This window comes from Epinephelus fuscoguttatus, linkage group LG23 (assembly GCF_011397635.1).
Source record: "Epinephelus fuscoguttatus linkage group LG23, E.fuscoguttatus.final_Chr_v1".
NCBI lineage: Eukaryota > Metazoa > Chordata > Actinopteri > Perciformes > Serranidae > Epinephelus > Epinephelus fuscoguttatus.
In genome coordinates this window covers 4,338,601-4,446,100 of record NC_064774.1, presented here as the reverse complement: position 1 = coordinate 4,446,100, position 107,500 = coordinate 4,338,601, and the positions used below count along the sequence as shown (strand labels likewise).

The window sequence follows — 107,500 nt, the reverse complement described above, 5'->3', positions numbered from 1 at the left end:
AAATAAAGTTTTGAGATTTGAATAAATAATTTTACTGTCACAGCGAGGTGCGTTTGTTTTCTGTGTCGGGGGAAAGTGAAGCTGTTGCAGAGTTTAGGCATTATTGAGCTCATGTTGGAAAAAATTTTGGACATTTGAAAAATAAAAGTTTTCTAAAAGTTTTCTATCAACTTCTGTTTTCTGGAGCTGCTGCAAAGTATAAAATACAAAACGTTCGATGACTAATTTTCATTATGTTGATTTTTTTTTTTCTCTCTCTCTCCATTGTCCAGGGTTCCCATGGTCATGGAAAACCTGGAAAAGTAATGGAATTTCACAGTCATGTTTTCCAGGGCTGGAAAAGACATGGGAATCGCACAGCACAGTAATTAGTGGAAAGTAGTGGAATTATAAAAATAATAATCAATTTTTGAAAAGTCATGCAGATAGTAAATTGATTACACATTTTTGGAAAAGTCATTTGGAATTATAAATCATTGAATTTTTGTTACAAACAGTGGGAAGATACCAGATAAAACTATGATATAAATATTAATTTTCATGCATCTGATAACTAACCACAAATTAAATAGTCTCTACTGGTTTGATTTTGGCGTTAAATTTTGTCGTACGTAGGGTGTGTGCAATAAGTTGACAAGTCGATTAAATGTTGCTTCCTTCGCGAGTCAGCACCAGAAATAATAGTCAAGCAGGGAGAATTTCATTATTATTTTTGCGATTGTGTGTTAAAATGCAGCTGCAAATTTCAGGCTCGTATCTGAAAGATTAATTTCCCTAAAGCTTTTTTGTTTCCAATAAATTGTGTATGTTAACTTTTATTTAGTGAGCTGTTTCCATGGTTTTTAGGACAATGTGTCACACGTTTCAGCAACTTTAAAAATACAGTTTGGTTATTGAAAAATTGGCTCTCATGATATAGTCAGTATTTTCTGGGACAATGTTTAACGCTACAGATGAAAATGTGCTCCATCTTTTTCTTAGACTAAGCTAGTCATAATTTAAGCCTCTGTTTAAATGTTAAGAAGATAAGTCCCAAGAAACATCCCTACTTTTATTTTTATTAAAAAAGTTTTGATCTGAACTGATGAACGCTGCAGAGACGCTGCCTGAAGTCCATTTAACAGTTTGTTTTGAAGCTTTTTAATCACTCCACATGGCCTGAGACCTACATCTAATTATTTTAGTCCCTCAGTCCTATTTTTCATCTAATTTATGATAAAAAAAAAAAATTTAAATCAATTTACAATAAAAACATTTTTTTTAATTTTTTTTTTTTTTTAGATGAGCAGAAGCTGGCCCTTGTTGTAGTTCTGACTTTTAACTCTTGTGTTAGTCTGTTCACACTCCTCTGTTTGCAGTGGCAGAGTTCACATTTCTTCATGTTCAGTCAGAGTATTTTGTGCACAAAGACACCGCGTTCACCAACGCTACAGAAGCTTTTTTTTACTGTAAAATTATTTGTATTAACTAATAATAATGGCAACTGATCTATATGGGTTCTTTTTCACGCTCGAAGCAGACTGAATTCAGAAACAGTTGAACTGTCCCCACCAGGCGGCGACAAAGACACAGAAACGCGGTCAACTGATAGCAGTGATGTCCCTCGTGGCTCTACGTAGCAAAGAAAATCACAACAACACAGCTGTTGCGTCATTTTACCTTTAGTACGTCACAAAAATAATATGGTTAAGGTATTGTTTCCATTAATGTTGTTGTGTAAGAGTCTCTGTTTGTAAATGTGAATCTGTGGAGCTGTCGTAAAGGAATACGCGCTTCGACTGATTTGGTACCTCTGCGGCTGCCGTAAAGAGGAAGTGACAGAAAACATGGTGCTGGAGAAGAAAGGTTCCGGTGAGTTCTGTTTAATTTGAGACAAATTCTACATTAAAATGTCGCTGAGCTGCTTCACACATTGAAGTATGTGATAAATCAAAGTGTTGAAGGTGTTAATGCGCGTTAACTTTTCCTGTGTTCGCTTCTTTGTCTGTCTTCATACATGTTAGCTGCGGCTAACAGAGGCTAACTCACAAAACGTAAACTTGATAGGGCACTGTGGTTTTCTGAACGATTGATGCTATATTTGTTGTTGCCGTTACGGATTAATATTTTTTATGGAAACATGATAAATTCGGCGTGTGTATTATTCCTACAAGTGACACCAGAGTGAGTCAAATCCGCATCTGCGGAACCCGATCTCTGCGGTTTGTATCAGCGGGATAAGTGGAGGATGCCTGGGTATTTTATTGAAGTAAATAAAGCATCATCCGCTGAAATTAAGTTAAGTTCATAACAAGTCGTAAATGATTAAGAGACATTTTCAAAGGTTTCAGTTAACAACTAAAATATGAAGAAATATAAGAGTACCAGTTGTTATAACGCAGTTTGGTTCTGAGACAAGTGGTTATTTGTCTAAATTGTCATGACACGAAGATTAGAGATAAAGTACAGTTTTTAAAATATATTTCCATTCTTCTTATATTCTGTCTCTGTGTGAGACGAAGATGAAGATATTTATTTTTGTTTTATGTATTAGGCTCCAGAGTCAGCTGAATGCTACTTTGGTTCATAACAAGTCCTCAACTAATATATGACGCTTTATAAGGTTTCAGCCTGAATGTTGGGGAACATTAAATTACCAGTTTTAATAATTGAGTTTGGTTTGTATTTAAGGTTGCATTAAAACTGCAGCGGAGTCATTAACAGCACAGTGATGTAAACTCTGTGTGTGTGTGTGTGTGTGTGTGTGTGTGTGTGTGTGTGTGTCAGCTCGGGTGGAGGCTGGGCAGCGCAGAGTTTTGGATGAAGCCACCCGACAGAGGAGACTGACCAGGCAGCTGGAGGCTCTGGAGAAAGACAACTTCCAGGTGTGTCAGTGTGAATCTGCTGCCTCTGTGGAAAAAGACCTTTAATTCGTAATAAGTTGTGTGTGTTGATGTTGTTACGAGGACGATGGTCTGTGTTTTGTTATGTACATTAAATTTGTTAGAAAATACTTGTTGATAACACGTGAGAAGACTGAAGTGTGGAGTCAGACTGTTCAACTGTTTGTCATCAAATGTCTGCTCGATGACACACTGCAGTCATCCTCATCATAACTCCTCCCCTACTGTATGAATACTACGTTACTACTGGCGTCAGAGTATCAGTGTTGTTCCTTTCGACCACTGTGTGTGAGCAGTGAGGTTGTGAAGTCCCACAAGCTCCTCTCTGTCTCCGTTACGTGTCACAGTCGTATTAACACAAACTTAACAGCCGTCACTAACAGACCATCAGTCTTCTGACACACCAAGCCGACGGTCGGCCGTCGACCAAAGTCGGGCCGTCGGTGAGCGTCTGGCCGTTCAGGTTTTATTTCCTCGCCCCTGTAGCGAGTGAATCTGCCTGTAGTGAAACCGGGGCTAACCGGTGCTTCCTCCTCAGGCTCCACTTCACTCAGCTGCCCCACAGACCCGCTGCTTCTTCACACTTTAACCTGAATAACAAACCGGAGCTAGCTGGGAGCGGCTAGCGGAGTGTTAGCCGCAGCATGACCGGAGGGAAGCACAGCCAGTTAGCCTCCGCTAGTCTCTGAGCTAGCCCCGGCTCTCCGTTTGGATCCAACCGGAGCACCGAGCCCTGGTTTGTTATTCAGGTTAAAGTGGGAAGAAGCAGCGGGTTTATCGGGCAGCTGAGTGAAGTGGAGCCTGCGGAGGAAACACCGGGACCGTCTGGATGTAATAGTCCGTGGAGGTGCTGCGGTGCTCGGCTGCACAGATAGGAAACCCCTCGGCTGACAGGATGTACCACTCTCTCACTCCACTCTCTGGTGATTGTTTAATAATTTACATTTGGCTGGTTGGTTAATGACACACTTTTCTTTGGTGTGACAAACTGTTTTTAATTACACGTTTAGTTTTGCTTTAATGGGACTTTGAAGACAGTTTTTCGGTGGTCATGTTGTTTTGTGTTTCCAGGACGACCCTCTGTCCTCCCTCCCTCCTCCAGGTCCTACTGCCCGCCTGCCTGCCTTCAGTGAGACAGAAGAACCAGGTGAGACAATGTCCTCACTTTGCAAAAATGTCCTCACATTCCAAGAGTGAACTGGACTTTGAAAAATGTCCTCACTTACCAGAAATGATTTCACTTTGTAAAAAATGTCCTGGAATCCTAGAAATGTCTTTACTTAGCAAAAATGTCCTCATTTTGCAAAACTGTCCTCGTGTTCCAGAAATGTTGTCACTTCGTAAAAATATTTTTACTTTTCACAAATGTCCTGATTTTCCAAAATTGTCCCTAATTTGCAAAAAAATATCCTAGAATTCCGGAAATGTCCTCATGTTGCAAAAATGTCCTCACATTGCAAAAATGTCCTTATGCTCCAAAAATGTCCTCGTGTTCCAGAAATGTTGTCACTTTGCAAAAGTATTTTTACTTTTCAGAAATGTCCCGACTTTCCAAAGTTGTCCCTAATTTGCAAAAATTTCTTAGAATTCCAGAAATGTCCTCGCTTTGCAAAAATGTCTTCGCTCTCTAAAAATGTCCTCACGTTGCAAAAGTTGTCCTTATTTTGCAAAAATGTTATCACTAAAAACAGGCGTTTCTGTCTTGTCTATATTGTCCCTTCGTGTCCTCCCTTGGGGGACAGATGATTACTGACGTTATACAACAGTTATAAGTTCTCCTCCTTCTGTCTCTGTGTGTCCAGAGAAGAAGAAGAGGAAGACGAGGGGCGATCACTTTAAGCAGCGTTTCAGGAAGAACTTCACCACGCTGCTGGAGGAAGAGGTGGGTCACACAGCTTCACTCTTTTCCTGCTCTCTCATTGGCTGAGGGTGTGTTGTCAGCTGACTCCTGCTCTGTCCTCTGATTGGTAGAACCTGTCGGAGAGGCCGGAGCCGAACTACCTGTCTGCAGCGGCCCCTCCCTCGTCTCTGCCCCCCCGTCACTTCTGCTGTGTCTGTGGTTTTCCCTCTCACTACACCTGTACCACCTGTGGGGGGCGCTACTGCAGCAGCAAGTGTCTATGTACTCACAGAGAGACCAGGTACACACACACGTTTGTCTTTCTGTACTTCTGAGGACCATTGTTAATATCATACATTACTGAGACCTCAGCCTGAACTCAGTCTAGATCTAATCTGAAGCTGAAAGCCAAGTCTGAACATTTAGACGTGAGTTCCCTGAGGACCGGTGGCCAGTGATGGACAGACCAGTTCTATTCACAGTATCGATTCCTTTGAGTTGATTCATGAAAAATTATTGAACCATTTGAGTTTTGATACTTTTTGAAAAAATGGTGTCAGGTCTGTGGACATGTCGTGCTGCCCGCCCCACACAACTTCTCTTCAATGCATCACCAGTCGTCATCTAAAAATAAATCTTTATTGTTGGTTCTTGAAAAGTCATGGAAATGTGCATGAACCCTGCAGCACATACCTGACACTGAGAAGAGCTGTTCAGAAAGATTTGTTCGTTCATTTTGGCCCACCACCACCACCAGCAGCCAAAATGTCCTCACTCTTCACTTTGCAGAAATGTCCCTTCTTTCATTGTCCAAATCTTAAATCTGGTCCTCAGAGTGACAGACGTACATGTACATGGACTCTGATGTGTGTGTGTGTAGAGTGTGGAAGATAAACTTTGGTCTCAGAATGTGAATCTGTTTGAAGGTAAAGTGAAGCTTTGTGCTTTTATTGGCAGTGTATCGTTGTAAAGCAGCGCTGTCTCTGTGGACTTTGGGCTCCATTTATGTGTATGTCTCACCACATAGTGTCCACTTTATTACGTACACCTGTGCAGAATAATGCTATCCATAAAGCTGATCTATATCCAGTTCGTAATGTTGAGTTTTTGTTGACACTGTTCTGTTGGTTTTTGTTTTATTACTGAGGTCATTGTTAAACTGAACTGTATTATATTCAGTGGGGTTTCTAATGTTCTGACCTCTCTCTTTATCCTCTGCTTGTTCACAGGTGTTTGAAGTGGACGCTCTAACTGCTGCCTTGTCACCATGGTGATGGTGATGATGATGATGGGATGGTGTTACCTGTTGTCGGTGGTGTACAGTTCGAAACACCTGTGAACTGTCTCATTGTCCTGACTTATGGGCTTCTGATAGAGCAGATGGACACTCACATACAGAGGACATATGATGCCAGCAGCTGATTAGCTTAGCTTAGCATAAAAACTGGAAACAGGTGGGAACAGCTAGCTTGGCTCAAAAGAAATCCACCTCCCAGCTCCTCCATGTTTTATCTGGTTGTTTCATCTGGAGACAAACTGAAATGTAATGAGCCATTTTACTGATTTAATAAATAAGATCAAATGTCTTAATTAATTCAGTGAAAGGAGCAAGCTACAAAGCTAACATGAGATCAGATGCTAATATGAGCTGCTGTAGGAGTGTTTGACGATGTCTGGTTACTTCAGGGTTGTGTGTTTGTTTTGTCCACACCTGTATCTGCACACCAGACAGTAAGACAAGCCAGATAATGTACCATGTTGCTGTTGTAAATAATGAATAATAATGAATACACTTGGTTTTGTTTCATTTTTTATTAAAGAAAAAGAGACATGGGACATGTCTGGTTAATTTTCCTGACAAATGTTACAAACATCTTCTCATTGTTCCATAAAGTTAGTGTTGGCCTTCGGTAACATTTGAGACCACGAAGAGACACAAAACAACTACAGAGATTCAAAACCATGACAGAGACACAAAACTGTGGCAAAGACACAAAACTACTACAAAGAGATGCAAATTTATTATAAAGAGACAACTACGACAAAGATACAAAACTACAAAGAGATGCAAAACAATGATAAAGACACAAAACTACTGCAAAGAGATGCAAAAATACTACAAAGAGATGCAAACTTATTTTAAAAAGACAAAACTACGACAAAGAGATGCAAACTTATTATAAAGAGACAAAACTACGACAAAGAGATGCAAACTTATTATAAAGAGACAAAACTACTACAAAGAGATGAAAAAATACAAAGAGATGCAAACTTATTATAAAGAGACAAAACTACTACAAAGAGATGCAAACTTACTATAAAGAGACAAAACTACGACAGAGATGCAAATTTATTATAAAGAGACAAAACTACTACAAAGAGATGAAAAAATACAAAGAGATGCAAACTTATAAAGAGACAAAACTACGACAAAGAGACAAAACTACTACAAAGAGATGCAAACTTATAAAGAGACAAAACTACGACAAAGAGACAAAACTATGACAAAGAGATGCAAAAATACTACAAAGAGATGCAAACTTATTTTAAAAAGACAAAACTACGACAAAGAGATGCAAACTTATAAAGAGACAAAACTACTACAAAGAGATGCAAACATTATAGAGACAAAACTACGACAAAGAGATGCAAACTTATTATAAAGAGATAAAACTACTACAAAGAGATGAAAAAATACAAAGAGATGCAAACTTATAAAGAGACAAAACTACGACAAAGAGACAAAACTACTACAAAGATGCAAACTTATAAAGAGACAAAACTACGACAAAGAGACAAAACTACTACAAAGAGATGCAAACTTATAAAGAGACAAAACTACGACAAAGAGACAAAACTACGACAAAGAGATGCAAACTTATTAGAGACAAAATTATGACAAAGAGATGCAAACTTATAAAAAGACAAAAGTACGACAAAGAGATGCAAACTTATGAAGAGACAAAACTACTACAAAGAGATGCAAAAATACAAAGAGATGCAAACTTATAAAGAGACAAAACTACTACAAAGAGATGCAAACTTATTATAGAGACAAAACTACGACAAAGAGATGCAAACTTATTATAAAGAGACAAAACTACTACAAAGAGATGAAAAAATACAAAGAGATGCAAACTTATAAAGAGACAAAACTACGACAGAGACAAAACTACTACAAAGAGATGCAAACTTATAAAGAGACAAAACTACGACAAAGAGACAAAACTATGACAAAGAGATGCAAAAATACTACAAAGAGATGCAAACTTATTTTAAAAAGACAAAACTACGACAAAGAGATGCAAACTTATAAGAGACAAAACTACTACAAAGAGATGCAAACTTATTATAGAGACAAAACTACGACAAAGAGATGCAAACTTATTATAAAGAGATAAAACTACTACAAAGAGATGAAAAAATACAAAGAGATGCAAACTTATAAAGAGACAAAACTACGACAAAGAGACAAAACTACTACAAAGAGATGCAAACTTATAAAGAGACAAAACTACGACAAAGAGACAAAACTACGACAGAGATGCAAACTTGTCAAGAGACAAAACTACGACAAAGAGATGCAAACTTATTAGAGACAAAATTATGACAAAGAGATGCAAACTTATAAAAAGACAAAAGTACGACAAAGAGATGCAAACTTATGAAGAGACAAAACTACTACAAAGAGATGCAAAAATACAAAGAGATGCAAACTTATAAAGAGACAAAACTACGACAAAGAAATGCAAACTTATTATAAAAAGACAAAAGTACGACAAAGAGATGCAAACTTATTATAAAGAGACAAAACTACGACAAAGAGATGAAAAAATACAAAGAGATGCAAACTTATAAAGAGACAAAAGTACGACAAAGAGATGCAAACTTATGAAGAGACAAAACTACTACAAAGAGATGCAAACTTATAAAGAGACAAAACTATGACAAAGAGATGCAAACTTATTATAGAGACAAAACTATGACAAAGAGATGCAAACTTATTATAAAGAGACAAAACTACTACAAAGAGATGAAAAAATACAAAGAGACAAAACTGACAAAGAGATGCAAACTTATTAGAGACAAAATTATGACAAAGAGATGCAAACTTATAAAAAGACAAAAGTACGACAAAGAGATGCAAACTTATGAAGAGACAAAACTACTACAAAGAGATGCAAAAATACAAAGAGATGCAAACTTATAAAGAGACAAAACTACGACAAAGAAATGCAAATTTATTATAAAAAGACAAAAGTACGACAAAGAGATGCAAACTTATTATAAAGAGACAAAACTACGACAAAGAGATGAAAAAATACAAAGAGATGCAAACTTATAAAGAGACAAAAGTACGACAAAGAGATGCAAACTTATGAAGAGACAAAACTACTACAAAGAGATGCAAACTTATAAAGAGACAAAACTATGACAAAGAGATGCAAACTTATTATAGAGACAAAACTATGACAAAGAGATGCAAACTTATTATAAAGAGACAAAACTACTACAAAGAGATGAAAAAATACAAAGAGACAAAACTGACAAAGAGATGCAAAAATACTACAAAGAGATGCAAACTTATAAAAAGACAAAACTATGACAAAGAGATGAAAAAATACAAAGAGATGCAAACTTATAAAGAGACAAAACTACGACAAAGAGATGAAAAAATACAAAGAGACAAAACTGACAAAGAGATGCAAACTTATTATAAAAAGACAAAACTATGACAAAGAGATGCAAACTTATTATAAAGAGACAAAACTACTACAAAGAGATGAAAAAATACAAAGAGATGCAAACTTATAAAGAGACAAAACTACGACAAAGAGATGCAAACTTATAAAGAGACAAAACTACTACAAAGAGATGAAAAAATACAATGAGACAAAACTGACAAAGAGATGCAAAAATACTACAAAGAGATGCAAACTTATTATAAAAAGACAAAACTATGACAAAGAGATGCAAACTTATTATAGAGACAAAACTACTACAAAGAGATGAAAAAATACAAAGAGATGCAAACTTATAAAGAGACAAAACTACTACAAAGAGATGCAAACTTATAAAGAGACAAAACTATGACAAAGAGATGCAAACTTATTATAGAGACAAAACTATGACAAAGAGATGCAAACTTATTATAAAGAGACAAAACTACTACAAAGAGATGAAAAAATACAAAGAGACAAAACTGACAAAGAGATGCAAAAATACTACAAAGAGATGCAAACTTATTATAAAAAGACAAAACTATGACAAAGAGATGAAAAAATACAGAGATGCAAACTTATAAAGAGACAAAACTACGACAAAGAGATGAAAAAATACAGAGACAAAACTGACAAAGAGATGCAAACTTATTATAAAAAGACAAAACTATGACAAAGAGATGCAAACTTATTATAAAGAGACAAAACTACTACAAAGAGATGAAAAAATACAAAGAGATGCAAACTCATTATAAAGAGACAAAACTATGACAAAGAGACAAAACTACGACAAAGAAATGCAAACTTATAAAGAGACAAAACTACGACAAAGAAATGCAAACTTATTATAAAGAGACAAAACTATGACAAAGAGACAAAACTACGACAAAGAAATGCAAACTTATTATAAAGAGACAAAACTATGACAAAGAGACAAAACTACGACAAAGAAATGCAAACTTATAAAGAGACAAAACTACGACAAAGAAATGCAAACTTATTATAAAGAGACAAAACTATGACAAAGAGACAAAACTACGACAAAGAAATGCAAACTTATTATAAAGAGACAAAACTACTACAAAGAGATGTAAACTTATTATAAAGAGACAAAACTACGACAAAGAGATGCAAACTTATTATAAAGAGACAAAACTACGACAAAGAGATGAAAAAATAAAGAGACAAAACTATGACAAAGAGATGTAAACTTATTATAAAGAGACAAAACTACTACAAAGAGATGCAAACTTATTATAAAGAGACAAAACTACTACAAAGAGATGAAAAAATACAAAGAGATGCAAACTTACTATAAAGAGACAAAACTACTACAAAGAGATGCAAACTTACTATAAAGAGACAAAACTATGACAAAGAGACAAAACTACGACAAAGAGATGAAAAAATACAATGAGACAAAACTGACAAAGAGATGCAAAAATACTACAAAGAGATGCAAACTTATAAAGAGACAAAACTATGACAAAGAGATGCAAACTTATTATAAAGAGACAAAACTATGACAAAGAGACAAAACTACGACAAAGAAATGCAAACTTATAAAGAGACAAAACTACGACAAAGAAATGCAAACTTATTATAAAGAGACAAAACTATGACAAAGAGACAAAACTACGACAAAGAAATGCAAACTTATTATAAAGAGACAAAACTATGACAAAGAGATGTAAACTTATTATAAAGAGACAAAACTACTACAAAGAGATGCAAACTTATTATAAAGAGACAAAACTACGACAAAGAGATGCAAACTTATTATAAAGAGACAAAACTACGACAAAGAAATGCAAACTTATTATAAAGAGACAAAACTATGACAAAGAGATGCAAACTTATTATAAAGAGACAAAACTATGACAAAGAGATGTAAACTTATTATAAAGAGACAAAACTACTACAAAGAGATGCAAACTTATTATAAAGAGACAAAACTATGACAAAGAGATGCAAACTTATTATAAAGAGACAAAACTACGACAAAGAAATGCAAACTTATTATAAAGAGACAAAACTATGACAAAGAGATGTAAACTTATTATAAAGAGACAAAACTACTACAAAGAGATGCAAACTTATAAAGAGACAAAACTACGACAAAGAGACACAATCAGAGCTGTATCTGGTCTCTACGACGAAACACTTTTATCAGTTTTGTTTTTGCGTAAAACACAATCACCAATTCATCACACTCTGATTAAAATGTGTCATACAGGAATTAGAACCCACAGAGACAACAAAGTGAAGTAAAATATTTGTATCTTAAGTGATTTTTGTTGATTGTGCTCGATCGTCCTTGATGATGCTCGTGGTCACTGAAGTTCTTCACAGCAGAAAGAAACATTTATCTGCAGTGATTTTACAGTTAAACTTCAGGTTTAAATAATAACCAGATATGATGTTTATGATGTTTGATGCTAAATTATTGATCATATCAGCTTCCAGGAAGAGATGAATGAATGAATGAACGAATGAATGAATGAATGAATGAATGAATGAATGAAGGGTAAAAGTCCAGCTGACTCTTTCTGTCTTTCCTTCCTGGTATCCATGGCAACAGTGTCATTAAAAACATGTCAATAATTAATGTGGACTTTTGAGTCGTGTGTGTTTTGCATGAAGTTTTCTCTGAAAGCAAACACACACATACACACACATACACACACACACACACACACACACAGTTGTGGCGTGTGGTAAAGTGAGGTAGAGCTACACAGACTTTGTCCCGGCTGCAGGAAGTCCCCATTCAGCTGCTGTGACGAGCCGGGCGGAGGAGCTGCAGCTTCACACCAGTCAGTGAGTATTAACTGGGAGAACTGGGAGAACTGGGAGTTTCCTTTGACAGCAGGACAGTTAATGTTTCCTCTAAGGGGTCCAAACACACAAGTGAAAAAGACGAGTTGGTAGTTTCACACTCAGAGAGACCGGGTCACACAGGATTCAGTGATCAGGCTCCACCTCGCCTCGTCGTCACTCTCTGATCGACGGTATCATTGGTACTAAGGACGTTATTATTTACTCTGGACGTTCCTCTGCTGTCCTCACAATAACCTCAGAACATTTGTTTGAGTACTTAAAGGTTCTGTATATGAGTTTTTACATGTTTTAACAAGTCTTTATTGCCAGCTGATGAACAGGTTGTAACGTGACGTAAACACTGAGACCTTTCCTGACTTCCTTAGTTGCCTCCCACAGCCTGTGGATAGGTTTCTATTCAAAGGACTTGGGGTAAATACTCCAGGAAAATCCAGTGTTTGTGACGTTATGCCCATTCCTGAGTTTCTTAATTGTCTTAAGCCCCATGACATTGTTGACAGTGTGCAACAGTAGCTAATGTTAGCTCGTCTGGTAACGGCAGTATCTACAGAGTCCACACATGCTGTGGGTTTGTTAAGTTTTGCAGCGGCGGCCCAGTGGAGACAAACCTTCACTTAGTGCTTTGCTGAAATCAAGCTGCTAAAGCTGCTGACTGAAAGTGTTTGAAGAGCTGCCTTGCAATGTAATCTCTGAGTGGCGAGGAGTAAGGCAAGGAGGCCCCAAAGCTGTGCGCTAGCTAATTTTATCCATCTCAGTGCCCCAAATAATAAATCCAATGCCCCTGGTCCTGAAGAAAATCCTAGAGTGAAAAGTGACATGTGAAATATATTGTGACACTGTGGTTGTAGATGGGAAATATTGGCTCATGTTAGCCTGCTTGTAAACACAAACAAATTGCTAACAAGCTAACATAACGCAAAATACTTGCAGTATTCACATGGAACTAGTGAACACTTTCAGAAAATTTCCACTTATGAGGTAAACGTAAATGTACCAGTAACTTAAGAGCCTCGCCTTCCAGCTCAGTCCGACGCATCGCCCACATCCCTGCTGATGCAAGCCAAAGGCCTGATTATCTCACGCTCTGTTTTATCTTCACTCGTGAACAAGACCTCAAGATACTTTAACTCCTTTGCTTGAGGCAGTAACTCTCTCCCAACCTGGAGGGGACAATCCATCGTTTTCCAGCAGAAAACCATGGCCTCAGATTTGGAGGTGCTGACTCTCATCTCAACCGCTTCACATTTGGCTGCAAACCACCCCAGTGCGTGCTCCACAACGGGCACAACCGACTGTCCAACCACAACCTTTGGCAGCAGCCTCCACGGTGATGGTTTTCAACATGGACCACTTGGATTCCATGTCCTCAACCTCCTCTGAGATGCACAAGGCGGGAGTTGAAGACCTCATGGACAGGGGGCCTCAGCCAAATGTTCCCAGTTCACCCTTACAACAGGGTAGATGGATTTACCGGGTCTGTCCGGCAGCCTCCCCTGCCATCTGATCCAACTCCCCACCAGGTGGTGATCAGTTGACAGCTCTGCTCCTCTCTTCATCCAAGTGTCCATGACACACAGCCGCAGATCTGATGATACGACCACAAAGTCGACCATCGACCATCGTCACTGTGCTCGAACATGGTGTTTGTTATGGCTAGTCCATAGCACAGACATCCAATAAAAAATACCACTCGGGTTCAGATCAGGCAGGCTGTTCCTTCTGATCACCCTCCTCCAGCTTTCTCCATCATTGCCCACAAGAGCATTGAAATCCTCCAGAAGATCTAGTCTCTGGTTGGTACCCTTTCGAGAACAACTTTCAGAGACTACAGGAAGGCCAGGTACTCTGAACTGCTGTTTGGTACATGAGCACAAACAACAGTTAGAGACTTTCTCTCAGCGAATCCAACACAGCAGCACTCAACCAAGGGCTCATGAGTATCCCCACACCCACCCGGCACCTCTAACCCTGGGCAACTCCAGAGAAGGCGAGAGTCCAGCCCCTCTCCAGGAGTTTGGTTCCAGAAGGTGAACCCACCTTTATCTAGTTGGGACCACTTCACCTCCTGCACCAGTTCCTGTTGCTTCACCACCAGAGAGGTGACGTTCCATGAGCTAGTCTGCGCTGCCAGAGGTCAGCATGCCTGGGTCCCTGCCCCTGCCTGCGCACCCGGCCCCAATGCCAGTCCCTGCAGGTGGAGGGCCAGGTTATTATTTTACCAAGAGGACATCTTTTACAATATTCATTAAATCTTACCTTATCAATAATAATGATCTGAGGTGCTCCATAAACACAGATCTACAGTTACTAACAGATGAAATCTCTTTATAGCTCCAACCACTGCAGACACTCATCATGAAGTCTTCATCACCACCTTCGTCTCCATCAGTAACTTCTACCTCAGTGACGGCTGCACCAGACACTCATCTCCTCTCCTCTTCATCATCTCCTCCTCCTCTTCCTCCTCTGTCTCTGAGAAGTCCACAGCTGCAAGCAGAGTTTCTACAAGGTAAAAAATATGTCTTTCTCTCTGTCTCCCGTCCCCTCTTTTTACAGGGATGGATAACTGAAAGGGACAAGCAGGCAAAGAGAGACTCACAACAACCACAAAAAGACATAAGACAACCACAGAGAAACAAAAACCACCCCACGCAATGCAAGACAACTGAAAAGAAATTTGACACAACCACAAAGAGACACAAAACAACTACGAGGAGATATAACATGAGCGCAAAACACAAAAATGACCACGTAGAAGATAAACACAACTACAGCCATAACCAACCAACCAACCATAAAGAGAACCAAAACGACCCAAAAGAGTCTCTGCACAACCACAAAAATACACAAAACAACTACAGAGACATCAAGTGACCACAAAAAGCATTGTCTCCATCTTCCTCTCATCCGTCTCATCTTTGTCTTTTTGCTTCCAGAGCGTCTGAACAGATTTCAGTCTCGCAGTGACGCCAGTGAATCCAGTGTCGTCTCCTCTGCGGCCTCCTCCCCCCCTCCTCTGCGCTCCCCCTTCAGTCCGTCCCCCTTCGCCTCCCCCTGCAGCTCCTCATCCTCCTCCTGCTCATCTTCTCCTTGCAACAACAACAGACAAGGTGAGCTGGATGTCACTTTATAGAACATGAAAGGTGAAGCTGATGTTTAACAGCTCACTTTACAGTAAACAGCGCCCTCTGATGGAGAGGATTACTGTTGCTATTACTGTGTGTGCTTCACATTGAGAGGCGATGGTTGAGTGGAAATTATCCTAAACATAAAATTCAGACTGGACTTTGAAGCATTACATTTTAATTTGATATCACAGTATTTGTCGAGTTTTTTTTATCACCGTTTTTACAACATTATGATTTTCTACAGAACTTTGAGTTTGTTGTCTGTTTTGTTTGTGTGCAGCACGTCTGTCCCTGTCCAGCCCAGAGCTTCTGTCAGAGCTCAAAGAGGCGAGAACACGCAGCCTCCGACATGTCCCCACCAACAAAGGAATGACCACTGTCTTCAGTGGACGAGGAAGAGGAGGGGTAAAGGTGAGCAGAGGATATCATTATCTCTGATGTCCATCCATAATAAACATCTATAATTCCACTCAGAAATCATAGAAGAAAGAGGCTGCAGACCCAGCCTGAGAATCATCATGTTTTTGGTTTTTTATTTCAGTATCAGTGCTCACAGTGAGAGTTGTCTGTACATCACTGGGTGCACTGCAAACAGGATCTGTTCACACATCATTCACATCACTGTGAATGGAGACACAGGCTAACAAATGACCCACATACTGGTTAAAATCACCCCCACTACAGGCGGAAAAGATGCTGATCTTGAATGTTATTCTTCTCCTCCAGGCCTCTGGCTCCGCCCCCTCCACACGACCAGCCAGTCAGAAGACTCCACACTGAAGTTATCAGCAGCACCAACTGAGTTACAGGGCTTCCAGAAATGCTCTCAAAAATCTAATTATCATCATCAAATAAAGAAATCTCCTGTTATTTGTGGGCCTAGCTAGATAAACTGACATGTTGTTGGAACAATGAACATTTAATGTCAAAATGAAGCATTTGGTTTGTGGTAATAACAAAATATATCAGTTTGAAGCTGAGAAAGAATTTGTTCAAACATTATTATGAGAAACTGAGAGATGATGATGTTGTTCTGTAAATATTATGCTGATGTAAGATAATAAATGATGATCAGTCCACTGTGTCATAAAGCAGTGCTAATGATGAGAAAGCCTATTACAAAAGCTCAGCAAATGTCTTCTTTTCTGCTCATTTTATTTCAGTTTTGTCCCCTCACACATCTGGCTTGACCTACAGAAAGATGAAGAGAATCGTAAAAAAAAAAAAAAAATGTGATAGTATATTATGCCAAAAAATGTCAAGTATAGTATGCTAAAAAATGTGATAGTATAGTGAGACAAAAATGTCATAGTAAAGTATGCTAGAAAATGTCAAAGTATAGTATGCCAAAAAAACCTGTTACAAACATCATAGTAAAGTATGTCTAAAAAAAACCATAGTATACTATGTCGAAAAACATCATAGTAAGCCTATAGCATGTCAGAAAGAGTCAATGTATAGCATGTTGAAAAAGGTGTTAAAAAACATCATTGTATAGTATGTAAAAAAAAGTCATAGTATATTATGTCAAAAAAAGTGTTAGCAACATCATAGTATAGAACCTTGAAAAAAATCATAGTATAGTATATCAAATAAAGTAATAGTATAGTATGTCAAAACACATCATAGTAAGCATATAGCATGTCAGAAAGAGTCAATGTGTAGCATGTTGAAAAATGTGTCAAAAACGTCATAGTATTTTATGTAAAAAAAAAAAAAGAACTGTTAAAAACATAGTATGGAATGTTGAAAAAATCATAATATAGTATGCTGAAAAAAAGTGTTAAAGTCGTCATAGTTTAGTTTGTCGAAAAAAAGTGTTGAAAAAGTCACAGTTTAGTATGTCGAAGAAAGTGTTTAAAAGTCATTGTATGTTATGTGAAAAAATCTGCTCAAAAGATCACAGTTTAGTATGTCAAAAAAGTCATAGTATAATATGTAAAAAAAACCTGCACAAAACGTCATAGTATAGTATATCGAAATTAGTGTTGAAAAAGTCATGGGATAGTATGTTGGGGAAAAAAAGCGTTAAAAATGTCATAGTATAGCATGCTGAAAAAGTTTTAAAAACATCATAGTATGGTATGTCGAAAACACCTGTTGAAAATATCATAGTAGAGCATGTCAAAATATGTGGTTAAACCGTCATAGTATAGCATGACGAAAAACCTGCTCAAAACATCATATTATAGCATGTCGAAAAACGTCATAGCATAGCATATCAAAAAAACTGATAAAAAACGTCATAGTATAGCATGTTGAAAATGGTCATTGTATAGCTTGTTGAAGACATTGCTTAAACCGTCAACGTAGAGCATATCGAAAATAGTCACGGAAAAGCATGTCAAAAAAACAGCTCAGAATGTCACATTTATAGCATGTCAAAAAAGTGCTAAAAATATCATAGTATAGCATGTCAAAAATAGTCATAGAATGGCTGGTTGAAATTAGTCACAATATAGGATGTTGAAAAAAATGCTTAAACTGTCATAGTATAGCATGTCAAAAACAGTCATAGAAAAACATGTCGAAAAAAGTGCTCAAAACGTCACATTATGGCATGTTGAAAATAGTCATAGTATAACATGTTGCAAAAAGTGCTAAACACGTCATAGTATGGTATGGCATGTCGAAAAAACTGGAAAAAAAAGTCTTAGTATAGAATGTTGAAAATGGTCATAGTATAGCATGTCGAAAAACATGCTAAAAATGTCATAGTATAGCATGTCAAAAATAGTCATAGCATAGCATGTCAAAAAACCTGCTAAAAACGTCATAGTATAGCATGTCAAAAATAGCCATAGTATAGCATGTCGAAAAAACAGCTAAAAATGTCATAGTATAGCATGTCGAAAATAGTCATAGTATAGCATGTCGAAAATAGCCATAGTATAGCATGTCAAACAAACCACTAAAAACATCATCGTATAGCATGTCAAAAAACTCTTAAAAAAGTCATAGTATAGTATGTTGAAAATAGTCATAGTATAGTATGTCAAACAAACTGCTAAAAACGTTATAGTATAGTATGTTGAAAAAGCCATAGTATAGCATGTCGGGAAAAAAAATACGGAATAAAAGTCATAGTACAGCATGTCAAAAAATACTGATAAAAACTTCATAGTATAGCATGTCAAAAATAGCCATAGTATAGCATGTCGAAAATAGCCATAGTATAGCATGTCGAAAAAACAGCTAAAAATGTCATAGTATAGCATGTCGAAAATAGTCATAGTATAGCATGTCAAACAAACCACTAAAAACATCATCGTATAGCATGTCAAAAAACTCTTAAAAAAGTCATAGTATAGTATGTTGAAAATAGTCATAGTATAGTATGTCAAACAAACTGCTAAAAACGTTATAGTATAGCATATTGAAAATAGTCATAGTATAGCATGTTGAAAATAGTCATAGTATAGCATGTCCAAAAAACAGCTGAAAACGTCATAGTATAGCATGTCGAAAATAGCCATAGTATAACATGTCGAAAAAACAGCTAAAAACGTTATCATATAGCATGTTGAAAATAGTCATTGTATAGCACGTCAAACAAACTGCTAAAATAGTCATAGTATAGCATGTCGAAAAAACAGCTGAAAACATCATCGTATCGCATGTCGAAAATAGCCATAGTATAGCATGTCGAAAAAACAGCTAAAAACATTATCATATAGCATGTTGAAAATAGTCATTGTATAGCACGTCAAACAAACTGCTAAAAAAGTCATAGTATAGCATGTCAAAAAATACTGATAAAAACGTCATAGTGTAGTATGTCTAACATAGTGATAGTATAGCATGTCAAAAAAACCAGCTAAAAACGTCATTGTTTATCTTATTGAAAAAAACGCTAAAAACGTGACAGTATAGCATGTCGAAAATGGTCATAGTATAGTATGTTGAAAAAGCTGCTAAAACGTCAGTATAGAATATCGAAAACAGGTACACCAGATTGTCCATAAGCCTGGTTGCCCGATTAAAAAGCTGTTTCTAAGCCTGCTGATCCAGGCCTTGAGGCTGCGGTGCCACTTGCTGGACAGCAGCAGCTGAAACACTCCACGGTTGGGGTGGCTTAAGTCTTTGATGATACTGCGGATATTTTCACATATCATTCGTTGTAAATATCCTGGATGGAGGAAGGCTCACTGTAGCACCTTGCAGTTGAGGCATTGCGGTTCCCATATCATGCAGTGACGCGTCCAGTCAGATGCTCCCAGTTGTGCCTCTGTTGAAAGCCCACAGGATACTGGGTCCCAAGCCCAGTGTTTTCAGCTGCCTGAGATGAAAGAGGTGTTGCAGTGCCCTTTTTTTATGACACCTTTTTATCACCTGGTGGATATACTTGTGATCAGTTCTCCGGTGATTGACTTGTAAACGTGCATTTTTGTCTCAGCAGGATAGATGAACTGATCCAGAAACACATCTGAAACAAACCCAAGAGAATACACCATGCTGACCACCGCTCACCATCTCAACACATCATGAACAGCTCCGCCCTGCTGAGCCTCCGTCTTTATACAGGTGGAGCTCAGGAAGAAAAACTCAGCTGTCTTCTACATGTGGACAAACAGAGGACACATGCAAGACACTGGATAAGACTTCAACACATTTACATCAAATGTAAAACACATAATACGATACATAAAATTACTGAACAATCTGTTACTTAACAGGCCAAAACTCTTTCAGATCATTCACAGAGGTCAGAACATCCGGCCACAGTGACAGTCTTTTGTTTAACAGGCCATAAATCAAGAAAATTCTCTGCAGACTACTGGAGGGTAAAACAAAACGTCTTTGTTGCAGCTTCACCTAAATATCATTAGTAGTTGAACCCTGAGATTAGAATATTTTATTACAGGAGTATCAGCAAAATTTGAGTGGATTAAAAAAAACATAATTAACAAAGACTAAACTGCTAAATCAAACCTGGGGTCATATTCACAAACATCCTGAGAACACTCTCACAGAGCTCCTAACTTAGCCTAAAAACAATGTTTTGATGCATTGGATGTGCTGAATGTGCACATTAAGGCAGTACAGAAGGAGATGCACATTAATAATCCTCCAGGTCGGAACACATTCTCACCACAAACCAATCGCACCAGAGTTCATTTGTAACCGGACCGAGACCACCTCTTCACACGGGTACGGTCTCTCTCCAGTGTGAAGACACCGATGTTTTTCTAGGTTACCTTGACTGCCAAAAGCTTTCCCACACTGATCACAGACGTATGGTTTTTCTCCTGTATGCGTTTCCTGATGGAATTGGAAAGACCCTAATCATGCGAAAGCTTTCCCACATTCCACACAGCTGTACAGTTTCTCTACCATGTGAGTGCGGTGATGACTTTTTAAGGTTCTTAATTGTGCGAAAGCTTTCCCACATTCCACACAGGTGTACGGTTTCTCTCCTGTGTGAGTGCGGTGATGACTTTTTAAGGTGCTTAACTGTGCGAAAGCTTTCCCACTTTCCACACAGCCGTACGGTTTCTCCCCTGTGTGAATGCGCTCATGGAGTGTTAGTTCAGTTCGAGTTTTGAAAGCTTTATCACACTGGTTACAGCTGTAAGGTTTCTGTCCTGTGTGAATGAGCTGGTGGGTACTTAGAGTATTTGATGTGGTGAAAGCTTTCCCACATTGGTCACAGCTGTATGGTTTCTCTCCAGTGTGTATACGTTGGTGGTTTTTTAAGTGATATTTAGTGGTGAAACCTTTCCCACATTCATCACAGCTATACGGTTTCTCTCCAGTGTGACTAAGTTGGTGAACTTTTAGTCGACCTTGACTGCTGAAAGCTTTCCCACACTGGTCACAGCTATGTAGTTTCTCTCCAATGTGAAATCTCTCGTGCACTTTTAAAGATCCAGATGTTGAGAAGGATTTGTCACAGTGCTGACAGTGGTGGCGCTTGAGTGCTTGTCTTCCTCCCTGTTTCTATAGCAACAGACAAACAGAGAGAGATTCAGTGAGATGTCAGGGTGGAGCGAGCGATCTAAAACCATAGATAATATTTCAGTCAGGAGAGACTCATTTTCTTTAGTAAAGGAATATTAACATGTGCACATAATAATCTGTGACATCTAAGAGAAACATACATTTTTTTTTTTAGCTTTGAGAATTTTAAAACAGAGGAAGCACAGCTGTGAAGGGGGACTGTGTGGTACCTTTTAGACATACTTCTTTTGGACAAAATACACTGTCAGTGAAAGGAAATAAATTCTGGAATGGCTTGCCTCTCACAAATAAAGAGCGTCCCACATACAGCAACTTTAAAACTCACTTAAAACATCGGCTCTCAGAAAACCAGAGCTGTACACACTTTTAACTGCCACATATTTCATTTTTAACCAAATACTTACTGTACATTGAACGTGAGTAAATGTGGACAAATGATGTCTTTGTCATCATCCTGGGTCTTTTTTCTCCATATTATTATTTTCTCTCTTGTATGTTGTCTTTGACACCATTATGTGTGTCTTTTATATTCTTCTCCTTTGTCTTGTTAGAGTTTTATCATGATTGTGACTGAGTATCAGGGTGTTGTATGAGTGCAAGTTTTTTTGTCTCTCTGTTACCTGCCCAGGGACGACAGATGAAAAGTAGCAATTGTGCTAATTCTGGCATAATTACAAGGTGAATTTTCCACACTGATGTTCATAAATATGCATTGTCCCTATCAAATAATTCTTTTTTTTTTTGGTTTGTGGTTAGTCAGTCCCTCCAGTATCTCATAACAAAAAAAACTGAATTTGCAGTCATATTTTATAACAAAAAAGTAATAAAATTGCAGCGTTTTTATGGGATTTTTTGGCGTGAAATTGTAGCAAATGACAAAAATTGCAAGTCAGGGGGAAAAAAATGATTTTTTTTAAAACTACTGCCAAAAAATGAGTCACGTAATCACTTGCCATAATAATTATACAGAATATTACAAAAACAGCTGCAAATGTTTCAGTTCTCTTCTTTAGCTTTATTTAGTAAGTTTCAAAACATACACTACAATAATGTTGCAAAAAATCCTGAGTGAATGTTGTAGCTGTCAAACCAGACAGAGTAATCAGATTAATTCCCTGAGTTCTTCTGTAAAATATCTTTTCAGGTTTTGAATCAGTCGCTTTCTTTCATCTTCATATTTCTGACAGTACATAACAGGCTGTACTGTCTCTTCTTACCCACAGCGATCACATCTCTGTGTTATGTTTGCATATTTTGAACAGTAAATCCAGGTCTTGACATTATTATTTCTTCTCTCCTTGTTGTACGTCTCATTTCTCTGAATCCCCTTTGAATTCTGTCAACCCTTTAAAACCTGGAGTGACATCACTTTTCTTGAGCTGTGTATTTAAGCTTTAAACTCTGAGCAAACTGGTGAGATTTTTGGGGGGTAAAAAAGAAACAGGTGAAAAATGAGCAATGAGCAACTTGGTGAAAAATGTCCAAATATTGCAAATAAATAAATACATGAATTAATTAATAAAGAAATGTATTTTTAAAAAAGCATGGGGAAAACTATAATTATAATTATTCTTACATTTTAAAATTGTGTTACAGAATTATTATAATTCTTAATTTAATTTAATATTTTTTTATAAGCACTGCTTCCAGCTCATTTCCTTGTTTTGTTTTTTTCTTAACAAATTTTCTTGTTTTTAATTTTCTTTTTTCTCATTTTTGCTGTGTTTTGGGGTAATTTCTTCTTTCATTGCTCATAGCCTTCATCCCATGTTTGTTAAAGAAATCAAGCCAATTCTAAACCACCGTCCTTTCCTCTCTTCCTCCCAGTGCTTCCCCACCTTTCCTTCAGTCTCTGTTTCATCACACTCCAGATTCTGCTGTTTTTTTCTCTGGAGCTAAGTGTCGTATCCATACAGTACAGTTTTTGTGGTCTTCTCTGCTCCCTTATCTGCCATTTCATGTCCTTTCATACCAACGTGCAGCAGTTACTGTTGCTATGGCAGCAGAAAATAATAATAAAAACATTAGTTTGAAGGTGACAAGGAACTTCATAATGAGAAACTGAGTGATGGTGTTGTTATCATGGCAACACGCTGCTTTACATTAGTGTAAATAATAAATGTTAATGCTGAGGAGGCCGATCAGAACAGCTCAACAAACACTGACAGATGGAAACAGTTTGAGATGACGAGTCAGAGCGTCTCTTTGTGTCCAACATTAAAAACAGCTCCGATTATTACAGCAGAGACCCTGACAGGATTCAAACAAACACAAGAAGTTTGTGCTCTAGAGAAAGGATCAGCACTCAGTGAATAACCCCCTAAGCCCTATGATAAGCTATTATGGCAAGGCTTAACTATACAGACCAGTGAGCAGTGATAACTAACATGTCTTTGGGGTCATCAGGTGGGAACCTCCTTTCACCAGTGTTTCGTCTAGTTGGTCCCACGACACCTCCAGGAGGCTAGACAGTGATCTCTGGCGTCCCAGAGACACTCCCCTAATGCCAGGTCTCACTGCTCCCCACACCAACCCAGTAACCTCCTTTACCTTACTTACACATGGCTTTCTCAGCCCAAACAGCACTGCCACCTTCAACCAAACCCAGGCTCTGTTTATGCGAGCTCCAGGTAGAGACAGGGATGATACTACCTTTCCTAGCACATTCACCATACTCTATTTCACACGCTACATAGCATAACTACAATATAAGCTAAAGTTAAAGGAGATAAATAAACTCACAGGATCAGCAAACACACTCACCTTGCAGCATGGCCTCAAACAAAAGGGATTCAAATAGGCCACTCCCACACTTAAATAACCTTCCTCTTCCTGGATTTCCTCCTGAGAGGAAGTGGATCTCTCCACCTGATCTCAAGAAGTTATGTGCTCTGCTTAGTAGTTCCCCCTGCTGGCCCCCAACTGACATTATTCCTCCTCATCCAAATCCACTGGCTGGCTCTGGCTGCTTCATCTGACACTTCCCTCACTGTCTTCCTCAAACTCTGTCCCCGCACTCCGAGTTCCCCCAGGAGTGAGACAGTTGATCTTGCTATGAATCCCCTACACCCCACTTCCACTGGACAAATCCTAGTCTTCCATCCTCGCTGCTCAGCTTCTGCTCCTAAGTCTGCATATCTAAGCTTTTTTCTTTCATAGGCTTCTTCCACAGAGTCTTCCCAAGGAACTGTCAGCTCAATGAAATAAACTATCCGTTGACTCACTGACCACAACACTAAGTCAGGCCTCTGCCTGGTACAGACTATTTCCTGGGGAACAACAAGCTTTCACCCTAAATCTACTTGCATTTTCCAATCACAAGCACCTTCTAGGCGGCCACACCCTTGCCTCCTCACTAACTTATCTCTTCTGTATTTCTCCCCCTCACGGACAAACTGAATTGCTAAAGTCATATCCTTAACACCTTCTGAATTCACCTGCCTTCCTTTCCCTTCGATGCCTGCAGCTAAACATTTCAACACCTGGTTATGTTGCCATGCATATCGGCCTTGTGGCACGTCCTTCAGCAGCAACAATCACATTTGCTGACACAACAGGATGTAAACAGGCGTTACAGTGAAACCAAAGAATGCACACGCTATAGACCACATCACAATTTTTATTTACAACCACTTGCAGGGAGAAAATCCTCCCATTACGAACATTAAAATCATCCAGCGCTGAGCAAACTTTGCCTCAGTGAGTTTGTTTTAGCCACATAAAAAAGCCCATACAAAAAAAAAATATAAAATCAGTTCACGCATACATTATATTTAGGATATTTTCACCACTCTTTATGTGTTCAAAACTAACCACAAAATGTGGGGGAATTTGTGTTAGGTAGATTATTTCTTTGTTGTAACTATGCTTCTTGCTCATAGGTGCTGACAGTCACCTGACTGTCAGCACCTGGGGGTACCAGAAGCTCAAAACAAGAGTCAGTAGCAAAAACAAAAAACAAACAAAAAAAAAACAATGTCATTGACAGAGAAGATTTCGCAAATGTTTCACAACCCACAAACTCAGCTCTGCTGCTCATCCCACAAATGCATGTTCCTTACAAATGTGGCACCATTTAAAAGGGAAATAAACAAAAACAAAAAGAAACAAAAGATTTACTGCCAAGAAGCTTCATTACAACAAAGAAATAATCTGCCAAACACAAATTTCCTCACTTTTTGTGCTTAGTTTATGTTGTTTTTTTATGACTGCAGCGTGTGTGAAGATCTCAAGATAAATTTACTACTTTGTGGTAGCCTGGTTCCAGACCATAGACCCCGCCCACTCAACTGAGTAGGCTTACATCTCTGGTCTGGCATACTGCAATGAATTTGCGATTTATCTCGTCCAAACAATGGACAGACCAATGAACGCCGGGGGTGGGGGCGGGTCTAGCGATTAGCCAATCAGCGCCACGCTGATGTCAAGCTGTACGCCGGTGGGTAACTGGTGAGGATAGCAACAATGGCGACCGCTACAGATCCTACAGACCACATTAACGATGCTGTCGAGGTGTTTCGTCACTACTCACGTTAATGGAGAACCAAATTAAGGAAGCTGCTAAACTGGACTTAATGGCGACGCAGCTGGGCGTGCACGACGACGGAGACATTTTAAACGGGCAATACTCGCTTGTTTTCGGCACCCCTGAGGCATGGATACTAATGACGTCATATTCTGGGTGAGTCGTTGATCTCTACTGATTGGTTAGGGAAAAATCAAATTCCCTCCCCCTTGTAAATCGCCTTCAATGGAGGCAGTGTCAGACTGAAGGTTCTGGGAGCTACAGTCTGACACTCAGGCAAACTTTGTGGAACAATAAAATTTATCTTCAATCTTGAATCTTTACCTTGCGGTCAGACAGTCTTTTCCAATGGATATCTGAAGCTGTTAAATCAAAGTCACCAGATTCATTTTATGTAGCAGAGCACAGAGTTGCTGCCTCATTTAGTGAGTGTGTGAGGTAAAGATGAGCAAATATTCAGACACTTACACTGATACTGAGTTTTTCAGGTGGCCAAAATCTGTTCTGCTGCGGCCCTGTCCACAACAGTCCAGACACTTCTGTGTCTGTAGATTCAGTTTATCAAAGATGAGAGCAACAAAGAACATAAAATAATCACAGCAGAAACATCAGACATGTCGGATCACCGTGTTACGGCTGAAACAAGTTTGCTGTTTTTTACATTTCTCCATAATTCAAATCAGTTGCCAGTAGGAGTGGGCGGATCGATCCCAGAAACATTCTCTTGATACTACATTTTCATTTTGAAGATCGATCCTAGCGTCAACAGGATCAATACAAAAAAAGTAAACAGTTCCTCCAGTCTTCATCGTACCACTTTGTATTTCAAGAGACAAACTGTCTTTGCAAACAACATTCTGTTGTCCTGAACACATCTAGTGCATGTACTCTTTGCATCTCTGCTGCTATTGTGTTCTCTGCAGACCCAGCAGCGTCTTCTTGGTTTCACTTTCACCCAATGTCAGCAGCAGCTTCCTGTTTACTGCTGTTGTTGGACTTTCCTCAGTGCAGAATCTTTGAAGTCCAACTTGGTCTGAAACATTTACACACGTCTTCAGTCTGTGCAGCCCTGCAACTGAGATTTCTAAAAATCCAGACTTGAGTCTAAATCTGTATTTGTTCTGTGTGCGAGTCATCCTTTCCTATGTTGTTACTCAGTTTTCTACATACACACTGAAACATGAAGTTAGAGCCTGAAGCTTCAGAACCCTGAGACTGAGTGGAGATAACCAGTGTCGTTGTATCACTTCTTTCTTCTTTCTGCTGACGGGCTGAATAAACTACAGAGTGGATGTGCTGCAGATTTTCACAGAGTCTGATGGAGACTGTGTTCAAGTGTGGTGTCCCAGCCGTTGCTCCTGGTTGGGTCTTGAGAGGCAAAGTGGTCCAAGGGGAGGGGTCAGACTAACAGTGAGTCAACAGACCCTGATGGATCAGACCTGGAGCACCTCGCCATGACAACACAAACAGAACCCCCTTTCGGAAGCAGGCTAGAGAGGGAAGCTGCACACGGGACCAAAAATCAGTCAAGTCACTAAACATTTCATTCAGCATGTTGAGTCAGCGTCTGAGACTGCAGAGCCTGTCTGTGATAGAGGTCTCAGGCTGATGCAAATACTTTGATCACAGCCATGGTAAGAGGCATCAATATCAGTTTTCAAATGCTTATTTGGTCAATCAGCCTGTATATATCTACATGGACTTGACTCATGGGGCTCGGTGGGGCACAGTCCCAAAGATCAACATGGAGTCACCATCCTGTGGGCTCACCAGTCGCAGAGATACGCTTCAGGGTCGGGTGCATTGTGAGCAGCAACATTGCCCCGGACAGTTGCATGGTTGATTTTGAAAAGTTTGTGGTCAGTGTACGGAAATTGCTCAACTTCAGCAAACACTGAAATGAAGAGACTCGGAGAACCACAGAGAAAAGTTACAGCTAGCGGAATTACTTTAATTGCAAAGTACAACTCAACAATACAGGTCGTAGAAAACAGTGGACACAGCAGAAACAGCCCCGCTCATACAACTTCCAAAAACCTTTATACTATCTGAGTGAGTGAGTGAGCGTCTGTTTGTTTGTGTGCATGCGTGTGCGTGTGTGTGTGCGTCCATGTGCAGACGTGCCTGGGTCTGGGACCTAACCGTTCTGCCACGTTTGATTTCCTGGAAATGATCATACAAGAATTACTCAATATTTCAAAAACAATTCCTAAAAGGAGTCCTTCCTAGTAACTCCAAAGTACAACAACTCGACAGTATTCAAAAACAACTTCTTATAAGGAGTCCTTCCTATTGCGAAATCTGACATCTGGTCAACTGTTTCTAAGACCTTTTGAAACTGACATTATTTTCACATTTGATATAGAACAATACATTATCTGCCTCTACATCAGCTCTCACACATGGCAGTCCTACAGGGAGGAATCTGGTGGTCCAACATAGGGTTACAGTTGAAATAAAAAAACAGATAAAAATAATCAAAGACAAAAGTACGATATCAACACAGCTATCAGGGCATGGGGAGGAAGCAGTAGGAAGATGTTTGCCTGGCCCTGAAAATGTCCAAAACAATGCAGGGTAAACACATTTGTGGGCTTTAATGTGTAGAAACATAAATTTAAGGTCTGGAGCTGGGCCAGAAAGCTCGCGACCTCATTCCCTTCTTCTCGAACAAACTTCCTTTGTTTTCTATTAAATATCAAAACTTGAATACTCAGAGGTCAAAAATCACTGGAGACACGTGGAATCAGATGCAACTGAGTTTAATGTGCACGCAGGCATCAGCACACATCAACTCAATGAGTCAAGCTCCGGAGCAAGACTGGAATTTCTTTGTCTGTGCACTCGCTTTTATTGTGAAGATTTCTGCTGAGTCACCTTTTTTCTTTAACCCTACCCACTTGGGCTGAACATAACGGTGTCACAGCTTCGCCGTTCTTCCCTCAAAGCCAGCCTATCTACTTGCGCTCGTAATAGTTTCCTGGGCAGTCTAGGCCCGCCTCCTCTTACCAGAGTCATATCAGGACAAGTTGGAATTACCCTAACTTTCCATCAGTGTTTCTGAGCCCATCCATGTGCTATTTTTAAGAAATGATGCACAATTAATTCTAGGTACTTCTCCACCACAATGTTTAAGTGTTCAATGAGTGTATGTGTGTGTCATAGGAATACATGAAATAATAAACCAGTGTATGACTTGTCAGTGCACAAAGTACAATGCTTCGACACGTATCTTTAAAGGTCAACTTAAAGGAACAGTATAAACACTACAGTAAAAGTACATTACACTACAAATGTCACTACCAACATTGGTCACATCAGGATGGGTTCTCTCTGGTGTGAGCACGTTGATGGATTTTTAGGTCATACCGTTCAATAAAAGCTTTCTCACACTAGTCACAGCTGTACGGGTTCTCTCCTGCATGCCGGCATTGGTGGGTTCTCAATTGAGTGCACCAGGCAAATAATCTTCCACACTGGTCACACCAGTACGGTTTCTCTCCTGTGTGAATACGTTGGTGGCTTTTTAAGGCCCATGACAGTGCAAAGGCTTTGCCACATTGATCACAGCTGTACGGTTTCTCTCCTGTGTGAATACGTTGGTGGCTTTTTAAGGTTGCTGACTGTACAAAGGCTTTGCCACATTGATCACAGCTGTAGGGTTTCTCTCCGGTGTGAATGCGTTGGTGGGTTTTTAAGGCCCCTAACTGTGGAAAGGCTTTGCCACATTGATCACAGCTGTAGGGTTTCTCTCCGGTGTGAATGCGTTGGTGGGTTTTTAAGGCCCCTAACTGTGGAAAGGCTTTGCCACATTGATCACACCTGTATGGTTTCTCTCCGGTGTGAATATATTTATGAGATATTAAGGTTCTGATTTGAGTAAACTTTTTCCCACATTGGTCGCACCCGTATGGTTTCTCTCCTGTGTGACTGCGTTGATGGGCTGTCAAGTGACCTGATCGTGTGAAAGCTTTGCCACATTGATCACAGCTGTACATTTTCTCTCCTGTGTGAATTCTTTGGTGAGTGTCAAGGGACATGCGTTGCGAAAACGTTTTCCTACATTGGTCACGGCAGTGCCACTTCTCTGCAGTGTGAACACGGTGGTGACTTTTTAAGCCACGTAGAGTGGTGAAAGCTTTCTCACATTGATCACAGCTAAACAGTTTCTCTGCTGTGTCAATGTCTTGTTTTTTTGAGCTCCCTGACTCTGTGAAATCCTTCCCACTTTGGAAAAAAATGGACAGTTCCCCTTCAATGTGAATGCGTTGATGGGCTTTGAGGGCACTGCAGCGCAAAAATGTTTTCTCACATTGGTCACAGCTGTATGGTTTCTCTCCAGTTTGAACTCTTTGATGAATTTTTAAAGATCCAGATGTTGTGAAGGACTTGTCACGGTGGTGACGTATGAGTTCCTCTCTTCCTCTCTGTTCCTATAGCAACAAACAGAAAAAGAGTTAATGAGTTGTCACGGTGCAGCGAGTCAACTAAAACCATAAATAACATTTAAAGCATGTCTGCCAAACATAACCCACAATGTCTGACTAATGCATTACCACCAACAAATGTTATGATAAATAACTTACAGAATAGTTTTTATTTAGGTTTTGACTTTTTGATAGGAATTGATACCAATACTACTTATCAATGTGACTCTCACTGATACTTCTCTCCATAATTTAGTGGTTTAGTGGTTTTGGGTTGGACCTGAGATTCTTGACTTGTGCTCATGTCTCCCCCGTGATTGTACAGGCTAACCGCCACACCAAAGTCTTTTCTCATTTTCTTTAAATATTTTATCAGCTACTTTTCATAACCCACATAAACCATTTGTCATAAATCAGATCCACTGTGCAGCACTTATTCAGAAAGACAATGTGACTCTTAAAGGGGCAATAAGCGGAAATTCCTCATTTCTAGATTGAAGGAATTTAAAAAAATCGCTATGTGAAGAACTAGGAGGTGTAATTTCATCTAGAGTATAGCATGACGTCACACATCCTCTCTGTGTTGATCTCCAGCCCCTTGTTTACAAGCCGGTCTACAGGCAGTGCAGTGATTTCGCTTTTTGCCCCTTTAATGCTGGTAGGGCTGACTCAAAAAATTCGAGCTTCGAAGCTTTGTTCGATGGCATGGGATTAGATTGTGAAATTTTTTTTTTTTGAATATTCAGCCTTTTTTTCTCCCGTTTTTTTTTGGGGGACCTTGAAAGCAACACTGAAGGCCGGCCCCATTAGGCCGAGTAAAGAAGTTATCTGGTCTGATTGTTGCATGAATTGCCTACAAAAGTTTCACAGTAAATCAGAGAACAGGGATATTATTATTGCCACGGGTTATTTGCAATAGACAAACTTATTCTTTACTGGTGAGTTAAGGGAGAATAGCTATCATGTAATTAAAAAAGAAAACATCTCCGACAAGGAAATAGAAAGCCTGACGTGCAATGAATGGAGACCTGCTATTATCCTGCTTGAACACAAATGACTAAATTCTTTCAACAATGTGACTCAACATAATGATAAAATAGATTTTTCTGATGTAAAATAATATGCTGATGGTGACATTTTCCACCGGTCCGCTGCGCTCTGAGTCTGGTGTCAGTGACACATGCTGCTCTGAGTCGCGCATCTGTCTGCTTGTGCTGCAGTGCGCGCCGAGGGTTTTAATTTTCAGTGTTCAAATCAAAAGTTAAACACTACTTATCAGCAACCAGAAGTGTTTTTTCGTTTGTGAATATTTTTATCTTAATTCTAGGGTTGCAAGAAACTACTTTTTTGCCATAATTTTTAAGTTATTAACTTTTTTTTCGCACCGCATGGTACAATAACTATCTAAGAATACAATGCGTTTCAGGGTATCCCAGAATTGATATTATGATTAATGTGAATGATCCTGTTTTGATCTATTTTGTACTTCAGATTTATATTGTTTAGCATTAATTGGTGACAGAAAAAAATGAATTTCATTCTGCAAGGAAACGCGTGTCCTTACTGTGCATATGACAATAAACACTTTGAATCTTGAATCTATATGTTTTATGAAGACCCTATGTGCACTCAAAGCTGTGGCACAAGTTATGCACCGAAATCTGGCAGAAGGAAGACGAAGACGAAGACGAAGAAGAAGAAGTATGAGGAATAACAAGTGTGTTCCTGTATGTGCTGTGTACATCAGGCACAGAAATAAAATGAATCATCATGATGATCATTTATCATAATTTGTCCGCACATATCCCACATCTGCATGCACATATGAGATCACGTATGTGCTTAACCGTGGAGAGGGATCCGCACGGATTACGGATCAAAGATGATCCGTTGCACCATTAGTGGACACAGTACATCACTTGGGAAAAAAGAATGATGCCACTACCAACAAAATGCCCAGACCAATAATCATACAGTTCGCAATGCCAACTATTCAAGATGAGATATGGGAAAAAAAAAAAATCAAGAGAGGCGAGAGTCTGCAAAGAGATGAACATTCAGTTCAAGGAGGACTTTTCAAAGGAGGATCATGAATATGCTTTGGGAGTATTTCTTGATTTATCCAAAGCTTTTGACATGGTTAATCATGATATTTTACTTCAAAAATTGTTACATTATGGTTTTACTGGAATTACTTACACATGGTTTTACAATTATATTCATAATCGACAACAGTTTGTAAACATTAATGGATCGACATCTGATAGGGCAACTATAACCTGTGGGGTCCCACAGGGATCTATTTTAGGACCACTCCTATTCCTCATTTACATTAATGATCTGGCTGCAGCATTATCCTCCATGTTTCCTGTACTTTTTGCTGATGATACCAATTTATTTGTCTCACATTCTAATTTTTCTGTACTGATGGCCAAATCCAACACTGATTTAGAAAGAATTTCCACATGGTTTATATTAAACAAATTCTTTAAATGTTAACAAATCTAATTTTATTGTATTTACTTCAAAAAACAAAAAATACTCTAGATCTAACTCTTGTCTTTCCATTGGAAACAACTCAATTACCCAGGTTTCATTCACAAGTTTCCTTGGAGTCATAATTGATGAAACTCTAAGCTGCAAGACTCATATTTAATCAGTTTGCAATAAAAGGTCTGCTGGTATCATTGGCAGAATTCAAGGTTTGGTTCATCAAAAGTGTTTATTAATCCTCTATTATAGTTTAATCTATCCGTATCTTATATATTGCAATGTTATTTGGGGAGCTACCTATCCCATTCACCTTCATAAGCTTTATAGTTTACAAAAGAAGTTCTGCAGAATTGCCACTTTCAGCAGTAGGGTAGAACACTCAGCCCCTCTCTTCAATCAGCTTAATATTTTATCAATTTTTAAAATAAATGTATATCAAACCTGTATATTAATATACAAAATCTTGCATCCGTATTCTTCATTTTCCATGCCTTGTAAAGAATTTTTCCAGACTAACAGTGATGTTCATAAGTATAATACGAAACATGCCAAATGTTTACATCTTCCAATGTTTCGTAGGCTTTGTCAGTTCTCCATCAGATATAGAGGGGCTCAGCTTTGGAACAGTCATATTCAAATTGCATCTCAGTCTACCTCACTCAAGAGTTTCAAATATAGGCTACAGTCCTGTCTGATGAACCAAACTCTTCAAACTGATCACATTTAACTATAATTGACCATCCTCTATCCACTGTAAGGATCTGACTGATTTGTCTGTATACAAGTGTGCTTTGGCACATGCGTATACAGTCGCACACTCCCATGCTCGCTTGAGCACGCATACACACGGACTCATTCACACACACACACACACACACACACACACACACACACACACGCTTATGCTCTCACTCACAATTCTATTTGTTGTTGTCTTTGCTTTTTGATTCCATGTTTTTATATTTGTTTGTCTATTTTTTGCTATGGACTTATTAATATATGTTCTTAATGCTGATGTGGTGAGATTTCCTCTATAAGCCTCTCGGGGTTTTTTAAATCTCACCTGCACAATCTGCTTGCTGTATTCTCTCGGTTTTGTTTGCTTGTTTTTCTTTTTCACTGTGCAAATAAACAAAACAAATGAACAAAACAAAGCCCCAGCTAAGCTGTGGCCCAAGATGCAAGAAGCCAGAAGAAATGGGAAAAGAGTAGGGCTGCAACGATTCCTCGAGTAACTCGACTACCTCCATTACAAAAAAATGATAGAGGAATTTTCTGTGCCTCGAAGCCTCGTCTAATTAAATTTAAAGCTCCCCAGCAAGCATTTTTTGGTTTAAAAAACATCTAATAGCCTTCTACATGAAAACCTGGGGCCTGTTGTTCAAAAGTAGAATTAACCAATCCAGGATAAGTGGAAAAGCGAGGCTGGACAAATTCCCCTGAGTCCATCCTGGCTTAATTGGTTGTTCGAAAACCAAGCCAGGCTGAGGAGGCGTGGCTTTGTCAAGCCAGGTGTAACTTATTCAGGTGAGTGCGCGTCCACGGCTTTCTTAAATAGACCCCGAGATCGATCACAGATTAACCGATGCAGCAATGGAGAGGGCACGTGCCGCATACTTCTCACCCAGTGAGCAGCGTCTCATCATAGACACTTATGAAGAGGTAAAACATATAATCACGAAGAAAGGAAACACTGCAGCTATAATAAAGCAGAGAGAGAGGGCGTGGCAAACAATTGCGGACCGACTGAATGCGTAAGTAATCTAAAAACTTGCTGCGCAAATGAATCTGTCATAATTACAATTAAAGTTCCTTCCACAAATTAACAGTTGTACACTTCACCTTAAAAGGTGAGCAGTGGATATAATACTACTCGGGAACCAACTGCTGATTTCACACCAGCGGAAGAGCTCGCCCTGGATCAGAACTGAGGCAGGCCGATGATGGAGGAGGAACTGCCCTCTTCATACAAGGTACACTATTCCAGTATACTGTAATAGTATACTGTACATTGATTCCATGTACAGTATACTATTCCAGTATACTGTACATGGAATCAATCATTTTATTCATTCATTAATCAACCATTGGTGTTATGTGGACTGTCTGACTTTGGATTGTCTTGCAGTGTAAGACAAATTGACAAATTAAAAGAAAGACCTGAAGGAAACTGGACTTGGAAATTAAGAAACTACAGAAAGAAGTAAGTGACTTTAATGCACACTGTAAGCATGACTGTGATGCAGTGTATTAATCAATATCATTTCTCTTTCTCTCCACAGCTCAAAGCAGACACTGACTGATTACAGTATTTTTCATTTAAATAAAATGAGGTTGAAGAACATTGTGGTTTCATCTTCATGTTTTCATTCATTGATGTAAAGTACACTGGAGTTATTGGTCCAGTTAACTGGGAATATAATTTGGGAAGGTCACACAGTTATGACACCTAATAACCATTAATTGTGTTAATGCCAAATACACCTACTTGTATGTTTATTCCAACAATTAATCCTTTTTTATTAGTAAAGATATGTGCATGGCTTCAGCATGGCTGTCACCCTCTCCACAACGCTCTGGTCGAACAGAGGAGCACCTTCAGCCAGAGACTGATTGCTCCTAAATGCACCACTGAGCGCCACAGGAAGTCATTCTTACCTGTGGCCATTAAACTGTACAACTCCTCCCTCTGATGATCGGACTCATTTGGCTATTTATAAAAACAAAACAAACAATATAATTACTCATTCTTATTTCATTTATAACGCTACAACCATTTCATTAGTATTTTATTTATATCGTCATCTTTATCTCTTGTTTCCATTCATGCTGTATTTCTATTTCTACTTTGCACGGAGCACTGGAACAAAAACAATTTCCCCCCGGGAATTAATAAAAAGTATTCTGAATCTGAATGTCAAAGTATGTTTGGGCTATGACAAAAATAATGTTTTAAATGTTAAATGTTTTGTTTTTATTGTAGGCTCAGAGGCCGTTTACATGTACACGATGATTTTGATAAACGGAGACATCTTCCTTTGTTTGTGCCCCTCGTTTACACTCTGAAAACGAGTCTTTCTAAAAACTCCAGCCAGAGTGGAGATTTTGGAAACTCTGGTTGCATGTTTGCATGTAAACTGAGATAAACAGAGATAAACGGAGTTATAGGCAGCCCACGTCACAGTATGCGCCGGAACTTGCGCCTGTGTAAAAAGTGCGACCTATGTTGCTATGGTGACAATGGATACATGGAAGGCTTGAGCTTCTCGTTACACTGCCACCTACAGGTTTGGCATGCGGTGAAATGTCCGTTTATGAAACTAGCCGGCAACGTGTAAATGGCGTCTCAATGTATTTTGTTCAAAATGAGGCAAATACGTACATAAGAACATGAAATGACCATAGAACACAGCTGACTGGACAGATAAGGCACCAGGCTAAACTAAGCCTGGTTGTTAGCCTGGTCGGGACCAGGCGAAGTGCACAGAATAAATATCCATGGCAACATATGTGCCTCTGCTTTTGAACAACTGAATCAACGCTAAGTTAAGCCAGGATAACCAACATATCCCGGCTTAATCCCTTATCTAGGTTTTAAACAACAGGCCCCAGACGTCTAGGCTAAATCACGGCTGAATTTGGGCTGTCAGTGAAAATTTGGTAGACGTCTAACCATAGCCAAAGTGTAGACGTCATCAATTATATGGCTATGTAGAGACCATGTCCAAAAAAATGGAGATAAACATATTTTAATTACTGTTGACTCTCCATATGTGATTGAATATCATACCACACGCCATCTGCAATGGCGAAAATTACATTTAATCAATTTCAAAATTAAATCGGCTAGATTTGGGTTACATGTAGCTAGACTAAATCAGAGCTAAATATAGCCAATACGTTTAAATCACGACTATTGCTTGCTGGGTCACGTCTCGCTGCTCCTACCCATACGGCCAGTGTTGTATGCCCTGTTTTGTTCGTTTGTCAGTTTGTGCCTCATACAGATCTGCTGGTAAAGTTAACTTGGCGTTAGCAAGCGTGATAAGACGTCAGAGAGGCGACGTTGTGCAAATAAACCGAAGATTTATTAATTTTCTGTAGCAGTAAACACATGGGCCGATAACAAATGTGTTATCTAACTATACTAAAGCTTTACAAGCTATTCAGGGCTGCCGACGATAACATTAACATGACAAACAGCAAGGCTACGGCTAACAAGTTAACATACTGACACTCCCCAGACACACACACACATATACCAGAAAGCCTCTCAGTGCTTAGCTGCTAACGTTAGCTCTGGTACAACACAGGTACCGCACAGAAACTTTTACAAAAGGGTCATAATGTGCTTCTAGTGACTGTCAAATCGCCAGCTAAAGTTGTTTACACTGCGGACACAGAGACCTGCTCTCATGGGACAAAGATCCTCTAAGAAGAAAAACGGTTCACCCTGCTCTGCTGCCAGGAACAAACTGGGAGGCAAAGATCCTCTCTGAGGAAGAGGGCTCACTTTGCTGCAGGGTTCACCAAAACGTTGTTTTGTTTTTTTTCTTTTAATAAATTGAACACACATTAAAGAACATACAAGATCCTGTAGAGAATTAATACATATAATACAATAAATATTGTCTAATTAAATGAAGGAAGGGGATTTTTTTAAAGTCAAATAAAATATTGGGGATTTATGTAAAAATATACATAGAGACATATGAATAATTATAAAATTAAAGATACGTAGCACATATTGTTATGGTGCCATTGGTTTTGGCCTTGGTGCCCCAATGAATTTGTATTTATCAAAGGCCAAAGTGGCCTTGCCCTAAAATTACTTAATTCCAGGCCTGTAATTGGGCTTTAATTAAGCAAAAGTATGTTTTATCTGATTACTCGACTAATCAATGGAATATTCAACAGAATAATCGATTGCCAAAATATTCGATAGCTGCAGCCCTAAAAAAGAGCCTTTCTCAAAGGAGGCTACGCACTCATTGAAGGACACAGAACTGACCCATAACTGATATTTTCAGCAAGGTAATATTCAAGCACTTTGTCAAAATATACATGGTTTCATTACAAGTATATTTGATGAGAATTTAAACTGATAATACTTCATAAGACAAAATTTAAAGCCCAATAAGTTGGTATGGTTATGTTCTAAGGGCAACATATTTCATTCCTGCATTAGAAGCAAGTTAAAGACATATTGAAAACAGTTACATTATAAATTATGTCTATTTCTTTTTTATCTTTGAATGTTAGGGGGTTAAAAACAGTGTTAAGTGAAAAGCAATCTTTTTATTTTGCAAGGAACAAAAATCAAAATGTGTTTTCTTACAAGAGACTCATTCTGTTATGACTGACGAAAAGTTTTGGAAAGGTCAGTGGGGCGATTCTGCTTTTTTTTTTTTTGCACATGGAACTTCTCATTCAGCTGGAGTAATGGTATTATTTAACAGGTTTCCAGGCATGATAATTGACAATCAAACAGATACATAACGTCATTGGTTAATGGTAGTAGTAGAGATAAATGACAAATGTTACATTTTAGTGTGTATTTATGGTTAGAATAATAAAGCTGCGGACAGGGACATGTTTGCAGAACTAGGTAAACTTGTGAATGATTGGAAAATAACCTACACTTCAGATCAAGTGATAATGGGTGGAGACTTCAACATACAGTACAGGCCAAAAGTTTGGACACACCTTCTCATTCAATGCGTTTTCTTTATTTTCATGACTATTTACATTGTAGATTCTCACTGAAGGCATCAAAACTATGAATGAACACATGTGGAGTTATGTACTTAACAAAAAAAGGTGAAATAACTGAAAACATGTTTTATATTCTAGTTTCTTCAAAATAGCCACCCTTTGCTCTGATTACTGCTTTGCACACTCTTGGCATTCTCTCCATGAGCTTCAAGAGGTAGTCACCTGAAATGGTTTCCACTTCACAGGTGTGCCTTATCAGGGTTAATTAGTGGAATTTCTTGCTTTATCAATGGGGTTGGGACCATCAGTTGTGTTGTGCAGAAGTCAGGTTAATACACAGCCGACAGCCCTATTGGACAACTGTTAAAATTCATATTATGGCAAGAACCAATCAGCTAACTAAAGAAAAACAAGTGGCCATCATTACTTTAAGAAATGAAGGTCAGTCAGTCCGGAAAATTGCAAAAACTTTAAATGTGTCCCCAAGTGGAGTCGCAAAAACCATCAAGCGCTACAACGAAACTGGCACACATGAGGACCGACCCAGGAAAGGAAGACCAAGAGTCACCTCTGCTTCTGAGGATAAGTTCATCCGAGTCACCAGCCTCAGAAATCGCAAGTTAACAGCAGCTCAGATCAGAGACCAGATGAATGCCACACAGAGTTCTAGCAGCAGACCCATCTCTAGAACAACTGTTAAGAGGAGACTGCGCGAATCAGGCCTTCATGGTCAAATAGCTGCTAGGAAACCACTGCTAAGGAGAGGCAACAAGCAGAAGAGATTTGTTTGGGCCAAAAACACAAGGAATGGACATTAGACCAGTGGAAATCTGTGCTTTGGTCTGATGAGTCCAAATTTGAGATCTTTGGTTCCAACCGCCGTGTCTTTGTGAGACGCAGAAAAGGTGAACGGATGGATTCCACATGCCTGCTTCCCACTGTGAAGCATGGAGGAGGAGGTGTGATGGTGTGGGGGTGTTTTGCTGGTGACACTGTTGGGGATTTATTCAAAATTGAAGGCACACTGAACCAGCATGGCTACCACAGCATCCTGCAGCGACATGCCATCCCATCCGGTTTGCGTTTAGTTGGACCATCATTTATTTTTCAACAGGACAATGACCCCAAACACACCTCCAGGCTGTGTAAGGGCTATTTGACCAAGAAGGAGAGTGATGGAGTGCTGCGGCAGATGACCTGGCCTCCACAGTCACCGGACCTGAACCCAATGGAGATGGTTTGGGGTGAGCTGGACCGCAGAGTGAAGGCAAAGGGGCCAACAAGTGCTAAACACCTCTGGGAACTCCTTCAAGACTGTTGGAAAACCATTTCAGGTGACTACCTCTTGAAGCTCATGGAGAGAATGCCAAGAGTGTGCAAAGCAGTAATCAGAGCAAAGGGTGGCTATTTTGAAGAAACTAGAATATAAAACATGTTTTCAGTTATTTCACCTTTTTGTTAAGTACATAACTCCACATGTGTTCATTCATAGTTTTGATGCCTTCAGTGAGAATCTACAATGTAAATAGTCATGAAAATAAAGAAAACGCATTGAATGAGAAGGTGTGTCCAAACTTTTGGCCTGTACTGTAGTTTAAATGTGATTTGGAGATTTCAAAACTGCCTATTAAGCTGTCAGATTTCCATAAACAGGTACTGCATTACTGGAAAATGATATAGACGCATAATTTCACACCACATGGCTCCACCTTGTGGAATAATAGAACCATTACAATTAGTAAGAAAACCTTAAGATAAAAAAACAGATAACTGGCTGCTCTGTGTTGTAGAGCGTAGATCCAAAAATGTATCGGGTGCTCTTGGAAAAAAGGAGGGAACTCCAAAATACTGCAAACAGGAAAAGGGCTGGAGAAAACATTTTCAGCCCTGATGAAGACCAACAGTGGTTGAAACATGTTGGCTTTTTAATGAGTTGGCCATTATATTAAAGGCTTTTTAATCTAATCTTTCCTTCCTCATTCTCATTTTTGTTTGGAGTGCCTGGATTCTTTTCCTGTTTGCAGTAGTAAGAAAACCTTGTTTAAAAAAGAATGGTATGAGAAAAAAGTGTTATATGTTGTTGACTTGATGGATGAACATGGCCATTTTATTCAACGTGATTCATTTGTAGAAAAGTTTCATTTAAAATGCTCCGTCAGAGAGTTCAGTCCAATTTGTAAAGCCATTCCGCTTCCTTTCAAACACATGACACAAAGTGTTCCGACGGTCCAGAAGCACATTTAGATTAGTTCAGTTAAGCTCAGTCTGAGTAATAGATAATATAAAATCACCTTGCCCCCACCCAGCTAGGTCTCTCTTTCTTCTCACTTTGATTTAGTTTATTATTTTTATGCCAAATATATTTGTATGTATAACTGTCTGTAACGCATGCTGTGTGTCTAAATAGTGATGCCGTTGTTTTGTCGGCGCTTGTGTAGTTGCAGCCTTCTCTGATCTGCGTGCAAGCTCTTTGATGTGTGTATGCCTGCGTGAGTGTCCGGACACGTTGGAGTGAGCGAGAGAGTGGAGCCGTGTCTGCTGGTGAAAGCCGTTGTTGCCGTCCGTTGGTCGTTGAAGACGTGAAGAGGATTTTCGGGACTGTTCCTGTCTGGTGTGCAGATCAACGCCAGCTGAGAGTCGCTAGCTAGCTAGAGCTAAGCTAGCTAGCCTTTGTCGCACCACTTTACAGTGGACTACAAACTCTGTAGCCGGCTCCTTCGACGGACAGTCACCAGTGGCTTTACATCGCCGTTTCTAATTGGTTTGTAGGGTTAGCAGTCATAATATTTAGTTTAGTGAGTCAAAGTAAGTGTACAGTCCTTTCAGTTTAATTTAATTTCGTTATTGTAGCGTGAGCTGTAACACAAAGCACTCTTACATATTCACATGTGGTTATTAAGTTGCCTGAAATAAAGACTGGTGAAGTGTATGTTGGTGATAAGAAATGTAATAACAAAGTCATTGCTAATGTTTTGAAATGCAAATTGTTTTCTGATTTTCAAAAGTAAGAATAATCCATAACGGGAACATTTTAATGAATAAATGTTTCCATTATCTTAAATGGCCAATTTCACCAAAAGTAAAAGACGTTCACTTTAGAATTGTAAACAATGTTTATCCAGCTGCTGAAACTTTACCACAAAGATTTCATTTTCAAGTAAATCCTTATGTGTATTTTGTTCAAGAGAACCCGAAACTATTGAGCATTTATTTTTATCATGGGTAAATATCATATACACCATTGCAAATGGAAAAACTGTAAAGCCTCCATATTTTGCTTTAAAAATGAACTGAAGAATTATTTATCGTCCATTAAGATATGATCTAAAAATAATCAGTCCCTTAAAGACCTGTATGAAGTCATGTTTAAGTCTCTTACATTTTCATTTCATCCTTGCTGCTGTTCATTTTCTTGAAATCTCCAACGAGCCGATTGTTTCTTCTGCGAGCTCTCGCGAGAACACGCGACACACTGCGCGGGAAAATACCCTGCAACACAGACCGTCTCAAGTGTTTCTTTACTCTGAGTGAGTTAAAGATGAAAACAGGAAACACGGAGACATAAAACCTTTTTGCTTTGTTACATTTCCTTTCTCCAGATGTGATGTGGAACCAGAGAATGAGCGGATGATCCACGGAGCCTCGAGACTCTTCCTCGTGTCTTTAGTGTGGCTGCTGTCAAGCCCTTTTTATCCATGACGTCATCAACACTCACCTCAACATCGCTGCTATCAGAGGACGAGCCTGCTGCTTGTCTTCTCCGGACCTTGTTGCTCCGGTGCTCCGGGTTCTGCTTGTCCTCCTCCATTCCGCTCCTCTACTGCTCCTCCTCTCTCATGGACTCTGATGTTCTGCTCCTGATCTCCGCTCGCTTCTTCTTCTTCTTCTACTTCAACTTTTTCTGCTTCTTCTTTGAGGTTTACTGGCGGTTGGCAAACGACGTCATGTTGCATTACCGCCACCTACTGGTGCGGAGTGTGGACCGAACTCTCTAATAATTAAATAGATTTTTTAAAAACACAAATAACTCATGTCTTTTCAATCACAATAATTTCTTTTAGATAATAAATAGTAATCAGATTAATTACCTGAGTTCTTCTGTAAAATATCTTTTTCAGGTTTTGGATAAGTTGCTTTCTTTCGTCTTAATATTTCTGACAGTACATAACAGGCTGCACTGTCTCTTCTTATGATACCATACGATATACTTTATTGTCCCCGAAGGGAAATTTGTCTTTGACTTAAGTGCTGTGCACATTGCCTGCTTCCATAAAAAACAAACAATAAAAACACATGACACATAAATACACAATACATACAACAATACATCATCATACAGCATTCCCTTAAGAGGGCACCATGGCACTGTTGCTCAACCCTAACAGGCTATTTACTCTTTAGTATAGTAATTGAGATAGGCACAAAGGCAGAGGTGGGTAGAGCAGCCAAATATTGTACTCAGGTAAGAGTATTGATACTTTACTCAAGTAAAAGTAAAAAGTAGTCATCCAAATAATTACGTGAGTAAGAGTAAAAGAGTATTTGGTGAAAAAACTACTCAAGTACTGAGTAACTGTTGAGTAACGTCTGATTTATTTGTAAAATAAGAACATGAACATAATCAATCAATCAAAAATAATAATCTGCAAATTCATGTATTTTAAACGATACCCCTTTAACTAAAACAAAAATAAATTAAATCTTTACAAACATAACATAAATCAAGGCACAAGAAACACAAATATATTCTTATATATACTGTACACACACAAACACACACACACACACACATACACACACACACACACACATACTCAGAGGTAGGTAGAGCAGCCAAATATTTTACTCAAGTAAGAGTATTGTGGCTTTAAAACAATATAACTCAAGTAAAAGTAAAAAGTATTTTGCATTAAAACTACTTTGAAAAGTACAATTTATCCAAAAAGTTACTCAAGTAAATGTAACTGAGTAAATGTAACTAGTTACTACCCACCTCTGCACAAAGGAGTTTTTAAACCTATTCAGTTTGCATTTGGGGACTCTGTATCATCTTCCAGAAGGTAAAAGTTCATACTCAGGATAAAGGATGGGTGATGGGTCAGATAAAGCCCACATAAAAAGTACAGTCTTTGCTGTAATGGAGAACACAGGTTGTCAATGTGGGTCTTCCAGCTGAATTTGATATGTAGGAGGACACCTAGGTATTTGTAGGAGCTGACAGATGTTTTTGTCATGGATGGGGACAGGTGTGTGATCCCCCACAGAGCGAGGGTCAAACACCATCTCCTGTGTTTTCCTCACACTCATTTGTAGATGGTCGCAGTGGCGTATCCAGGACATTTTTACTGGGGTGGCCAAGATGGGACACAAAGCTAGTGTGGGGTGGCCATGGCATATAATATAATGACATAATGTATAATGCCACATACCTGGCCGGAGGACCTATGCTGCATGTCACATCCCCTCTCTCTCCCGTGATTTCCTGTCTTCCTACTGTTAAATAAAGGTGTCTATGCAGGTAAAAAAAAAAATTTGAAAAAAGAGTCTTTTTTTTATTCCATTTCCACCTATCACAGTCCTCAGGAATCTCTGGTTATTTTAACATGTCGATTTTTAATCAGTAATTATGTTCAGGATAGGGTACAAATTTTCTAAGAGCCATTTCCTTATAGTGGATTAAAGTCCTCATCTCTTCACAAGGTAGATTACTCATCCTATAGAATGACATTAATCAGTCATCAGTTCATCATCTGTGTCACCTGTATTGTTACCTGTGTTTGCTCTACTAATTGAGGCGCCATCTTGTGGTTACATAAAAACAGCAATCCAGGCAACAGAACAAACCAAAAAATTCAAATCAAAGCTTAATACTTAAAGATAGGCCTTATTAAAAAGTTTATCTGTAAGCAAAAGATAAAATAAGCTTGTAGCCTAGGAAAAAAGGAATATTTGTTGTTCTTTACAGATATAATTAGATATACAGTGGTGGAAAAAAGTTTTTCGGACACCCCATGCATTTGTGAAATATTGCATTAAGAATCACTCTTAGGTCTTCAAGCGCAATTTCTTTTAGTACAGTCACAGCCAAAATACTAAATAAATCCTAAAAAAGCCATTAAAAACTTAAAATTGATTGGTTCCATAAAAATACATAAGAAATTTTGAGTATTGGGTCATTTTGGTACCAGTGATGAAGGTCGTTCTTTTTATTAAAAGACACAATTTTTGTTGCCAAGCTTCGTGCCTACATAAAGCCAGCACATTTGAAAGTTCTTCAGACACAAAAATGGCGAAAACAAGGAACCTAACGCAGGAAACACGCCTGAAGATAAAGATTCTCAGCCAGGAAGGGTACAGCTGCCGCCAGATAGCCAGGAAGTGCAGATGCAGTCCTTCAGCAGTTGGATACACTCTGCAGAAATACAGACGAACCAACAGCATGTGCAGGCAAAACCGCCGAATGACATCACAGGAGCTTCAGCAGCAGTGGTCAAACCAAACTGGTGTCCAGTGTTCCACCCGCACTGTACGTGGCCGACTTTTAGATCATGGCTTAAGGTCCTACAAGGCTATCAAGAAGCCCTGATCAATGAGAGACAGAGGTTAGCCCGGCGTCGTTGGGCCCAGGCACACAAGAACTGGACAGCCAGGAATTGGAAGAAGATTTTGTGGTCAGATGAGTCCAGTTTCCAGCTTTATCTTCCTCCTACTAATGTGAGGGTGCACGGGAGGCTAGGCGAAGCATTATCTCCAGCATGTACAGTACCTACTGTCAAGCATGGTGGAGGCAGTATCATGGTTTGGGGATGCATGAGTGCTGCTGGTGTTGGTCATCTCACTGTCTGTGATGGCACATTGAACTCTACCAAGTATTGGACCATTCTCCAAACCCACATGCTCCCTTCTGCGCGTGCACTGTTCCGTCAAGGTAAAAACTGGATGTTTCAACAAGATAATGCCCCTTGCCACACATCCAAGGCCAGTAGAACTTGGCTGCAGGAGCACAGTATCCAGGTCTTAGAGTGGCCAGCTCAATCCCGGACATGAGCCCCATTGAAAATCTGTGGTGGATTATCAAAAGGTCTGTTTCAAAGCATAAACCAAAGAATTTAGAAGAATTAAAAGCAGTAATTCAAGAAGAATGGGACAAGATTACCCCTCAACAGTGTGAAAGGCTCGTGGGGAACATGCCAGCCAGGATTCGAGCTCTACTACGTGCCAATGGCAGGACTACTAAATATTAATTTGATGATGTGATGGTTTATTTATTTTTTGTTCAGTTTTGAACACATTCTCTGTTATTTGTTGACTTTGATACCGACAATGTTGAGAACTGATGTCAGTTCTCAACATTGTCGGAACATTGTCGGAACATTGTTGAAACTGTCAAGAATGTAGTTTTGTTAGTTTTTCTTGTAAACAATAAACAAAAAAAATATAATTTGTATTTGTTTGTATCTGTCTAATGCAGCCACACCTTTTGAAACACAAAAAAGATTTTTCCACAAATAATTCATGATAATATTTGAGATTGTGTAAAATTTTAAGGGTGTCCGAAAACTTTTTTCCACCACTGTAGATATAATTTGTTGGAGATACTGGAATTTGATTTTTTTGGTTTGTACTTTGCCAGGTATGTTTTTATTTAACCACAAGATGGGGCCTAAATTAGTAAAGCAAACATAGGTAACAATACAGGTGACACAGTTGAAGGCCTGATGACTGAATAATGTCATTATATGATGCCTTATGATGTACGAAAAGGGGTCTGCCCATTGTTCCGACCATATTAAACCCATTGGTCCGACATCCCATTGTTGCGACCATATTAAACTCATTGTTCCAAAGTCCCGTTGCTCTGAAATCATCATGATGCCCTGTGGTTAAGGTCTGGTTAGGTTTAGGCACAAAAACCACTTGGTTAGGGTCAGGAAAAGATCATGGTGTGGGTTAAAATGAAAAAGAAAGTGGCAAACACATAAGCCGTGAGCCTGCTCTGCCTCAAGCCTTTCCCAGCTGACCCAGAGCCGGTCGCGGCGCACCATCAAGGCCGAAATACGCCCGCCGGGAGCCGTTCAGCACTGCAGAGAGCTTCCCAAACAACCCGGACCCCAGAGTTAATAACAGGAGGTTATGCTGTTTCACTCTCTCCTCTCTATGACACTTGTATCTCGACCAGTAGCCTGCTTTTGTTGCGTTGCTGATCCTCTATGGTACACAAATACAGTAATAATCACATATTAGAACAATGGGACGTCGGACTAATGAAAGGTAGGATCAATGAGAGGTCGGAACAATGAGAGGTTGAAACAGTGCTACGGCACTGTATGAAAATGTGCAAACAGTAACAGAGGTTTCCCGTACTGACTTTGATCATTTTGTCGATAGCGCCGTAGGCTCGCTGTGAACAACACTTTACTCTGTAGCTCGTCTTAAAAAGAAGTTAAAAAAGCAAAGAAAGTTCACTCCTTGGTATAACTCTCAAACCCGTAAGTTAAAACAAATATCGCGAAAATTTGAAAGGAATTGGCGATTAACCAAACTGGACGAATCTTGTTTAATCTGGACAGACAGTCTCAAAACTTATAAGAGGGGCCTCTGCAATGCCAGAGCAAACTATTACTCAGCATTAATAGAAGAAAACAAGAACAACCCCAGGTTTCTTTTCAGCACTGTAGCCAGGCTGATTGAGAGTCAAAGCTCTATTGAGCCTTGTATTCCCTTAGCCCTTAGCAGTAATGATTTTATGAGCTTTTTTTAATGACAAAATTCTAACTATTAGAGGCAAAATTCATGACCTCCTGTCCTCAGATAGTACCTATCTAACCTCAAACACAGCTGTAAGACCTAATATATATTTAGATTGCTTCTCCCCGATTTCTCTTCAAGAACTGACCGCAGTGATTTCTTCATCTAAATCATCAACCTGTCTCTTAGACCCCATCCCAACTAGGCTACTTAAGGAGGTCTTTCCTTTAGTTAACACTCATATATTAAATACGATCAATATATCCTTATTAACAGGCTATGTACCACAGTCTTTTAAGGTAGCTGTAATTAAACCTCTACTAAAAAAGCCCACCCTGGATCCAGAGGTGTTAGCCAACTATAGACCAATATCTAATCTTCCCTTTATGTCAAAGATCCTTGAGAAAGTAGTCGCAGACCAGCTGTGTGATTTTCTCCATGATGATAATTCATTTGAGGAATTTCAGTCAGGATTTAGAGTGCATCATAGCACTGAGACAGCACTAGTTAAAATTACAAATGACCTTCTGATTGCTTCAGACAAAGGACTTGTCTCTGTACTTGTTTTATTAGATCTTAGTGCAGCGTTTGACTCTATTGACCATCAAATTCTACTGCTGAGACTGGAACACTTAATTGGCCTAAAAGGTTCTGCACTGAGCTGGTTTAAATCTTATTTATCTGATCGTTCTCAGTTTATTGACGTTCATAATGAATCATCCTTACGTACCAAAGTTTGTTTTGGAGTTCCACAAGGTTCTGTGCTCGGACCAATCCTATTTACTCTATATATGCTTCCTTTAGGTAACATCATTAGAAATCACTCTATAAATTTCCATTGTTATGCGGATGATACTCAGTTGTATTTATCGATGAAGCCAGAAGAAAGTAATCAATTAACTAAACTCCATAACTGCCTTAAAGACATAAAATCTTGGATGAGCACCAATTTCCTGATGTTAAATTCAGACAAAACTGAAGTTATTGTTCTTGGCCCCAAACAACTCAGAGACTCTTTATCTGATGACATAGTTTCTCTAGATGGCATTGCTCTGGCCTCTAGCACTACCGTAAGAAACCTCAGAGTAATATTTGATCAAGATTTGTCTTTTAATTCTCATTTAAAACAAACCTCACAGACTGCATTTTTTCATCTGCGTAATATTGTGAAAATTAGGCCTATCCTGACCCGAAAAGATGCAGAAAAATTGGTCCACGCTTTTGTTACCTCTAGGCTGGATTACTGTAACTCTCTATTATCAGGTAGCTCTAGTAAGTCCTTAAAAACTCTCCAGCTAATTCAGATTGCAGCAGCACGTGTACTAACAGGAACTAAGAAACGAGATCATATTTCTCCTGTTTTAGCTTCTCTGCACTGGCTCCCTGTAAAATCCAGAATTGAATTTAAAATCCTACTGTTAACTTATAAAGCTCTAAATAGTCAATGCTCCGTCATATCTTAGAGAGCTCATAGTGCCATATTATCCCACCAGAACACTGTGCTCTGAGAACGCAGGGTTACTCATGGTCCCTTCAGCTATCAGGCTCCTCTCCTGTGGAATCATCTTCCTGTTACGGTCCGGGAGGCAGACACCATCTCCACATTTAAGACTAGACTTAAGACTTTCCTCTTTGATAAAGCTTATAGTTAGGGCTGGCTCAGGCTTGCCCTGTGCCAGCCCCTAGTTAGGCTGACTTAGGCCTAGTCCGCCGGAGGACCCCCCTGTAATACACCGGGCTCCTTCTCTCTCTCTCTCTCTCTCTCTCTCTCTCTCTCGTATTCTATTACTGCATCTTGCTAACTCGGCCATTCTGGATGTCACTAACTCGGACTCTTCTCCGGAGCCTTTGTGCTCCACTGTCTCTCAGATTAACTCATATCACAGCGGTGCCTGGACAGAGTGACATGTGTGGTTGTGCTGCTGCCGTGGTCCTGCCAGATGCCTCCTGCTGCTGCTGCCATCATTAGTCATTAGTCATACTTCTACTGTTATTATACACATATGATTATTGTCACACATGTATACTGCCAGATACTAATACATACTTTCAACATATTGTACCGCAGTAACCAGAACTATAACTATAATATTATTACTTTCAACAGTGTTGTTGTAAGCTACTGTTATTACCTGCATCTCTCTCTCTCTCTCTCTCTCTCTCTCTCTCTCTGTCTCATTGTGTCATGTGGATTACTGTTAATTTGTTATGCTGATCTGTTCTGTACAACATCTATTGCACGTCTGTCCGTCCTGGAAGAGGGATCCCTCCTCAGTTGCTCTTCCCGAGGTTTCTACCGGGTTTTTTTCCCAGTTAAAGGGTTTTTTTGGGGAGTTTTTCCTGATCAGCTGTGAGGGTCATAAGGACAGAGGGATGTCGTATGCTGTAAAGCCCTGTATGCTGTAAAGCCCTGTGAGGCAAATTGTGATTTGTGATACTGGGCTTTATAAATAAAATTGATTGATTGATTGATTGATTGATTGAAGGACGATGAGATTAAAGTATTTTTATTTTCCATTTTATGATCAGACATACATACAATTCCATTCAAACAAACACACACAAAAAAGCAGCAGAAAACAAAATAAATGAATAAATAAATAAATAAAATTTAAAAATAAAAATAAATAAAATAAAATAAATTAAAAAAAAATACAGCACAGACCTCCTAGTAACCTATAATCATACTGTATACAGTTAAATCAAAATAACCAGCCTAGTTTCTTCATAATTCTTTAGTCCTTGGTGTGTAAATGCAAAAGATAAGGTTTCCATACTTGCTGAAACTTGCTGAAATGTTGTTCATTTTAGCAAATCAGATGTTGAAAAGATGCAGTCTCAGTCATAAGTTTAGTCCATTCCGATATTCTTGGCCTACTTGGATTCTTTCAATTGCGCAAGATTAATCTTGCTGCCATGAGGGAGCCTGCCAGTATCAGTTCGAACTGTGCTTTAGTGACACTTTGTGGTGCTAGCTCTCTACTCACAAGAAGGTAAAGCTCAGGAGATTCTGGCAAATGCTTCCCTACAGTTTCTCCAAGCTTCTTCCTTTTCCAAAAAGGGAGAACAGAGGGACATTCCCACATGGCATGCAAGAACATACCCTCTGCCCTCTGACATTTCCAACATTTTCGATCTTTTGATAGTCCCATTCTGTGGAGTTTAAGAGGAGTATAATAGTATCGATGCACAATTTTGTAATGGATAAATTTGCTTCTAACATCCCTTACAGCCCTACCAACTATGGATATTATATCCTGCCATACCTTCTCTCCAATACCCCTTCCCAGGTCCCTTTGCCAGATCAGCCTAAGGTTCTCACAGCTCACACTCTGAATGTCAATGATATGTTGAGAGAATATTGAAGCACTGTGCATTGTTTTAGGTGACTTAAACAGCTTTTGCAACATATTATCCTCCTCCAAACCCTCATTACACTTCAACATACTCCTTATACTGCTTCGCAGTTGAAAATATTTTGAAAGATCTCCTTTCCCATCCATCAAAAATTCATCAATCAGTTCCTGATATGTCTTGAATGTTGTATCATTATATAGATCACTTATGGTGCATATGTTGTTTATTTGCCAATTATCCCCCCAAAAAAAGGTTGTTTCCCTATGTGGACTTGTGGGTTATTCCACACAGAAGAATAGGTCTGTTTATATTGAGATCTACCAAGTATTCTATGTGTTTTAGCCCATACCCAATTGGAATGAGTCAAGATGGGATTTTGATTCCCACCTGTCTGCCTCTTTTGTGAAAGCACTTGTATAGGTGTAAATGGGGCCATTAGTGATTGCTCAATTTGTACCCACCCAACCTCTGAATCACACCCTACCCAGTGCCTAGCTAATTTGGCCAACTCAAAAGTCAATTTATATTTCTCAACATTTGGCAGAGCTAATCCCCCCCTCTCCCTGAGGGAGTACATTTTCCTGATGTTAATCCTGGGCCTTTTTCCATTCCATAAAAAATCTTTTACTATTTGATTATATTGTTTAAATATCCTGTCTGGTATTATTAGTGGCAGCGTCATTGAAATATAGTTAAATTGTAAGATAATATAAGATAAGATACACCTTTATTGATCCCATAATTGAGAAATTCCAGTGTTACAGCAGTCAAGGAGAAAGTCAGATTAAAGATTTCAAATTTAAACTTAAAAAAACTTAAATAACTAGGCATGCAAAAAAGTAAAAAAAAAAAATACAAAGAGACAGCAATAAATAACAATAACAATAACAATAATAAAATTAATAGGAAGTGGATAATAATGACCAGCAGTGAATGAAAATGACCAGTGGATAAGGTGCAAGTGATTGTATGTGCAAAAACAGCAGACTGCTGTGGTGTCCATAAAGTGTCCATAGTGTCAATAAAGTGTCCATGGTGCAGTTTACTGTGAGCGGTGCTGGCTGTGAGGCCTGACAGCAGCTGGCAGGAAGGACCTGCGATAGCGTTCCTTCACACACTTTGGGTGAATCAGTCTATCGCTGAAGGAGCTCTCCAGAGCTTTTATCTCCTCCTGCAGAGGATGGGAGTCATTAGTCCTCAGAGTTTATTGTTAAGATGAACACCCAGGTACTTATAAGATGTCACCATCTCAATGTCCTTTCCCTGGATGTTCACCGGTGTTGGGGGGAGGAGTCTGCGCCTGCGGAAATCCACCATCAGCTCTTTGGTCTTCCCCGCGTTGATCCGAAGGTGGTCCCTCAGGCACCAGTCCACAAAGTCCTGGTTCAGTTCTCTGTACTCCCTGTCGTCCCCATCTGTGATGAGGCCGACGATGGCAGAGTCGTCAGAGAACTTCTGCAGATGACAGGTGGGGGTGTCGTGTGAAAAGTCTGCAGTGTAGAGGGTGAAGAGGAATGGTGCCAGCACTGTCCCCTGCGGGGCGCCTGTACTGCAGGCAACCAAGTCCGATACACAATCCTGGGTCCTGACATACTGCGGCCAGTCCGTGAGGTAGTCCAGGATCCAGGATGTGAGGTGATTAGCCACCCCTATGTGCTCCAGTTTGTCCCTCAGAAGTGCAGGCTATATGGTGTTGAAAGCGCTGGAGAAATCAAAGAACATGATTCTCACAGAGCTTCCAGGCTTCTCCAGGTGAGAAAGAGCTCTATGCAGGAGAGATTGTGGAGCAATTGTCATTTTTATAGTATTTATTTTCCCCCAAAGAGAGAGGTTTATCACTTTCCACTTAACCAAGTTATTCCTAATCTTCTGAAGGACTGTTGCCATATTCAATTTGAGGATACTCTCAAGGTCTGCACTTAGACTTATACCTAGGTAGTTCATGCCTTCTGGGATCCATTTAAATTGAAAAGAGGAAACTGCTGATGATAGGCATGTTCTAGATACGGGCATCGCCTCTGATTTATGCCAGTTAATTTTGTACTCAGAGATCTCTGAAAATTCCTCAATCTCTTCTAAAACCAGTGGAATCGAATTAACAGGATGAGAAACCAGGAGCAAGATATTGTCTGCGTACAAAAACAATTTGTTTTCACAACTACCGCCCCATACACTTTTAATACCTGTTTCCACTCTTATTACTGCTGCCAGTGGCTCTAAAAACAAAATGAAGAGCAGTGGGCTCAGGGGGTCTCCTTGTTTTGAGCCCCTTGTTAAATTAAAGAAGGGAGACATTAGGCCATTAGTTAAAATAGAGGCTTTTATGAATCCATCACCAAAACCAAAACTTTTCAATGCATGCACCATGAAGCCCCACTCCATCCTATCAAACGCCTTCTCTGCATCAAGGGAGAAGGCAGCTACAGGTGTATCGTTTTCATGACTAGACCAAAAAAGGTGCAACAGGCGTCTAATATTATCAGATGATGATCGCCCCCTAACAAAGCCGACCTGGTCTATATGTATCAAATATGCTATCACCTTTTCCAGCCTTGTTGCCAGGACTTTTGTAAGTATCTTACTATCAACATTTATCAAATTTAAGGGACGGAAGCTACCTGGATCTGTGGGGTCTTTATTTTTTTTAATAATTAATGAAATTAAAGCCTCATTAAAAATGTCTGGCAATTTTCCTGATAAAAATGCTTCTGTGTATACATCAGTCAGTATGGGTGCTAGTATATTAATACATTTTTTTATAATATTCTACAGGAAACCTGTCCAATCGCGGTGATTTCCCTACTTTTAATGCCAATATTGCAGCCCTAACTTCCTGTTCTGTAATTGCTTCATCTAATCGTGTTTCCTGACCTTCAGACAATTTAGGGAGATTAGTCTTTGAAAAAAACTCATCGATTTTGACTGGTGATGGATTCATTTCTGATGAGTAAAGCCCAACATAGAAAACATAGAATACTTTATTTCTTTAGTAGAGGTTAGTATCTTGCCATTTTTATTTTGTATCGCTGGTATTACAGAATTAGCTTCTTTTTGCTGTAATTGTCTAGCCAGTTTACCAGCTTTCTCCCTGCTTTCGTAAAAATTACTATTCAGCCTAAACAATGCATATTAAACTTTTTTGTTATATAAATCATTTAATTGAAATTTCAGTTCACAAACCTCCTTCAGGAGAGTTTCAGTGTGATTTCCCACCAATTCCTTTTCCTTTTCTTTAAGGTGGGCTTCCAATTTCAGAAGTTTCTCCCTATGTTCCCTTTTCTTTTTGCTGGAGTATGCTATTATTTTCCCTCTAATATAGGCTTTAGAGGCCTCCCACACTGTACCCACCTTCTCTACCGACCCAGTATTTATTTAAAAAAAACTCTTAAGATCATCCTCTATTGAATTGGCACATATTTGATCCTGTACCAGGGATACATTTAATCTCCACCTGCTTTTCTTCACTTCATCTGTCCCAATCGTGATACATAGATGCACAGCCGCATGGTCTGATATTGCAATAGGACCAACTGTACATTCAATGACACAATCAGTAAGAGCTGTAGGTATCAAAAAATAATCGATTCTTGAATATGACTTGTGATTATGTGAGTAAAAAGTAAATTCCTTTCCCCTAGGATTAGCCAGCCTCCAGATATCGACAAGGCCCAAATCTTTCATCATCAAATGTATGGCTTTCCTGTCTCTAGGCACATGAGAAGAGTGTGTAGTTTTATTCAAAATCCCATCTTTACCTGATTGTAATCACCCGCAGTTACATAAATGCCTCCTTCTATTTCCCTCAGCATTTTATTTACCCTGTGGTAAAACTCTGGTTCTTCCTTATTAGGAGTGTAAATATTACACAGATTGATCTTAACCCCATTTATCTTAGCCTCTACACATATTATTCTACCTTCATCATCTTTATGTTGTTTTAGCAAAACAAAATTCAATTTGAAGTACGATGAGAGACCTGTGTCCTCGTACAGCAGACGGAGAATGGCAGTATCATCTGAGAAGTTCAAAATTAAATTGGCAGGGAAGCTACTGCAGCATTCATTTGTGTAAAGTGTAAATAAAACAGGAACTCACACAACCTTGAGGAGCTCCCGTACTTATAGATTTAGTGTCAGAGAGGGTATTGTTTACTCTGACAATCAGTCACTGTTTTTCACTGTGGCTTAGTGCTCTTAAAAACCCTTTTGTATGTAGGGATCAAATGGACTGTATTGTGGTCTGAATTTGATAGGGGAGGCTTAGATCTTACGCTGTACGTATTTTTAATGTTCTCGTAACGTTTATCTAAAACTTTATTATCACGGGTATTACACTTAACGTATTGCTGGAAGCCTGGAAGGGACATTTCTAATTTACAGTGGTTAAAGTGGTTGTTGAACAGCGTCTGCTATGTGGCTCGCAGCTCTGGCCGCACCACCACATGGGGGTACGTATACAGCACAAATAATGATATTTCCAAACTCCCTGGGAAGGTAAGGAGGTCTAAGAGAGAGGCACAGCAGCTCACACAGTCATCATATCTTTATTATTTTCACCTACATTTAGCAGTGATTTCAAGTCTTGATATTATTATTTCTTCTCTCCTTCTTGTACGACTCATTTCACCTAATTCCCTTTGAATTCTGTCAACCCTTTAAAACCTGGAGTGAAAAAAGAAAAGGGAAAAATGAGCAATGAGCAACTTGGTGAAAAATGTCCCACATATTGCATTTTTTTAAAAAAAATAAAAATAAATAAATACAGAAAATTATTTTCAAAGAATTTTTAAAAAGATAGAAACATGGGGACAACGAAAACATGAACAGGATGTAAACAGGCGTGAGTGAAACCAAAGAATGAACACGCGATAGACGCAATAAATCTGTGGAGCTGATCCTGAGGAGCGTCTGAGCTTTAGTAGTGAGACTGTGACAGGAGCAAAGACCAACACCAGGAACTTTAATCCCACTGCAGAGTCTACAAACTATTTTTATTAAAGGCTGAACTCATCTGATGATATGGACATTACAATCCTCCACACAGAAACAGACAGGCTTCAACTCAACTTCTGTCTCTGTACCTCCAACAAGAGTCAAAAAGAAGAAGAGCTCCGCCCTGCTGAGCCTCCGTCTTTATACAGGTGGAGCTCAGCAAGAAAAACTCAGCTGTCTTCTACATGTGGACAAACACAGGACACATGCAAGACACTGGATAAGACATCAAATATGTTACACATGATAACATACATCATATTAATCTGCTATTTAAGTTGTTGTTGATGCTCAGAGCTCAGAAGACTTTGGTGTCCTGATGTCATCAACAGGAGCAAACAGTCTGAGCTGGAAACCTGAACATTGTGGAGGGGTTTTCATGTCCCTGTCATACTGGGAGCTGTGGTGTCCCAGCCGTTGCTCCTGGTTGGGTCTTGAGAGGCAAAGTGGTCCAAGGGGAGGGGCCAGACTGACAGTGAGTCAACAGACCCTGATGGATCAGACCTGGAGCACCTTGCCATGACAACACAAACAGAGCCCCTGTCTGGGACAGCGTCTGAGACTGCAGAGCCTGTCTGTGATAGAGGTCTCAGGCTGATGCAAATACTTTGATCACAGCCATGGTAAGAGGCATCAATATCAGTTTTCAAATGCTTATTTGGTCAATCAGCCTATATATATCTACATGGACTTGACTCATGGGGCTCGTGGGGCACAGTCCCAAAGATCAACATGGAGTCACCATCCCGTGGGCTCACCAGTCGCAGAGATACGCTTCAGGGTCGGGTGCACTGTGAGCTGCAACATTGCCCCGGACAGTTGCATGATTGATTTTGAAAAGTTTGTGGTCAGCTCTCACACATGGGAGTCCTACAGGGAGGAATCTGGTGGTCCAACATAGGGTTACAGTTGAAATAAAAAACAGATAAAAATAATCAAAGACAAAAGTAGGAAGCAGGTGGAAGATGTTTGCCTGGCCCTGAAAATGTCCAAAAACACATTTGTGGGCTTTAATGTCACTACCAACACTGGTCACATCAGGACGGGTTCTCTCTGGTGTGAACACGTTGGTGGATTTTTAGGTCATACCGTTCAACAAAAACTTTCTCACACTAGTCACAGCTGTACGAGTTCTCTCCTGCATGCCGGCATTGATGGGCACTCAAATTACTGCACCGGGCAAATAATCTTCCACATTGATCACACCAGTACGGTTTCTCTCCTGTGTGAATACGTTGGTGGTCTTTTAAGGCCCCTGACTGTGCAAAGGCTTTGCCACATTGATCACAGCTGTATGGTTTCTCTCCTGTGTGAATACGTTGGTGGATTTTTAAGGTCCCTGACCATGCAAAGGCTTTGCCACATAGATCACAGCTGTACGGTTTCTCTCCTGTATGAATACGTTGGTGGACTTTCAAGGCCCCTGACCATGCAAAGGCTTTGCCACATAGATCACAGCTGTACGGTTTCTCTCCTGTGTGAATATGTTTATGAGATATTAAGGTTCTGATATGGGAAAACTTTTTCCCACATTGGTTGCACCCGTATGGCTTCTCTCCTGTGTGACTGTGTTGATGGGCTTTCAAGTATTTTGATCGCGTGAAAGTTTTGCCACATTGATCACAGCTATACAACTTCTCTCCTGTGTGACTGTGTTGATGGGCTTTCAAGTATCTTGATCGCGTGAAAGCTTTGCCACATTGATCACAGCTAAAAGGTTTCTCTGCTGTGTCAATGTCTTGTTTTCTTGAGGTCCGTGACTTTGTGAAATCCTTCCCACTTTGGAAAAAACTGGACAGTTCCCCTTCAATGTGAATCGTTGATGGGCTTTGAGGGCACTGCAGCGAAAAATGTTTTCTCACATTGGTCACAGCTGTATGGTTTCTCTCCAGTTTGGATCCTTAGATGAATTTTTGAAGATCCAGATGTTGTTAAGGATTTGTCACAGTGGTGATGTATAAGTTCCTCTCTTCCTCTCTGTTCCTATAGCAACAAACAGAAAAAGAGTTAATGAGCTGTCACGGTGCAGCGAGCCAACTAAAACCATGAATAACATTTAAAGCATGTCTGCCAAATATAACCCACAATGTCTGACTAATGCATTACCACCAACAAATGTTATGATAAATAACTTACAGAATAGTTTTTATTTAGGTTTTGACTTTTGATAGGAATTGATACCAATACTACTTATCAATGCGACTCTCACTGATACTTCTCTCCATAATTTAGTGGTTTAGTGGTTTTGGGTTGGACCTGAGATTCTTGACTTGTGCTCATGTCTCCCCCATGACTGTACAGGCTAACCGACACACCAAAGTCTTTTCTCATTTTCTTTAAATATTTATCAGTTACTTTTCACAACCCACATAAACCATTTGTCATAAATCAGACCAGACTGCTTTCATTGACTTAACAAGGGCAGCATCTACAAACCCGACACAGTGGGTGGCGCTACATGTACCTTTAAACTTGCTTTGCGAGCAGCCAATAAACACAGAGAAGAAGAACAACAACAACTGCAGCACGCTGTAGTTGTAAAACACGTCACAGTGTGGATGTCTTTCACAGTTTCAGAGGAAGACAACAGGATTACACCGAGGGTCTGATGTCTGACCACCCGACAACCCCCAGATCAACAAACTCCCTGGAACCGGTGAACAGGTTATATGTCCCGCTTTATAGCCACAGCACTGAAGGACTGTCTCCAGAGTGTTAGCATGAGCTAATTAGCTGCAGCGGCTAACATCCAACACCGAGCTTTTAAAAGGCTCGCCTCTGTAGTTAAACAGATTAATAACCACTCGCCATGTGGTGCTACAGTTAGACATTATTTGTATTGTTACCTCTCTGAGTGCGTGTGTGTGTCTGAGCTGAGTGTTAATGTGTGAGGTGAATCAACAGTAGCTGTAGGCTGGTGTATGATGGGATGTTGAGATGGCGCCTGGGCGTGACCATATAAACATGTGATCCAGCAGATGCGGAGCTGCTGATGTTGATGTTCATCAGCTGTCAGTGTTTGTCTGTTAGTAGAGACTCCACTCTGCAGTGTAGTTTATACAGAGAATTACACAGTAACACTGGGCTTCATCATCATCATCATCATCATCATCACCCTCTGTCTTAACATTAACGTTACATTTAATACTGATTAAAATGTGTCAAATGAAGTCAGGTTGATTTGGTTTGGTCAGAGCTGTGGAATATTAAATCAGCCTTTCTGACCCTCAGGTGAACATTAACTACAAGTTATACACTTCTTTTAAAATACAAAAATGTGAATTTATCAGTTATCAGCAGGGGTGTAACGGTACACAAAAATCTCGGTTCGGTACGTACCTCGGTACACAAGTCATGGTTGTTGTTTTTTTCGGTACAGTAATGAAAATAATAGAGAACTATTAAATATCTTTTACTTATTAGTAACCTTATTAAAACATACCACCACAGCAGTTAACTCTTTTTACACACTTTTTGAATGAAACAAATATATATAAAATCCTGCTTTTTCACATTGTTTGAATGAAAATAGAAATATAAAAGTGAAAAATAAAATCCTGCTGTTTTTTTAACACATTTTTTGAATGAAAAATATAAATATAAATTTCTGCTTTAACAGTTTTACTCAATTAAAATAAAAGTATAGTGCAGCTGGTCAGCTTTAAAGCCTGCTCAGATTCAGTTTTACTAGGAACTTACTTAGCTTTCCCACTTTCCCACCCGACCGCTGTTCTGCAGTGTCGGCACTTTTGTATTGTCCACTTGTTTATTTCCATCTTCGTATTTTACCCTGAATCCAAAGTGTTCCCAAACGGAGGACTTAAGGTTTGTGGGTGGGTCTTCAGATTCGTCAGGCTCACTTGCCATGTTGTCAAAATGCGAGAATGCGCTGCACAAAGTGAAAGCGGAGATTTACGGGACTAGGTCCGTCACTCAATTATGTCCGTCGGGAACTAGATATTTTAAATGGTTCGGCTCGCAAAAACTGAATTAAAATAAAACAAAATAAAATAATATCCTGCGCCCAATAATTTGGTACAGGGTCGTGCCGAACTGAAAGTCACGTACCAAACGGTTCAACACAAATACATGTACCGTTACGGCCCTAATTATCAGTATCAGTGAAGAAAAATCCCTATCGGTGCATCCCTAGTTTTTTCAATATCTCAGCACCCATGGCCAAATTGCCACCTGCGTCACCATATGACACATCTGTTTTTCTTTACATAAAGACATTTCCAACATAAACTGGTGCACAACACTTCAAAATGCAGGAAAATAAACGTTTGCTGCTCAGAATATCCTGGGGAAGGACACACACACACACACACACACACTAACACTCGTACTACATGTGTGTCCCTGCCAGTGTTAAAATTAAATCATGCTAATCACCCTGTACTGCCATCTCCATATTGTAACAGCGCGGTTTAAATTTCGACTCTCGGCTACTTTCAACAGCTCAGGCTCGTTGGAGATGAGTCAGGCCTGCGCAGATTCGATCACCAGTGATCACAGCACAATGCATGCTGGTGAGATTTGTGTCCAACTTCATCCTGATTTGCTCTTCCGTCATACAAAAGGGATTGTCGAAGGGAGATACAAGATGGTGGCGTAAACAGTATATAGTGGATAAACTTGGTGAGACAGTGGACACAGTACATCGCTTGGGAAAGAAGAATGACGCCACTACCAACAAAATGCCCAGACCAATAATCATACAGTTCGCAATGCCAACTATTCAAGATGAGATATGGAAAAAAATCAAGAGAGGCGAGAGTCTGCAAAGAGATGAACATTCAGTTCAAGGAGGACTTTTCAAAGGAGGATGGTGAAGCCCCGGCTAAGCTGTGGCCCAAGGTGCAAGAAGCCAGAAGAAATGGGAAAAGAGCCTTTCTCAAAGAAGGCTACGCACTCACTGAGGGACACAGAATTGATATTTTCAGCAAGGTAGTATTCAAGCACTTTGTCAAAATATACATGGTTTCATTACATTTGATGAGAATTTAAACTGATTCTGCCTTTTTTATTTGCACATGGAACTTCTCATTCAGCTGGAGTAATGGTATTATTTAACAGGTTTCCAGGCATGATAATTGACAATCAAACAGATACATAACGTCACTGGTTAATGGTAGTAGTAGAGATAAATGACAAACGTTACATTTTAGTTTGTGTTTTTTTCTTGTCAAAAGTAAGAATAATCCATAACGGGAACATTTTAATTAAGAAATGTTTCCATTATCTTAAATGGCCAATTTCACCAAAAGTAAAAGACGTTCACTTTAGAATTGTAAACAACGTTTATCCAGCTGCTGAAACTTTACCACAAAGATTTCATTTTCAAGTAAATCCTTATGTGTATTTTGTTCAAGAGAACTATTGAGCATTTATTTTTATCATGGGTAAATATCATATACACCATTGCAAACGGAAAACTGTAAAGCCTCCATATTTTGCTTTAAAAATGAACTGAAGAATTATTTATCGTCCATTAAGATATGATCTAAAAATAATCAGTCCCTTAAAGACCTGTATGAAGTCATGTTTAAGTCTCTTACATTTTCATTTCATCCTTGCTGCTGTTCATTTTCTTGAAATCTCCAACGAGCCTATTGTTTCTTCTGCGAGCTCTCGCGAGAACACGCGACGCACTGCGCGGGAAAATACCCTGCAACACAGACCGTCTCAAGTGTTTCTTTACTCTGAGTGAGTTAAAGATGAAAACAGGAAACACGGAGACATAAAAACCTTTTTGCTTTGTTACATTTCCTTTCTCCAGATGTGATGTGGAACCAGAGAATGAGCGGATGATCCACGGAGCCTCGAGACTCTTCCTCGTGTCTTTAGTGTGGCTGCTGTCAAGCCCTTTTTATCCATGACGTCATCAACACTCACCTCAACATCGCTGCTATCAGAGGACGAGCCTGCTGCTTGTCTTCTCCGGACCTTGTTGCTCCGGTGCTCCGGGTTCTGCTTGTCCTCCTCCATTCCGCTCCTCTACTGCTCCTCCTGCTCCTCCTCTCTCATGGACTCTGATGTCCTGGGCTGAGTCGTAAGGAGCCTTCCTGTTATAAGCCCCGCCCCTCTTAGTTACTGTTGCTAAGGAAGAACATTTCCCGCCAGCAAGTAATGAGTTCTTTTCAAGTTGCTTGAATAGAAAAGTTGAATGGGGGATCTATAGAACTTTAGGGACTGTTCTTTATTTATCAGAGGAAGGGGTGACTGGGTGCAACTTTTTTTTTTTTACCCTCCCTGAAGCTCCAGATATTTTTCCTCGAGCCTCCCTGAGTTACTGGGGGAAAATACACCAACCTCCCTCCACCATATAATAGATTTTTATAACTTAGCTTTTGATGTCTGAAAGTTAAAAGTTGAAGACAGAAACCTGGAGTTGAAAAAGCCTCAGTTTAATTAACAGTTCGTACAAACAGTTTATTCAATATCACTATTTCAAGCTCACATTTATTTAAATGTTTTTACAGAAGCATTTGTCACACGTGATGCGTCCAATTACAGTCGGAAATTTGAAAATCTAACAATGATTTCTGTTTTTACAGTTTCTGGCTGATAAATGGTGTCATTTTGGTGAATACTGTGTTTTTGATTTTGTTTTGCTTTCACAAAACTTTGTTTTCTTTACTACACTATCACATTTTTTGGCATCCTGTACCATGTCATTTTTAGGCATACTACACTGTAACTTATTTTGACATACTATACCATGACTTTTGTTTTTAGCGTGCTGTACTTAAACATTTTTGGCATACTAAGATTTTTTGCCATATACTTTGACTTTTTTCTTACATATTATTTTATGATTTTCATACCACACTATGACATTTTTTATGTACTATACTCTCAAGGCAATTGAATCAAACGCAACTGGACTTAGTTTTGTCTTAGAAGACGTTTCACCTCTTATCCAAGAGGCTTCATCAGTTCATGCTTGTCTGACTAGGCTGGAACTAAAAACAGATCTTCACAAGGCCAATGATGTCATTGGTTCGTTAGTGCTCCAATGGTGTGTCAACGACGGTCGTTGAAACTCCTGCTGCACCGATGGTCGTTGGAGTCGTTAGAGTCACATGAGGCCATTTGTGAACGACCATTGTTTTTAGAGGTTAAGCTGTTAAGTCTCCTGGGCAAGGATGAAAGGACAGCATTATAGGTGGGGGATAGGTGGTGTCGCAGACCTCCTCCTCTGTTGAGAGATGGTTTTCCAATTTCACATAGATGGCTTCTTTTACACCTCTTTCAAACCATCTGTCTTCCCTGTCCAAAATGTGCACGTTGCTGTCTTCAAAGTGTGCTTTCTCCTTGAGGTGTAAATAGACAGCTGAGTCTCGCCCTGACGAGTTAGCCCTTCTGTGTTGGGCCAAACATTTGTTTAGTGGTTGTTTTGTTTCACCAATGTACAAGTCTGGGCATTCCTCGCTGCATTGGACAGCGTACACCAGGTTGCTCTTCTGGGTGTGTGGTGTACGGTCTTTTGGATGTACCAGTCTTTGTCTGAGTGTGTTACTGGGTTTGAAATACACAGGGATGTGGTGTTTGTTGAAGATCCTCCTGAGTTTTTCAGATACCCCAGACAAAAAAACCCCAGGTTAAATATCTGTTTTGTTTCCACACTAGTTCCAGCCTAGTCAGACAAGCATGAACTGATGAAGCCTCTTGGATAAGAGGTGAAACATCTTCTAAGACCAAACTAGGTCCAGTTGCGTTCGATTCAATTGCCTTGAGATAACTATGACCTGGATAACTGAGAATATCCACAGGTATGTACTATACTATGTCATTTTTTTCTTAGCATGATGCACTTTGACATTTTTCTGGCACACTATACAATGACATTTTTCCCGCCATTCTACACTGTGTGTTCTCACACACACATTCTTATATTAACTGATTAACATGCTCATATACTTCAACCATGCCTGTCCATCCACCACCCTGCCCACCTTCACCCAGTATGTTTCCTGCCACACCAGAGACAATAAAACACTGGATTTATTTCATGCCAACACCAAGGAGGCAAACCACTCATCCCCCCTGCCCCCCCTGGGAAGAGCTGATCACAACCTGGTTCATTTTCTGCCTGTCTTCAGACCTCTGGTGCAGAGGGAACCAGCAACCACCCGCACTGTGAAGAGGTGGTCTGATGAGGCTGAGGAGGCCCTGAAAGACTGCTTTGAGATCACTGTGTGGGAGGTACTCAGCGATTCCCATGGGGAGGACATTGACAGTGTGACATCATGCATTACGGATTATATTAAATTCTGTGTGGAAAGCACAGTACCCACCAGGACTGTACGCTGCTTCTCCAACACCAAACCCTGGATTACTCCAGATATGAAAGCTCTCCTGAAGGAGAAGCGGAGAGCTTTAACTCTGGAACCAAGGGGACTCGAACAGGCGACCCTCCGGTTCCCAACCCAAGTCCCTATGGACTGAGCTACTGCCGCCCCAAGGAACGATATAAAAAGAAGATGGAGGAACAGCTGCAGCAGAGTGACGTCAGCGGAGTCTGGAGAGGTCTGAAAACCATCTCAGGACACAAACAACCAGACTCCAAGGCCAGAGGCGACCAGCAGTGGGTGAATGATCTGAATCTGTTCTTCAATAGATTTGATCAGCTGAGGAAGACAAAGACGAGGAAGGCTGCGGGTCCAGACGGCATCAGCTCCAGGCTCCTGAAGTCCTGTGCAGACCAACTGTGTGGGATAGTTGAAACCATCTTCAGCCTGAGTCTGAGGCTGGGAAGAGTACCACAGCTGTGGAAGACATCCTGCGTGGTACCTGTGCCCAAGACTCCGCACCCCAAGGACTTCAGCAGCTTCAGACCGGTGGCATTAACATCGCACCTCATGAAGACTCTGGAGCACCTGGTCCTGTCTCGTCTCCGCCCCGCAGTAGGCTCTTCAATGGACCCGCTGCAGTTTGCCTACCAGCCTGGCATTGGGGTGGACGACGCCGTCATCTTCCTCCTGCATAGAGCTCTTTCCCACCTGGAGAAGCCTGGAAGCTCTGTGAGAATCATGTTCTTTGATTTCTCCAGCGCTTTCAACACCATACAGCCTGCACTTCTGAGGGACAAACTGGAGCACATAGGGGTGGCTAATCACCTCACATCCTGGATCCTGGACTACCTCATGGACTGGCGGTATGTCAGGACCCAGGATTGTGTATCTGACTTGGTCGTCTGCAGTATGGGTACCCCGCAGGGGGCGGTGCTGGCACCATTCCTCTTCACCCTCTACACTGCAGACTTTTCATACGACACCCCCACCTGTCATCTGCAGAAGTTCTCTGTGACTCTGCCATAGTCGGCCTCATCACAGATGGGGATGACAGGAAGTACAGAGAACTGAACCAGGACTTTGTGGACTGGTGCCTGAGGAACCACCTTCAGATCAACGCGGGGGAAAACCAAAGAACTGGTGGTGGATTTCCGCAGGTGCAGACTCATCCCCTCAACATCCAGGGAAAGGACATTGAGATGGTGACATCTTATAAGTACCTGGGTGTTCATCTTAACAATAAACTGGACTGGACTAATCACATAACAGCACTATACAGGAAGGCCAAAGCAGACTCTACCTGCTGAGGCGGCTCAGGTCTTTTGGAGTGCAGGGGGTACTCCTGAAGACCTTCTTTGACACTGTAGTGGCATCAGCCATCTTTTACAGAGTGGTCTGCTGGGGCAGCAGCGTCTCGGCTGCAGATGGGAAGAGACTGGACAAGCTGATCAAGAAGGCCAGCTCTGTCCTGGGATACTCTCTGGACTCTGTGCAGGTGGTGGGAGAAAGGAGGATGACAGCCAAGCTGTCGTCTCTGAGGACTAATGACTCCCATCCTCTGCAGGAGGAGATAAAAGCTTTGGAGAGCTCCTTCAGCGATAGACTGATTCACCCAAAGTGTGTGAAGCATCGCAGGTCCTTCCTGCCTGCTGCTGTCAGGCTACATAACCAGCACTGCTCACAGTAAACTGCAGGACTCTTATAAACACCACTATGAGCATTGCTGTCCCCCATGTTGTTGTTTATTTGCACATTCAATATTCACTTTGCACTAAATATGTTCACTTTAACCCATTGCTCACTTTTTATCCACTGCTCATTATTGTTATTATTTATTGCTGTTTTCTGTATTTTTTGTACTTTTTTGCATGTCTAGTGTTTTTAAGTTTTTTAAGTTTTTAAATATTGACATCTTTAATCTGAATCTTTCCCCTGACTGCTGTAACACTGGAATTTCTCAATTATGGGATCAATAAAGGTGTATCTTATCTTATCTTATCTTATCTTAAACTCCACATTTAATAATGACCTCATATACTCAGTCACTCACCTATAATCCTTTCTATTAGGGATATACCATAATATTGGCACATCATCAGTATTGACCGATATCTTTAAAATGAACTATCAGAATCAGCCAGCATGCTTTTTCTTATTCTGCACAATGAATGAATATTACATTCAAGTATTGTATTTTGTGTCTCCATCTGCTGGTGGGCCATCATGATAAGAGCATACATGCTTAATATGATGTTTATTCCACTACAGAAGAGACCTGATGATCCCCTAAAATAAGTGGGAAAAAAGTGGATATATCGATATTGGTATTGGCCAAATAAGCTGTTTTATATTGGCATGTTGGATATTGATGAAAAATTCCAATATGGTGTATCCCTACTTTTTATTTTATCGACAATAAATTATTCATTTTATCATCATATGGGCTGATGTAATCTTTTTTTGACTTTGCTTCTTTTTATCATGTCCACACATAATCATCTCTTCCACATTATATTTGGTCAAGTTGTCAGATAACCAGATAAAACCTTAACCTCTGTTTCTGTCTGAGCCAACGACACAAACTTTCATGTGTTTGCTGCCGTGTCAGCCACGGTCCAGAGAGATGACAATGATCTGTCACCCACCCCCAGAAAAGCCTCTCAGAATCTGGAGAGTTCACACAAGTCACCTAAACTGATGTGACAAAAACACATCTGCTGAAAAAAGCGAGGTGTTTGCACTCCTGAATTCAGCACCAAAAAGTGTCAGTGAAACTGTGGAGCTGATCCTGAGGAGCGTCTGAGCTTTAGTAGTGAGACTGTGACAGGAGCAAAGACCAGCACCAGGAACTTTAATCCCACTGCAGAGTCTACAAACTATTTTTATTAAAGGCTGAACTCATCTGATGATATGGACATTACAATCCTCCACACAGAAACAGACAGGCTTCAACTCAACTTCTGTCTCTGTACCTCCAACAAGAGTCAAAAAGAAGAAGAGCTGCGCCCTGCTGAGCCTCCGTCTTTATACAGGTGGAGCTCAGCAAGAAAAACTCAGCTGTCTTCTACATGTGGACAAACACAGGACACATGCAAGACACTGGATAAGACATCAAATATGTTACACATGATAACATACATCATATTAATCTGCTATTTAAGTTGTTGTTGATGCTCAGAGCTCAGAAGACTTTGGTGTCCTGATGTCATCAACAGGAGCAAACAGTCTGAGCTGGAAACCTGAACATTGTGGAGGGGTTTTCATGTCCCTGTCATACTGGGAGCTGTGGTGTCCCAGCCGTTGCTCCTGGTCGGGTCTTGAGAGGCAAAGTGGTCCAAGGGGAGGGGCCAGACTAACAGTGAGTCAACAGACCCTGATGGATCAGACCTGGAGCACCTTGCCATGACAACACAAACAGAGCCCCTGTCTGGGACAGCGTCTGAGACTGCAGAGCCTGTCTGTGATAGAGGTCTCAGGCTGATGCAAATACTTTGATCACAGCCATGGTAAGAGGCATCAATATCAGTTTTCAAATGCTTATTTGGTCAATCAGCCTATATATATCTACATGGACTTGACTCATGGGGCTCGTGGGGCACAGTCCCAAAGATCAACATGGAGTCACCATCCCGTGGGCTCACCAGTCGCAGAGATACGCTTCAGGGTCGGGTGCACTGTGAGCTGCAACATTGCCCCGGACAGTTGCATGATTGATTTTGAAAAGTTTGTGGTCAGCTCTCACACATGGGAGTCCTACAGGGAGGAATCTGGTGGTCCAACATAGGGTTACAGTTGAAATAAAAAACAGATAAAAATAATCAAAGACAAAAGTAGGAAGCAGGTGGAAGATGTTTGCCTGGCCCTGAAAATGTCCAAAAACACATTTGTGGGCTTTAATGTCACTACCAACACTGGTCACATCAGGACGGGTTCTCTCTGGTGTGAACACGTTGGTGGATTTTTAGGTCATACCGTTCAACAAAAACTTTCTCACACTAGTCACAGCTGTACGAGTTCTCTCCTGCATGCCGGCATTGATGGGCACTCAAATTACTGCACCGGGCAAATAATCTTCCACATTGATCACACCAGTACGGTTTCTCTCCTGTGTGAATACGTTGGTGGTCTTTTAAGGCCCCTGACTGTGCAAAGGCTTTGCCACATTGATCACAGCTGTATGGTTTCTCTCCTGTGTGAATACGTTGGTGGATTTTTAAGGTCCCTGACCATGCAAAGGCTTTGCCACATAGATCACAGCTGTACGGTTTCTCTCCTGTATGAATACGTTGGTGGACTTTCAAGGCCCCTGACCATGCAAAGGCTTTGCCACATAGATCACAGCTGTACGGTTTCTCTCCTGTGTGAATATGTTTATGAGATATTAAGGTGATATGGGAAAACTTTTTCCCACATTGCTCACAGCCGTATGGCTTCTCTCCTGTGTGACTGTGTTGATGGGCTTTCAAGTATTTTGATCGCGTGAAAGTTTTGCCACATTGATCACAGCTATACAACTTCTCTCCTGTGTGACTGTGTTGATGGGCTTTCAAGTATCTTGATCGCGTGAAAGCTTTGCCACATTGATCACAGCTAAAAGGTTTCTCTGCTGTGTCAATGTCTTGTTTTCTTGAGGTCCCTGACTTTGTGAAATCCTTCCCACTTTGGAAAAAACTGGACAGTTCCCCTTCAATGTGAATGCGTTGATGGGCTTTGAGGGCACTGCAGCGAAAAAATGTTTTCTCACATTGGTCACAGCTGTATGGTTTCTCTCCAGTTTGGATCCTTAGATGAATTTTTGAAGATCCAGATGTTGTTAAGGATTTGTCACAGTGGTGATGTATAAGTTCCTCTCTTCCTCTCTGTTCCTATAGCAACAAACAGAAAAAGAGTTAATGAGCTGTCACGGTGCAGCGAGCCAACTAAAACCATGAATAACATTTAAAGCATGTCTGCCAAATATAACCCACAATGTCTGACTAATGCATTACCACCAACAAATGTTATGATAAATAACTTACAGAATAGTTTTTATTTAGGTTTTGACTTTTTGATAGGAATTGATACCAATACTACTTATCAATGCGACTCTCACTGATACTTCTCTCCATAATTTAGTGGTTTAGTGGTTTTGGGTTGGACCTGAGATTCTTGACTTGTGCTCATGTCTCCCCCATGACTGTACAGGCTAACCGACACACCAAAGTCTTTTCTCATTTTCTTTAAATATTTATCAGTTACTTTTCACAACCCACATAAACCATTTGTCATAAATCAGACCAGACTGCTTTCATTGACTTAACAAGGGCAGCATCTACAAACCCGACACAGTGGGTGGCGCTACATGTACCTTTAAACTTGCTTTGCGAGCAGCCAATAAACACAGAGAAGAAGAACAACAACAACTGCAGCACGCTGTAGTTGTAAAACACGTCACAGTGTGGATGTCTTTCACAGTTTCAGAGGAAGACAACAGGATTACACCGAGGGTCTGATGTCTGACCACCCGACAACCCCCAGATCAACAAACTCCCTGGAACCGGTGAACAGGTTATATGTCCCGCTTTATAGCCACAGCACTGAAGGACTGTCCAGAGTGTTAGCATGAGCTAATTAGCTGCAGCGGCTAACATCCAACACCGAGCTTTTAAAGGCTCGCCTCTGTAGTTAAACAGATTAATAACCACTCGCCATGTGGTGCTACAGTTAGACATTATTTGTATTGTTACCTCTCTGAGTGCGTGTGTGTGTCTGAGCTGAGTGTTAATGTGTGAGGTGAATCAACAGTAGCTGTAGGCTGGTGTATGATGGGATGTTGAGACGGCGCCTGGGCGTGACCATATAAACATGTGATCCAGCAGATGTAAGGCGGAGCTGCTGATGTTGATGTTCATCAGCTGTCAGTGTTTGTCTGTTAGTAGAGACTCCACTCTGCAGTGTAGTTTATACAGAGAATTACACAGTAACACTGGGCTTCATCATCATCATCATCATCATCATCATCATCACCCTCTGTCTTAACATTAACGTTACATTTAATACTGATTAAAATGTGTCAAATGAAGTCAGGTTGATTTGGTTTGGTCAGAGCAGTGGAATATTAAATCAGCCTTTCTGACCCTCAGGTGAACATTAACTACAAGTTATACACTTCTTTTAAAATACAAAAATGTGAATTTATCAGTTATCAGCAGGGTGTAGCGGTACACAAAAATCTCGGTTGAGTCGTACCTCGGTACACAAGTCATGGTTGTTGTTTTTTCGGTACAGTAATGAAAATAATAGAAACTATTAAATATCTTTTACTTATTAGTAACCTTATTAAAACATACCACCACAGCAGTTAACTCTTTTTACACACTTTTTGAATGAAACAAATATATATAAAATCCTGCTTTTTCACATTGTTTGAATGAAAATAGAAATATAAAAGTGAAAAATAAAATCCTGCTGTTTTTTTAACACATTTTTTGAATGAAAAATATAAATATAAATTTCTGCTTTAACAGTTTTACTCAATTAAAATAAAAAGTATAGTGCAGCTGGTCAGCTTTAAAGCCTGCTCAGATTCAGTTTTACTAGGAACTTACTTAGCTTTCCCACTTTCCCACCCGACCGCTGTTCTGCAGTGTCGGCACTTTTGTATTGTCCACTTGTTTATTTCCATCTTCGTATTTTACCCTGAATCCAAAGTGTTCCCAAGCGGAGGACTTAAGGTTTGTGGGTGGGTCTTCAGATTCGTCAGGCTCACTTGCCATGTTGTCAAAATGCACGAGAATGCGCTGCACAAAGTGAAAGCGGAGATTCTGAGACTAGGTCCGTCACTCAATTATGTCGTCGGGAACTAGATATTTTAAATGGTTATTTCAAAAACTGAATTAAAATAAAACAAAATAAAATAATATCCTGCGCCCAATAATTTGGTACAGGGTCGTGCGAACTGAAAGTCACGTACCAAACGGTTCAACACAAATACATGTACCGTTACGGCCCTAATTATCAGTATCAGTGAAGAAAAATCCCTATCGGTGCATCCCTAGTTTTTTCAATATCTCAGCACCCATGGCCAAATTGCCACCTGCGTCACCATATGACACATCTGTTTTTCTTTACATAAAGACATTTCCAACATAAACTGGTGCACAACACTTCAAAATGCAGGAAAATAAACGTTTGCTGCTCAGAATATCCTGGGGAAGGACACACACACACACACACACACACTAACACTCGTACTACATGTGTGTCCCTGCCAGTGTTAAAATTAAATCATGCTAATCACCCTGTACTGCCATCTCCATATTGTAACAGCCTGGTTTAAATTTCGACTCTCGGCTACTTTCAACAGCTCAGGCTCGTTGGAGATGAGTCAGGCCTGCGCAGATTCGATCACCAGTGATGGCAGCACAATGCATGCTGGTTAGATTTGTGTCCAACCTCATCCTGACTTGCTCTTCCGTCATTCAAAAGGGATTTTCAAAGGGAGATACAAGATGGTGGCGTAAACAGTATATAGTGGATAAACTTGGTGAGACAGTGGACACAGTACATCGCTTGGGAAAGAAGAATGACGCCACTACCAACAAAATGCCCAGACCAATAATCATACAGTTCGCAATGCCAACTATTCAAGATGAGATATGGAAAAAATCAAGAGGCGAGAGTCTGCAAAGAGATGAACATTCAGTTCAAGGAGGACTTTTCAAAGGAGGATGGTGAAGCCCGGCTAAGCTGTGGCCCAAGGTGCAAGAAGCCAGAAGAAATGGGAAAGAGCCTTTCTCAAAGAAGGCTACGCACTCACTGAGGACACAGAATTGATATTTTCAGCAAGGTAGTATTCAAGCACTTTGTCAAAATATACATGGTTTCATTACATTTGATGAGAATTTAAACTGATTCTGCCTTTTTTATTTGCACATGGAACTTCTCATTCAGCTGGAGTAATGGTATTATTTAACAGGTTTCCAGGCATGATAATTGACAATCAAACAGATACATAACGTCACTGGTTAATGGTAGTAGTAGAGATAAATGACAAACGTTACATTTTAGTTTGTGTTTTTCTTGTCAAAAGTAAGAATAATCCATAACGGGAACAGTTTAATTACGAAATGTTTCCATTATCTTAAATGGCCAATTTCACCCAATGTAAGCGACGTGCACTTTAGAATTGTAAACAACGTTTATCCAGCTGCTGAAACTTTACCACAAAGATTTCATTTTCAAGTAAATCCTTATGTGTATTTTGTTCAAGAGAACTATTGAGCATTTATTTTTATCATGGGTAAATATCATATACACCATTGCAAATGGAAAAACTGTAAAGCCTCCATATTTTGCTTTAAAAATGAACTGAAGAATTATTTATCGTCCATTAAGATATGATCTAAAAATAATCAGTCCCTTAAAGACCTGTATGAAGTCATGTTTAAGTCTCTTACATTTTCATTTCATCCTTGCTGCTGTTCATTTTCTTGAAATCTCCAACGAGCCTATTGTTTCTTCTGCGAGCTCTCGCGAGAACACGACACTGCGCGGAAAATACCCTGCAACACAGACCGTCTCAAGTGTTTCTTTACTCTGAGTGAGTTAAAGATGAAAACAGGAAACACGGAGACATAAAAACCTTTTTGCTTTGTTACATTTCCTTTCTCCAGATGTGATGTGGAACCAGAGAATGAGCGGATGATCCACGGAGCCTCGAGACTCTTCCTCGTGTCTTTAGTGTGGCTGCTGTCAAGCCCTTTTTATCCATGACGTCATCAACACTCACCTCAACATCGCTGCTATCAGAGGACGAGCCTGCTGCTTGTCTTCTCCGGACCTTGTTGCTCCGGTGCTCCGGGTTCTGCTTGTCCTCCTCCATTCCGCTCCTCTACTGCTCCTCCTGCTCCTCCTCTCTCATGGACTCTGGTGTCCTGGGCTGAGTCGTAAAGAGCCTTCCTGTTATAAGCCCCGCCCCTCTTAGTTACTGTTGCTAAGGAAGAACATTTCCCGCCAGGAAGTAATGAGTTCTTTTCAAGTTGCTTGAATAGAAAAGTTGAATGGGGGATCTATAGAACTTTAGGGACTGTTCTTTATTTATCAGAGGAAGGTGACTGGGTGCAACTTTTTTTACCCTCCTGAAGCTCCAAATATTTTTTTCGAGCCTCCCTGAGTTACTGGGGGAAAATACACCAACCTCCCTCCACCATATAATAGATTTTTATAACTTAGCTTTTGATGTCTGAAAGTTAAAAGTTGAAGACAGAAACCTGGAGTTGAAAAAAAGCCTCAGTTTAATTAACAGTTCGTACAAACAGTTTATTCAATATCACTATTTCAAGCTCACATTTATTTAAATGTTTTTACAGAAGCATTTGTCACACGTGATGCGTCCAATTACAGTCGGAAATTTGAAAATCTAACAATGATTTCTGTTTTTACAGTTTCTGGCTGATAAATGGTGTCATTCTGGTGAATACTGTGTTTTTGATTTTGTTTTGCTTTCACAAAACTTTGTTTTCTTTACTACACTATCACATTTTTTGGCATCCTGTACCATGTCATTTTTAGGCATACTACACTGTAACTTATTTTGACATACTATACCATGACTTTTGTTTTTAGCGTGCTGTACTTAAACATTTTTGGCATACTAAGATTTTTTGCCATATACTTTGACTTTTTTCTTACATATTATTTTATGATTTTCATACCACACTATGACATTTTTTATGTACTATACTCTCAAGGCAATTGAATCAAACGCAACTGGACTTAGTTTTGTCTTAGAAGACGTTTCACCTCTTATCCAAGAGGCTTCATCAGTTCATGCTTGTCTGACTAGGCTGGAACTAAAAACAGATCTTCACAAGGCCAATGATGTCATTGGTTCGTTAGTGCTCAATGGTGTGTCAACGACGTGTCGTTGAAACTCCTGCTGCACCGATGGTCGTTGGAGTCGTTAGAGTCACATGAGGCCATTTGTGAACGACCATTGTTTTTAGAGGTTAAGCTGTTAAGTCTCCTGGGCAAGGATGAAAGGACAGCATTGTAGGTGGGGATAGGTGGTGTCGCAGACCTCCTCCTCTGTTGAGAGATGGTTTTCCAATTTCACATAGATGGCTTCTTTTACACCTCTTTCAAACCATCTGTCTTCCCTGTCCAAAATGTGCACGTTGCTGTCTTCAAAGGAGTGTGCTTTCTCCTTGAGGTGTAAATAGACAGCTGAGTCTCGCCCTGACGAGTTAGCCCTTCTGTGTTGGGCCAAACATTTGTTTAGTGGTTGTTTTGTTTCACCAATGTACAAGTCTGGGCATTCCTCGCTGCATTGGACAGCGTACCAGGTTGCTCTTCTGGGTGTGTGGTGTACGGTCTTTTGGATGTACCAGTCTTTGTCTGAGTGTGTTACTGGGTTTGAAACACACAGGGATGTGGTGTTTGTTGAAGATCCTCCTGAGTTTTTCAGATACCCCAGACAAAAAAAACAGGTTAAATACCTGTTTTGTTTCCACACTAGTTCCAGCCTAGTCAGACAAGCATGAACTGATGAAGCCTCTTGGATAAGAGGTGAAACATCTTCTAAGACCAAACTAAGTCCAGTTGCATTTGATTCAATTGCCTTGAGATAACTATGACCTGGATAACTGAGAATATCCACAGGTATGTACTATACTATGTCATTTTTTTCTTAGCATGATGCACTTTGACATTTTTCTGGCACACTATACAATGACATTTTTCCCGCCATTCTACACTGTGTGTTCTCACACACACATTCTTATATTAACTGATTAACATGCTCATATACTTCAACCATGCCTGTCCATCCACCACCCTGCCCACCTTCACCCAGTATGTTTCCTGCCACACCAGAGACAATAAAACACTGGATTTATTTCATGCCAACACCAAGGAGGCAAACCACTCATCCCCCCTGCCCCCCCTGGGAAGAGCTGATCACAACCTGGTTCATCTTCTGCCTGTCTACAGACCTCTGGTGCAGAGGGAACCAGCAACCACCCGCACTGTGAAGAGGTGGTCTGATGAGGCTGAGGAGGCCCTGAAAGACTGCTTTGAGATCACTGTGTGGGAGGTACTCAGCGATTCCCATGGGGAGGACATTGACAGTGTGACATCATGCATTACGGATTATATTAACTTCTGTGTGGAAAGCACCGTACCCACCAGGACTGTACGCTGCTTCTCCAACACCAAACCCTGGATTACTCCAGATATGAAAGCTCTCCTGGAGGAGAAGCGGAGAGCTTTAACTCTGGAACCAAGGGGACTCGAACTGGCGACCCTCCGGTTCCCAACCCAAGTCCCTATGGACTGAGCTACTGCCGCCCCAAGGAACGATATAAAAAGAAGATGGAGGAACAGCTGCAGCAGAGTGACGTCAGCGGAGTCTGGAGAGATCTGAAAACCATCTCAGGACACAAACAACCAGACTCCAAGGCCAGAGGCGACCAGCAGTGGGTGAATGATCTGAATCTGTTCAATAGATTTGATCAGCTGAGGAAGACAAAGATGAGGAAGGCTGCGGGTCCAGACGGCATCAGCTCCAGGCTCCTGAAGTCCTGCGCAGACCAACTGTGTGGGATAGTTGAAACCATCTTCAGCCTGAGTCTGAGGCTGGGAAGAGTACCACAGCTGTGGAAGACATCCTGCGTGGTACCTGTGCCCAAGACTCCGCACCCCAAGGACTTCAGCAGCTTCAGACCGGTGGCATTAACATCGCACCTCATGAAGACTCTGGAGCACCTGGTCCTGTCTCGTCTCCGCCCCGCAGTAGGCTCTTCAATGGACCCGCTGCAGTTTGCCTACCAGCCTGGCATTGGGGTGGGCAGACGCCGTCATCTTCCTCCTGCATAGAGCTCTTTCCCACCTGGAGAAGCCTGGAAGCTCTGTGAGAATCATGTTCTTTGATTTCTCCAGCGCTTTCAACACCATACAGCCTGCACTTCTGAGGGACAAACTGGAGCACATAGGGGTGGCTAATCACCTCACATCCTGGATCCTGGACTACCTCATGGACTGGCGGTATGTCAGGACCCAGGATTGTGTATCTGACTTGGTCGTCTGCAGTATGGGTACCCCGCAGGGGGCGGTGCTGGCACCATTCCTCTTCACCCTCTACACTGCAGACTTTTCATACGACACCCCCACCTGTCATCTGCAGAAGTTCTCTGACGACTCTGCCATAGTCGGCCTCATCACAGATGGGGATGACAGGGAGTACAGAGAACTGAACCAGGACTTTGTGGACTGGTGCCTGAGGAACCACCTTCAGATCAACGCGGGGAAAACCAAAGAGCTGGTGGTGGATTTCCGCAGACTCCTCCCCAACACCGGTGAACATCCAGGGAAAGGACATTGAGATGGTGACATCTTATAAGTACCTGGGTGTTCATCTTAACAATAAACTGGACTGGACTGATCACATAACAGCACTGTACAGGAAAGGCCAAAGCAGACTCTACCTGCTGAGGCGGCTCAGGTCTTTTGGAGTGCAGGGGGCACTCCTGAAGACCTTCTTTGACACTGTGGTGGCATCAGCCATCTTTTACAGAGTGGTCTGCTGGGGCAGCAGCGTCTCGGCTGCAGGTAGGAAGAGACTGGACAAGCTGATCAAGAAGGCCAGCTCTGTCCTGGGATACTCTCTGGACTCTGTGCAGGTGGTGGGAGAAAGGAGGATGACAGCCAAGCTGTCGTCTCTGAGGACTAATGACTCCCATCCTCTGCAGGAGGAGATAAAAGCTTTGGAGAGCTCCTTCAGCGATAGACTGATTCACCCAAAGTGTGTGAAGGAATGCCATCGCAGGTCCTTCCTGCCTGCTGCTGTCAGGCTACATAACCAGCACTGCTCACAGTAAACTGCACGGACTCGTATAAACACCACTATGAGCATTGCTGTCCCCCATGTTGTTGTTTATTTGCACATTCAATATTCGCTTTGCACTAAATATGTTCACTTTAATCCATTGCTCACTTTTTATCCACTGCTCATTATTGTTATTATTTATTGCTGTTTTCTGTATTTTTTGTACTTTTTTGCATGTCTAGTGTTTTTAAGTTTTTAAAGTTTTTAAATATTGACATCTTTAATCTGAATCTTTCCCCTGACTGCTGTAACACTGGAATTTCACAATTATGGGATCTATAAAGGTGTATCTAATCTTATCTTATCTTATCTTAAACTCCACATTTAATAATGACCTCATGTACTCAGTCACTCACCTATAATCCTTTCTATTAGGGATATACCATAATATTGGCACATCATCAGTGTTGACCGATATCTTTAAAATGAACTATCAGAATCAGCCAACATGCTTTTTCTTATTCTGCACAATGAATGAATATTACATTCAAGTATTGTATTTTGTGTCTCCATCTGCTGGTGGGCCATCATGATAAGAGCATACATGCTTAATATGATGTTTATTCCACTACAGAAGAGACCTGATGATCCCCTAAAATAAGTGGGAAAAAAAGTGGATATATCGATATTGGTATTGGCCAAATAAGCTGTTTTATATTGGCATGTTGGATATTGATGAAAAGTCCAATATGGTGTATCCCTACTTTTTATTTTATCGACAATAAATTATTCATTTTATCATCATATGGTCTGATGTAATCTTTTTTTGACTTTGCTTCTTTTTATCATGTCCACACATAATCATCTCTTCCACATTATATTTGTTGAAGTTGTCAGATAACCAGATAAAACCTTAACCTCTGTTTCTGTCTGAGCCAACGACACAAACTTTCATGTGTTTGCTGCCGTGTCAGCCACGGTCCAGAGAGATGACAATGATCTGTCACCCACCCCCAAAAAAGCCTCCCAGAATCTGGAGAGTTCACACAAGTCACCTAAACTGATGTGACAAAAACACATCTGCTGAAAAAAAAGCGAGGTGTTTGCACTCCTGAATTCAGCACCAAAAAGTGTCAGTGAAACTGTGGAGCTGATCCTGAGGAGCGTCTGAGCTTCAGTAGTGAGACTGTGACAGGAGCAAAGACCAGCACCAGGAACTTTAATCCCACTGCAGAGTCTACAAACTATTTTTATTAAAGGCTGAACTCATCTGATGATATGGACATTACAATCCTCCACACACAAACAAACAGGCTTCAACTCAACTTCTGTCTCTGTACCTCCAACAAGAGTCAAAAAGAAGAAGAGCTGCGCCCTGCTGAGCCTCCGTCTTTATACAGGTGGAGCTCAGCAAGAAAAACTCAGCTGTCTTCTACATGTGGACAAACACAGGACACATGCAAGACACTGGATAAGACATCAAATATGTTACACATGATAACATACATCATATTAATCTGGTATTTAACTTGTTGATGATGCTCAGAGCTCAGAAGACTTTGGTGTCCTGATGTCATCAACAGGAGCAAACAGTCTGAGCTGGAAACCTGAACATTGTGGAGGGGTTTTCATGTCCCTGTCATACTGGGAGCTGTGGTAAGTAAGTAAGTAAGTAAAACTTAATTCATACAGCACCTTTTTTAAGGCAGGTTACAACGTGCTTTACATTGACATTGGGACACAAAGAAAAGAGGGCCCCACGACCATAAAAGACACAGCTTCTATTTATCTATTTTCATTTAACTGAAGACAGTTGACAGACATCCAGTTCTTTATCGCAGCTGAACAGTTGTGGAGAGTGTTGAGGTTGCTAAGATCATCTGGCTTTACTGAAAAATGTAGCTGAGTGTCATCAGCATATGACTTTACCACCACCACTTTATCTTCATGAAGATAAAGTGGTTGGGTTTGATTCTGAGCTGATTCTGAGGGTGAATTCTCGCTGTGTAATATTTGAATGTAAAGACAAAAACTGATGTCCAAAGAAATGACTGATATGCATAAATTCAATAACTTAAGACAGTCCTGAGTAACAAACTAATATCCAGCAGGATTTAGACTGTGACAGACGGTAAATCTCTGCTAATTAATGCGCTTCGATACAAGCTTTGACACGGACTGAATGAATGAGGAAATGAAACAGCGTGTAAGAGGGAGGAGACAGAGAAAAACTCAGGGTTTATTGAAGAAAACCTGCCACTGAGCAGGGTAGGTTCACAGAGTCTGTTGCCAGAGTTTGATTTGCCTCTCTTTCTGGAACTGAAAACACAGAGTTTCCCTCATTTCAGGGTTAACATACTCAGAGTTTTCACTAAACCCGTTTTCTGGAATACCCCTCTGGAGCACCTCGCCATGACAACAGAAACAGAGCCCCCTTCTGGAGGCAGGCTAGAGAGGGAAGCTGCACACGGGACCAAAAATCAGTCAAGTCACTAAACATTTCATTCAGCATGTTGAGTCAGCGTCTGAGACTGCAGAGCCTGTCTGTGATAGAGGTCTCAGGCTGATGCAAATACTTTGATCACAGCCATGGTAAGAGGCATCAATATCAGCTTTCAAATGCTTATTTGGTCAATCAGCCTATATATATATCTACATGGACTTGACTCATGGGGCTCGTGGGGCACAGTCCCAAAGATCAACATGGAGTCACCATGTGGTCAGTGTACGGAAATTGCTCAACTTCAGCAAACACTGAAATGAAGAGACTCAGAGAACCACGGAGAAAAGTTACAGCCAGTGGGATTACTTTAATTGCAAAGTACAACTCAACAATACAGGTCGTAGAAAACAGTGGACACAGCAGAAACAGCCCCGCTCATACAACTTCCAAAAACCTTTGTACTATCTGAGTGAGCGAGCGTCTGTTCGTTTGTGTGCATGCGTGTGTGTGCGCGCATGTGTGTGTGTCCATGTGCAGATGTGCCTGGGTCTGGGACCTAACCGTTCTGCCAAGTTTGATTTCCTGGAAATGATCGTACAAGAATTACTCAATATTTCAAAAACAATTCCTAAAAGGAGTCCTTCCTAGTAACTCCAAAGTACAACAACTCAACAGTATTCAAAAACAACTTCTTATAAGGAGTCCTTCCTATTGTGAAATCTGACATCTGGTCAACTGTTTCTAAGACCTTTTGCAACTGACATTATTTTCACATTTGATATAGAACAATACATTATCTGCCTCTACATCAGCTCTCACACATGGGAGTCCTACAGGGAGGAATTTGGTGGTCCAACATAGGGTTACAGTTGAAATTAAAAACAGATAAAAATAATCAAAGACAAAAGTAAGATATCAACACAGCTATCAGGGCATGGGGAGGAAGAAGTAGGAAGATGTTTGCCTGGCCCTGAAAATGTCCAAAAACACATTTGTGGGCTATAATGTCACTACCAACATTGGTCACATCAGGACGGGTTCTCTCTGGTGTGAACACGTTGGTGGATTTCTAAATCAGTCATATCGTTTAATAAAAGCTTTCTCACACTAGTCACAGCTGTACGGGTTCTCTCCTGCATGCCGGCATTGGTGGGTTCTCAAAGTACTGCACCGGGCAAATAATCTTCCACATTGGTCACACCAGTACGGTTTCTCTCCTGTGTGAATACGTTGGTGGCTTATTAAGACACCTGACTGTGCAAAGGCTTTGCCACATTGATCACAGCTGTATGGTTTCTCTCCTGTGTGAATACGTTGGTGGCTTATTAAGACCCCTGACCGTGCAAAGGCTTTGTCACATTGATCACAGCTGTACGGTTTCTCTCCTGTGTGAATACGTTGGTGGCGTTTTAAGACTCCTGACAGTGCAAAGGCTTTGCCACATTGATCACAGCTGTATGGTTTCTCTCCTGTGTGAATGCGTTGGTGGCTTTTTAAGGCCCCTGACCGCGCAAAGGCTTTGCCACATTGATCACAGCTGTACGGTTTCTTTCCTGTGTGAATGCATTGGTGGCTTTTTAAGGCCCCTGATTGTGCAAAGGCTTTGCCACATTGATCACAGCTGTATGGTTTCTCACCAGTGTGAATATGTTTATGAGATATTAAATTTCCTATTTGGGAAAACCTTTTCCCACATTGGTCACACCCGTATGGTTTCTCTCCTGTGTGACTGCGTTGATGGGTTTTCAAGTGATCTAACTGTGTGAAAGCTTTGCCACATTGATCACAGCTGTATGGTTTCTCACCAGTGTGAATACGTTGATGAGATATTAAGTTTCCTATTTGAGAAAACCTTTTCCCACATTGATCACAGCTGTACGGTTTCTCTCCTGTGTGACTGCGTTCATGGATTTTCAAGTTACTTGAGCATGTGAAAGCTTTGCCACATTGATCACAGCTGTATGGCTTCTTTTCTGTGTGAATTCTTTGGTGAGTTTCAAGGGACATTTGTTGTGAAAAAGTTTTCCCACATTGGTCATAGTGGTGCGACTTCTCTGCAGTGTGAACACAGTTGTGACTTTTTAAGCTACGTAGAGTGGTGAACGCTTTCTCACATTGATCACAGCTAAACGGTTTCTCTGCTGCGTCAATGTCTTGTTTTTTTGAGCTCCCTGACTCTGTGAAATCCTTCCCACTTTGGAAAAAACTGGACAGTTCCCCTTCAATGTGAATGCGTTGATGGGCTTTGAGGGCACTGCAGCGCAAAAATGTTTTCTCACAGTGGTCACAGCTGTATGGTTTCTCTCCAGTTTGAACTCTTTGATGAATTTTTAAAGATCCAGATGTTGTGAAGGATTTGTCATGGTGGTGACGTAAAAGTTCCTCTCTTCCTCTCTGTTCCTATAGCAACAAACAGAAAAAGAGTTAATGAGCTGTCACAGTGCAGCGAGCCAACTAAAACCATGAATAACATTGAAAGCATGTCTGCCAAACATAACCCACAATGTCTGACTAATGCATTACCACCAACAAATGTTATGATAAATAACTTACAGAATAGTTTTTATTTAGGTTTTGGCTTTTTGATAGGAATTGATACCAATACTACTATCAATGCGACTCTCACTGATACTTCTCTCCATAATTTAGTGGTTTAGTGGTTTTGGGTTGGACCTGAGATTCTTGACTTGTGCTCATGTCTCCCCCATGACTGTACAGGCTGACCGCCACACCAAAGTCTTTTCCCATTTTCTTTAAATATTTATCAGTTACTCTTCATAACCCACATAAACCATTTGTCATAAATCAGACCAGACTGCTTTCATTGACTTAACAAGGGCAGCATCTACAAACTCAACACAGTGGGTGGTGCTACATGTACCTTTAAACTTGCTTTGCGAGCCGCCAATAAACACAGAGAAGAACAACAACAACAACTGCAGCACGCTGTCTAGAGGGTAAAACGCATTGCAGTGTGGATGTCTTTCACAGTTTCAGAGGATGACAACAGGATTACACCGAGGGTCTGATGTCTGACCACCCGACAACCCCCAGATCAACAAACTCCCTGGAACCAGTGAACAGGTTATGCAGGGGCCGACATTAACAGTTGCCCGAATGCCTGGGGCAAGTAAAAATAGCCGTCGGGCCAGCAGACCCTGCGCAGACATGCCCGATCGGGCAAGCAGCACCGACTCGGACACACACATATACCGGACAGCCTCTCAGTCCTTACCCGCTAACGTTAGCTCATGTACAACACAGGTACCACACAGAAAGGGAAACATGTTTTAAATGTGGACACGGAGAGCAGAGTGATAGATAAGAACAGCATGCTGCCTGCTCTCATGGGACAAAGATCCTCTGAGAAGAAAGACTGTTCACTCTGCTCTGTCGCCAGGAATAAACTGGGAGGCAAAGATCCTCTCTGAGGAAGAGGGTTCACTTTGCTGCAGGGTTCACCAAAACATTTTTTTTTTTTCCTTTTAATAAATTGAACACACATTAAAGAACATACAAGATCCTGTAGAGAATTAATACACATAATACAAGACAATAAACATTGTCAAATTAAATGAAGGAAGAAGATTTTTTTAAAGGCAAATTAAATATTGGCGATTTGTGTAAAAATATACATAGAGCCATATAAATAATTATATAATTAAAGATATGTAGGCTATGTTAGGTGAATACTCCTGTCAGTGACCCTGACCACTGGCACTGGCAAAAGAACTGGAGTTGGTCCCCGGATGCTGCACTGTGGCTGCCCACTGCTCCCAGTGTATACAGTAGGATGGGTCAAATGCAGAGGTCAAATTTCATTTCAATGTACATAATGTGCTGAGAAAGGACAATAAAGAATCTTCTTCTAATAATAATTTCTTAATAACTAGGAGATAACAAAAGAATAAAGAGATTTCAAAGACTTAAAATATAAGGGACATGAATCAAAACAACAAGAAATGAGATATATCCCCAGTCATGCACACCCAGTTTTAATAAACTCAATACTGTTTTTCAACACATATATTGTTTTGTCTTTATTCAATGTAGTTAGCGCATGTTGTTATTGCGCCATTGGTTTTGGCCGTGATGCCCTAATAAATCTGTATTTATCAAAGGCCAAAGTGGCCTTGCCCTAAAAATGACTTAATTCCAGGCCTGTAATCGTGTATTTCCTCTCCTGTTTCTGTCCTCGGATGGGCCAGTTGCAGTGTGCTGCTTTTTTATGTGCTGCTGCCTCCATTGGCCAAGCGTCTCTGCTGACGTAAGATATAAGTCATGAGCGAAAATATGCACCACACAGCCAGAAAAAGAACCTCTTAGGCAGGGCAAGTAAGAATTTAGATGGGGCAAGTGGATTTGAGAAGTACTTGCCCGGTAGGGCAAGCAGGAAAAAACCTTAACGTCAGACCCTGTTATATATTCCGCTTTACAGACACAGCGCTGAAGGATCGTCTCCAGAGTGTTAGCACGAGCTAATTAGCAGCAGCGGCTAACATCCAGCACCGAGCTTTTAAAAGGCTCGCCTCTGTAGTTAAACATATTAATAACCACTCGCCATGTGGTGCTACAGTTAGACATTATTTGTATCGTTACCTCTCTGACTGCGTGTGTGTGTCTGAGCTGAGTGTTAATGTGTGAGGTGAATCAAGAGTAACTGTAAGCTGGTGTATGATGGGACGTTGAGACGGTGCCTGGGCGTGACCATATAAACATATGATCCAGCAGATGTAAGGCGGAGCTGCTGATGTTGATGTTCATCAGCTGTCAGTGTTTGTCTGTTAGTAGAGACTCCACTCTGCAGTGTAGTTTATACAGAGAATTACACAGTAACACTGGGCTTCATCATCATCATCATCATCATCATCATCCTCCTCCTCTGTCTTAACGGTAACGTTACATTTAATACTGATTAAAATGTGTCAAACGAAGTCAGTTTGATTTGGTTTGGTCAGAGCTGTGGAATATTAAATCAGCCTTTCTGACCCTCAGGTGAACATTAACTACAAGTTATACACTTCTTTTAAAATACAAAAATGTGAATTTATCAGTTATCAGTATCGGTTAAGAAAAATCCCTATCGGTGCATCCCTAGTTTTTTCAATATCTCAGATAAGCAAACGTACACGCTATGATAATAATATGATTATCAATGTTCATATTGATAATCCCAAAGATGGCAGTGCGAAAGAACTTTTCTACATCCTTTGACAACTTTGAACTTTCCCAGCATGTAACAGAGCCAACACACAATAAGGGACATATTTTAGATCTAATTATCTCCAAAGGGCTCAACATTTCTGAGGTTGTGGTGACTGATGTTGCCTTTTCTGATCATTACTGTGTTTTCTTTAAAATGGCCATCTCCGCTGACACCAGTAAAAGTACAACAGAGGTAATCAGAAAATGCTATATCAACGAAAACACCTGTACACTCTTCACCCAGGATTTTATACCCACACCAGCTCTGCCCTCAGTCTCTGTCAATGATCTGGTTCATAGTTTCAGCTCTAAAGCTATGAATATTATGAACAATATTGCCCCCATGAAGGTCAAAGTTGTCTCTGGTAAGAAAAAACCACCATGGAGGAACGCCACATGGGTAAAAGCTCAAAAAAAGAGAATGTAGAGAAGCAGAACGCAGGTGGCGAAAAACCAAACTCCAGGTTCATTATGACATCTATAAGGAAAGTCTGCACATCTATATCTTGGAGCTAAAAAGTGCTGACAAGACTGACAAACCCATCTGCGTCAGTCCTTCCTGAACTGCTATCCACCAAGGCATGCAATGACTTTGCTTCTTTTTTCACAGACAAGATTTTAAAGATAAGACAGACAGTCTGTAACTCCAACACAGTGGCTATTTCACCTGTGCCTCATAAGACTACTCCAGTTAATATGGCACTTTTTCACCCATTAAATTATGCTACTTTGACAGACATAGTTAGAAACCTTAGGTCCACTACCTGCTGCCTTGACACTCTGCCTACAAGCTTTTTTAAAGATGTTTTTAACTGCATAGCATCAGATATACTACAGATAGTCAACTGTTCTCTTCAGTCAGGCCTTTTTCCAACGGCCCTGAAGACCGCAGTCATTAAACCCCTCTTAAAAAAGCCTAATCTGGATGCCTCAGTAATAAATAACTACAGGCCCATATCAAACCTACCATTTTTAGGAAAGATCATTGAAAAGGTTGTTTTTCAGCAACTTAAGACCTTCTTGGAGCAAAACAATTCCTCTGATGCCTTTCAGTCTGGATTTCGAGCACATCACAGCACTGAGACTGCACTTGTAAAAGTTTTAAATGATATTCATCTGAGCAGTGATGCATCAAAGATTTCGGTTCTGGTATCACTGGACCTCAGTGCTGCATTCGACACAGTTGACCATAAGATACTGCTCGACAGACTAGAAAAGTTTGTGGGACTTTCTGGCACTGTGCTAAATTGGTTTAAATCTTATTTACAAGACAGGGATTTCTTTGTGTCACTTAGCAATTATGAATCTGTGCGAATAAAGATTACATGTGGAGTTCCTCAAGGGTCCATTCTTGGGCCTCTTCTGTTCAACATCTATATGTTCCCTCTTCCTCAGATTATGGAATACCATAACATCTCCTACCATACTAATGCGGATGACACACAACTTTACATAACAGTGTCACCAGATGACTACAGTCCCCTATATCTACTAAATAAGTGCATTGACGAAATCAATACGTGGATGTGCCAGAATTTTCTACAACTAAACACAGACAAAACTGAGATAGTTGTTTTTGGCCCCAAAGAACAAAGATCAATAGTCAGTGCTCACCTTGATGCCATGACACTAAAACCTACAAATCAAGCCAGAAATCTTGGTGTAGTTCTGGACTCAGACCTAAATTTCAATAGTCACATCAAGACAATTACTAAATCAGCCTACTACCACCTTAAAAACATAGCAAGAATAAAAGAACTTCTGTCTAAACAAGATACAGAAAAACTTGTTCATGCTTTCATTTTCAGCAGGCTGGACTATTGTAACGGTGTCTTCACAGGCCTGAGTAAAAAATCAATCAGACAACTGCAGCTCGTCCAGAACGCTGCTGCCAGAGTCCTCACCAACACCAAGAGAGTGGAGCACATTACACCAGTGCTTAAGTCACTGTACTGGCTTCCTGTGTGTCAAAGGATAGACTTTAAAATCTTGTTGCTTGTCTATAAAGCACTAAATGGTCTCGGGCCTAAATACATCTCTGATATACTTGTACGATATGAAGCAGCCAGACCCCTCAGATCATCTGGAACAGGTTTACTCAGTGTTCCCAAGATCAAAACCAAACAAGGTGAAGCAGCCTTTAGTTTCTATGCTCCCCGCCTGTGGAACAAACTTCCAGAATATCTGAGGTCGGCTGAAACTGTCAACTCATTTAAATCAGGCCTTAAAACATTACTATTTACTGCAGCTTACCAGTGAACTAGATATGTAACTTATTGTTAGGATAATCTGTAGCTATTGTTTTCATATTTGTCTGCTGTTGCTTTTGCTTTATGTTTGCTTTTTAAATGCATTTTCTGCACTGTTTTTAACTATTTATTGTCTTGCTTTTAGCTTTTGGTTTTAATGATCTCAAACACAATTTTATTGTTCCTTTAATATTTAATTTAATATATTTTTCTTGTAAAGCACATTGAATTGCCTTTGTATGAATGGTGCTATATGAATAAAATTGCCTTGCCTTGCCTATGATAACTGTCAACTTCCATATCACAGTATACCTTGAAACCGGTACATCGCTGCAACCTTACAGCACACATGGCCAAATTGCCGCCTGCGTCACCATATGACACATCTGTTTTTCTTTACATAAAGACATTTCCACCATATACTGGTGCACAACACTTCAAAATGCAGTAACATAAACGTTTGATGCTCAGAATATCCTGGGGGAGGACACACACACACACACACACACACACTAACACTCGTACTACATGTGTGTCCCTGCCAGTGTTAAAATTAAATCATGCTAATCACTCTGTACTGCCATCTCCATATTGTAATAGCGCGGTTTAAATTTCGACTCTCGGCTACTTTCAACAGCTCAGGCTCGTTGGAGATGAGTCAGGCCTGTGCAGATTCGATCACCAGTGATGGCAGCACAATGCATGCTGGTTAGATTTGTGTCCAACTTCATCCTGACTTGCTCTTCCGTCATACAAAAGGGATTGTCGACGGGAGATACAAGATGGCGGCGTAAACTAGGGATGCACCGAAATGAAAATCTGTGGCCGAATACCGAATATCATTGTTTAGTTTTTCATTAGTTTTTGCAGATGAACCCCCTCCAGATTAGTGTTGTCACGGTACCAAAATTGGGATCCACTGTGTGATACCAATGAAAATATCATGGTTCTGAGTAGTATCACGATACCACAGCAAAAATGAGGCAGATGTGCCTTTTGTCATTTATAAAAAGATAAATCACTTTCCTATAATACATCAATGATATTTAAATGGAATAAATTACTTACTGACTTATTCATACTTCAAAAACAGCATCAATAAGTGATTAACATAGGGGGGATCAAAATAAAATAAATATTATTATATAATATAATAATATTTATTCTATTATAGTAAAATAAATATTATATTATTGTTATTATTATTATTATTATTATTATAATAAATGAAATAAGAATCAACCAGCCACCCTCCTCCCTTGACAGTCCCTTCATAAGTAACAAACAGTCCCTAAAGTGTGGTGAGGTTTGTGGGCCGTTACCTGCCACTGAAAGACTAAAAGAGAGAAATGTGAACGGCTCGTTCCTCCTCTGGCACGTCACATACCTGTGTGCCGCCACAGCTCGTCTGTTCAGGTACTTCTGGGCAGTCATGACGCCAAGAAGAGGATATTATTGGAGCCAACTTCTCCGTCGCCCGGTAAGCCGATGGCCGCTGTATTTGACAGGAATACATTACTGTCTGTGTCTGTGACCCCCGTTCAACCCACAATGATGGGATTCGCCTTTCGTTTCTGCTGCTGGTTGTAATCTGTAGGCTGCTCGCACAGCGTGCTGAATGATTTAAGCCTACTTTGCTCGCTCAAAACTATTTTTAGTCGCAAATGCGAGTGCGGTGACGGGCAGATCGCCACACTGCTGACATTTTATTCCGCTCGTCATGGCACGCTGTTTGATTGCGTTATCAAAACACGCCGCTAGTATTCGGCCTTGCTTTTAACTTATTCCACCGAATACCGAATGTGTGTTATTTTTCAATATTCGGCCAAACATATTCGGTTACCGAATATTCGGTGCATCCCTAGCGTAAACAGTATATAGTGGATAAACTTGATGAGACAGTGGACACAGTACATCACTTGGGAAAGAAGAATGACGCCACCACCAACAAAATGCCCAGACCAATAATCATACAGTTCGCAATGCCAACTATTCAAGATGAGATATGGAAAAAATCCAGAGAGGCGAGAGTCTGCAAAGAGAGGAACATTCAGTTCAAGGAGGACTTTTCAAAGGAGGATCGTGAAGCCCCGGCTAAGCTGTGGCCCAAGGTGCAAGAAGCCAGAAGAAGGCTACGCACTCATTGAGGGACACAGAATTGACCCATAACTGATATTTTCAGCAAGGTAATGTTCAAGCACTTTGTCAAAATATACATGGTTTCATTACAAGTATATTTGATGAGAATTTAAACTGATAATACTTCATAAGACAAAATTTAAAGCCCAATAAGTTGGTATGGTTATGTTCTAAGGGCAACATATTTCATTCCTGCATTATAAGCAAGTTAAAGACATATTGAAAACAGTTACATTATAGATTATGTCTATTTCTTTTTTATCTTTATTCAATGTGATTCATTTGTAGAAAAGTTTCATTTAAAATGCTCCGTCAGAGAGTTCAGTCCAGTTTGTAAATCAGTCCCTTAAAGACCTGTATGAAGTCATGTTTAAGTCTCTTACATTTTCATTTCATCCTTGCTGCTGTTCATTTTCTTTAAATCTCCAACGAGCCGATTGTTTGTTCTGCGAGCTCTCGCGAGAACACGCGACGCACTGCGCGGGAAAATACCCTGCAACACAGACCGTCTCAAGTGTTTCTTTACTCTGAGTGAGTTAGAGATGAAAACAGGAAACACGGAGACATAAAAACCTTTTTGCTTTGTTACATTTCCTTTCTCCAGATGTGATGTGGAACCAGAGAATGAGCGGATGATCCACGGAGCCTCGAGACTCTTCCTCGTGTCTTTAGTGTGGCTGCTGTCAAGCCCTTTTTATCCATGACGTCATCAACACTCACCTCAACATCGCTGCTATCAGAGGACGAGCCTGCTGCTTGTCTTCTCCGGACCTTGTTGCTCCGGTGCTCCGGGTTCTGCTTGTCCTCCTCCATTCCGCTCCTCTACTGCTCCTCCTGCTCCTCCTCTCTCATGGACTCTGATGTCCTGTTCCGGATCTCTTGTTCTTCTTCTCGTAAGATTCCGGCAGTTTAGACGCTGTTTAGCGTATTACTGCCCTCCACAGGTCCGATGATGAACTAGATTTTTACATGTAGTCCTGTGTTGCGCAGGAATTGCAAAATTGCCTTGGAGACCAGTTTATGGTTCTCACAGTGTCCAAACAAAGAAAAAACAGAAAAAGCCTGAACTCCAAGTCCTAACAGTCTATCAAACAATGTTTGTCTTTCTGTCCTATATTTTCTACACTCCAGAAAAACATGTTTTACTGTCTCAGGGCTCCCACACTCACATAAACCAGACACATGTTTTCCTACAATAATTTAGCCCACAGTGACCCAGTCTTAATCCACACAGTTTAACTGAATTCCAACGGGACTGAAAAGTGCAGGTACATCTTTTTTTAACTTGAGACTGTAAAGAGAAATCGTGTCTACCCCTGCTTTCCTTTTCCCACCCTCTCTGCCATTCCTTCATTAAGCCCTCTTTAATTATTTCTCTCAGTTCCGCTCTCCCCAGGGTATATGAACATCTACCTCTCTACTCAAACTCTGTTCCACCTGCTCGTTCCCCCCAACCTCTGCGTGACCCGGAACCCAGCAAAAGGTGATGTTAGATCTAAAACCAATTCTAAAGGACACAGTTAGAGTGTCAATAATAATATCAGGTCGAGCCTTAGATTTCCCCCTTCTTAAGGCTTCCAGAGCAGCTGCAGAGTCAGAACAGATTATAACCTCTCTAGGTCTGGTTTCAGTCCACCTTAAAGCCCATAAGATTGCCATTAGCTCAGATGTGAAAACAGAGCTCCCATTAGAGATGCGCCGGCCAATCTTCACCCCAAGCTGCTCCACATACATCCCAAACCCAGCTCTCCCACTAACTGGATCTCTAGACCCATCTGTAAAAATAGTCAAAGTATTGTCTCTAATTGAATTTAGATGTTCTGCTATTTTTGGAGTTACCAGCTTCTTATCTTTTTCCTGTAGAAAGACCAGTTCAGTATTCAGCTCGGGCAGCACCCAATATAGCATAGGTAGACAGCTTGTATGTTCCGCTACACTAACCTGTTCCAAACCCAGCATCCCAGCCCACTGATTTATATTTGCAAAAAATGTTTTATACTTATTGCCTCCGTCAGACTCTTGTCACAGGCACCTTGCTGGAAAAGTTTGATGACACCCACTTAGTTTTACCCAGTACTGTAACCCTAACTTAATGTGTCTTAACTATAAGGGCATTTCTCCCATTTCAATAAGCAGGGCAGGGACTGGGGAAGTTCTGAAGGCCCCACAGCAAAGCCTCAAAGCCCTGGCCTGCAGCACATCTAGCCTTGCCAGAACAGATTTAGATGCAGACCCATACACAAAGCACCCATAGATAAGAGAAGATCTGATCATGGCCTGGAAAATTAGAAGCATTGTCTCCCTGTCAGCCCCCGACTCACAGCCAGCCAGACTTCTGATAACAGTCAAAACTTTTTCACATTTCACCAAAATTTTACTGACATGCACAGCCCAAGTCATCCGCTCTTCAAACCAAATGCCCAAAAATTTGAATGCTTTTACCTTCTCCAGTGGAGACCCATACAAATACAATCCAATATTAGGCAGCTTCCTTTTAAATCCAAATACCATATATTTTGACTTAGAGGCAGATATTTTGAAGCCCCACGTTTTCCCCCATTCCTCTACTGACTCTAATGCTCTTTGAATCTGCTTTAAAATAAACTCAACATTTCGCCCTCTTTTCCAGATAGCCCCATCATTGGCAAACAAAGACAACCCAAATGCTCCCTCTACTTTGCAGAAAATGTCATTAATCATTATATTAAATAAAACTGGACTAATAACACTTCCCTGTGGGGTTCCATTCTCTATTTCTACACTCTTTGAACTAACACCACCCACCATAACTTGTATAGTTCTATTACTACTTGATCCAATTAAACATCCGCCCCCTCACTCCTAAGTCAGACATTTTAATCATTAAACCCTCCTTCCACAAAGAGTCATACGCCTTCTCAATATCCAAAAATACACTGACTACACTCTCCTTATTGCTAAATGCCCTTTTAATGTCCTGATATAAGATTGCAACTGACTCCATTGTGGACCTCCCATTTCGGAAGCCACTCTGGAAACCAACAAAGAGTCCTTTGGTCTCTAAAAAATACACTAATCTATTAGTAACAAATCTCTCCATAATTTTACATAGCACTGCTGTGAGTGCTATAGGGCGGTATGAACTAGGGTCAGATGCCTCTTTGCCAGGCTTCATAATAGGGACCACAACCACATGTTTCCATTCCTTTGGCAAGCAACCCCCTGCCCACACAGTATTAAAGAAAGCCAAAATGTCCTCGAGTACCATATCATCCAGATGTTTAAATAACTCGTATGACAACCTATCTCTCCCTGGGGTAGTATTTGCCCCAGACATAATTGTTTCCTTCAACTCTTTAATAGTAAAAAACAGATTAATGGGATTATCATTATCTAAACTCCCCTCCAATTTCCACTGGTTAACTGTCATCACCTCTGTCCTCTTCCTACATCTCTCAACTCCCAGGCTCCCTGAACTGTGCACTGCTTTTTCTTTATTAGAAACTGCTACAGTCTCTCCTTTCCGTAACACAGGAATTGATCTGCTTTTATATACCCCTGACATTTTACGTACAGCTGACCACAGCTGCCTTACTGGAGTCTCAGGACCTAGTGTACCACAAAATTTCCTCCAACTACATCTCTTCGCCTCTTTAATAACTCTTCTTGCCACTGCCCTTAGTCTTTTATACTCTGTTGCATTAAACATTATTGGATACTTTTTTAATCTTCTATATGCTACATTCCTATTCCTTACGGCTTCGTCACACTCTTAATTCCACCATGGAACCAGCATACGAGGCCTAGGTGCCTGCTTCACAGGAATGGAACACAGAGCAGCCTCATGGAACCTGAAGCTAATCACAGCATTTCAATTGTCCACAGAATCCTCACTATCAACCTCTCCAATTGAGCTTCAGGCACTCTCCTGGAATTTATCCCATTTAGCTTTAGAAAAATTATACTTAGGAACTTTCTCTTCCACTTCTCTCCTCAAATCCCTACCAAACCTGCAAATAATTGGATAATGATTGCTACCCAGACTGTGTTTATCCATTACATCCCATTCACCAATTCTAGCTAAGTTTGAAGAAGCAATTAATAAATCTATATGGCACTTCGTCTTCTTCTTCTTCTCCTCCCTTTTCCTGCTGCTTCTTCTTTGAGGTTTATTGGTGGTTGGCAAACAATGTCATGTGGCATTACCGCCATCTACTGGTGCGGAGTGTGGACTGAAATCTATAATAATCCAGTTTATAATAATAAATAAATTTGGAAAAAAAAAAAAAAAACAGCAACAAAAAGCTCATGTCTTCTCAATCATAATAATTTCTTTTAGATAAATAATAGTAATCAGATTAATTCCCTGAGTTCTTCTGTAAAATATCTTTTCAGGTTTTGAATCAGTCGCCTTCTTTCATCTTCATGTTTCTGACAGTACATAACAGGCTGTACTGTCTCTTCTTACCCACAGTGATCACATCTCTGTGTTATGTTTGCATATTTTGAACAGTAAATCCAGGTCTTGATATTATTATTTCTTCTCTCCTTCTTGTACGTCTCATTTCTCTGAATCCCCTTTGAATTCTGTCAACCCTTTAAAACCTGGAGTGACATCACTTTTCTTGAGCTGTGTATTTAAGCTTTAAACTCTGAGCAAACTGGTGCGATTTTGGGGGGTAAAAAAGAAACAGGTGAAAAATGTCCAAATATTGCAAATAAATGAATACATTAATTAATTAATATAGAAATGGATTTTTAGCATGGGGAAAACTATAATTATCATCATTCTTACATTTTAAAATTGTGTTACAGAATTATTATAATAATAACAAATTTTCTTGTTTTTAATTTTCTTTTTTTCTCATATTTGCTATTTTTTGGGTAATTTCTTCCTTCATTGCTCATAGCCTTCATCCCATGTTTGTTAAAGAAATCAAGCCAATTCTAAACCACCGTCCTTTCCTCTTTTCCTCCCAGTGCTTCCCCACCTTTCCTTCAGTCTCTGTTTAATCACACTCCCGATTTCTGTTGTTTTTTTCTCTGGAGCTAAGTGTCGTATCAGTAGTTATTTTTTTGTGGTCTTCTCTGCTCCCTTATCTGCCATTTCATGTCCTTTCATACCAACGTGCAGCAGTTACTGTTGCTATGGCAGCAGAAAATAATAATAAAAACACTAGTTTGAAATTGACAAGAAACTTCATAATGAGAAACTGAGTGATGGTGTTGTTGTCATGGCAACACGCTGCTTTACATTAGTGTAAATAAATGTTAATGTTAATCAGAACAGCTCAACAAACACTGACAGATGGAAACAGTTTGAGATGACAAGTCAGAGCGTCTCTTTGTGTCCAACATTAAAAACAGCTCCGATTATTACAGCAGAGACCCTGACAGGAAACAAGTTCAACAGCAACAATCACATTTGCTGACACAACAGGATGTAAACAGGCGTTAGAGTGAAACCAAAGAATGAACACGCTATAGACCAAATCACAATTTTTATTTACAAGAACTTGCAGGGAGAAAATCCTCGCATTACAAACATTAAAATCATCCAGCGCTGTGCAAACTTTGCCTCAGTGAGTTTGTTTTAGCCACATAAAAAGGCTCATACAAAAAAATACATGATCAGTTTACGCATACGTTATATTTAGGATATTTTCACCACTCTTTGTGTGTTTGGTAGATTATTTCTTTGTTGTAACTATGCTTCTTGCTCATAGGTGATTGGCACCTGATTGTCAGCACCTGGGGGTACCAGAAGCTCAAAACAAGAGTCAATAGCAAAAAAAAAAAAAAAAAAAAAAAGAAGCTGTTTGGCATTGGCAGGGAAGATTTGGCAAATCTTTCATGGGCACAACCCACATACTCAGCTCTGCTGCTCATCCCACAAATGCATGTTCCTTACAAATGTGGCACCATTAAAAGGGAAATAAACAGGCTTTCGAACGGTTTCCAAGATTTACTGCCAAGAAGCTTCATTACAACAAAGAAATAATCTGCCAAACACAAATTTCCTGACTTTTTGTGCTTCGTTAATGTTGTATTTTTATGACTGCAGCGTGTGTGAAGAGCCCAAGATAAATTTCCTACTTTGTGCAACAATAAAGTTTATCTTCAATCTTGAATCTTTACCTTACAGTCAGACAGCCTTTTCCGATGGATATCTCGATACTACATTTTCATTTTGAAGATCGATCCTAGCGTCAACAGGATCGATACAAAAAAAGGAAACAGTTTCTCCAGTCTTCATCGATTTGTATTTCAAGAGTCAAACTGTCTGTGCAAACAACGTTCTGTTGTCCTGAACACATCTAGTGCATGTACTCTTTGCTTCTCTGCTGCTATTGTGTTGTCTGCAGACACAGCAGCGTCTTCTTGGTTGCATTTTCACCCAATGTCAGCAGCAGCTTCCTGTTTACTGCTGTTGTTGGACTTTCCTCAGTGCAGAATCTTTAAAGTCCAACTTGGTCTGAAAGATTTACACGTCTTCACAGTCTGTGCAGCCCTGCAACTGAGATTCTAAAAATCTCAGACTTGAGTCTAAATCTGTATTTGTTCTGTGTGCGAGTCATCCTTTCCTACGTTGATACTAAGTTTTCTACATACGCACTGAAACAAGAAGTTAGAGCCTGAAGCTTCAGAACCCTGAGACTGAGTGGAGATAACCAGCGTGGTCGTATCACTTCTTTCTTCTTTCTGCTGATGGGCTAAATAAACTACAGATTTTCACAGAGTTTGATGGAGACTGTGTTCAAGGACCTTGCCTGGTTTAATGAGGCAGCATCACTTTAATAATAATGATGCTCAGAGGTCAGAAGACGTTGGAATCCTGATGTCATCAACAGGAGCAAACAGTCTGAGCTGGAAACCTGAACATTGTGGAGGGGTTTTCATGTCCCTGTCATACTGGGAGCTGTGGTGTCCCAGCCATTGCTCCTGGTCGGGTCTTGAGAGGCAAAGTGGTCCAAGGGGAGGGGCCAGACTAACAGTGAGTCAACAGAACCTGATGGATCAGACCTGGAGCACCTCGCCATGACAACGGAAACAGGGATCTCACACATGGGAGTCCTGCAGGGAGGAATCTGGTGGTCCAACATAGGGTTACAGTTGAACCAAAAAACAGATAAAAATAATAAGTGACAAAAGTAAGATATCAACACAGCTATCAGGGCATGGGGAGGAGGCAGGAGGAAAATGTTTGCCTGGCCCTGAAAATGTCCAAAACAATGCAGGGTAAACACATTTGTTGGCTTTAATGTCACTACCAACATTGGTCACATTAGGACGGGTTCTCTCTGGTGTGAACACGTTGGTGGATTTTTTGATCATACCATTCAATAAAAGCTTTCTCACACTAGTCACAGCTGTACGGGTTCTCTCCTGCATGCTGGCATTGGTGGGTTCTCAAAATACTGCACCGAGCAAATAATCTTCCACATTGGTCACACCAGTACGGCTTCTCTCCTGTGTGAATACGTTGATGGCGTTTTAAGGTCCCTGACAGTGCAAAGGCTTTGCCACATTGATCACAGCGGTATGGTTTCTCTCCTGTATGAATATGTTGGTGGCGTTTTAAGGGCCCTGACTGTGCAAAGGCTGTGCCACATTGATCACAGCTGTACGGTTTCTCTCCTGTGTGAATACGTTGGTGGCGTTTTAAGGGCCCTGACTGCGCAAAGGCTGTGCCACATTGATCACAGCTGTACGGTTTCTCTCCTGTGTGAATACGTTGGTGTTTTTTTAAGGTCCCTGACAGTGCAAAGGCTTTGCCACATTGATCACAGCTGTACGGTTTCTCTCCTGTGTGAATACGTTGGTGGCGTTTTAAGGGCCCTGACTGCGCAAAGGCTGTGCCACATAGGTCACAGCTGTACGGCTTCTCTCCTGTGTGAATTCTATGGTGAGTTTCAAGGGACGTGCTTTGCAACTTCTCTGCAGTGTGAACACGGTGGTGATTTTTTAAGCCATGTTGGTCACAGCTGTATGGTTTCTCTCCAGATTGAACTCTTTGATGAATTTTTAAAGATCCAGATGTTGTGAAGGATTTGTCACGGTGGTGACGTATAAGTTCCTCTCTTCCTCTCTGTTCCTATAGCAACAAACAGAAAAAGAGTTAATGAGTTGTCACAGTGCAGCGAGCCAACTAAAACCATAAATAACATTTAAAGCATGTCTGCCAAACATAACCCACAATGTCTGACTAATGCATTACCACCAACAAATGTTATGATAAATAACTTACAGAATAGTTTTTATTTAGGTTTTGACTTTTTGATAGGAATTGATACCAATACTACTTATCAATGCGACTCTCACTGATACTTCTCTCCATAATTTAGTGGTTTAGTGGTTTTGGGTTGGACCTGAGATTCTTGACTTGTGCTTATGTCTCCCCCATGACTGTACAGGCTAACTGCCACACCAAAGTCTTTTCTCATTTCTTTACATATTTATCAGTTACTTTTCATAACTCAAATAAACCATTTGTCATAAATCAGATCCACTGTGCAGCACTTATTCACAAAGACAATGTGACTCTCAAAGCTGGTCCCCCTGTTGCTCCCATTATTTCCTTCTTCCAAAACAGTGGTGAAGAACACCAGCAGTTAATGTCAGGAGTGAGCTTCAATTAAAACAAAATTATTATGACTGCTGTGCCAAATAAATCCGAGCACACTAGGGCTGCCACGGTATTAGATTTTCATGGTACGATAACTGTCTAAAAATATATTGCGTTTCAGAGTACATCGCTTGGGAAAGAAGAATGACGCCACTACCAACAAAATGCCCAGACCAATAATCATACAGTTCACAATGCCAACTATTCAAGATGAGATATGGAAAAAATCCAGAGAGGCGAGAGTCTGCAAAGAGATGAACATTCAGTTCAAGGAGGACTTTTCAAAGGAGGATCGTGAAGCCCCGGCTAAGCTGTGGCCCAAGGTGCAAGAAGCCAGAAGAAATGGGAAAAGAGCCTTTCTCAAAGAAGGCTACGCACTTACTGAGGGACACAGAATTGACCCATAACTGATATTTTCAGCAAGGTAATATTCAAGCACTTTGTCAAAATATACATGGTTTCATTACATTTGATGAGAATTTAAACTGATAATACTTCATAAGACAAAATTTAAAGCCCAGTAAGTTGGTATGGTTATGTTCTAAGGGCAACATATTTCATTCCTGCATTATAAGCAAGTTAAAGACCTATTGAAAACAGTTACATTATAAATTATGTCTATTTCTTTTTTATCTTTATTCAATGTGATTCATTTGGAGAAAAGTTTCATTTAAAATGCTCCGTCAGAGAGTTCAGTCCAATTTGTAAAGCCATTCCACTTCCTTTCAAACACATGACACAAAGCACTCTTACATATTCACATGTGGTTATTAAGTTGCCTGAAATAAAGATTGGTGAAGTGTATGTTGGTGACAAGAAATGTAATAACAAAGTCATTGCTAATGTTTTGAAATTCAAATTGTTTTCTGATTTTCAAAAGTAAGAATAATCCATAACGGGAACATTTTAATTAATAAATGTTTCCATTATCTTAAATGGCCAATTTCACCAAAAGTAAAAGACGTTCACTTTAGAATTGTAAACAATGTTTATCCAGCTGCTGAAACTTTACCACAAAGATTTCATTTTCAAGTAAATCCTTATGTGTATTTTGTTCAAGAGAACCCGAAACTATTGAGCATTTATTTTTATCATGGCTAAATATCATATACACCATTGCAAATGGAAAAACTGTAAAGCCTCCATATTTTGCTTTAAAAATGAACTGAAGAATTATTTATCGTCCATTAAGATATGATCTAAAAATAATCAGTCCCTTAAAGACCTGTATGAAGTCATGTTTAAGTCTCTTACATTTTCATTTCATCCTTGCTGCTGTTCATTTTCTTTAAATCTCCAACGAGCCGATTGTTTCTTCTGTGAGCTCTCGCGAGAACACGCGACGCACTGCGCGGGAAAATACCCTGCAACACAGACCGTCTCAAGTGTTTCTTTACTCTGAGTGAGTTAAAGATGAAAACAGGAAACACGGAGACATAAACACCTTTTTGCTTTGTTACATTTCCTTTCTCCAGATGTGATGTGGAACCAGAGAATGAGCGGATGATCCACGGAGCCTCGAGACTCTTCCTCGTGTCTTTAGTGTGGCTGCTGTCAAGCCCTTTTTATCCATGACGTCATCAACACTCACCTCAACATCGCTGCTATCAGAGGACGAGCCTGCTGCTTGTCTTCTCCGGACCTTGTTGCTCCGGTGCTCCGGGTTCTGCTTGTCCTCCTCCATCCCGCTCCTCTACTGCTCCTCCTGCTCCTCCTCTCTCATGGACTCTGGTGTCCTGGGCTGAGTCGTAAGGAGCCTTCCTGTTATAAGCCCCGCCCCTCTAAGTTACTGTTGCTAAGGAAGAACATTTCCCGCCAGGAAGTAATGAGTTCTTTTCAAGTTGCTTGAATAGAAAAGTTGAATGGGGGATCTATAGAACTTTAGGGACTGTTCTTTATTTATCAGAGGAAGGGGTGACTGGGTGCAACTTTTTTTTTTTTTTACCCTCCCTGAAGCTCCAAATATTTTTTTCGAGCCTCCCTGAGTTACTGGGGGAAAATCCACCAACCTCCCTCCACCATATAATAGATTTTTATAACTTAGCTTTTGATGTCTGAAAGTTAAAAGTTGAAGACAGAAACCTGGAGTTGAAAAAAGCCTCAGTTTAATTAACAGTTTGTACAAACAGTTTATTCAATATCACTATTTCAAGCTCACATTTATTTATTTAAATGTTTTTACAGAAGCATTTGTCACACGTGATGCGTCCAATTACAGTCGGAAATTTGATAATCTAACAGTGATTTCTGTTTTTACAGTTTCTGGCAGATAAATGGTGTCATTTTGGTGAATATTGTGTTTTTGATTTTGTTTTGCTTTCACAAAACTTTGTTTTCTTTACTACACTATCACATTTTTTGGCATCCTGTACCATGTCATTTTTGGGCATACTACACTGTGACTTTTATTTTGACATACTTTGCTATGACTTTTGTTTTTAGCATGCTGTATTTAAACATTTTTGGCATACTAAGATTTTGTGCCATATACTTTGACTTTTTTCTTACATATTATGATTTTCATACTACACTATGACATTTTTTTATGTACTATACTCTCAAGGCAATTGAATCAAACGCAACTGGACTTAGTTTTGTCTTGGAAGACGTTTCACCTCTTATCCAAGAGGCTTCATCAGTTCATGCTTGTCTGACTAGGCTGGAACTAAAAACAAGTCTTCACAAGGCCAATGATGTCATTGGTTCGTTAGTGCTCCAATGGCGTGTCAACGACGGTCGTTGAAACTCCTGCTGCAACGGTGGTCGTTGGACTCGTTAGAGTCACATGAGGCCATTTGTGAACGACCATTGTTTTTAGAGGTTAAGCTGTTAAGTCTCCTGGGCAAGGATGAAAGGACAGCATTATAGGTGGGGGATAGGTGGTGTCGCAGACCTCCTCCTCTGTTGAGAGATGGTTTTTCCAATTTCACATAGATGGCTTCTTTTACACCTCTTTCAAACCATCTGTCTTCCCTGTCCAAAATGTGCATGTTGCTGTCTTCAAAGGAGTGTGCTTTCTCCTTGAGGTGTAAATAGATAGCTGAGTCTCGCCCTGACGAGTTAGCCCTTCTGTGTTGGGCCATGCGTTTGTTTAGTGTTTGTTTTGTTTCACCAATGTACAAGTCTGGGCATTCCTCGCTGCATTGGACAGCGTACACCAGGTTGCTCTTCTGGGTGTGTGGTGTACGGTCTTTTGGATGTACCAGTCTTTGTCTGAGTGTGATACTGGGTTTGAAATACACAGGGATGTGGTGTTTGTTGAAGATCCTCCTGAGTTTTTCAGATACCCCAGACAAAAAAAACCCAGGTTAAATACCTGTTTTGTTTCCACACTAGTTCCAGCCCAGTCAGACAAGCATGAACTGATGAAGCCTCTTGGATAAGAGGTGAAACATCTTCTAAGACAAAACTAGGTCCAGTTGTGTTCGATTCAATTGCCTTGAGACAACTATGACCTGGATAAATGAGAATATCCACAGGTATGTACTATACTATGTCATTTCTTTCTTAGCATGATGCACTTTGACATTTTCGGCACACTATACAATGACATTTTTCTGGCATACTGTACTATGACTTTTTCCCCGACATACTACACTGTGTGTTCTTACACACACATTCAATTATGTGTGTGAACAGATCGACAATCTGTGTGTAAATGTGTAATCTGTAAATATAAAACACCTTCCACAAAAATACAAAAAAGATTTATAAACTCACAAAAGTGAGATTGGGAGGCCTATAGGCAATTAAGAAATCTCTCTAAGACCTTAACCCGCAATGCAAAATCTGATTATTGTAGGAACTCTAAGTCTAATAATTTCAAAGACCCTAAAAGGTTTTGGAGCAATATTAAAACAATTTTAAATACAAATAATAAACATCATATAAACCAAATTAGAGTTGCTAACACTTTATCCATGACTCTTACGCTATTGCCCAGGTCTTCACTCGGCATTTCTCCTCTGTTCTCTCTGGTCATATTCCTGATGAATCTCATTACAACCACTGTCATAATGAACTCTCTCAGCATATTCATTTTACCTTTAAGAAAATTACACCTACAGATGTCCTATCTGCTATGAAAGAGCTAAATTCAAGCAGTGGTGCTGGTCTTGATGGGATTGAAGCCAGATATATTAAACTTGCTTCTCAGGTGCTTAGACCCATATCCATCATCTGCTCTACTGTCAAAGTCTTTGAGAAAATCATTTTTAACCAGTTATTCCAACATCTTAAGACTAATAATATCCTATCCCCTTTTCAATCTGGTTTTCGACCCAATCATTCAACTTCTACTGCTCTATTGAAATTTACCAACGATGTGTTCTCTGCTTGTGATGCCAGTAATCTCACAGGTGCCATCTTTCTCAATCTTACAAAAGCTTTTGATTTAGTTGATCATTATTTACTTCTTGACAAGTTGTATGCTGTGGGGTTATCCAAAAGTGCATTATTATGGTTTAACTCTTACCTTCACAATAGAATGCAGTGTGTTGTTCAAGGTCATAAATCAGAATTTTATGTTCAGCAAAGAGGTGTCCCTCAAGGTTCGACCCTGGGTCCACTTCTATTTTCCATTTGTATTAATGATCTTCCGGCAATCTGCTCCTAGTCCTCTGTTCAATTATATGCAGACGACACAGTCATCTATAGCTCCAAACCCAGCCTTCCACAAATTCATACAGCTCTTCAATCTGACTTCAGTACTGTACAGGACTGGCTCCTATCTAATAAATTATTATTAAATAAAGCCAAATCTTTTACTATGGTTTTTGGCACAAACCAGAACATTAAAGTAAAATCCAACAATTTAAACATAATATGTAAAGATGGCTCATCTCTGCATAGAGTGATAAATCTAAATACCTAGGTCTGTGGCTGGATTGCGAGTTATCATTCAAAATACATATTGATTCTGTTCTTCATAAAGTGAATTATGGAATTAGTGTTCTGTATCGTTCTAGGAACTGTTTCATCCTCAACGCCCGAAAGAAACTGGCCACTCAACTCATTCTTCCTTTTTTTGATTATGCTGATGTTGTGTACATGAATGCCTCCAAGACTAATATCCTGCCTCTTAATACAGCCTATAATCAGCTTTGTAGATTTGTTCTTGGTTGTCCCTTCACCACTCATCACTGTTCCATGTATAGTTCACTTCACTGGTCTTCACTTGAAACAAGAAGACATATTCACTGATTTTTAAATACATACATTTTGACTATCCTCATTATCTAAAACAATATCTAGTCCAGTATTCATCAAGATATCAACATAGACTTTCAGCACAATCCTATTTCATAAATTAATTGGAAAGAGAGCTTTTAGATATATTAGTTATGGCCCCCACCAGATTTATTATTTATGGCCCCATCACACTGGAATAAATTACCACCACACATTTGTTCCCTGACATCCATGCACATGTTCAAAAGCAGTTTGTTTTAAGTTGAACTGCACATGCTTCAGGTGATGTTTATATATATATGTATATATATATATATACATATATTATTATTTTTAATAATCTCTGTTTTACGTTTTACGATTCATTATCTTGGAAATGTAATGTCATTCTACTTACTTTGCTTTTTTTCTCTCTCCTTCTCTTTTCTTAGGCTATTCTATTATTAGCCTGAGTGTCAGACTGAAGCTCCCAGAACCTTCAGTCTGGCATGGCCTCCATTGAAGGCGATTTACAAGGGGGAGGGAATTTGATTTTTCCCTAACCAATCAGTAGAGATCAACGACTCACCCAGAATCTGACGTCTTTAGTATCCATGCCTCAGGGGTGCCGAAAACAAGTGAGCATTGCCCGTTTAAAATGTCTCCATTGTCGTGCACGCCCAGCTGTATCGCCGTTAAATCCAGTTTATGTGGAGATGACGTCATCAGCTGGGGGATCACGTGCTATCTGAAAATGGCTGAGAGATACGAGTGCATTTTCGTTCAGACCAGCGGTTTGTTTCAAAACTCTGTGTGTGTAAAAAGCAAATCCACACACGTAGAACTGAGATCCACAAATGGTTTGTCGATTCAAAAATAAAAACTGAGTTCACAAATGCCTGTTCCAAAGTTGTAAATGTTAGGAAGATATTCACAAATGCTTTTTATTTATTTGAAAATTAATTTAATGTATTTCCAGATATTTTTTTATTTGTGGAATGTGTTTGTGTATTTGCAGATCTGTTTTATACTTGCAAAATATTTTTGTGAGTTTACAAATCTTTTTTGTATTTGTGGAAGGTATTTTATATTTACAGATTACACATTTACACACATATTGTCGATCTGGTCACACACATAATTATGGAACAAATCTATCTCCATATTATACTAACTGATTAACATGCTCATATACTGCACATTTAATGATGACTTCATGTACTCAGTCACTCACCTATAATCTTTTCTATTAGGGATATACCATAATATTGGCACATCATCAGTATTGACTGATATCTTTAAAATGAACTATCAGAATCAGCCAACATGCTTTTTCTTATTCTGCACAATGAATGAATATTACATTCTAGTATTGTATTTAGTGTCTCCATCTGTTGGTGGGCCATCATGATAAGAGCATACATGCTTAATATATTTATTCCACTACAGAAGAGATCCCCTAAAATAAGTGGGGAAAAAAGTGGATATATCGATATTGGTATTGGCCAAATAAGCTGTTATATTGGCATGTTGGATATTGGCGAAAAATCCAATATGGCGTATCCCTACTTTTTATTTTATCTGCAATAAATTATTCATTTTATCATCATATGGTCTGATGTAGTCTTTTTTTTATTTATTTTTTTACTTTGCTTCTTTTTATCATGTCCACACATAATCATCTCTTCCACATTATATTTGTTGAAGTTGTCAGATAACCAGATAAAACCTTAACCTCTGTTTCTGTCTGAGCCAACGCGACAAACTTTCATGTGTTTGCTGCCGTGTCAGCCACGGTCCAGAGAGACGACAATGATCTGTCACCCACCCCCAAAAAAGCCTCTCAGAATCTGGAGAGTTCACACAAGTCACCTAAACTGATGTGACAAAAACACATCTGCTGAAAAAAGCGAGGTGTTTGCACTCATGAATTCAGCACCAAAAAGTGTCAGTGAAACTGTGGAGCTGATCCTGAGGAGCGTCTGAGCTTTAGTAGTGAGACTGTGACAGGAGCAAAGACCAACACCAGGAACTTTAATCCCACTGCAGAGTCTACAAACTATTTTTATTAAAGGCTGAACTCATCTGATGATATGGACATTACAATCCTCCACACACAAACAAACAGGCTTCAACTCAACTTCTGTCTCTGTACCTCCAACAAGAGTCAAAAAGAAGAAGAGCTGCGCCCTGCTGAGCCTCCGTCTTTATACAGGTGGAGCTCAGCAAGAAAAACTCAGCTGTCTTCTACATGTGGACAAACACAGGACACATGCAAGACACTGGATAAGACATCAAATATGTTACACATGACAACATACATCATATTAATCTGCTATTTAACTTGTTGATGATGCTCAGAGCTCAGAAGACTTTGGTGTCCTGATGTCATCAACAGGAGCAAACAGTCTGAGCTGGAAACCTGAACACTGTGGAGGGGTTTTCATGTCCCTGTCATACTGGGAGCTGTGGTGTCCCAGCCGTTGCTCCTGGTTGGGTCTTGAGAGGCAAAGTGGTCCAAGGGGAGGGGCCAGACTAACAGTGAGTCAACAGACCCTGATGGATCAGACCTGGAGCACCTCGCCATGACAACACAAACAGAGCCCCCTTCTGGAGGCAGGCTAGAGAGGGAAGCTGCACGCGGGACCAAAATTCAGTCAAGTCACCAAACATCTGGTAACATTATTGATAGACCATCCATAGTTGAAGCTTTAAATCACCCTTTCCTCTCCTCTGGTCTTTTATTTAATATATCTGCACATCCCACTACAAACAGTTACCACGTTCGTCCAGCAGAGGAAGTCCCCAATGCTTCAGCCTCTGCTGAGGGCACATTTTCACCTTTAACCCGGGGTCCGTTTCACAAAGCAGGTTCAACAAACTCTGAGTCTAATCCTGAACTCTGAGTTGATCTACTCTGAGATAGGAAACTCTGAGTTTCCGGTTCCAGAACAGCTGATTTGAATCAGTTTAATAAACTCGGAGTAGTTTCACCTGGAGTTAAGCGCGTGCACCACGACTATAAAAAGCCAGCATCAATGGAGCCCCGATTCGACGAGTCACCATGGCAACGGGGAAGAGGAGGGCTGCGTTTTTCACCCCACTAGAATTAGAAATCTTAATGCGTTCATACAGCGAGTTTGCACACGTTTTCAAAAGGAAGTGCAACACCGCTGCAGCTGCAAAAGAGAGGGAGACGCCGTGGGAGAACATTGCTGCTCGGGTCAGTGATTAAGTTTAAATGTAATCCTTTGCAATCACAATAATATTACAGGGGAAACTGCTTGAATGGTAGCCTATTAATTTATTTCATTTAGGTGCAATCCCGTGGGGGAGAAGCACACTTGGCAGCAGTTTAGGATGAAATATAAAAACATGGTTCAAACAGGTAAGACCTCGGCATAATCTCATGGGGGTACCTCATTTCGATCACGTTTTACATTGTAAAGTAAATATTAAGCTGTGCAGTTGTTTTATCCCCAACATAATGCTGTTTACACACACATAAATGTCTTCTCATCTATATCATGTTCTGTTAAATAATTAAGCCTATTTAAACTTACACAGACTTCTACTCAGCCAACAGAAAGAAGGCAGATGCCGTAAAACGAGCACACTTTTCTGACCGCCCTGCATACAGTTGCCTCACTCAAGTGCTCGGCATCTCCGACATTGTACAAACAACTTCCATTTGCAAAGAAACGCAGCGCAACACACAATATCTGCTGGGATGTGAGAGCATGACTACAATTGGTAATGTTGCAAATGTAAGGACGGATTAGGTTGTGTATGTAGATAATGGACTGTGACGTGAAACGGTACAGTTCAAAAAGATAATTGTGTGGAAATGCTAGAACATCTATGCATGGTCTGATAACCATCTCCCGACGAATATTTAATTCTCTGTACAGTAATGCTGCACCTTCATCCATGGGATCGTTATCAAAAGGACATGTCATGTTAGTGAAAAAGTCGCCACCTACTGTGCCTAATGGACTTCTAATATACTGACTCTGATTTTTTTAATGATTTTTTAAAATGACAGACGGCAGAACTAGGCTACGCCAACACTCGCCTGCTGATGGAATGAATGAGGAAATCAAATGGAGTGTGTGGCTCTGAAAGAGGGCGGAGACAGAGAGAAACTCGAGGTTCATTGAGAAAAACCTGGTCCCGACTAGGTTAGGTTCATAGAGTCTGTTACTACGGTAACTGACCGAGAGCTTAAGTTACCTCTCCCTCTGAAACAGGCTAGAGTTACCCCTCTTTCTCTGGTTTGAGTTAACTCCCTTTTTGAAACGGAAAACTCAGAGTTTCCCTCCTTTCAGGGTTAACAGACTCTGAGTTTTCACCAAACCTGCTTTGTGAAACGGACCCCTGGTCAGTAGTGTAGATGTATACAAAGCTCTCCTGAGGTTAAAATCATGCAAAAACACTGGTGCAGACATTCTTGACTCATATATCCTCTGTCTAAGTGCCCCCTTCATCTGCTCTCATCTAGCTCATATTTTTAATCAAACCTTTTTAACCGGCAGGATTCCAGCTTCATAGAAAAGTGCCACAGTATTACCATTACACAAAAGTGGAGATGTGTGCGATCTTAACAACTACCGTCCAATATCTAAATTACCTCTCTTTGCAAAACTTCTTGAATCATTAGTTAATTTTCAACTATGCACCTTTATTGACTCTCTCAACCTACTACAGCCACAACAGTCTGGTTTTTGCCCGGGTCACAGCACCATAACAGCTGCAGCTTCAGTTATTGATAACATTGTCTCCTCCCTGGATAATAAACAATTTTGTGCCGCCCTCTTCATCGATGTCTCAAAGCTTTTGATACTGTGGATCATAAAATCCCTCTCCATAAATTACAGTCCATAGGTCTCGATGAAGCCACAACTGATTGGTTCCACTCTTACCTCACAGAGAAAACTCAGACTGTGGTCACTGATG

The 107,500-nt window shown here is 40.3% G+C and overlaps 6 protein-coding genes and 1 pseudogene across 9 annotated transcripts in view; 3 read left to right on the top strand and 4 right to left on the bottom strand.

The window, feature by feature from the left end:
* plod3 (procollagen-lysine, 2-oxoglutarate 5-dioxygenase 3) overlaps nucleotides 1–40 on the top strand; it is a 20,331-nt gene extending 20,291 nt beyond the window's left edge. For both annotated transcript variants that reach the window (XM_049568233.1, XM_049568234.1), the window contains one exon: nucleotides 1–40. This exon is cut by the window's left edge and continues 1,424 nt beyond it. The gene's annotated coding sequence lies outside the window, so the exon portion shown is untranslated.
* Nucleotides 41–1,682: 1,642 nt separating this feature from the next.
* znhit1 (zinc finger, HIT-type containing 1) lies at nucleotides 1,683–6,571 on the top strand. The gene is made up of 6 exons (XM_049568394.1): nucleotides 1,683–1,851; nucleotides 2,767–2,864; nucleotides 3,954–4,029; nucleotides 4,685–4,764; nucleotides 4,854–5,023; nucleotides 5,952–6,571. The coding sequence occupies exons 1-6, from the start codon at nucleotides 1,827–1,829 to the stop codon at nucleotides 5,971–5,973; spliced, it is 471 nt and encodes a 156-aa protein (XP_049424351.1). The 5' UTR covers nucleotides 1,683–1,826; the 3' UTR covers nucleotides 5,974–6,571.
* A 5,488-nt stretch (nucleotides 6,572–12,059) lies between these two features.
* On the top strand, nucleotides 12,060–16,534 carry LOC125883806 (uncharacterized). Its single transcript, XM_049568393.1, has 5 exons — nucleotides 12,060–12,263; nucleotides 14,616–14,793; nucleotides 15,221–15,394; nucleotides 15,693–15,823; nucleotides 16,139–16,534. Exons 2-5 carry the CDS (start codon nucleotides 14,640–14,642, stop codon nucleotides 16,190–16,192), a joined length of 513 nt encoding a protein of 170 aa, XP_049424350.1. The 5' UTR covers nucleotides 12,060–12,263; nucleotides 14,616–14,639; the 3' UTR covers nucleotides 16,193–16,534.
* Nucleotides 16,535–27,842: 11,308 nt separating this feature from the next.
* LOC125883754 (zinc finger protein OZF-like) lies at nucleotides 27,843–89,647 on the bottom strand. 3 transcript variants are annotated; one of them, XM_049568288.1, is made up of 3 exons: nucleotides 89,491–89,647; nucleotides 80,883–81,577; nucleotides 79,540–80,798 (listed from the first exon to the last, which is right to left on the bottom strand). In XM_049568288.1, the coding sequence occupies exons 1-3, from the start codon at nucleotides 89,581–89,583 to the stop codon at nucleotides 80,285–80,287; spliced, it is 1,302 nt and encodes a 433-aa protein (XP_049424245.1). In that variant the 5' UTR covers nucleotides 89,584–89,647; the 3' UTR covers nucleotides 79,540–80,284. The 3 variants fall into 3 exon arrangements, with proteins under 3 accessions (XP_049424246.1, XP_049424245.1, XP_049424244.1); XM_049568289.1 differs by lacking the exons at nucleotides 79,540–80,798; nucleotides 80,883–81,577 and adding an exon at nucleotides 27,843–30,331; XM_049568287.1 differs by having other exon boundaries at nucleotides 79,540–81,577.
* Nucleotides 56,205–61,620, bottom strand: LOC125884243 (zinc finger protein 239-like). Its single transcript, XM_049569139.1, has 2 exons — nucleotides 61,528–61,620; nucleotides 56,205–57,467 (listed from the first exon to the last, which is right to left on the bottom strand). The coding sequence occupies exons 1-2, from the start codon at nucleotides 61,618–61,620 to the stop codon at nucleotides 56,742–56,744; spliced, it is 819 nt and encodes a 272-aa protein (XP_049425096.1). The 3' UTR covers nucleotides 56,205–56,741.
* LOC125883776 (zinc finger protein 239-like) lies at nucleotides 67,346–72,844 on the bottom strand. The gene is made up of 2 exons (XM_049568333.1): nucleotides 72,700–72,844; nucleotides 67,346–68,794 (listed from the first exon to the last, which is right to left on the bottom strand). Exons 1-2 carry the CDS (start codon nucleotides 72,790–72,792, stop codon nucleotides 67,925–67,927), a joined length of 963 nt encoding a protein of 320 aa, XP_049424290.1. The 5' UTR covers nucleotides 72,793–72,844; the 3' UTR covers nucleotides 67,346–67,924.
* A 6,387-nt stretch (nucleotides 89,648–96,034) lies between the features above and the next one.
* On the bottom strand, nucleotides 96,035–99,059 carry LOC125884279 (zinc finger protein 239-like; annotated as a pseudogene).
* Nucleotides 99,060–107,500: the final 8,441 nt, after the last annotated feature.

What these genes read in the sequence shown, in the direction of transcription:
- LOC125884243 (XM_049569139.1), bottom strand. Translation starts at nt 61,620, where the DNA reads ATGGAGGAGGACAAGCAGAACCCGGAGCACCGGAGCAACAAGGTCCGG. An exon ending in CTGATAGCAGCGATGTTGAG is followed by an intron (nt 57,468 to 61,527) that starts GTGAGTGTTGAT and finishes TTTTCGCTGCAG; the next exon opens with TGCCCTCAAAGCCCATCAAC.
- LOC125883776 (XM_049568333.1), bottom strand. Translation starts at nt 72,792, where the DNA reads ATGGAGGAGGACAAGCAGAACCCGGAGCACCGGAGCAACAAGGTCCGG. An exon ending in CTGATAGCAGCGATGTTGAG is followed by an intron (nt 68,795 to 72,699) that starts GTGAGTGTTGAT and finishes TTGTTGCTATAG; the next exon opens with GAACAGAGAGGAAGAGAGGA.
- LOC125883806 (XM_049568393.1), top strand. Translation starts at nt 14,640, where the DNA reads ATGAAGTCTTCATCACCACCTTCGTCTCCATCAGTAACTTCTACCTCA. An exon ending in GCAAGCAGAGTTTCTACAAG is followed by an intron (nt 14,794 to 15,220) that starts GTAAAAAATATG and finishes TTTTGCTTCCAG; the next exon opens with AGCGTCTGAACAGATTTCAG. An exon ending in GAGGAAGAGGAGGGGTAAAG is followed by an intron (nt 15,824 to 16,138) that starts GTGAGCAGAGGA and finishes CTTCTCCTCCAG; the next exon opens with GCCTCTGGCTCCGCCCCCTC.
- znhit1 (XM_049568394.1), top strand. Translation starts at nt 1,827, where the DNA reads ATGGTGCTGGAGAAGAAAGGTTCCG. An exon ending in GCTGGAGAAGAAAGGTTCCG is followed by an intron (nt 1,852 to 2,766) that starts GTGAGTTCTGTT and finishes TGTGTGTGTCAG; the next exon opens with CTCGGGTGGAGGCTGGGCAG. An exon ending in TGTACTCACAGAGAGACCAG is followed by an intron (nt 5,024 to 5,951) that starts GTACACACACAC and finishes GCTTGTTCACAG; the next exon opens with GTGTTTGAAGTGGACGCTCT.
- LOC125883754 (XM_049568287.1), bottom strand. Translation starts at nt 89,583, where the DNA reads ATGGAGGAGGACAAGCAGAACCCGGAGCACCGGAGCAACAAGGTCCGG. An exon ending in CTGATAGCAGCGATGTTGAG is followed by an intron (nt 81,578 to 89,490) that starts GTGAGTGTTGAT and finishes TTGTTGCTATAG; the next exon opens with GAACAGAGAGGAAGAGAGGA.